The sequence below is a fragment of the Pezoporus wallicus genome, unplaced genomic scaffold, assembly GCF_028554395.1.
Source record: "Pezoporus wallicus isolate ANWC-B61680 ecotype Strahan unplaced genomic scaffold, APGP_CSIRO_Pwel_v1 contig_8542, whole genome shotgun sequence".
NCBI classification, from domain to species: Eukaryota; Metazoa; Chordata; class Aves; order Psittaciformes; family Psittacidae; genus Pezoporus; species Pezoporus wallicus.
In genome coordinates this window covers 2,146,645-2,271,974 of record NW_026640148.1, presented here as the reverse complement: position 1 = coordinate 2,271,974, position 125,330 = coordinate 2,146,645, and the positions used below count along the sequence as shown (strand labels likewise).

The window sequence follows — 125,330 nt, the reverse complement described above, 5'->3', positions numbered from 1 at the left end:
GACTCGTTTACTTCATCTCACCTCACTGCCCATGACCACCAGGAGACCCTATGCAAGCAAGGACCTTTTATCTCATTATAATATGAAGCAGGGATAGGTAATGATTATGTATCGGCGTGTTGTGTAACCTCATGAATATGTAATAGTTTAGAGGATAAATAGGAAGGAGAACAATGCTGAGGTGGGCATGCCTTTGGAGGAGCGATCCCCGATGCGCCTCAGTGCTGAATAAAAGCATACCTACTTTACAACTTTAATGAGTTGTGGAGTCTACCTGCGTATCACCCATGGTGCGGGGCTGGTGACTCCCGGAGGTGGCAGGGGTCCAGAGACAGGATCCTTTACTCCTGCCTCCCCATGCCAGCAAGGAGGGTGAAGTGGAGCTGGGGACATGCTCTCTGCAAGGAGCTGGAGCTCTGAGCCCCAGCCCTTGTTTGTGGGTGCAAACTGCAACCGTCCCCTGCAGCATCCTCACCGGGCTGCTCAGCCCCCCCCCCCCCCCCCCCGGCAGCATCTGCCCCACATCCCGTGCGTGCGATGCCTGTGCCCACCCGCCCGTGCCACGCCGGTGACGCGGCCGTGCCGCTCCGTGGGGGTATGAAGTCATCGGGGTTCCCATGGTGACAGACTGAGCCTCCCGGGCCGGGCGGGCGCTGCCTTCTCTTTGTGCTGCTCTCTGGAGCTGGGCTCCCTGCCAGGGAAGCCGGGAGCAGCGGCTCTGCCCCTCCAGAGGAGCCCTGGGGATGAGCCCGGTCCTGTGAACAGCACCGATCCCTCCGGAGCGCGGTCCCCGGCACCCACCACAGCGAGAGGTGCTCCTGCAGCCCCCAGCTCCTCACCGCCCCAGCAGATCCTCATCCTTCCCGCGGTGTGTAGAACCTGCGGCTGATGGGGCCCCGGCGCTGGTGGCTGGTGTATGGGTAGGCACAACGGTGTCCTGCGGGCAGAGCAGCTAGTGCCAGCTCTTCCAGATTGGATATTAGGAACAGTACTTGACGGAAAGGGCTGACAAGCGCAGGAACAGGGCTGCGGTGGAGTCATCACCCCTGGAGGGATTGAAAGGACTTGTAGCGCTCGGGGGCATGGTTTAGTGCTGGAATTGGTAGCGCTGGGGAACGGTTGACCTCGATGATCTTAAAGGTCTTTTCCACCGTAAACGCTTCCATGGTTCTATGCCCCGCACTTCTCTACCAGCCCCAGGACTTACACAAGCCCCTTCCCGGCGGATGCAGCGCAGCCGATGCTCTCCCGTGGCGCGCACCCCTCGCCATGCCCCTGCCTGGCGCCGGCCGTGCCGGGTCCCCGTCCTCTCCCGCGGTGCCGCCCCGCACGGCCCCCGCCAGCCCGGGGGCGCGGGTGTCGCTCCCCTTGCGCAAGGAGCAGCCGAGCCCACGGAGCGGGAAGGGGGCTGTGCCCTGAGCCCCCCCTCCCCTGGGGGTTCACAGCGAGCCCCGGGTTTAGGGCGTGTGGGTGCGGGTTGTGAAACACGGAGCAGGGGCGGGAGGAAGCGTTGAGCAACCCCCGGCCTCCCGCTGCCAGAGCCGCGTCCCGATGCTGCTCCTGCTTCCACACTGCGGCATCCCGGGAAAGGGCAGCGGGCAGGGGGCGGCTGTTCCCTGGCACGGGGCTGTGGGGCCTGGGTCTGGGGAGCTGGGGTGGGCAGATTCCTCCCGAGCACCTCGGAGCAGGTCCTTGCCACCAGTGACTGCTGTGCTGGGGCTGGCAGCACCCATGGCTCACAGCAGGAGCGCTGGTGCACTCGCCACCAGTGACTCCTTGTTCCCATCTCTTGGGAAGGCAATGACCGTCCATAGCGAGCCCCAGTGCAGCAGCAGCATCCCAGAGCAGTGCTTCAGCATGTCCTCACTCTGTCCTTTGCGGTTGGGATAGGGGCCCCTGAGGGATGGCTCCTTGATTCCTCTTGGCAACGCTCCTCCCCTGGGAATACAGCTGCCCTGAGCCACTGCAACAGCCTGGGAGGCAGTTGGAGGGAAGAACAAATAATCCCGTCCCCAAAGAGCTGCATGAACCCCCCGTGAGGAGCAGCTTCTTATGGCACAGCTGGTGGCATCCCAGGAATGGCTGCAGCTTCCCAGGCCCAAACGCTGCCTGCCCTTCCTCCTGCTGCCAGTACCCATAATGTCTGTGGGGCAGCTGGCCTGGCTGAGTGCCGCTTCCCAGCCCTGGGAGGGGAAGTAGCTCAGTGTCAGGCAGCTCCTATATCTTGCCCATCTGCCCCTGCACTGGGGCTGAGGCAGGAGGGATGGGCAGCAATGGGCTTCAGAGGTGCTGTGAGGTTTGGGAGCTGCTGGGCAGCTTGTCCCGATGTGTGGCAAGTGCCCCAGCTCTGCGGGTTGGGCGCCATATGCTGGGTATATCCCAACCCTTGGCGTCTCCCTGCTCAACCTGGTGTGCAGCAGGAAGCGGTGGCACCATCCTGCGCACGGTGCTGGTGAGCATTCCCCTGAGGTCCCCAGGAGCAGTGCTGGACTCCTGCCTTCCCTCCCATCCCCTGGGAGCTTTGCTGTGTCTGGTCCCTGCATTCCCACCCTTTCCTATGTCCCCATCCTCGGGGAGAAGCTGGGCTTATTTTACAGAGCCTGGTCCCTCCTGTGTGTGAGAGCAAAGGCAAGCAGCTCGTGCCTCCATCATTGGAGAATGAAGAACCTGGGTGGTCAGTGCAGATGGAGTGCATCACCTCAGTCCCTGACTGCATCCTGCCTGCTCCAGGTCCCTGGTACCCAGCCCCAGCCACTTTGCAGCCTCTCTGGGCACCCAAGCATTGCCCAAAGCCGATGGAGATGGCTGGTTAACTGGGGGCTCTGGAGCCCTACACAGCGCTGCTGCCTCCTCATGCTGCTGCCATTGTCTTCACCATCACCATCCCTTTGTGGTTCTGTGCTGTTGCAAAGTGCCACCACCCCTGGTCAGTGCCTGGCTTCCCTCTCCCTCGCTGTCCCTGGGAACCAACCCAGTCCCTGTGTCAGGCTGACCACGGCTGCCTTCTCCTGCAGCCAAGGGGTGTCACCATTCCCTCTGGAGTCTTGTCCACATGGACAGCAGGGCCTGGCAGCAGTCCAGCACAGCTTTGTGGGATGCTGGTGTGTGGCCATGCTGGCGGCAGCCTCCAGACACAACAGTTAATGGTCAGGAAAAGCTTCCCATCCCTCTGCAGCGGCTTGGGGGGAGCCCTGAGGGATGAGGGACCACTTGTCCCTATCATCACCCACCAGATCCTCTGCAGTCCCAGGAGACAGAAGCATCCCCAGTGCCGCGGGGCAGAGGGCAGCTCACCGGGCCTGGCTTCCCCTTGATGTGACACTTTGCTTCCTTCTGCAGTGATGTGGCTTTGGGCTGCAGCAGGAGGGGGGGTGCTGCAGGAGGTCCCCTATGGTGCTGAGGAGCCTCCAGGGGGACTGGCATGGCCGTCTCCCACCCCAAGCCCTCGGGGCAGGTCAGCAGGTGATAAGGGGTGACCAGTTCCCCTCCCTGGCCCATTTTGTGGCTCCTGGGCTTGCTGGGGTGTCCCATGGGGTGGCACACAAGTCCCTGAGGCCACACCATGAGCACGATGCTGACCCCCCAGTGCTCTCCCGGAGCCAGCCGGTGATGGCGGTGGGATCCCGGGGTGCTGTGGTTGGGAGCTGGCGGTGCCTGGTGCTGGGAGACATTCCTGGAGCGTGTCCCAACCGGTCCCGCGGCAGGCGAGGCTCCTCTTGACTACGGCCGCTCCTCCTCCCCTCGCCCTCCGCGGCGCCAGCCCCGTTGCTGCCGGAGCCCCCGATGTGGAAGGGCCCGGGGAAGGGGCAGGTCCCCTCCAGCAGCCCTGGAGCTGTCCCGCGCATCCCGCGGGCCGGGGATGCCCAGGCTGTGCCGGGGCAGGGAGCGCTGCCGGACAGCGAGGGGCTGGCGCACCAAAACCCTGTGCGCGCTGCGCCGAATCCGGGCCCGTGCCCAGCGCCGCGGACAGCTGCTGAGGGATGTGGGGCATCGGATGGGACCCACGGCACCGCGGCTGCAGCTCGCTTCTTGCAGAGTCGCGTCTCACCGTGACTCACCTTCCCTGCCACTCAACACAGCTGAAACCTCACCTGAGGGCGCAGAAAATAGGTTTTCCTCTTGTTTCCTACCGCGGCTGCTCACCTGGCAACGCAGGGCAGGGAGGGGCTCAGCCCCAGGCTTTCTCCGTGCCAGTTCTCAGACGGCCGGGCTCGGGAAAGGGCCGATGGCTTTCTGGGATGTTCCTGGAGGGATCGGCTGCAGCAGCACCCAGTGAATCACTCACACCTGGAGCTCTCCTGCTTCCGAGGCTCTGTGCGTGTGCCGGCGGCCACGGATTCCTTCCCGGCCCTGGTATGCGCAGAGAGCCGGGAAACACCGCATGGGGGAGGCACCTTGGTGTTGGGGACCCAGCACCCTGCGTGCCCCTCTCCAGTGCCAGTGCAAGCGGGATGCTGCTGGCACGATGGTCAGGATGCTCCCGTGATGAACCACGGGCAGGTAGAGCCCGTGGCACGGCTGCAGAGCATCACTGCTTGGTGCCCCCATGCCCGCGGTGATGCCGGCCTCAGCACTGCCCCATCACAGCCCAGTGACCCCCGTCTGCCCCTGCCCTGCCGCAGGCACCACGCCGTGGGGCTGCTCCGCCAGCTCCGGGCCCGGGGCCAGCACAGCGCCTTGGCAGGCCCCGCACTCCCCCCTGTAACGCAGCCCCTTGTCTAACTGGGACATCCTGCCTTCTCTAAGCGAGCGGCTTGGGGATGGTCCTGGCCTGGGGATGCCGGATCCCTGGAGCTGGGGAAGGAGGGGGAAAGCCGTGGCCACGGTGAACTTTGGAGCCACCGGCCAGGTTTGGGGGCCGGGCAGGGGCCTAACGAGAGAAAGGCTAATGAAGAGGAGGGGATGCGCTGCCTGCTGCGCCTTTAAGAAGAGCGGTGGCATCGCCGCCCCTCCCCTGCCTGGGAACTGTGTGTGCCTGGGAAAGTTGCCTGCAGCCGGCCCTGGAGCATCTTTGCTCGGTGGCAGGTGGCCCTGCCTCGGGTCCCCATCCCTGCAGTGGCCCCGGGGACCCCACTGCCGCTCCCCTCCCTCCCGCAGGAAGATGCCCCCGGAGCTGCCCGTTGCCCCTCCGGGAGCCGAGGGGAGCCAGGAGGGCGGAGGTACGCGGGGTGCTGGGGATGTGGGTGACCGAGGAAACAGGGGGAGGTGGCACATGGGGCACATGCTGGGGCCCCGGGGGAGCACAGGCAACAGCAGTAGGATGGGGTGCAGGTGATTCACCCCAAGGAGAGTTGTGATCCCATGGGGTGTCCTGGAGGTGAGGGGCACCTTGAGGGTCAGGGGTGCACCCTGGGCAGAGGAGGAGCCCTAGGGGACAGTCCCTCCAGTCGCTGGGTGGGCAGAGGGAGGCCAGGGCAGCACAGGTCCCTGGCCGCCTCGCTGGGCATCCTCCTGCCCAGTGCAGTCACACCACCGGGGGCTTCCCAGCGTGTTCACTGGCTCTGGGGTGGGCTTTGGCCATTGGTCTGAGCTGGTGGTTCCTGGGAGGTGGCATCCGGAGCAGGGCAGGAGGATGCTCCTGCTGGCTCGAGGGCAGTCACTGTACTTGACATGGGTGCTGGGGTCCCACGAGCTGTGGGTGCAGGAGAGGTCCTGGCCGAGGCCCTGCCAGCCTGCAGCCTCATGGGAGCTGTGCCTGCGTGCGGAGCAGCCCATCTCCACCACTACTGGCCTTCACAGGGCTGGTGCTTGGAGCCATACCTTGACCTGGAGCGGGCCCAGGGGCTTGGATCCCCACAGCAGCTCCATCCCACTCTGCCCAGGCTCAGGCAGTGCCCCGAGGTCCCCGGGAGCACATTACATTGCGCTGAGATAGACAGAGGTGCACGGCTGGCTCCTGACTGGCAGATCCCAGAGTTCTTGGGACGTGGAGAATGGAGATACAGGAGCAAAAACTGCCTTGAGCCCCAGCACAGCACCGAGCCCAGCAGAAACCCCTCAGGGGTACAAACTTCCCCCCCCCCACTTCACCCACCCCTCGCAGCCCCCAGCCCCTGCCCGGGCTGCAGCAGGGCCGGCACTTTGGGGGGATCAGCTCGGTGGGGTGGGGAAAGCCCTCTTTGGGGGGCCGGGCTGGGCTGGGCGGGGGCCGCGACGCTCCCGCTTCCCCCCCCCCCCCGGCACCGCGCTCCGGGCCGCCCTCGATAAAGGGGCGGGAGCACCGGGGGCCGGTACGCGGCGGGACCGCCTGCGCCCGGCTCTGCTCGGTACGGCACGGAGCGGCACGGAGCGGCTCGGAGCGGTGCAGCCCCGCGGTGGGTGAGTGCGTGCGGCCGCGGGGGTCCCGCCGCAGGCGGGGCAGGGGGGTGCTGCGGGGCAGGACCGGACCGGACAGACCCCCCCCGCGGGCTCTTGTCCGCCCTCCCGCGGGGGGCGCGCTCCTCCCCGGTGCAACCGGGCCGCGCTGTGCTGGGCTGAGACCCGGCGTGGCCATCGCAGTGGTGTCAGGCCGGGTGCTCCCCCGCCCGCAGCCGTGTGCGCGGGGAGGGGCGGCTCTCGCCCACCCTGGCTGCTATGGAGAAACCCGAGCTCGCCGCCCGCACCGGGGGTCTCCGTAGCAGGGCTGGGGGCTGCGGGGAGCTGCTGCCGGGGCCGGGGCGAGCAGGCAGGGAGCTGGGAGCAGGCAGGGAACAGGCAGGAGGCAGGGAGCAGGCAGGGAGCGGGAAGGGCTTGTGGAGGCAGAGCCCGCGCACACCCTGGGCACGACTCCCCGAGGCACCGGGCAGAGTGGAGTCGGGGCCCCCCGCACGCTGCCGTCGGGGCTCCCTCCCGAGCAGGGACAGGCAGCGGCTGCCCGCCGGGCACTGGCAGCTCCCGGCCTGTTGGGTGGCCCTGGGCACTGCCAGCTGTCCCTCCAGCATGGGGATGTGTGGTGACACACATGGCCAGGCATGATCCCGCTGCCCTGGCCCAAAGCCGGGGCTCTCCCTGGTACGTGAGGCACCAGCAGTGGCACCTTGTCCTCCTGAGGCTGCCATGTGCCCTGGCACGGTGTGGTACTGGTGCCTCCCCGGGCCTGCTGTGCTGTCACCGGTGTCAGGGCATGGGGCTGACATGGGGCAATGGTGGCATCCTCCACTCCCGCAGGCTCCCACGATGAGCAGCCGGCTCCTGCTCCTCACTGTGCTCCCTGTGCTCCTGGGCCCACCAGTTGCCGCAGTGCAGAAGAGGAGCCAAGGTGGGTGCTGAGCACCGGGTGCACGCAGTGGGCGAGGGGCCAGCACTGTCGTGCAATGGTGCCAGCCTGTGCCCTGAGCACTGTTGCCATCCCGCAGCGGTGTGTGAGGACGTGCTGGAGGCCGACATTGCCTTCCTGGTGGACGGCTCGTCCAGCATCGGCAGGAACAACTTCCGTGCCATCCGCACGTTCATGGAGGAGCTGGTGGTGCCCTTCATGCCGGTGGTGGGCGAGAGGGCCGTGCGCATCGCCGTGGTGCAGTACAGTGACGAGCCACGGTGAGCCCCGGGAAGGGGCACGGGAGCAGCAGGCGGTGGGGACGGGAGCTGACGTGTCCCCTGCTCCCCAGGGTGGAGTTCTCCTTCTCCCAGCACACCAACGGCACCAGTGTCCGGAGGGCCATCCAGCAGCTCAGCTACAAGGGCGGCAACACGCGCACCGGTGCCGGCTTCCGCTATGTGGCTGACAACTTCTTTGGTCCCACACAGCTCCGGCCTGGGGTCCCCCAGGTACAGGCATGGCTGTGGCCCTGGGAGCACCCAGGGAGCAACACAGCAGGTCTGTGGGCTCTGGGCTGGGGCTTATGGCTCATCCCTGGCACCACAGATCTGCATCCTCATCACGGATGGCAAGTCCCAGGATGATGCTGAGGGGCCGGCAGCGAAGCTGAAGAGCCAGGGCATCAAGGTCTTTGCCGTTGGTGAGGCTTTGGCACTGGACAAGAGGGTCTGCTGCTGGGTTCAGGGTTCCTGCCCTCACCCATCATCTCCATCCTTGCCAGGAGTCAAGAATGCTGACCGCAAGGAGCTGATCCGTGTTGCCTCAATGCCCACCGATGCTTTCTTCTTCTATGTTGGTGACTTCAAGCTGCTAGGGACGCTGGTGCCACTGATGACACGGAGGGTGTGCACGAGCGTCGGGGGTACCCTGCGCACGCTGGGTATGGACTCCTGTCCTCCTCCCTTGGGTCCACCTTTAGCACCCATCCTCCCCAAAATGCCTTCCTGGCCATCCTGTGACACTGAGCACATGGCTGTGCCACCCTGGGAAGCTCTCCCTGCTGCCCCACGCACCCTGGAGCTGATGGCCCCTGTGCTCCCCTCCAGACGGGACAAGCCACACCGGCCCCTCAAACCTGCAGTTCCTGGAGCGGGGCCTTGATCAGCTGCAGATCCAATGGACCGTGGCCAGCGGCCCCGTCACCGGCTACCGGGTGCAGCACGTGCCGCTGACTGGGCTGGGGCAGCCGGTTGTGGCCGAGAGGCAGGAGGTGAGGGTCCCACCCACACACCTGGGGTCCCCAGCGGCCCCATGCATGGCCTGGGGACACCAAGGGGTGACACGGTCCCTGCCCAGGTGAGCCTGGGGCCACGGGAGACCAGCGCCGTGCTGCGGGGGCTGCGTGAGGGGACCGAGTACCTGGTCACTGTCACTGCCCAGTACGCCAACAGCATCGGCGAGTCCGTGTCTGGCCGAGCGCGCACCCGTGAGTGTCCGTGACCACGGGTTGGGGCCATGGGCAGGCGCACACGGGGCTGGGGTTCACCCCTGCCTCTGCGTCGTCCCCAGAGAGTCAGGCTGGCTCCGTGCTGGATTTCCGCGTGGTGGAGACTGGACCGACGTTCCTGCGGCTGGCCTGGCAGCCCGGCCCTGAGCCCCCACAGGGCTACAGCCTCAGCTATGGTGTGCGAGGTGAGGGGACATGAGAGGTGAGGGATGGGCAAGGTGAGAGATGGGCAAGGTGAGAGATGTGCGAGGTGAGGGATGGGCAAGGTGAGAGATGTGCTAGATGAGAGATGTGCGAGGTGAGGGACATGCAAGGGGAAGGAATGGTGCCTACAAGGGAGCTGTCCTGCCTGGATGCCTTTGCACTGCTTCATAGGCCGGGCATAGGCATGGCGGGGTGCATGCATGGGGTTTGGTGCAGGGGTGCACGGCCAGAGCACTGTGGCTGCTGGTGCCCGTGCTGCAGGGCACACGTGTGTGCAGAGGCATGGGGCCGTGTGTGTGTTCCTACACCCCGAGGCTCAGGTGTGTGCTAGTGTGTTCATGACAGCCGGTGCCATGTGGCGCGTGCCCGGCACAGGTGGGGGTGCCGGCACACGCATGCAGGGGGTGTCACCCCCGTCCTTCTGAGCCCCACTGCAGCTGCACACCTGCAGCCCCTCCCTGCCCCACGGCCCTCGGGGTGCCCCTGGCTGCGGTCCCGGCCTCTCCCAGGCTCCCCACCCCTGGCACCGCCTGGCACCCCCAGGGCAGGCTGCAGACACCCCTTGGTTGCCGGCATGGAGCGTGCCAGGCCCCTGCCCACCGCAGCCTCCCCACCAGGAGCAGCCCAGGGGCAGGAGAAGAGCCTGGGGGCCAGTGCGCAATCGGCCACGCTCAGCAACCTGCGCCCCGACACCGAGTACGTGGTGATGCTGCGGCCCCGCTACGCGCAGCAGCCCGCCCGCCCCAGCACCCTCACCGCAAGGACACGTAAGCACTGAGCCAGGTCCTGGGATCACATTGGGTGGGAATGGGTTCCCAGCACAGGGACACCCCTTCACTCGCCATGCCCCATAGGGATGGGGCTGCCTGGCCCATTGATGCCGGGGAGGGGGGGCGGATGGGGATGTGTGTGCGCATGACTACAAGGTGATGGTGATGCTCTGAGCCCCAGAAGGTGCTCCCAGGGGGCACTCCCGAGCCCGTTCGCCTCCTCCTGGGAATGTTTCCACTGGAACTTCCCCCACGTGATGTAAAAATGTCGGCTGGAAAAGTGCAGTTTTCGTGAATTCAAGCACTGGCTCTGAAGGAGGGAAACGTGGTTGCCGCAGGGAGGAGGGTGGCGGCAGCATCACCGGGCAGGCGCGGGGGCGAGCCCCCGAGGGAACACCTTTGCAAGCCTCAGAACTGGCAAACCAATTCCTCAGCTGCCCCAGGCTGCTTTAACCAGCAGAAAGTATTTAATGCATTAGGAGGAAGGTGTTGGAGCTCCCGTTCTCTGGAGCCGGGTTGCTTTGAAGAAGCCACCCGGGTGCAGGCTGCCCTGGGTGATCTGGGTGCAGTGCAGCATCCATGGGCAGAGGGGTTCCCATCCCCAGAGCAGGCGGGTGTCTTGGTGCTTCCCACTGTTCCGTGCCCCCCTGTCCCATGGGGAACCCCAGGGGCTTCTCTCACCGCAGGGCACCCGGTAGCTGTGCAGCACTTGGCTGTTCACAATGTGTCGGCGCAGAGCATGCTGCTGGCCTGGCAGCCTGTCAGCGGGGCCACCGGCTACCGGCTCTCCTGGGCCACCCTCACAGGTAGGTGCCCATCCCTTGTGCCCCTTGTGCTGGTGGCCGCAGGGAAGGGGACAGGAGGGGGCAGTGGCACCCCAAGGGATGGCTTTGCCGGCTCCTGCAGGGCAGGACAGGCACAGGGTGGACCTGGACGCTGGGCGGACGTCACATGCGCTGGGGGGGCTGCAGCCCAACACTGACTACGTGGTGGCCGTGGCCCCGCTCTTCGGGCAGCTGGAGGGACCAGCAGCCACCATGCGGCAGAGGACGGGTAGGTGCTGGGTATGGGGCTGCCACCCCGTTCCTACCCTGTTGCCCTTGCCGTGGCATGAGGGAGGGACCATACCTATAGCACCGCACCACAGCAATGCTGCTGCGGTGTGCGGGGCTGGTGGCAGCGTGACACGGGGCAGCCTGGCTCATGGGGTCCCTCTTGCAGAGCCAGGTGCAGAGCAGATGCTGCGGACCAACATCCTGGGCCCCACGTCCATCCAGGTGCTCTGGACCAGTGCTCGTGATGCCCGTGGCTACCGTCTGGAGTGGAAGAGAGCCGCAGGTAGGCTCAGAGTGCCTCATCACCCCCATGGACCCCTTGTGCCAGCAGCTTGCACTGACACCCCCCCTCCCCACAGGACCGGAGCCCCCCAGGACGGTGTCGCTCCCCAGCAGTACCAACACCTACCAGCTGACGGGGCTGCAGCCGGGTACTGAGTACCGCATCACCCTCTACACGCTCTACGATGGCAGGGAGGTGGCCACCCCTGTCACCACCTTCCAGACAGGTGACTGCCGGAGGTCCCCTGGGTTGTCCCCACCCTTCCAATCCATTGGGATGGAGGGATGTCCCAGGTATTGTTCATCCCGGGGACCCCTTGGCCGTGAGACCCAGCTCTGCAGCCTTGTCCTGGGGTGATGCTGGGGCCGTGCTCCAGCCGTGCCTCATCGCGTGCCCTTTCAGACGTGGAGGTGCCCGTGGGAGCTGTGTCGGACCTGCGGGTGCTCGAGGAGTCGAGCCGGTGGCTGCGGCTGGGCTGGACGGGCGTCCCTGGCGCCACCGAGTACAAAGTGGTGGTGCGCAACAGCCAGGGTGAGCGGGGCCGGGTCAGCCTGTGGCAGGGTGAGCCGGGCAGGGTGCAGGCAGCGCCCAGGGCCCCGGCTGGCCGGAGGGTGCTGAGTGCCTGTGGCTGCGCTCCCGGCAGATGGCACGGAGAGGACGAGGCGCGTCCCCGGCAGCCAGACGGGACTTGAGCTGGGAGACCTCCGCGAGGGCATCGCTTACCTGGTGCGCGTCTCGGCGCTCGCAGGCAGCAGGGAGGGCAGCGCGGCCACGCTCACCGTCCGCCGCAGTGAGTCCCCGCCGGGGTTTGGCACCGGGATCCCAGTGCTGTGCATTCCCCCCCCCCCCCCAATGCCTTTGTTCTCTACCCCCGTGGGGTGCCGGGTGGCCGCAGGGCCCCTCTGAGCATCCCGCGGTGACGCTGTGGTGCCGTGGGGCGGTGCAGAGCTCCCGGCGGTGGGCAGCGTGTCGGAGCTGCGGGTGATGGAGGCGAGTCCCGGGCAGCTCCGGGTGACCTGGCGGGGGCTGCCGGGCGCCGGGGGCTACCTGCTGAGCTGGCGGGGCAGCGACGGTGAGTGCGAGCACCGCGGGAGGCTGCGCGGTGGCGCCAGAGCCCTTCCCATCGCAGCCGTCCCCCGTAGGTGTGGAGCAGTCCCGCTTCCTCCCCGCCGACCCCACCGCCTTCACCATCGAGGGGCTGCGCCCCGGCGTCATCTACACCGTTGGTGTCTCTGCCGTTGTGGATGGGCGTGAGGGCAGCCCCGTCACCGCCACGGCGCGGACCGGTGAGGTGTCCCCCTGCCCGTCAGTGCTGGCCGGTGCCGCTGGCCGCCAGCCCCGGTGACATGGTCCTCTTGGTGTCGCAGCACCCGAGCAGGTGGGGACGGTGTCGAGGCTAGAGGTGCAGGCATCCAGGAGCAACGTCGCCCGTGTCACCTGGGTCGGTGTGCCAGGAGCCACGGCTTACCGTGTGGTGTGGAGCCGCAGGGATGGTACCGTGGGATGGGGACGGGGATGGGCTGTGGGGGTGGTGGGCTGGGGGCTGATCCATGCTCCTTGGCAGGGGGCTCGGAGAGCAGCCGCCACGTTCCCGGCCACACCAGCTCCTTCGACATCCCCGACCTGGAGGGAGGCGTCTCCTACACCGTGAAGGTGACAGCGCTCATCGGCAACCGCGAGGGCAACCCTGTCTCCATTGTCGTCACCACCCGTGAGTGCTGGGTCAGGGGCAGCACCTGGGGTGACACCAGGCGCTGTGCCCCTAACCCTGCTCCTCTGCCCAACAGCGGAGGCAGCGCCAGTGCCCCCCGTCAGCAGCTTCCAGGTGACAGAGGCCTCAGAGCACCGGCTGCGCCTGGCCTGGGTGCCGGCCACTGGCAGCACTGGGTACCGCCTGGTCTGGCGCCTGGCTGAAGGTGAGAGTGACCCCAGCCCCCTGCACCCCCCAGGCCCCCCCATGTGCACCCTCACCCCTCTGTGCCCACGCAGGGGGGCCCCAGCGCAGCCAGCAGCTCCCAGCCACCGCCACCACCTACGACCTCACGGGGCTGGAGCCAGGACGGCGCTACCACATCAGCATCACCAGCATGGCCGGTGGCCGGGAGAGCGAGCCAGCCACCATCACTGGCATTACTGGTACAGGACTGTGTGCAGGGCATGGGAAGCCCAGAGGGGACTTGGAACCGGGCAGTGCCTTGGGCTGAGGAGGGTGATGGGTGGGGAGTGGGAGCCAGCTGGGGGCTGCCCCATGGGGCTGGGACACGCTTCTCCTCTCTTGGCAGCTGCCCTGGGCCGTGTCACCAGCCTGCAGGTGACAGAGGTACGGAGGGACTCGGTGACACTCACCTGGAACCCGGTCCCTGGTGCTTCTGGCTACATCCTCTCCTGGACCCCCCCCACGGGTGAGACGGGCGGGTGTCCCTGGGTTGGGCTGTGTCCCTGTGGGTCTCGCTGCCCCCCTGACCCTATCCCTGGGTGGCAGCGGGCAGGGAGTCAGGGCGCACGCTGCCCGGCACTGCCAGCTCCCAGCAGGTCTCGGGGCTGCGCCTGGGCCAGCGCTACACCTTCACCCTACGCCCGCTGCTGGGCAGCACGCCCGGTGCTGAGACGTCTGTCAGTGAGCGCACAGGTACCATGGGGTCACTGGGGACCTGGTCACTGGTGGCTGCTCCAGCAGCCGCTTCACCCCCTCTCTGTCCCCAGTGTGCAGGGATGCCCGCGGTGACATCGTGTTCCTGGTGCACGGCACCCGCGACAGCTCCTCTGGCGCTGATGCCATCCGTACGCTCCTCTCCAACACTGTGTCTGCGCTGGGGCGCCTGGGCCCGGACGGCACCCAGGTAGGGGCTGCGGTGGTGGGGGATCCCCGGGGACACGGGCGGGTTGTGTTGCCCACTGCTCCCTGTGCCCTCGCAGGTGGCTCTGGCCACGTACAGCTACCGCAGCCTGCCCTGGCTGCTGCTGAACCGCTCCAGTGACCTGTCCGTCGTGCTGGAGCAGATCCGCACCATGCGCTACGAGGAGCCCAGCGGCAATGCCATCGGTGAGGGGCGGCTCTGGGAGCCGGGCAGCGCTGTGGGACCCTGCGGACTGCCCTTTTCTCCTTCTCCCTCCCTAGGAGCAGCCATCACCTTCGCCAGGACCTACCTGCTGAGCCCTGGTGCGGGGCGCCGGCCCAGCGTGCCGGCCGTGCTGGTGGTCCTGGCTGACGGCCCCTCCGGGGACGATGCCATTGCGGCGGCCAGGGATGTCAAGGCTGGGGGTGAGGATGGATGGATGAGTGCCGCAGGGTGCACGGCAGCTCCGCAGGGTGCTGAGGCTGCTCTTGGCCAGGGGTCCGGGTGCTGGCAGTGGGACTGGAGGGAGCAGACCGGGAGCAGCTCCGGCGTATGGTGACCGGGGAGGACCCGCGGTACATCTACCATGGCGGCGTTGCCCCGGCTGAGCTGGAGGGGGAGCTCACCGATGACCTCTGCACCATCATCTCGACCAGGGTAAGGAGCTGGGAGGGGAGCGGGGAGCAGCCCCATGGGGGGGCTTCTCCTGCCCATCATCTTAACCAGGGTAAGGGGCTGGGGGGGAGCAGCCCCACGGGGGGCTTCTCCTGCCCTGGACTCACGCAGGCTTCTCTGGTCTTGTCAGCCGGAGCCGGAGCCGAAGCCAAGGCCCTGCACTGTGCAGTGCCCCAAGGTGAGCATCCCCACACCATGCTGTGCTGCACTATGCTGTACTGTGCCACAGGGGCTCAGTGGGGGCCAGGGACCCCCAGCTTGCTGATGGCAGCAGCACAATGAGGGGCTGAGCATGGGGATGCAGCTCCTGACCCCCCCACTCTGTCCCCTTGCAGGGCGAGAAGGGAGACCGTGGCGAGGCAGTGAGTGCTCCGTGTCCCCATCCCAGCTGTAGCTCTGGGGGTGATGTGTCCCCCAAACCCTGCTAGTGCCAGCCCTCAGGGAATGCTCACCACTGGCTTTGTCTCCACAGGGACCACAAGGACACACGGGGCCACCGGGCCCCCCTGGGCAGCTGGTAATATCCTGATGGGGACAGCTCCCGGGGGGGGGGCAGTGACATGGTCCCCATGTCCCCTTGTCCTGCTGGCAGGCTCTGGGGCAGGGACCTGCCCAGCCCTTGCCATTGGGGTGGAGGAGGCACATCCCTTGGCCACCACCCAGCACCCAGCCCATCCTCTTTGCTGTCCCTCCAGGGCCGCCACGGGCTGCCAGGACCCCCAGGACCCCCGGGGCCACAAGGTCTGCCTGGACGAAGTGTGGAGCAGCCGGGCAAGAAGGGGGACAGGGTGAGCACCCCCGAGGCCTCAGCCGGGGTCCCTGGGCGCAGCTCTGTGCTACTGGTGCAGGGACCAGCACTGCACTGGGGGGTGTCCAGTAGTGCCCGAGTGCATCAAACGCTGGCTTCTTTCTCCCACAGGGATACCCTGGAGCTGATGGGACACCAGGAAGCCCCGGCCGCCCCGGGAGCCCTGGATCACCCGGCCAGCCGGTGAGTGCGGGTGTCCCTTGTGTCCCCTGCTGCCTCATGGGCTTTCCCCATTGCTTGGCCCTTTCCCTGTGCCAGGGGTCTCTGTAGCTGGCAGGGTCACTGCTGTCCCTGTGTGTCCCAAGTGTGACTGTCCATCCCTGCCTCGGCTGGAGCCCCCCTCCCATCCCTGCTCCACTGCTGGCAGGGACCTGCATTCACCTGCTGAGCTGTTGTTTTCCAGGGCATCCCCGGTCCCCGAGGGGATCCTGTGAGTACGGCCCCATCCCTCCCCTGTCCCACTGCCTGCCTGTACCCCCTTCACTCTTGTCCTTCCTTCCCAGGGCACACGAGGGCCGATGGGGCTCCCTGGCCTGAAGGGGGAGAAGGGAGAGCCGGTAGGTGACGGGCAGGGGCTGCCCTGCAGGGTCCCGGTGGGGCATCTCCTGGCTCTTGGTGTCTGCTGACCCCAGGGTGTCCCCATCTCCCTGCTGGGCTCCTGGCCCTGAGGTCCTGTCCTGCACTGGGGACAGCAGGACACTGATTCTTCCTCCCCTCCTCATTCAGGGGGAGCCACAGGTTATCACGGACGGAAGGCAGGGGCTGCCAGGCCAGAAAGGGGAGCCGGGCAGGCCGGTACGTGTGAGGATGGGGATGCTGAGAGGTCTCTGCCACAGCCCCGGCCACAGCTAATGGAACATCTCTGTCCCCCAGGGCAGCCCTGGCCCCCCCGGCAGCCCTGGCACAAGGGGGCCCTTTGGCGACCCAGGGCCCCCCGGTCCGCTGGGACCCCCAGGGTCACCAGGACCACCAGGAGAGTTTGTGAAGGTAAATCCCACCCGTGCTGTGCAAGGGAGGTGTGGGATGGGGGTGAAGCTGCTCCCCTTGTGTGCTCCCTGGGTCCTGCCCATGGGCTGTGTCCCCACCAGACGTGTCCATGCACACACACACACATGCATGAGCTCTGGCACTGGGCAGAGCAGGAACAGGCATGTGGCACGCATGTGCTTTGATGCCACTGATGATGGGCTCTGTCCAGCGCATCCCTTCCATTCAAGGGGAGGAATGGGAAGAGCCCAGGCGTGCCCTTACTTGCTTTTTGCCCTTGCAGGGGGAGAAAGGTGACCGAGGGGAAAGGGTGAGTGGCTTTGCATCTCCCTGGCTCCTGAGCGCTCCTGGATGGGGCTTCCATTGGTGCTGGAGAGCACTGCAGTCCCCTGGATGCAGGGGAGGACGGAGCCCTCCAGGGCTGTCTGCAAGCTCTGATCACTGTCTCTGCAGGGCCCTCCTGGGCTTGTGGATGGGGCAGCACCTCGCGGGGAGCCCGGATCCCCGGTGAGTTCAGCCCCGTGGCCAGCAGGGATGGGAGAGGGCTACGGTGGCTGCGCGTCACCAGGGCTGAGCTGCAGCCGGGGCTGAGCTGGGCTCTCTTGCAGGGGCTGCCTGGGGACCCTGGGCCCCGGGGACCTGCTGGGCCCCCTGGCCTGAAGGGAGAGAAGGTAAGAGGGTGGTGGGGATGCTCCGGTGGGGCAGACCCCGCGCTGCTCCCCATGCCTATCTTGTGGGCACGGCTGTCCCTTTCCTGATCCCCAGGGCGATGGCGGCGAAGGTTTCCCTGGGCCACCTGGACGCCCCGGGGACCCTGGAGACCGGGTGAGTTTCCTGAGAGAGGGTACGGGGCAGGAGCTGCCCTCAGGGGGCTCCTGCTCCTGTGCGTGTGCTCTGCCATGGCAGAGGTGACATCTCATCCTCCTTTGCAGGGTCCCCGGGGACCGCCAGGGGAGCAGGGCAGGAAGGTGAGTGATGCAGGGGCTCGAGGGATGCTCTCACTTTGCCTTTGGGTGCAGTGACCTGTGCCATCCCCACGGGTCCTGCTGCCCCTGACCTATCTTCCTCCTGCACCAGGGGGACCGTGGGGCACCAGGAGAGCTGGGAGAGACAGGCGAGAAGGTGAGACCATGCCATGTTTGGCACCATCAGTGGGTCCTGGTGTCCTTGTGGCTGTGCTGGGGGGTCATGGTGGGAGCCCAGTGGTCTTGGATGTGCTCTGGGGGCAGTGTGCGGGGCAGAGGCTGTGGGGTGGAGAAGAAAGGCTCCTGAAACCCTCCTCTGCTTGGCTCCACAGGGGGACCGTGGAGCGCCGGGCGCTGAAGGCGAGAAGGTAGGTGTGCTGTGGGGTGAAGCTGTGCTGGGGTGAACCTGTCCCTCACACCTCCTCTCCCTCCTGTGCTGCAGGGCGAGGCGGGAGCCCCAGGGCGCCCAGGGCCGGCGGGCAGGGAGGTAAGCTGGGACAGCGGCCATGGCATGGTGGATGTGGCACCTCGGGAGCTGCCGTGTACCGGTGCCGTGTCCCTGCACTGCCAGCACCTGAGGTCTCCTCTCTCCCGTAGGGAGCTCCGGGACCTGCTGGGCCACGGGGGGAGAAGGTGAGGATGGGGTCCCGGGGTGGGGGGTGTGGGTAGGGCGGGCAGTGCTTCAGGGGGTCTGTGTCTCTTCAGGGTGAGCCAGGACCGCCCGGGAAGCCGGTACGTGGGACACTGCCCACGGGTGCAGCGCTGCTTGACCCAGCCCCGCCACAGGGACCGGCGGGCAGCACCCAGCACCGTCCCCTCTGCTTCCCCTGCAGGCTCCCAGCGTGGCTGGTGTCGGAGGGGAGAAGGTAACAGTGCCCCCCCGGGGCATGGCTGAGGCTGGGGAGCGGGATTGCAGAGCTGGGCATCCACCCCAGGGGACACTGTGCTGGTCCCCAGGCCGGGCTATGCAGTGGTGGGGAGAAGGGCGGTGGTCTGGGGGGGCTGATGGTGCCGTTTCATCTGCTCCAGGGCGATAGAGGCTTCCCAGGACCGGAAGGACCTCCCGGCCCCAAGGGTGATGCGGGAGAGAAAGGCACCCGTGTGAGTACCCCTGGGGATGGGGGGCTCAGCACTGCCCCCAGGCTCACAGTGCTCCTGCCATTGCTCCAAACTGCATCTCTCCATGGCTAGGGTGCCCCTGGGCTGAGCATCCCCGGGCCGGCCGGCCCCAAGGGCGAGCAGGGCGATCGGGTGAGTCTGGGTGCATCTGGGACTGTGGCTGGTGGGGTACAGAGCTCTGCCCCACTGCCCGGTGACACATGCTCTCCCTCCCCAACACCAGGGCATCGTTGGCCTCACGGGCAGGAGTGGCCCAAAGGTAACACCACTGCAGGAGTCATTTCCCCTCTGTCCATCCATCCCTCCCTCCTTCCCTCCACTGGGCTCTGGAGGGGCTCTCCCTGCAGCCCATTCTGTTCTGGGGAGCAGAGGGGTCCATGCTGAGCCCTTCTCCCCACAGCAGCCCCCATGCTCACCCCACTCTGCCCTGACCCCTTGTTCCTGTCTTCCCCCTTGCCTAGGGTGACCCAGGGGAGCCAGGGGAGAAGGGGGAGCCGGGCCGAGCCGGCACCCCGGGGCCGACTGGGCAGCGTGGCAAGGAGGTAGCGTGGGGCTAGGGGGCTGTGGGGCTCTGTGGCCCCGCAGGAGGGTGGGGTGGGGGGGGTGGGGAGCAGGGGGACGCTGGTGACTTGTGCTTTATCCCCATCTGGTGCTGCTGACCCGTGCCACAGGGAGAGCGTGGAGAGAAGGGTGATGAAGGCACCCCGGTAAGTGAGGACACCCCAGGACGGAGCCCCCCCCACCCCCCCCCACCCCACACTGACCCCTCTCTCCCCACAGGGTGAAGCAGGGCTGCCCGGCAAACCCGGAGACAGGGGCCCGCGGGTAAGTGCAGGGCTGGAGGGCAGTCAGTGGTACCGGGGGTCCTGCTTACACCCCCCCTGCCCCCTACCCAGGGCCTGCCCGGCTACCGCGGCCCCCCCGGGGAGAAGGGAGACTCAGGGGACCCGGGTCCTGAAGGCAGGAACGTGAGTACTGTGTGTGTGTGCCCACTGCCCCATGGGCACCACCGCTCCACACCCCAAGGGGTCCCCTCCACCCCACGCATCCCCATTCCCTCTCCCCCTCACGCCATCCCTCTTTACCACAGGGCAGCCCCGGAGCACCAGGGAGCAAGGGTGACCGTGGGGAGCCGGTGAGTGATGTGGGGCCATGTGCCACCGTCCCCAACCCGGGGCTAGCCCCGCCTCGGGGCCACACCAGCTCCCCTTGACCCCCTCCTGTCACCATTCTCCTTTCAGGGGCTTCCCGGACCCCCAGGACGATCCGTAAGCTATGCCCACCCCCCACCCCCCACCCCCCCCCGGGCTTGTGCCTGGCCCCCTGTGCTCCAACAGCCTCTCTCTGCCCCACAGGTCGATGTGGGGCTCGGAGGAGTGGTGGAGAAGGGTGAGAAGGTAATGAGGACTCCCCCCGGGGTGCTGGCGGTGCCGTGCCCCATGCTGTGTGTCGTCGTCCCCCCCCCTCCCTCCGGCTGTGCCTGTGCTCTGGCATCCCAGTGCACTGAGCCCTCCCTGCTCCAAACAGCCCCTCCCATGGGGAGCTCATGGGAGCATGGATGGGGCGCACGGGATCCGAGGGGCACGAGGGCTGATGCTCCTGCCCGGTGCAGGGCTGAAGCCCCCACCACGCTCATGGCTCAGGGGTCGTGCAGGAGGACCCCGCGCTCCGGCTGTTCTGCTCTTAGGAGCCAGCTCAGGCTCGGGCAGTTCCGGCTCTGCTCTAAGGGACCCATCGCGGTCCCGGCCGGCTCCTGCCTCAGCAGAGCCGCTCGTTGCGTTCCTCTGCAGCCATGATCTGCCCTGCCGGGGGCTGCGCTGCGCTCAGCAGCCTCCTCGCAGCCCGTGCCTCTGTCCTGAGACCTTTGCTGTTATCGCGCCCTAAACCGCTCCTCACGGGCTCTATCGCGGCTCGGCACAGCCGCAGCGCCGGGGGCAGGGCTCAGGCTCTGACCGTGCCCTTCCCTGGCAGGGGGACGCCGGCGACCCTGGTGAGGACGGGGCGAAGGGCGCCCGTGGCGACGCTGGCACCCCGGGGCTGCCGGGAGAGAGGGTAGGAGCTGGGCCCGTGGGGCGGGAGGTGCCGGGACACAGCGCGGGGGGGTCCTGGTGTGCAAGGGTCGGTGGGTAGCACCCAGGACCCCCCATTCCATCCCTGTGCCCCACTGCTGAGTGTGTCTCTTGCAGGGCGTGGAGGGCCCCCGCGGCCCCCCCGGTGCTCGGGTGAGTGTCCCCATGGGGTCTGAGGGGGGTCCATGTCCTGCTTGGCTCCCACTGAGGGGGATGCTGCTCACTCCTGTTCCCACCCGCAGGGTGACCCCGGGGACCGAGGCCTGCCAGGAGAGAAGGTGAGTGGGCTGCAGGCTAGGGCTGCCTCACAGCACCCCTTTCCTGCCCCACGGCTCCAGCCCTGCCGTGCTGTTCTGTTACAGGGGGACCGTGGCCTGCCGGGGCTGGATGGCCGCAATGGGCTGGAGGGCAAACCAGGACCCCCAGGTCCTGCCGGGCTGCGGGTGAGCGTGGGGCAGGGCAGGGGCAGGGGCTGGGGGGCGATGGGGCAGGAGGAGCTGCCCCCCGTGCACCCTCTGCTCCGGGCTGGGGATGCTCACGGGGAGCTTTATGTCACGGGTGTCCCTGTCCTCACCTCTCCTTGTCTGCAGGGAGACCCTGGGAAGCAGGGGGACCCCGGCCGGGATGTAAGTACTTTGGGGAGGGTGGGCTTGGGCTTTGCCTCTGATGGGGCCATGTAAGGAACCGATGTCCTGTTCCATGCTTTCTGTTCCGGGGAAGCACAGCAGGATTGTCCCTGTCCCCAGCAGTGTGCTGCTGTCCCAGAGCAGATTGGTGCCCTGCCACCATTTGCTAACCCCCTGTACCCCCCCCCAATGCTCCCCATCCCCTTTCCCTGCAGGGGCTGCCTGGGCTGCGTGGGGAACAGGGACTGCCTGGACCTGTGGGACCCTTGGGACCACCGGGCGTCCCTGTAAGTACAAGCCATGGGGACACATCCTGCCCTGTGCCCTCCCCACTGCGTCCTTTTGCTGGGCTCACCCTGTGCCCGGCCCCCACTTCCCTGCACCCTGGGGCCTTGATGGGGCCTGAGGAACCCTGGGTGCTTGGGGGGGGCGGCTTTTGCTGCCTCTGCTTCCTCCCAGGGCAAACCCGGCGAGGACGGCAAACCTGGCCTCAGTGGCAAGAACGTGAGTAGGGGGAGCAGGGCTTGGGTTTGGGCTTGCTGGGAGGTCCTGAGGGCTGCTGATCCCCCCAGATGGGGCTAGTGGCCAAGAGCCCCCATGCCCTGAGCTGTGCCCCCAGTGCCTGTCCCTGTACTGCGGTGGTCAAGTCTGGCACTGACTGCAGCCTGTGTCCCCAGGGAGAAGATGGGACACCAGGAGAGGATGGGAGAAAGGTGAGGAGCCAAGCCCTGGCTGGTCCCTGCGTGGTTCCTCTGTGCTCCCTGCACACCCGGTGGCTCCCCCTGCCTGATTCAGAGCATCATTTTGGGGCATGCAGATGGGGCAGCATCCCTGTAACTGCTTTCCCCCTGGTTAGGGAGACAAAGGTGACGCAGGACCCCCTGGCAGAGAGGTGAGAGCAGTGTGGTCATGGGTGGTGGGTGCTGCTGCACCGGGACACACCAGCACCCAGCGGCTTCCTCTGCTCTCCGCAGGGCCGCAGCGGTGCCAAGGGCGAGCAGGGGGACAGGGGAGTCCCAGGGCCCCTCGGCCCCCCCGGCCTCCCTGGCGTCCCGGGGCAGGTCGGGCCCCCAGGACAGGTTCGTAGTGCCCCTGGTGCCACCCAGCACCGGAGTCCTCCGCGGGGCACTGCCCCTGTCCATGGTGCTGGGTGACACCGTCCCCTCCGCGTCTTCCAGGGCTCACCGGGGCTCCGAGGGGCGGCCGGACCCAAGGTAGGTGCTCTCCGGACCCCCAGGCAAAGGACTGGGGACCCTGTGCCAGAGGGACGAGTCCCTAATGGGACTCCCTGCGCCGGGCAAGGCCGGACCTCGGTGCTGGCTCTGCCCCACTGACACCTCTGCTGTGTTTCAGGGGGACCCGGGGGACCCCGGGCTGCGAGGGGAGCCTGTGAGTACCCAGCGCCGAGCCCCACACGCTGCCAGCACCCGGGGCAGTGATAGCACCGACAGTGTTAACGCTGAAACCTACCGAGGGCAGCACCAGCCCTGCTCACCTCAGCTCCTGCACTGCACACATCTTCCCTTTTTCCCTGCACACCTAGGGGCGACCTGGCAGCCCTGGAGCACGCGGAGACCCCGGCACTGCAGTGGTGAGTCCCCCGGACCTGCTGGGCTGGGCTGTCAGCGCCAGGGGACAGGAACCCTCTGCAGCCCCCGTGGTGGGAGCAGCAAATCCCGCTTCATTTTAATGTGTCTTTATTGCAGAACGTGGAACGCAGCCTGGAAGCGCTCGGCATCAAGGTGTGCACGAGGGCTGCAGGGCAGGGACGCGGGAGGTGGTGGGAGATCGGCAGGGGTTGATGGGGCTGCTGTGGCTGGGTTGCTCTCACCTCCTGACCGGCGGCTCTCTCCTCCCTCCCAGGTCTCATCCCTGAAGGAGCTCACGGGCGCCTATGATGGGAGCTCGGACTCTTTCCTGCCAGTGTCGGAGCGGCTGCGGGGCCAGAAGGGCAGCCGGGGAGAGCCGGGTGAAAGGGGGCCCCCGGGTCGGGAGGTGAGCGGCGCTGGGCATGGCCATGGAGCCGGCTCAGCCTGGGATGCTCAGTAAGGGCTGGGAGCCCCCGGCGCAGGCCGGCTCTGGCAGCACGGTGCTGTGTTTTGCAGGGCTCCCTGGGCTTCCCCGGCGAGCGAGGACCCAAAGGTGACAAAGGGGACGCGGGTGCCCCCGGCCCGCAGGGCCCCACGGGCCGCGCTGTGGGTGAGCGGGGCCCCGAGGGGCCGGCGGGGCAGCCGGGGGAGCCGGGCAAGCCGGGCATCCCTGGGGTGCCGGGCCGGGCCGGGGAGCTGGGGGAGGCCGGGCGGCCCGGAGAGAAGGTGAGTGTGTGGGGAAGGGGGTGTGGGATGCGGCAGGGGCCGGGGTGTGGGGACAGCCCCGTGACGGCCACCGTGCTCCTTTCCCAGGGTGACCGGGGCGAGAAGGGCGAGCGAGGTGAGCAGGTGAGATGGGAACACAGTCTCCTCCATCCCTGCTGTGCTGTGGGGCTTTGGGGGACAGAAGGATGCTCTAGGGCAACCAGCAGTGGTCGCACCAGGGTGGCTCTGCTCCCCTGTGCCTTGCTGTCCCTTTGATGCTCAACCTATTTTTCTCTCCCTCCAGGGCAGGGACGGCTTGCCTGGCCCCCAGGGCCCCCCCGGGCCAAAGGTAAGTGATGGGTGCTGCTGGGGACCATCACCAGGGAGCTGCTGCAGCTCCTGGGATGGACAGTGCCCTGGCAGGGGAACCTGGGGAAGGTTGTGCCGGAGGGACCTTGCTGGTGTCCCTGGGTGCTGGCCCTGACTGTGTCCCCCCCACAGGCAGAGGTGGTCGAGGGCAGCCTCATGGGCTTCCCGGGTGAGCGCGGCCCCATTGGACCCAAGGGAGTGAAGGTGCGTGGATGGGCAGAAGGGAGGGGGCAGCTGAGTGACCCAGGACAGGAAAGGGGCCATGGGGGTTGATGGGTTCTGTCTTCTCCCCCACACAGGGCGAGCCAGGAGCCGAGGGCGAGCGGGGACCCAAAGGAGATAAGGTCTGAGGTTGCGAGTGTGCTGCTGCCAATGGGGCAGCCCCATGGAGCACAGCCCCGCGGGGGGGCACTGCCGGGGACACCCCGCGGGGAGGGGGCAGGATGGTCCCTGCCTGTCCTGTGACCTGTGCCTTTCCTGCTGCAGGGCGAGGGTGGCCCAAGGGGAGAGCGAGGGGAGCCTGGCGAGAAGGGCAGGGATGGTGCCCCGGTGAGTGCTGCTTGGACCCCAGCCCGGCACTGACCCTCTCCCCAGCCTGGCACTGAGCCGTGCCCATCTCTTGCTCCAGGGTCTCCCGGGTGAGAGAGGGCTGTCTGGTCCAGAGGGGAAACCGGTGAGTGGGGACATGGTGAGGGGATGTGGGCTGGGGCAGGGGCAAGGTCCTGTGGTCACACACCAGCCATCACCAGCACCAGTGGGAGCATAGATCAGAGGGCTGGAGCCAGGCTGAGAGAGCTGGGCTGGGTCAGCCTGGAGAAGAGAAGGCTCCTTAAGGGGAGACCTTAGAGCAGCTCCAGTGCCTAAAGGGGCTCCAGGAAACCTGGAGAGGGGCTTTGGACAAGGGCCTGCAGGGACAGGCCAAGGGGAATGGCTTTAACCTGCCAGAGGGGAGGCTGAGATGGGATCTGAGGAAGTTCTTCACTACATGGAGCCCAGGCTGTACTGCAGACGGGAACAGGGAGCATCCCTGGGGACAGGCAGGGCTGTTTGCGGGTGCCAGGTTCCTGCTCACTCCCTGGCTCTGACGTGGTTCTTTGCAGGGTTTGCCAGGCTTCCCTGGCGTGCTGGGACGCCCGGTAGGTGTCTGTACCCCCCCACCCCGTCCCTGTGACACCCCCACAGCACTGTGTCCTCCCCCCTCTTGCTGTGGGTGCTCACAGAGCTGCTGGCACTCTCTGGGTCTCCTCTCCCAGGGGACACCCCATGCATCCACTGGGGAAAACCCATCCCTGCAGTGACCCCCGTCTCTTCCTCCCTTCAGGGCAGCCCAGGAGACCCAGGACCCCCAGGACCTCCGGTAAGGACCCACCCTGTGCCATGCACAGGGGACAGTTGTGCGAAGAGGGGACATCAGCCAGGGTGGGCTGTGCCACCAGCAAATGCTGCCCCAGTGTAGCATCCTCTTGTCCCCTGCAGGGTAGCGCCGGCCCACCGGGAGCCCCAGGCCCAGCTGGCACCAAGGTACGGCAGCGGCACTGATGCTGGCATCACCAGTGGCAGGGCAGGGATGTGGCTGTGGATCGGGTGATGGGGCTGATGCTGGTGCTGTCATTACAGGGTGATCCGGGGGAGCCTGGCTCTGGCATCCGGGTGAGCACTTGCCCCCTCCCCATCCAGAACCCCAAACCTATCCATCCCATGGTGCATCTCCGGTGGGCCCAGCTGAGGTCCTGGCTGTGCCAGGGCACTTTTCAGCCTATCTGACACCTCTGTTTCCATTGCAGGGCCTGCCTGGTCCCCAGGGCAACATCGGGCTGCCTGGCCCCCCTGGCCCCCCTGGCCCTGGGGTAGGTATTTACAGCCCCCTGACCTGTCTCATGGCTATTCCTGGTGGGCTCGCACTTGATTCTGCTCCCATCTCCCTTGCAGGGCCCACCGGGTGTCCCTGGGCTGACGGGACAAGTGGTGAGTGCTTTGTCCCCTCCGTGCCCGGTTGCCACTTGTGGGGGTGCTCAGGAAGGTGTGGGGCTATTTGGGGCTGCAGGACCCCAATACCCAGCTGACCCCACAGCCGGTCCTGCTGCCTGCAGGGGGAGAGTGGGAAGCCAGGAGTGCCAGGCCGGGATGGTGTGCCAGGGAAGGATGGCGAGGCCGGGATGCCCGGGAAGATGGTACGTGTATGCTCCTGCCCCACTGGAACCCTGAGCTCTGCCTGGGGGCTGTGCCTGAGGCTTCTGTTGCTTGTGCCAGGGGGTGCCAGGACCTTCGGGTCCCGCTGGTCCCAAGGGAGAGCCAGGGGATGCTGGAGCGCCAGGGCAGGTGAGTGCGGAGCTGGAACACCGGGATGAGCGGAGCATCCCCATGGAGCCCTGCTCACCGGTCCTCCTTACTGTGCCCAGGCCATCGCCGGCCCTCCTGGTGCCAAAGGGGAGAAGGTGAGGAGCTGGGGTGCTCGGTGGGGAGACCCCCACCCTTGGGTGCTACATAAGGCACTGGGGCTGGGGCGGGCACGGGTCTGGTACCTGATGCTGACACGACTGAGCACCTGTGTGTGCCTGAGCATCTGTGTCCCCGTGTGTGCCTGAGCACACGTGTGCTGCTGCAGGGCGAGCCGGCGCTGCTGGAGGGTGTGCTGCTGGGAGAGCCCGTGAGTTGGCCCCATCAATCCCCCCATTAAACCTCACCCCCCACACACACCTCCTGGGGGAAGGCCAGCCCTGTGCCCCCCCAACCCCACTCTGCCCCAGCAGGGCTCCAAGGGTGACCGAGGCTTGCCAGGCCCCAAGGGCGAGAAGGTGAGTGCTGCTAGGGGGTGGCAGGGAGGGGGTCCTGGGTCTGCCTGGACACAGCGGGAGCATCCGGACACAGCCCCGTGCATCATCTCCTGCTCCTGCTTTCTGTTCTTTTCTCGCTGCCAGGGGGAGCCAGGAAGATTCGGGGAGCCGGGTGATCCTGGGGAAGATGTGAGTAGGAGCACATGGGGTCAGGGGTGGATGCTGGAGGGGGTGGGTGCTGTCAGAGGACCTGTGCCCTCATCATGTACAGCTCAGTCCTTACTGGTGCATTCGTGTCTTCACAGGGAGCCAAAGGGTCCTCTGGAGCCAAAGGGGAGAAGGTGGGTGTCTGCTCTGGGTGGCACAGTGCCCCAGGCATGCGGTACCTGCAGGCCAGGGGATGTGCCCCACGCTCTGTGCCCCATGCAGGGATCACCAGGGGTCGGCGCACAGGGACCGCGGGGACAGGATGGGCCGCCGGGGTTGAAGGTAACCCCTGTCCCCTTGTCAGCTGGGGCACCACTTCCCCAGCGCCCTGCTGCTGCCCTGGCCAAGGGGGGAGCATGCTCCCGAGGGGCTGTCTTCATGGGCCACATCGTTTTCCTCCTTGTTCTAGGGTGACATCGGCTTGCCAGGACTGCCAGGACCCCCAGGCTTAGCTGGCATCGCTGGGACACCAGGACAGCCGGGGCTCAGAGGGGACAGTGGGCAGCCTGGCCCACCAGGGCCCCCAGGAGAGAGGGTACAGTGGGTGACCCTGGAGCCCAGGGCAGTGGCAGTGGGACCCCCCTGCCCCCCCACTGCAGTCCCTGCCTTTCACCATTTCCCTACAGGGTCTTATCGGCTTTCCCGGGAGAGACGGCACCCCTGGAGCACCGGGACCTGCAGGGCCCCCGGGGCCGGCCGTGAGTGTGGGGCTGCAGTGCCCGGGTGCCCGCTGATGTGGGCAGGGTGGTGGGCACCTCCCCCCAGGCACATCCCACCCCGGGCTGGGGCTGCTGGGCTCCGGTTGGGAGCCCGGAGTGCTTCATGGGGTGCTTGGCATCGCCTTCCTCACATGGATCACTCACCCCTCTCCTCTCCTTTAGGGCATCCAGGGGGCTGCTGGCCTGAAAGGTGACAAGGTAGGGACAGGGCACGGTCCTGCAGCACGAGGGCTGCTCCTTACACAGGGTGTCCCTGATGCAGTTACCCTGGGGATGCTGAGCCCGCTCTGGATGGTGGCACTTGGAGCCTTCTGTACCCCCAGCCCCCGGGGGGGTGGCAGGGACCCTGTGTGGGGTGTCCAGTGCCGTGGGGGGGACACAGCATGGCTGGGGCAGCAAGGGCAGGGCTGAGCTCTTGACATCCCATGGCAGGGTGCACCGGGGGCCGGGCTGCCAGGGGCCAGAGGAGAGCGCGGAGACCCAGGGCCACGGGTAGGTACAGGCACAGCCCCCGTGTCCCCGACACAGCCCCCGTGTCCTCAGGCAAGCCAGAGGCTGTCCCTGGGGGGTGCTGGGTGCCCCCATCACAGACCCCTCCTCACATCCCTTTCTTTTCGCAGGGTGAAGACGGGCGCCCGGGGCCAGAAGGGGACCGAGGGCCGGTGGTAAATACCCCCCTGGCTGCCCCCAACGCCCCCCCCCCCGAGCCTCCAGCACTCCTTCCCTCTCCTCTTCTCTCTCTCACAGGGCTTGCCAGGGAACCGGGGGGAGCGTGGGGACAAGGTGAGGGGCTCTGGGAGCCAGGGGGGTGAACGATGCACCCCAGGGGTCAGGGTGCCCAGTCCCAGGGGTGCTGTCACTCCCTGCTGGCATCCTTGCAGCATCTCCCCATCTCCCCTTCCTCACAGGGAGACGCTGGGGCCCCGGGGCCCAAAGGAGACAAGGTGAGTCCCCAGCATGGGGCAGCGGGAGGAGGGCAGCAGTGCTGACCCCCTGCTTACTCCATCTCTGTCATTCCCTTGTGCAGGGCGATACTGTGGTGGTGGAGGGGCCTGCTGGGGCACGGGGCAGCAAGGGGGAGCCGGTAAGAGCTGTCCCCATCCTCTCTGTCCCCATCCTCCCTGTTTCCATCTGTCCCCCATCCCTGACCAGGGAGCTCTGTTTTCTGCATCCCAACGTTACCTGAGCATCTCCCCATGCTCTGACCTGTCCCTGTGTTTCCCACTTTGCAGGGAGACCGTGGCCTGAAGGGCACAGAAGGGGACAAGGGGGACAAAGGGGAGCAAGGAATGCCTGGAGAGAAGGTATGGGGCTGGGGGGGCTTGTGTGGGGCTGGGGGCTACTGGGTTGGGGACCATGGAGGGCTGTTGCTGGATCCAGGGACCAGGGTGTGATGCCCGTGGGCACCGTGGCTCGATGAGCCCCAGCAAGGGGAGCTGCTGGAGCCAGTCTTTGTGGTCCCTGTGGCTCCATGGGGCTGTGCCATAGCCAGAGCTCTCCCTCCTGCCCTGTGTTGATCTGGTCTCTGCTTGCAGGGGACAAGAGGGGAGCAAGGCGAGAAGGGCTCCACTGGCTTCCCAGGGGCCCGTGGCCCCGGTGGGCAGAAGGTGAGGAGCTGGAACCCCCCGTTGCTGGGGGAGTGCTGGGGGGTTGCTGGGGCACCATCCCCTCACCTGCCCTGACCAATGCCTTTGCCATCCCCAGGGAGAGGTGGGAGCACCAGGGGAGCCCGGTGAGCCGGTGAGGAGCCGCATCTCGGTGCCACTGCAGCCCATGGTGCCAGCCCATGGCAGGACGGGGAGCAGACCCCTCATGTGTTCAATCCTGCAGGGTCAGCCCGGCCGTGATGGGATCCCTGGAACACGTGGGGACAAGGGGGACATGGGACCCCTGGGCATGCGCGGCCCAAAGGTGGGTTGGCCTCTGCCCATCCCCAGCCAGGACCCACATCCCTTGGGCATGGCTCTGACTCCCCTCATCCTCACAGGGTGACCGGGGCATGAAGGGCGCTTGTGGCCTCGATGGGGACAAGGGCGAGAAGGTGAGTGTGTGCCTGAGGGTGCTGCCCGAGCCTGGGTGCTGCCCAGAGACTGCAGCCCTTCAGATCCCCTCTGCCAGCCACTGGGAGCAGGGAGATGGCTGCGACCAGATCTCGGCCCCACTATGGGGGCACAAGACTGACCAGCCTGCCCCTGTCCTGCCCCTGTCCTGCAGGGCGAGCCGGGGCTGCCGGGGCGCTCAGGGCTGCCTGGGAGGAGAGGCGAGCCGGTAAGTGCTGTGCTGACCGGGTGGTGGAGGAACGTGCGGCTGGTGGCTGATGGACACCTCCCTGTCACCCACAGGGAGAGCTGGGGCTGTCCGGACCGCCCGGCATCCCTGGCAAGGAGGGACTCATGGGGCCCAAGGTATGTACATGGGGGCAGTGCCGGGAGAAGCTGGGCTGGCGCTTCAGCTGCCGGCTGCCTGTCCCCTCTGCCTTTCCCTGCTGCCTGTCCCTTCCTCTTCGCAGGGTGACCGGGGATTTGATGGGCAGCAGGGAGCCAAAGGAGACCAGGGGGAGAAGGGAGAGCGGGTGAGCAGGCTGGCATGCATTGCCCCACGTTGCTTTGTCCAGGACCCAGCAGCACCTCAGAACCCGATGCTCTCAGGATAGGCGTTCGGTGCTGCTCTGAATTGTCACTGAAGTGACAACAAATCCCCTCCCTTCTCAAGAAGGCGCCGGTGCTTTAGGGTGCCCGTGGTGCCTGTTCTGGGGCTGGGGGCTCCAGCTCCACCAGCCTCACCCCTGCTCTCCTGCAGGGTGCTCCGGGTGTCATCGGTGGCCCTGGTCCCCGGGGCAGTGATGGTGCTCCAGGCCCCCCTGGACCCCCCGGGAGCGTTGGCCCACGAGGTCCTGAGGGCATGCAAGGCCAGAAGGTGAGACCCCACCACCGCGGGGAGCTGGTTCCCCTCTAGGCACTGTGGGAAGGGGAAGGTCTTGTCCCCATTGTGGGCTAGGGGTTGGTGTCATCAGGAGCCATGTCCCAGCTCTGTCCCTGCCCCTTGCGCCCCCCTGCCCAGGGGTGGGAGCCTGAGGACCCGTCCCTGTCCCCATCCCCATCCCCACCTGCACAGTTGTCCCAGGGTGCGGGGACTGGGAACTCAGCAGACCCATGGCGCTGGGTGAGCAGAGGGGATCCAGAGCCACCAGGCAGGTCCTGAGTTGTGTCCCTTGCAGGGGGAGCGAGGTCCCCCCGGGCAGTCGGTGCCGGGGGCCCGCGGCGTGCCCGGCATCCCCGGCGAGAGGGGGCAGCAGGTTGGTGAGCGGGTCCCTGCGCTGCCCGGCCAACCACGGCTGGGACCAGCCTCCCACCTCCCTCTGCTTGTCCCCAGGGCAGTCCCGGCACTCAGGGACAGCGTGGGGAGAAGGGGGAGCCGGGAATGACGGTAAGAGCTAAGAGGGAGCCGGCACTGACTCGCGGTGCTCAGGTCATCAGGATGGGAGGGGGAGCCGGGGTGCCGGATCCATCCCACTGCTGCCAGTGAGGGGCTTCCCTCCACTCCGGGCTCTGCTGGGGCTGGGGAAGAGCTCTTCCTCCTCTCTAACTGCACTATCCTTGCTGTGATTTGGGTCTTTTGCCCCCCTCCTTGCGGGGCAGGAGGAGGAGATCCGTGCCTTCGTGCGGCAGGAGATGAGCCAGCACTGCGGTGAGCATCCCCCTGCCCCGGGCTGGGCTCTGGTCCCACTGCCCCTGCCCCGGGCTGGGCTCTGGCCCCACTGCCCCTGACCCCGGCCCCCTGTTTCCTGCAGCCTGTGGCGGCCGCTTTCCGCAGCGCCTGGACTCCCGTGAGCTCTCAGGTTGTGGCTTCCCCTTCCTACCCCTTGCCCTTTGCATGTGGCACCAGCAGGGTCCCAGTACTCGTGTGTGCCGCCGGTTTTTGGGGGTGCTGGAGGCAGCTGGGACCCCTGAAACACCCTTGTCACCCCCTTGTGACCCTCATGGAACCCCTTCAGCCAGGGCCAGCACCAGCGCGGGACCATGTACAGGGAGAAGGGATGGTGCGTGGTGCCGCAGGGATCCCAAGCTCAGGATGGTGCCAAAGGGGTCTGGGCACTGCTGGGGTCTGTCTGACCAGGAAGGGACCACAGGGACAGTGCCCATCCATGCCTGGTGCTGGAGCTGGGGCTGGGGGGCTGCAGGGGCAGGGCTGCTGCAGGGGATGGGAAGCTGGAGCAGTGGGGTGGAGGGATGGAGGCAAAGGGGCTGCGGTGAGGTGGGTGCTTTCTCCCCAAGGAGGCTGGGGGGCTCAGGCCAGGAGCAGCTTCCGCTCTGCCCAGGGAGGAGGAAGGAGCGTCCGCCAGGACAGGGACCGCGGCCAAGCAGGTGATGGAGAGCCCAGAGGACATACAAGACCTGGCCCCATCGGGATGTGTGCCTCCCTGTGCCCTTTCTCATCCCTGTCCTCATCTGATGGGCTCTACACCAGCAAGGGCTGTTTTCCCCCTGGGAAGCAGGGGGGATGCGCCCCACTTCCCCTTGCCTCCTCCCTGATACCTGCACCATGTTCTTCCCCCTCACAGGGCTCTTTCCCACCCAGCCCGTCCCTGCAGTCCCTGTGCTCAAGTTGTCACACACTGAGGAAGAGGGGGGTGAGTGTCATTCGTGTGCTTTTAGGCCCCATCCCGTTTTTGCCCTGCTCCATGTATGTCACATCCTGCCCTCCATGTCAGGCACTGAGGGATAACCCAGCAGCACCCATGCTTGTCCTGGGGGCTTTGGTTAAAGAAGGAGGCAAGGAGAGGGCAGCAAGGAATGTGTGTGTGCAGGTGTGCACGTGTGTGCTGTGTGTGTGCAGGTGTGCACGTGTGTGCTGTGTGTGTGCAGGTGTGCACGTGTGTGCTCTGTGCGTGCAGGCGTGCACGTGTGTGCTCTGTGCGTGCACGTGTGTGCTCTGTGCGTGCAGGCATGTGCAGAGCAGCACAGGAGGGATGCAGGGGCAGGAGGGGGGCTGCTGACACCCGTTGTTGTCTCCCAGGACAGCACAGAGGAGTCACACTTGATGCTGATGACCTCGAGTATGACAGCGAGTACGGAGAGGAGGAGGAGGAGTACGATGAGGTCCCGGAGATGGACGGCTCAGAGCAGGCTGTGATGGGTGGTGAGCTGCTTAGGCAGAAGTTGCTCCCTGTGAGGGTGCTGAGGCGCTGGCACAGGGTGCCCAGAGAAGCTGTGGCTGCCCCATCCCTGGCAGTGCTCAAGGCCAGGTTGGACACGGGCTTGGAGCAAGCTCCTCTAGTGGAAGGGGTCCCCTGCCCGTGGCAGATCACGAGTCGCAGGAGGGGTTCTCATAGCCCCCAGTAGAGTGGTGTGTGTGTGTGTGTGTGTGTGTGTGTGTGTGTGTGTGTCTCCTGCCTTCGGGGGTTACTCCTCTGCCTCCATCACCACGGTGCTGCTGCTCTGCCCCCCTCACTGCTGCTGTTTGCCCCACAGCGGAGCCCTGCAGCCTGCCGCTGGACGAGGGGGGCTGCCGGCGCTACACGCTGCGCTGGTACCACAGCCAGCGGGGCGCCGAGTGCCGGCCCTTCGTCTACAGCGGCTGCGGGGGGAACAGCAACCGCTTCGACAGCCGGGAGGAGTGCGAGCTGCGCTGCGGGCAGCGCCCCGGGGCAGGTACGCCCGGCACGGATCGTCACAGCGCTGGCACCGGAAGCCCCGGCAGCGTCCCCACCGGGTGCCGCGGGCTCAGCCGGTGCAGAGCTGGGGGGGATGATGCTGGTCACAAACATCGGCTCCAGCTCCTCGGATCTCTCTCTGCAGGTGCCCGTGGTGATGCTGGCGGTGAGGCAGGAGCACAGCCACAGGCATAACATGGGCATCATCCCACGGGCAGCATTCTGCAGGGAGTATCCTGCAGGTTGGGCTGTCCCATGGCACATCCGGTTGCCCCTGCCCAGGGCTGGGCTGCTGCAGAGCCGGGACCCCCGGCAGAAACCTGGTGCTATTTCTAATCTGTCTTTTTGCTGCTCATGGGGTTTTTCTTTCATATCGGTTTTATTGCCTGTTAAGGTGAAATTTGTATCAACCCTTATTCACCCCTTTCCCACCTGGAGGTTTCCTGGGCTGTTCCCAGTGTGGTTTTTAAGTTATTTGCTGCCAATGGGATGGTGCTTGCCCCTGCTCCCTCTCTGGTGGCCCTGGAGCGGCACTCGGACTGGGCACAGTTGGGGTCCCCTCATCTAACACCCTCATCCCACATCCCTGGGAGAGGCGCTGCCTCCCCCCATCCCTCCTCCCCTCCCCGCAACCACCTCCATCTGAATAAATTTCACCTTAACCTCAACCGGGGCCTGGTTCCCGTTTTGTGGCTGCGATGGTTTGGCAAAGAAAGAGCTGTGTGGAGAGCAGAGGCTTTCTCCCTGCAATACCCTCCCACTCGCACCTCGGCCTTTAACCCAGGGGAGTCAACACTGGGGAACCCCTGAGGATGGGCAGTGTAAGAGCTGGGAACCTGCTCTTGAACCGAGCATCTCCCTGCCCCCGGCAGCAGGTGATGCTCATCAGGGCTGGGGTCCCTGCTCCCTGGGCACCCCAGTGCCCTGTCCCTGTGCCCGGAATATGCTCGGCTGACGCAGATGGGGCCGTGACCCCCTGGCCGGGCCATGACGTGCCGGCACGTGGGGCTGCGGTGCTGCGGGATGAATCAGCGCCCGCAGCTAATTCTGACTGCTGGGTGGGAGGTCCTGGCACAGGGACAGAGCTGGCACTGTTTCTGCTGCCACCGCTGGAGACTGGGCTGGGATCGGTCACCCTGTGGCCATGGGGAGGGCAGGACCCCCAGCGGCCTGACCCCAGCCCCCCCAACACTGTGCCCTGGGCAGCACTCCAGGCTGAGCACCCAACTCACCTCACAGGTGCTTGCCGAGCCCAAGAGCCCCTGCATGCTCCCACAGTCTCTAAGGGGGGGATTTTGGGGTAAACCCTGCTGTGTGGGGCTAACATCTGCAGCCTGCTACCCACTGTGTTTTCCAGGGCTGGCACAGCGGGGAGGTGATGTCTCCTGGTATGTTCCCATCGGGCCATGGCATTACCAGGAGACAGCCGGGATCCTCGTTTGGCAGAATGGCGGGGGCTGGCAATGCCACCAGCACCTCAGCTCCCAGCCAGGGGGACAGGTTCTGTGCTTTCTGCTCCCTTAAGTGCTCACCCGAGGCTGGCAGGAGCAGGAAGGCTCGGTTGGATGGAGTCAGATGTTAAACAATGACCCCTGGTCCACCCCAGGTTCCCGGAATCCCCCCCCAATGCACTGATGGAGCAGCAAGGGAGCACCCACCCACCCACAGTCAGGATGATTTCACCCGCTATTAGGCAAAGTGTATTAATAACGTTGTGTCTGTTCCACCCCCCCCTGTACCCATGGTGTGTCCCCGTCACCCCTTGTGGTTGGAGCTGGAGCAGGATAAGAGCCAGGGCTTGGTGGGGAGCAGGGCAAACCGTGGTACCCACCCTGGGAGCTGCCTGAGCAGCAGAGGACGAGGACCCACTGGAAATGGTGAGGTGCAGCTTCCTTTGGGGGGGTTCTGGGGGATGAGGGCCTGGGAAATGGGGGTGGTGGGGGGGATGCTTTACTCTACTTTTTCCGACAATAACCTGATTTCCAGTGAATCAAATCCGCTCCAGCCACCCCTTCCAGAACCTTCCAAAGAGCTTTACCCTGGAGATGGGGTGCAGGAGGTCGGATGCATTTTACTGCCTTCCTTCAGCTGTCAAACCCCTCCAGGTGACTGATTACAATCCTAGATTCCTAGAATAGTCAGGGTTGGAAAGGACCTTAAGATCATCTAGTTCCAACCCTCAAATTCCAGGGGATTCAGGGTTAGGGTTAGGGGGAAGCTGCCATAGGGTAGGATTTGTGCGGCAATGCCCCTGCAGCCGCTCTGACCCCCAACCCATAGCACGACACCCAGACCCTCACCCCAGAGCACATCACCCCGCACACCCCCGGGGTCCCTCTGGTTCCAGGATGGGAACAGGGTGGAGGAAGATGCTGAGGCTCAGCACCACTCAGGCTCACAGACAGACTTGTGCCCTCGTCACCCTGCTGCCACCCACCCACTGCGTGTTCCAGGCCAAGTGGCTCATGTCCCCCCTGGGGGGGGGCTTTTGCCCCAGAGAGCGCGGGGATGGCATCTGCTGGGAAGCTGTGGGAGGAGGGCAGCCCCACACGTCACCCTTCCCGGGCCAAAGGGCAGGGCAGGGCTGGAAGCACCCGCGGTCGCCATAGAGCCACTCCTCCCCACCCGGGGAGCTGTTTCTGCTGGTGGCAAAGGGCTGCAGGGTGTGAAACGGAGGGGACAGCCCGGGGCTGCAGGAAAGGACAGGGCCTCCCCAGCTCATTTTATTCCCAAGTCCCCTTCAGCCTCCCCAGAGCTACCCCACCGTTGCTGAAAGGTTAAAATCAGGGTGGAAAACTGAAGGCACCCCCACCGCTGGGCATGGGCAGCTGCCTGGGACTGCGGGGCTGCCTGGGGGCTGTCGGTGGTGATCAGCACCCCCTGTGTGCTCCCCGCAGGCACTGCCCGTGCTGCTGCGCTGCAGGATGCTGCTCACCTTCCTGGTGGTCCTTGGGGTGCCAGCAAGAACTTGGAAGGGGCTGAGTCACCAGCAGCTCTCACCGGCATCTGGAGCTGGGGATGGAGCCAAGTTGATGCGGCAGGAGACCATCAGTGCTAAAGAGCTGCTGCCGGGTCTCCCCAAAACGAGGAGGGGTGAGCATGGCTCTGTGGAAGGGGCTCATCTGGACAAAGCCAGCCCACTAAAGGAGACAGAGAGACAAGCATCGCCCTGGCTAATGAGCCCAGCTGCCAAGAGACCTGCTGCCAGGAAGAAGGGCAGGAAGGTGTCTCTGTCACTGGATGTCCCCACTCATGTCCTGAGCACCCTGCTTGAGCTGGCCAGAGAGAAGGAGCTGCAGGCCAAGGCAGCCGCCAATGCCGAGCTGATGGCCCGGCTTGGGCGCAGGAGGTGACTTGCATGGCCAGAGATCGAGCTGGAAGCAGGGCTGCTGGGGGCCATGGACAGAGGGGTGCCACTGGGGTGCCATCACTATTCCTGCAGGGAGCTGCAGGCACAGCACCTTGAGCCCACGGACCGGGTGCCCACAGCACAAGCTGCAGCCACGGGCAGGACTTGGTTTAATGACTGTCACCTCGGCACCACCAGAGCAGGTACAGCCGGGTTTGCCTTCGCTGAGCACATCTGGGTCCAGCCCCAGGTGCTGCCGTGCTCCTGTGTCTGGGTCCCTGCTCGCCCGGCACTGGGGTGTCTCCAAAGGGCACATCCAGACGGGCAGGTTTTCCACATCCTGCCTCTCCCTGGGTGGCTGCAGCATACAACATCCTCCATGAGCCGTGGCACTGGAGCTGGTGCATGTGCACAATTAAAGGTGGCATCAAACACGACTTGTTGTGGTTTATGGAGTCATGGAATCCCAGACTGGTTTGTGTTGGAAGGGACCTTAAAGCTCCTCCAGCTCCAACCCCTGCCACGGGCAGGGGCGCTTTCCACTAGAGTAGGGTGCTCCAAGCCCCATTCAACCTGGCCTGGACACGGTATTGTGCTGCCGGCGTCACCGTCTTCACCGCCGCTGGGAGATAAGGGCAGCGGGAGCGGCCCCCGTGCAAAGTACAGCTAGGTGCGAACGGGGCCGGGGCTGCGGGACGCGGTGGGATACGGCCATGCTCTTCGGGGAGTACCCGCTGCAGGGTGAGTGCAGCCCCCGCGCCTCGGAGCCGGCACCGGCTTTGGGAAGGGGTCGGGAGCAGTTGGGGTGCCCCCACACCCGGTGTTGTGGTAGCGGGTGAGGGGATGTGCCAGACAGGGGCAGGCTGGGGTGAGGTGGTGGGATGGGTGAGGGGTCCTTTGCCTTCCGGCCTGCCCTGGGGCATGGGAGGTGCCTGGGCAGCGCTGCACCCAGGGTCTGTGAGTGTCGGTGGCAGCGGGGACAGGAGGAGCAGCCAGCACCGGTGTGTCACAGCAGGGACGCTCCAGGGCACCAATGCCCGTGCCTAGGAGGGGTTCTCCCGGGTGCACCCCCTTGTCTCCCGGAGCACTGAGCCCCTGCCAGGATTCCCCCTTCCCGTGTCCTGCTCACTGCCCCATCTCCCCCTGTTGAGCCCCAGGGTGTCCCTTGGGGCACCATTGTCTCCCCTGGTGGTGTCCCTCCCTTCCCCTGCCCAGCGTCCCCCCAGGGATCCCAGTGTCCCGTCCCAGTCCCAGTGTGACGACCCCTGTGCTGAGTCTCCTCCAGTGTGCCCTGGTACCAGTGCATCGCGGTACCAGCATATCCCGGTACCAGTACAGCCCGGTACCAGCATACCCGGTACCAGTATAGCCCGGTACCAGCATACCCTGTACCAGCATATCCCGGTACCGGTGTATCCCTGGTACCAGTGTACCCCCGTACCCATGACCCCACCAATCCCAGCGCTCTCCCTAGCCCCTTCCCCTCCTCTCCGCCAATCAGACCACGCCGTTCCCAATCGGCCCCGCCCTCTCCTCCTATCAATGGCTCCCCGCTGCTCTCCCGGAGCTACGTCCTGGGGGAGGTGCCGCGGCTGCGCAGTGCGGCTCCGGTGACAGGGTGGCAGGGTGGCAGGAAGGGGAGGGGCGGGTGGCGGCTCCGGTACCGGTGCCACGGGGCGGGAGCGGCGGCAGCACAGGCAGCACCATGCTGAAGAAGTTCGACAAGAAGGACGAGGAGTCGGGTGAGGGGGCGCGGGGGAGCCGGGCTGGGACGGGGAGACCCGTGGGGCAACGGGGGCCTGCGAGGGGAGGCCTCTGCGGCAGTGGGGGCCTGCGAGGGGAGACCCGTGCGGCGATGGGGGGCTGCGAGGAGAGACCCATGTGGCAATGGGGGCCTGCGAGGGGAGACCCCTGCGGCGATGGGGGCCTGCGAGGGGAGACCCCTGCGGCAGTGGGGGCCTGCGAGGGGAGACCCCTGCGGCGATGGGGGCCTGCGAGGGGAGACCCCTGCGGCAGTGGGGGCTTGCGAGGGGAGACCCCTGTGGCAATGGGGGGCTGCGAGGGGAGACCCCTGCGGCAGTGGGGGGCTGCGAGGGGAGACCCCTGTGGCAATGGGGGGCTGCGAGGGGAGTCCCGTGCGGCAGTGGGGGGCTGTGAGGGGAGGCCCCTGTGGCAACGGGTGGCTGCGAGGGGAGACCTGTGCGGCAATGGAGGGCTGCGAGGGGAGACCTCTACGGCAATGGGGGGCTGCTGCCGTGCTCCCACTGCTGTAGCTGGAGGCTAGGCCAGCCTCAGTACACAGTCCACCAAGGTTACCTGCTGCGTCCCCCAGTGTGGAGCCTGGGACTCCTTGTGGGGTGTTCTAGCCCTGTTCACAGTTACCCAGCTCACAGACCAGGCACTGAGGCAGAGTAGAATCCGGTTTGTGTTTCTGGAGCCGAAGGGCTGAGAGCAGTGAAGACACACAGAGAGGTTGCTTGACCTTCCAAAGCTTTGGGCTTGAGTAGTAAGGAGAGGCTGATGTTCTATGGGGTGTGTAATGCAGGCAGAGTCGAGGCTAGACAGGACAGTGTTGTCTTGTGCCTGGTGCTGTTTTCCTCTCCTTGTGAAGCTGTCTGCACTCCTTGTTCTGTGTGACAGAGCAGTACCTCCTGAGCAAACAGGTTCGGTGTGAATCCAGTGGTTGGTTGTTCCATGGGACCGAGCTTGCCGTTGATTTGCATGAGCACCGAACGCTTTGCCATTGCTTTCCTTGTCCAGAGCCTTCGGTCAGTCTTGATAAGCAGTGAATTTAGTGAGGTGGCTGTTGGAGGGGAATTGTGCTTGGCTTTTGCTTTGGGACTGTACCCATCTCTACCTGCCACACGCTTCAAGGTACTGGCATTGCCTGTGCCTAGGGCTGGCAGGAGATGCACTTCCTTGTCTGATGGTGCTGACCCTTGTTGATTTTGTTCATACCAAGCGCTCACAGAGCTCTCCTTCTGCCGCTGCAGCTTCCGTGCTTTAATTTGCTGTTGCATTTTGTTGAGCAAGCTGCTCTAGAGGAAGGTGTTGGCAGGGGGTTGGAACTGGAGGAGCTTTAAGGGCCAACCCAAACCAGTCTGGGATGCTGGGTTTTACTTCTCATCCTATTTCGGCTGTCTCAGATGAAGATTCTTAGCATTTGCTGTGCTTGCCTTTCTCCTGTGCGTGTGTATGTCCAAAACGTACAGCCTGAGTGCTTGTCATTCTTGGTGTTAGATGGAGCATGTCATCCCCTAATTTACAGGCCTTGTATCCCTGCTTATTCCACGTGAGGGTTAACAGGACTGACTTCCTGTTGAGGTGAATGTCTGCTTAACTGGCTCCTGTGTCTTTGCTCTCCATGTCTTCTTTATGTAGCCATGGATGAGCTGCTTTCACTGGCTCTCAGCAATGCATTTGGAGATGTTATTTTGGGCACACAATTGCTCCCAGGCCCTTGCTTGGTCCGTGGCTGTTCCAGGTTGTTGTTAATCACCTGGTACGAGGTGACTGAACCCAGCCTCTGCTTCCCGGCATCCTCCTCCTCTGATGGAAGAGTGCTCTGACACAGAGTGCTTGTGAGGACCGAGAAGTGCAGCATATTTCAAGCTCCTCAGTGCTATGACAGATGATGAGGTGATGCTCTGTTACTCATGCCCGATTTAGGTATCATAGACGTGCTGGGCTGTGGGAAATGCTGTGCTGCTGGGCAGGTTTTGGGAACATGTTCACATGTTTCTGCTAGAACTGGCTCATATTCACACCAGAGACCTTGATTTTGTCCTTCCCCTTGTTTTCTTCTTTCCTCAACTCCACCTAAGTGTCTGCTTTGTTCAGCTCCCGGCTGCATTTGCAGACTTCTCCTGAGCCAGAGGAGGGCAGTTTATGATCTGGGAAGGAGCCCGAGTGCAGACTTGTTCTCTTCCAGTGTAAGCTTCACTCATGCAAAGCCTCCTGGCACCAGTGTAGGGTGCTTCAGGCCCAGGTCAGGTCAGTGCTGGGCCCAGGAGCTGTGTCCTTGCTCTCCAGCAGATCAGGCTTGTTAAATGTTGGAGCAGTGCTGGAAATCACTGCATTTTGTCCCAGGGCCAGGCAGAACATAGGTACTAATTGAAACCTGCTTATCCATACCTGCCAGCTTCTGAAAGGCTACAGCTCGAGAGGCTTAGGAGCCAAGCTAATAGAAACCATGCAGGGTGATAGTGCTTTCCCCTCTGATTATCTCATCCTTAATTTGTGAGGGGGTTAATTATTTAATAGCATTTGTTCTGTTAAGTGGAACAATGGAAGTTACTCTGGGCCCAGGCTCACTGGTCCATTCTCTTGTTCTCCTCATTAGAGATAGAGCCAACAATACTTTACCTATGGTTTCCTGGTTGGTCTGTAAGGGAGGGCTAAAGCCCTCCTGACTTGACAGTCTGGCAAGAGATGCCTCTCCTTGCTGAGTTTTTGTTTCTAGGCCTTACTGATTCTCTAATATCAGCGAGCTCCCAGCCCTGGACTGCACACAGGTCTCTGGGGATAGCAGTGGAGCAGTTACTTTACAGCTGATCAGTCTACCAGAGTCATGGCTAGCAGAGGATGGCAATCAAAGAATGTCCTGTCTACTCTGCCTCCCCTAACTGCTATGAGGACATGCAGTGAATAGGACTTTGAAGAGGGAGCTCTGGTTGCTTGGTGTTCATGAAGAAATCCCAAAATGCTCACTCTGTTTCTAAAGCATGGGCATGGTTAGAAAGTTGCTTTCCCATAGCACTATCCCTGGAAAGAGCTTTACTCCCTCTGTTTTGCAGGTGGGGGCTCCAACCCATTCCAGCACCTGGAGAAGAGTGCAGTGCTGCAAGAGGTAAACCCGCAGGAGATCTCCTCTGCGCACCCCTTGTGGATGGAGTCTCTCCCTCTCTTGAGTCAGCCCCTGGAGAGCTTCAGCAAGGGAGGGGGTTTGTTACAGTCCTGCTGAAAGAAACGGGCAGTGCTCCTATGTGTTCTGGTTTTATTGTTGGAGGGAAGGGAGAAGGCAGGAATGGTCTTTAACAAATGAGAGACTGTGAGCTATAACTGGTGATGAAATGAATAAACTTACCTGGGAAAGCTCACCCTAAACCAGCAAAGTTGTGAAATTGGCCCTGGATACCCCAAGTGTCTCGTAGGTGACAAAGTTAACGAGTAGGGTGTGAGTGGTTACTGAGTAATCTGTGGATCTGCTCTGAATTGCCCTTCTGCTCGACAGCAGATGAACTTCTCAGTCCCCAGCCCCTGCTGTTTGTGTTGTCTTTTTGCTTGTGTTGTTGTGAATGGTGCTGGCTCCCGTCAGCCTCGCAGGGCTCATGTGCATCTTTCACACAGCCAGAGCTAGCACACAGGCCAGACTGGTGGGAGGGCAAGTGTGATGAGGATCTGGCCTTTAAACCTTAATTGCACTTGGAATTGCAATGCCAGGCTGTAGACACAACTGTTTAGCAGGAATTAAGGAGAATCTGATCCAAAGTCATTAAGGATCTTGCCATACCTTGTGGTGTTTGTATCAGTGGCCAAGACCAGACAGGATGGTGTTTGTGCGGGGTACTGGTGCCAGCAGTGTTGCCTGTGCTTTGTTTCCAGGCACGAGTGTTTAATGAGACTCCCATAAACCCACGAAAATGTGCTCATATCCTCACAAAGATCCTGTATCTCATAAACCAGGTAAGGGAGAGAGAATCCACACCTATAGAATCTACACCAACACATGCAGCAGGCCCAAAGCTGGTTATGATAACTGGCATTTCCTTCCTTCCTTCCAAACATCTTCTAGGGGGAGCACCTTGGTGTCATGGAAGCTACAGAATCCTTCTTTGCTATGACAAAGCTGTTCCAGTCCAATGATGTAAGTCTGCTTGTTTTCTGCTGTATTTGCCTGATGGGACAAGCTGTCAACAGTGTCTTTTTCAGCCTGGAGATCTGTGTTTTTATGCAGTCAGCATTTCCATCTTGCCTGGAGCTGCCTGATCTGGGTGGGACAGGTAGAATGAGGAAGAGGTGTTTTGTTACAGTATGGGGCTTGTACATGTTTTACACATGGGCACTGGGGCTCTCTGAAGGTATCAGGTTCTTCTTGATCTTCACAATAGAAGCAGGGAAAACTGAGATCCCTTCCTATCTGGGATCCTCCCAGCTAATGTCTGTCTTCCCTCTTTCCTTGTCAGCCAACTCTTCGCAGGATGTGTTACCTGACTATCAAGGAGATGTCTTCGATTGCAGAAGATGTGATCATTGTTACCAGCAGGTCAGTTACTTCACTTTTCTTGCTGTCATTCACGTGCCCTCCAGCAGTGCCTGTCCAGCCTCTTGCAGATAACTTGTCCCTAAGCAGGGTGAGAACAGGGAATGCCCTTGGTGAGGCGTTTTCCTTTAAAAGAGGCCATTAAAGCATGGACGCTGAGCTCCTAGTGATGCGTGTGAACTGTGCTGTGTCCCCACATCCCATGCCCACGGGGGTTTGGATGGTATCTTTTGATTGCATGGTATGGCAGCACTGATGGTTTGTCCCCTTTGCCAAAGGCTGTTTCATTAAATCCTACTTCCCTGTCTAGATGCCTTAAAGCTTTTAGTAGATGTCTGGCAGAAATCCCCAGGCTTTCTGCAGGTAGACAAGGGTTTACTGCTCCTCGAGCAGCACAAGGGTGCAGCTTCACCTAGGAGTAAAATTCCCTGTGAGTTGTTCCTGAATTGCTGATCATGTCACTGAAAGGCTGGTGTGGGGAGACAGGAGCCTGAGGGTGTGAGCCAAGTGCTGTGATGTGATGAACTCCCATCCCTTCACAGATGGTCTCACACTGACCAGGACCCTGGGGAAAGGGCAGGAATGAGCCTTCAGTAATGCAGGCAAATGCCTCAGTGGTATCTGTGTGTGTGCTCTGGCTTTGCTCGATGCTCAGGAGCCCACACAGCCTGCTGCTGGGCTTGGAACCCGAGTGCTGGCTTTTCCTCCTTCCTGAGCTGCCTGTTTGGCACTGAGCTGTGGTGCTGGCTGCCTGCTGCTCTGTGTGAGCTCTGCTTAGGACCGCAGCTCTGAGAGCTTCCTGTTTCCAACCAGCCTAACCAAAGACATGACTGGGAAGGATGACAACTACCGCGGCCCTGCTGTGAGAGCGCTCTGTCAGATCACTGATGTAAGTGCTGCTGTTCCCTTGGGCAGCCCTGGGCCCTTCACTTTCCCTACTTCCCCCCATTCCAGCTCCCACTCTGCTTTTCATGCCTGTGCATCTCCCCTTTCACACTCCCAATGGCTTTACCTCTCAGCTGTGGTTTCCCTCTCCCTGCAGAGCACCATGTTGCAGGCCATCGAGCGCTACATGAAGCAGGCCATCGTGGACAAAGTGCCGAGCGTGTCCAGCTCCGCTCTGGTGTCCTCCCTGGTATGTAATCCCTGCAGGGCGGGCCGCAGGGACACTCAGGCTGGGAAGTGTTTGGCTGTGGTGGGACTGGAGATGTTGGGAGTTTCAGGGTGTCACTGCTGCTGCTTCTCTCTTTGTGAACTGAGGGACTGGCACTGATTTTGTGGGAAATTGTGAGCCTCTTGAGGCTGCAGCCATAATGGTTGGGTCTCTGCAGGCTGATCCCTCACTCTTCTATAAGGTGCTGCCAGCAGCACCCTCATGGGGGAAGGCTCGTTGCTTCTTACCATGAGCTGTGATTCCCAACGCTTCCCCCTTCCTGTCATGGGTTATCTGTTGCTTTGTCTCCCACCAGCACCTGCTGAAGACCAGTTATGACGTGGTGAAACGCTGGGTAAATGAGGCTCAGGAGGCAGCTTCCAGTGACAACATCATGGTGCAGGTGGGAAACCCTTCACCAACACGGGGAATAGCAAGCAGTGGGTGGGAGCAGAGCAAACTGCCAGCCTGTGCAGCAGAGGATGAAGGGTGCAGAGCACACCACGGGTTTGTGACAGTCTCTTTCCCTGTGCAGTACCACGCTCTGGGCTTGCTGTACCACGTGCGCAAGAACGACCGCCTGGCCGTCAACAAGATGCTCAGCAAGTTCACACGCCATGGCCTCAAGTCACCCTTTGCCTACTGCATGATGATTCGAGTAGCCAGCAAGCTGCTGGAGGAGGAGGCTGGCAGGTGAGGGGGCTCTGCTGGAAGCGTTTCCTCAGGTCATGCTTCTATCTCCTCTTGCTGGCTCACTTGTCATCTCATCAGGGCAATTATTTCTGTCTTTGAAGATCAGCATGCAGCTTCTACTCTCTTATTATGAAGGATGCTTTCGTGGTAGTTGTGAGATGGCTTCTGTGAGTCTCGTCTCTATGCTTGCACACTGAATACTTTCTTAGTTCGGACTGCTTTGCATAGGATATCTCACTAAAGAACAGCTATCTCATTTTGTCTTCTGTTATTATTTGGCTGCCATGTATGCAGCGTGGCTTCCTGCAGGATAAGACTTGTGGTGTGGAGAGTCAGCTCTTAGTGTGTGAGGGATGAAGGAGATCCCCTTTAGCCTGTAAGGCACAGGGTGCCTTCTCTGAAGGCAGCCTGACTTCCAGCCCCAGCACGCTCTAAGTGTGGTGCAATGACCACTACAAAATCCAGGGATAGTGGATTTGTGGTTGCTTTTACCTTCCCACAGCCTCTGGGACCTGCCTGTTTGCTGCTGGGTTCCTTATGTCTGTTAGCACCTTTTGGTTTAACTCATTCTTGTGGGTTTTTTGCCCCCTAGCCGTGACAGCCCCCTGTTTGATTTCATCGAGAGCTGCCTGAGGAACAAGCACGAGATGGTGGTCTATGAAGCTGCATCTGCCATCGTGAACCTGCCCAGCTGCACGGCCAAAGAGCTGGCTCCGGCTGTCTCAGGTAAATATGGCCCTCAAGGTGAGGGGGCTGTGAGCCTGCAGTGGTGACACTTCCAGATTGCCCCAGAAAACAAGGACCTTGTGTAGTTTCAGGCTTGTAATGCTGCCCAGCCCTTTATTGCTTTATGCTGCTGCTGAGAGCCTGTGGTGTGTGTGAATAGCTTTGCTCCTGTAAAGGTATTTGCCTGGTGTGTTCAAGTATGGGCTACTGGAGGGGTCTTGAAATGGGACTAAATTCTAACTGATAAATCTCCCTGAGTGCAACTGTGCAAGAAGCCAGGGTGTTGGGGTCCTGCCTTCCCAGCTCAGTCCAGTCCAGACGTTCACTGAGCTGGGACTGTTGGCAGTGAGGAGGCTGTTTCAGCTCTGCACCAGGAGGGTGCCCTTCATAGGCCAGTCCTGAGACAGAAACATAGGAATGGGGAGCAGTGTTTCAAATTGATCAAAGATTAAAGGTGATGGAGTTGGCTATCCTGCAAAGGACAGCAGCACTGTGGGAGCAGAGGGACGTGGGTAAGAGTGAGTTGTCATCAGGGATGTGTGGCAAAGGGGGACAATGGGGAAGAAGATGATGAATTCCCAGTTGCTGCTTAAGCATGCTCCTAGTTGTCTCGTACTTGCAGCTGTCTCTCTTGAAGCTCTTGCTCTAGGTATGAGCACTTGTCAGTACTGGGTTGCCTGAACATCTGCCTTTATTGGTTTTCCCACCTTGCAGTTCTGCAGCTGTTCTGCAGCTCCCCCAAAGCAGCACTGAGGTATGCAGCTGTCCGGACTCTCAACAAGGTAGGAGCTGTGAGAGGTTCCCATGTGCAGGGAAGTGCAGAACTCAGGAGAAAGGGGGGAAGATTCTGTGATGATTTTGTGGGAATAACCTCTACCCTGGGCTGCAGCCTCACATTTCATTGCTTTTGGTGTGGAATAAAGCCTCAAAGAACATTTTACAGAAGGAGAGGGGGCAAAAAAAGGCAATCACCATCACAGGTCTCTCTGAGAGTGTCACTGGTCTTATGTGTTACTGCTTTCCCTTCTGAGCTTGCCGTGCTGAAGGAGCCCCTTGTGAAACAGGGATCAAACCTTGCTGCTGCTTCTTGCCTGTGCCGTGACAATCCTTGCTGCAGCTTTTCCTTTGACCCCATAAGCTCTAAAGAAGAAACAGACTGTCAGTGTCTGTAACTGCTGTGCTTCCACCCACCGAGCTGTTCTGCACAGCAAGGCTCGCTCCGTTTTTGTGGAGAGCTCAGAGCTTTCTTTTCATAATATGTAGAGGAGAACAAGTTAAAAATAGTAAAAGGTTGTTTATTACTATTGCCTCTCTTGCAATGAGAGATGCAGATCTGCAGGAAGAAATAACTGGTTACTTTAACCTCAGCTTAGTTGTTTGTCTGGGATGAGCCTCGTGCAGTCTGTAGCATTTATTTTCCAGCAAGGAGTGAAAGCCTATAGAGACTTGGTGGGTTTTTCCAGCTGGGCCTTTTGGGTCTGTTGAGTGATTTCCACTCTTCCTTCTCTGCTCTAGGTGGCCATGAAGCACCCATCTGCTGTGACTGCCTGTAACCTGGACCTGGAGAACCTTGTGACAGACTCCAACCGCAGCATTGCCACCCTGGCCATCACCACGCTGCTGAAGACTGGCAGTGAGAGCAGCATCGACCGGCTCATGAAGCAGATCTCCTCTTTCATGTCAGAGATCTCGGATGAGTTCAAGGTAAGGAAAGAGGAGAGAAATGCAGATTCCTGAAGAAGCTCCATGTCTGTGTACCCTGGAACCTGCATGGAGCTGCTGCCAGGAGCCACAGAGTGTTTGCAGTGAGGAGAAAGAATCTGAGGCTATCAGCCTAAGCCATGCCTTGGTCACACAGCACCCAACTCCAAAGTCACATGCTCTCTTCTGGGGAAAGCCCTTTAAGAATTAAATCTCTTTTTCTTCTTTCCCATGTGGGCTTTTGCTAGGGGCTGCCCTGTACGTAACGGTCAGTCTCCTCCAGTCCCTAGGATTTTACCTCCTGGGACTGCATTTGTTGGATAAGTAAAGGCAAAACCATAGTTTCGAGGCTGGGGACCAGCACAGAACTGACACAATTCAACTGTTTTATCCTGTCTGGTGAAACAGAATCCCTTTTCCCTTGTCCCCCTTTGCTGCAGGTGGTAGTGGTGCAGGCCATCAACGCGCTGTGTCAGAAGTACCCTCGCAAGCATGCCGTCCTCATGAACTTCCTCTTCACTATGCTTCGGGAAGAGGTATGTGTGCAGGACACTGCTTTGTGCTTCTTGCTGGTGTGTGTGAGCTGCAGGAGTGCACTGGGGCCCTGTGAGAGCCCAGTTTTTACTGCACAGCACTTGGTAAGAGCCTCTCTAAAGGCTTGCAGCTAACCGGCAGCAGTGGCCAGCTGTGCACCATGGTCCTGTGCACAGGCATAGCTGTACTGTGGTTTTCATTCTTTGATTTTTCCTGGGGGTTATTAGCTCTCAAAGCAAATGCAGGCAGCAGCAGATCTGTTGGCAGCTCCTGTCTGTTCCACATCTGAACCAGCTTTCTTTTATACTTTGACAGCAAATTCCAAGAAGTTTTGTCTTGTACACAAAGATCTGAAAGCAACCTATTTATTGATGACATTGGAGCACTTTTGTTCTGTTCTCTGTGCTGTGGCAGTGGAGGGATCATGAGGACCTACAACCATTCTCTGCATTCAGTCAGACATAAATGGCAGAAAGGCAGCTTTGCAGAGGCTTGCTGAGGCTGTTTGTAACCTGGCTGACATGCCCAGAGCACAGCTGGCACCACTGCCTGCTCGGACATCACTTCTGCCAATGCCAGCCTCTTGTTTGGGAGCAAACTGGAGCATCTCGTTTGCTCCTGTGACAAATGTGCCATTCTCCATTCCCAGGTTTTCTGTGGGTGGATGGTATTGTTCTGAACGTGGCTTCTCTGTTCAGACCATTCTGGTTTAAAGCTTTTATAAAACCCAAAGTAGCTCCAGAAAGACCCCCAATACCCAGCACTGTGATTGGCAGAGGACAGTGCACTTTAATCCCCTGGTGTGTATCGAGGACACTGGTAAACACTGTCTGAAGATAACTGAGCATTAACACACTTTGGGGTAGGGCTGTGCTTGGCAGGGATTGCCTACCTGTCTTCCCATACTGATGGGGCTGTTCGCTGGGTCGTGCAGTGGCAGGTATGATCCTTAATATATTTCTCTCGTGATTCATCCTCAAATGTCTGGTGTTGTTTTTTTCTCCTCCCATATGGCTGTTTTTGTGCACTGATTGTAGCAGCAGAGGATTTTGAAGGAGGTATCAGGTGGATAGATTCTTTTACTCTCTTGTTTTTCTTCACTGCAGCCATCCTGATAGGAGCTGGCAAGAAAGCTTGAATATTAGCTGAATACATCTCTGGATGTAAATGGGGTCAGAAGTGGGGGCAGCATCACTGCCCCTCTCCTGTCAAACACAGCTTAGAAGCAGTGAGTGTGAGGCACCTAGTGAAGGAAATGCTTTCCTGTCTGGCCAGTTCAGAGTCTCTCAAACACTTCAGAGATTTTCAGCTGAGCAGTTCCCCCTTGCTCCTTAGGGTGGCTTTGAGTACAAGCGAGCCATCGTGGACTGCATCATCAGCATCATCGAGGAGAACTCGGAGAGCAAGGAGACTGGCTTGTCTCACCTCTGCGAGTTCATTGAGGACTGCGAGTTCACAGTGCTGGCCACACGGATCCTGCACCTCCTGGGGCAGGAAGGGCCCAAAACCAACAACCCCTCCAAATACATCCGCTTCATCTACAACAGGGTTGTCCTGGAGCACGAGGAAGTGCGGGCAGGTAAGAGGCAGATGGGAAGCTGTCTGCCTGATGATGGGCCTTTGGGAAATGCAGTGTGTGAATCCTCTGATCTGAGGATTGTGATTTGATCTAGTCCTGAGCAGATCTTTTTACGTAGCAGAGATCCTGCAGTGGTGTTGATGGAAGAGGTGGCCTGCAGCTGAGAGTGGGGAGGGAGATGCAGTGCCTCTGAAACCAGACAGGGAGGATTTACAGGCACTTTGTTGTGATACACCTGTCTCTTCCTGGTCACAGTAATGCGTTACCAGTGCTAGCCTCTCTGATGTGGCATTTTTTCAAGGCCAGGAAACTTCAGTTGATTGCTTTCTAAATCTGTTTTCATGACTTGTGCTGCAGGTGCTGTAAGTGCCCTGGCCAAGTTTGGAGCCCAGAATGAGGAGATGTTACCCAGTATCTTGGTGTTACTGAAAAGGTGAGTTATACCTCAGAGTTTCTCAACATCCTGGGTGAAAACCCCGGTGCGCTTGAGAGCTTGTTAGCATCCCCATGCATGTCTAGCTTTCTGCAGCTCTGGATCTGAGAAGGTGCAGTGGTTACCTGGGATGGGATCACAGCTGCATTCAGCACAGCAAAGTGGAATGAAACCACATATGGCAGATGATTGCTGTTGTAATACAATTACTAGTAGATTGGTGGTTGTTTCCTATGGCATGTTCTTTCTGGCCCTGTGAAGTCACTTAGTCACCTGGATTCATTCACGTGGACTCTGCTGCCTTGCACTGAAGGAAGATTTCCACTTTCCCTCAGGTGTGTGATGGATGATGACAACGAAGTGAGAGACAGAGCCACCTTCTACCTGAATGTTCTGGAGCAGAAGCAGAAAGCCCTCAATGCTGGGTACATCCTGAATGGTAATGCAGGAATTCCTCAGAACAAGGCTGTACCTGTTCCCTGGCTTAACAGGTGACACAGAGCACTGGCTGTGCTTTTGATGACCTACCTGTGTGTTCTGTCTGCAGGGTTGACAGTGTCCATCCCTGGCCTGGAGAGGGCTCTGCACCAGTACACCCTGGAGCCCTCTGAGAAACCCTTTGACTTGAAATCCGTTCCTTTGGCAACAGCTCCTGTCATCGAGCAGAGGACAGGTGAGGAGCACTCCCTGAATGCTGGTCCAGCCTGCTGATAATTCTCTTGCACTCCAGCCCTCAGACAACAGACTGCATTGAACTTGCTGGGAACTGCTGAGCTCCATCCTGTTTGAATGGTGTGGGATTACATCTTCTGTAAAGACTGAGGCCAGCAAATCTGGTTGCTCCCACATTAATGTTTCGGTTTAGTCCAACTGCTAATAATAGTAATAGTTGGTAATCCCCCCTGGAGCTGCTGCAGTTCCAGAGGGGTTTAGGAAGCGAAATGTAGCTGTCTAGTCCCTAGCAAGATGAGAGATGAGCTCTTTTCCTTTCCTCAGCCAAATCCATCTCCAAACATTGATCTCTTTCCTGATTCAGTTGCTTCTTGGTCCTCACTTGCAAATCTTCTGGGGTTATTTATTTATTATAAATAAATGTTCTCTTTTTCAGAGAATGCCCCCGTTGCTGTGGTCAAACAGCCAGAGAAGGTGGCAGCAACACGGCAAGAAATATTCCAAGGTAAACTGACGCAAGACCTCTCCTATGCCTCAGCCCCCTCTTGCTGAGCCTGCCTCAGCCCCTCTGCCTCCTGCCCAGCTCCTTTCAGAGTGACAGAAAGTCCCCACTCTAAATGAACTGTTTGCTCCTGGGGTGGGGGTGCCTGCAGGCATGTTCTTTGTCTTGCAGTGGATGTGGGCAAAGGATAATTCTGCCTTATTTTTAGTACCTGGTGAAGGTTTATGGATGTTTGATGGACAGTTCCTTGCTGCAGCAGCCTCAGGCTTTGAAGCTGCTGACTCCCTCCTGTGGGTTGGGGAAGGCAACGGTTTCTATGTCCTCTGTTTCAGAGCAACTGGGGGCCATCCCAGAGTTCCAGGGCCTGGGCCCACTCTTCAAGTCTTCTCCAGAGCCCGTTGCCCTGACAGAGCTGGAGACGGAGTACGTGGTTCGCTGCACCAAGCACACCTTTGTCAGCCACATGGTGTTCCAGGTGAGTGGCTCTGGCCTGCGGTGCTGCAAGATGCTCAAAACCGAGCTCCTGTCTGCCTGAAAGCTCCACTGGGAAGAAACAGCTCAGGGATATGTGTTCAGAGCCCGTCACTGCGAGGGGGGAGTCTGTAGCTTCTCATCCAGTGTGCAGAGCCCCAGGAAAAATGAACTGGGGGGCATGTGTGTGGCTGGGCAGTGCTTACAGGTGCAGTCGGATCAAGCACTAGATATGGCTGTTCTCACTGGGCAGGGAAGCTGTATTCTGTGCTCTCGGGGCCCTCAGGCATGTGTTTTTGGGCATAAAAGAGTGAAACTTGTTGTGTCTGAGAGGCTGAAAAGGGCAGTCAAGAAAGGGATGTGGAGGGGAAAGCTCTTCATTCCTACGTTTTGGTTTAACCTTTGTTGCTGGTGCTTCTTGGCCTTGTCTGCTACATGTGAGATGTTAGGAGTGATGTGCCAGCATCTTTGCCTGGGCCTTGGGGAGATGGAGGCACAGCGAGTCCTGCACAGCTGTGAGCAGCAAAGTCTTGTCTTTAGCCAGCTGCTTCCTCCAGAGCTCAGAACTGCTTACACAGTCCTCGCAGGGACCGATCTGTGTTTCTGTTGTCCATCCACCAGATGCAGTTGTATGAGGTTAAGTGATGTGTCGCTGCAGCCAGAACAAAGTCTGGTCAGCAAGTTCAGTTTTGCCGAAACCATGGGGCTGCTGAAACTTGCTCAAACTGCCCCTGGCTTGAGCTGTGCAAAGGATCATCTGCCTGTCTGCTGTGGGGCACTGTGTCCCTGTAGCATCAAGTGAGCAGATGCAGGTAGAACAGCACCCGTTGCCATACAGCAAAGAGTTAACCTGAGAATTACCATCCTGGGGGAAAGGACAAAGTACACTTAGAGGATAAAGCTCCAACTGGCTGGTGAAAGGAAATGGGCAGAAGCTGACACATCTGTACCCTTGCTGAATCTGTGCTCCTGCCTGGGTTGCAGAGGGCAGCATTGGATAGTTCATTGGATGGGCTCTGTGGTGTTTCTTTTGAAAAAAGAAGTTTGCTGGAGCACTGGGGTCCCCTGTGTGGTTTCAGTTTCTCCCCTGAAACATTTAAAGGAGCAGTTGTCAGTCAGTGGCTCTGTGACTAAGCTGGCCCAGGAGCCCTGTGAGCAGCCACTGATGTGAGGTATGCTGCTGAGACAAGGAGCGGGGGTTTGGGAGCAGCCACCATGCTCCCACTGCCTGAGGTGAGTGTCAGAACCACAGCAAGCAGCTTCAAGCTGTTGCTGCTCTCCCCTTCCCTCTTCAGTTTGACTGCACCAACACCCTGAACGACCAGATCCTGGAGAATGTCACTGTGCAGATGGAGCCGACTGAGGGCTATGAGGTCATTGGCTATGTCCCTGCCAAAACCCTGGTGTACAACCAGCCAGGAACCTGCTACACGCTGGTGGCTCTGTCTGAGGAGGATCCTACAGCAGGTGAGCAGTTTGCCCTCTCTGCTTGCCTGACATCCCCCAGTTAAGTGTACCCTGCTGCTCACCCCCACACGCTCTACCTTGCATCCGAGCCAGATATTTATAGCCCTTGTGTGGGTGCAGCCCTGAGTGATGCTGAGCATGACTTCTCCTGCTGCCTGGGGCTGTCAGGCCTCCCTTCTCCTCTCCTGCTTCCCTTGTGCTGCAGTGCTATCAAGTCAGGCTGTGGGAGCTGGCAGATGAGTGTTCAGCTCTCTGCTGAATGTCCTGTGCATGTCCTTTAGCTGATCTATTATTTGTGTTAGTGTGTGGGGAGCCTGGTATTTGTAAAGTGCTGCAGGTGCCCAGAGGCTCTGAATAGCCGAGGGGTGTTTCAGACCGCTGGAATTCCAGGGATGTCTGTCTGCAGTGAACATCCCCTCATTTGTCACTGGCCAGAACCAGGCCTTGCCTGTGCTTTGGTCTCCTTGGTTTGTGTCCTGGGAGTGCTCATCTCTGTGTTGCTGCTGGTCACCCAGCAGTGCCCATCTTCAGAGGGACAAGTCATTGCTTCCTCTGCTGTTCATCAGCTGCTGTGTGCAGTGCAAGGTGCTTTCATTTCAGAGGTGCAGCAACCATCCCTGGGTAAGGATCTTGCCTCTCCAGGAGGCACTGACAGACAAGGTTAGTATTCCCAACACAACCTGAGGTTCATCAGTAGTAGCACTTAATCTGAGGATTATAGATTTGTACAACCATCCTGAGCCTGTCTTTATCTGTGTCTGCTGGCCTTCATATTACAAATAAATACCTTGTCCTGGAGAGCCAGAAACCATTGGAGAGCCCTCTGAGTCACTGGCTAAGCCTGTGCTGCTGACAGTGATGGGGAGAACCCAGCTCCCCAAATCTCCCAGCCCTGCTGTGTCACAGGGAAGCACAGGTCTGGTGGTAACTGAGCTTTGCCTTTGCCTCCCCACCTGCAGTGGCCTGTACCTTCAGCTGCATGATGAAGTTCACTGTCAAGGACTGTGATCCCAACACGGGTGAGACCGATGACGAGGGCTACGAGGATGAGTATGTGGTAAGGAGCTGGTCATCCAAATTATTGCTACTGTCAGGGGTTTGTGATCCCTGCGAGTAGTGATGTGACCCTGACACTGATGTGGGCAGCATCACGTGAAGAGGTTCTTGCTGTCCGTGGGGTCTGTCCCAGGGTGCAGATGTGGGTTTGCTCATTTGGAGTATCCTGATTATGCAGGATGCCTGTTCTGGGGAGCCATGGTGTGTCCTGCAGGTTGGGCTGCCTGCTCCCTAGGGGCTCCAGCAATTGCAGGAGGTTTGTGGAGGATAAAGGGCTGTTTGATATCTTTAGTTTCGAGTTGCTCTCCTGGTGTCACACTTGACTCCTAGTGGCTTGCCTGATACTAGGAGATTGCCATCCTTGTTCTTGCTCTGGGGAAGATGGGGCTTTCCCCCTTGCTCCGGCACGGATGCTGCAGAAGCACCTCTCTTCCAGGCTTTGCCATTTCGAGGTGGGCTGGTTTACTACCAAGGAAGAAGCTGAACTTGTGCTTGGTCAGAACCTGGGACTGACTCACAGTGGGTGGTGCTTACCCTTGGGAAAGGGAGGAATGTTGTGGCACTACCTCAGCTTGCCTGTTAGCTCCAGGGGCTGTTTTCTGTGTGTATTTCCTGTAGCAGCTGCAGCCTGATCAGAGGCACTGCTGTGCAGTGAGTCACAGGAGGGGGAGGGTTTTCCCAATGGAATGTGCAAGGTTAACCCCTCTTTGCTTCCCACCAGTCACCAGGGCATTCGAGTGGTAATTAAAACTCTTCCAGCTCGAACCAGGAGATTCTCCCTGCCCTGCAGTGGCTGCTGAGATGAATGCAGGGGGTGCCTGGCCCGCTCTGCGCCGAGAGCCCCTCGGTACCTGCAGCAGTTCAGCAGCCCAGCACCCAGTGTTAGACGAGGGCAGGCATCTGCCAGTGCCTCGCTGTACTTCAGCCTACAAAAGGATAAACCAGGAGGGCAAACCAGAAGCTTAGGGCATTCCAGGGAAGCAAATGCTGCATCTGTGTGAGCACAAGCAGCTGTCTCTTAGCTTTTGGGGTTTTTCCCTGTTTTGGACTTTAGTCTGTACTTTGATCTGTGCCAGGCCAAGGCCTGTGCTCAGCACATGAACTGGTTTTGTAAACCCAGGAAATTCCAGGCCAAGCAGGGCTTGCTCTGATGTGTTCGTGCGTGGAGCCCCTCTCCTGCATCCACCCGCTCTTGGGGCATCTGCTCTAAAGTCCACTCTGCAGAGAGCAGGGTTAAGAACAACCGTGTTTCACTTGGACCCCTTCCACCACCAGCTCGAGGACCTGGAGGTCACAGTGGCCGATCACATCCAGCGGGTTCTGAAGCCAAACTTCGGAGCAGCCTGGGATGAAGTGGGAGACGAGTATGAAAAGGAAGAGACCTTTACTTTGTCTGCTATTAAAACCCTGGAAGGTGAGGGGGCGTCTGAGCTCTTAATATTCCTTCTGGCTCCCTTCAGGTCTCTCACGGGGAGGCTGCTGGGGCAGATCCCTTCACAAGCTGTTAAATGCAGAGCTGCAGTTACTGTAATAACAAGTTAGCTCAGGCCTCAAAAACCCAAGAGTATTCTGAGTCCTATGGGGACGAGGCTGGATTGTGGGAGGCAGGAGAGCGTCTTGCACTCTACCATCCCAGGCAGACAGACCTTCCCTGAGGCCTTTCAGATCCCTCCTGAAGACCTGTGTCTCCTGCAGGATGTCTCCTTCCTTCTGCATCCACCTTAGAGAAGCAAGCAGGCTGTGAAGGAAGGTGCACCCAGCTTCACTCTGTTTCCTTGCTGGTCTGACTCATTCACCATCAACTTTCTGTTGCACTTTTGCTGCATCAGATACAGAACTGCTTGGTGGGGGGGGGGAGTTTAATGTTGCTTTTGCCTCCAGAAGCCATACTGGCGAATGCTGTGTCCCTCAGGACAAGGAGCATGAACCCAGATGTGCAGGGAGGGCTTGGGTCACCTCTGGGTGTTCTCTGTGTCCCTGTTATGATACCTGTGGTGTGGAGCCTGTTCTGTTTTCTTCACAGAGGCCGTTAGCAACATCGTGAAGTTCCTGGGGATGCAGCCCTGCGAGCGCTCGGACAAGGTGCCGGAGAACAAGAACTCACACACGCTGTACCTGGCAGGTACCTGTGGGCTGGGGAGCAGCACCTTGGAGGGGGGGATGTCACACAGAGCTGCCTGCAGTGACTCGGGCAGGAGCGTCTGAGGGAGCCCACTGTGCTCCCCATGAGAGCTGGAGGCTTGTCCTGCTGTGGGTTCTGTCTCTGGAAGCATACAGCAGGGGTTGGGATCAGCTCCAGCAAGGTGGAATTTGCTGTCTTTGTCATCTGTGGCATCCTGGTTTGGAGTAAGCCTGGATGAAGGTGTACTGGAGCTCTGGGATGAGTGACTGGTGGTGATGGGGGCAGTCTGGGTCTCTTCTCGGCTGGGGTTAGTTCATTTCACACTTGGCCTTCAGGAGGCTCACAGCAGGAGGAGTCCCAGGTCTGCTATGATGAGAAAGGGAAGTGATGCTCAGGGGTCTCCCCTGCTGCGATCAGCAAGGCTGCGGGGGGGAAGCTGCAGTGTTCATGTTCAGGCTCAAAGGGGAGGCCTGAGACGTGCTCTCCCTTCCTGCTCATTGTCTCTCTCCCGCTGCCCCTCCCAGGTGTGTTCCGGGGGGGTCATAACCTCCTGGTCCGGTCCCGGCTCGTCCTCACGGACACGGTGACGATGCAGGTCACTGCCCGCAGCGTGGAGGAGCTCCCAGTGGATGTGATCATGGCCTCAGTTGGATAAAGCCCCTCTTCCAGGACTGTCCCAGCACTGAACCCTGCGGGCATCGCTTCTGGCCACGTTCCCTGCAGCAGCTCTTGTGTCTATAAAATAAAGGTGTTTTTAAAGCTCTGGTTTTACAGTGTGCTTTGTCCTGGCATAGGACTGTCTCTGGAGCTTGGGAGGAGAGGCCAGTCTGGGCTGTGACAGCTGCTTCCTGGCCATTTGATGTTATTCAGATAAAGTCATTTCATAGAGTCCCAGCCTGGCTTGTGGTGGAAGGGACCTTAAAGCTCATCCAGTTCCAACCTCTGCTGTGGGGTTCTTCACTAGAGCAGCTTGCTCCAAGCCCCTGTGTCCAACCTGGCCTTGAACACTGCCAGGGATGGGGCAGCCACAGCTTCTCTGGGCACCCTGTGCCAGCGCCTCAGCACCCTCACAGGGAAGAGCTTCTGCCCAAGAGCTCATCTCAGTCTCCCCTCAGGCAGGTTAAACCCATTCCCCTTGGCCTGTCCCTACAGGCCCTTGTCCAAAGCCCCTCTCCAGGTTTCCTGTACCCCCTTTAGGCACTGGAGCTGCTCTCAGGTCTTCCCCTTAAGGAGCCTTCTCTTCTCCAGGCTGACCCAGCCCAGCTCTCTCAGCCTGGCTCCAGAGCAGAGCTGCTCCAGCCCTTGCATCGCTCCGGCCGTGCCCCAGCTCCCATCCTGTCCCGAGGAGGCGGAGCCGCTGCCTGCCCGCCCTCACCCGCCTCCCCGCGGGGCGGAGCCCGGCCGCTGCCCCGGCCCTATCGAAGCGCTGGGCCCGGTTCCGCTCCGTTCCGCGGGGATGTGCGGCCGCACCGCCTGTTCCCTGGCCGCCGACAACCTCCGTCGGGCCTGCGCCTACCGCGACCGGCGGGGCCGGCGGCGGGAGCCCGAGTGGATCCGCGCGGAGAGGTACCGGCCCTCGTACAACAAGGGCCCGCAGTCCAGCGGCCCGGTGCTGCTGTCCCGCCGGCACCTCCAGCAGGTACGGGCCCTGCTCTCCTCCTCCCGCACCGAGACAAGGGCGCCGCGGCCGCTGCGCGTCCTGCGGGGTAGCTCGAGGTTGGCCCGGGCTGGGATGGGGCGGGGGTACCCGGTGTGAGCCGCGGTCACAGAGCCATGGAGTGGTTTGGGTTGAAGGGAGCTTAAAGCTCGTCCGGTTCCAACCACGAGCAGGGGACCCCTTCCACTAGAGCAGCTTGCTCCAAGCCCCTGTGTCCAACCTGGCCTTGAACACTGTCAGGGATGGGGCAGCCACAGCTTCTCTGGGCACCCTGTGCCAGGGCCTCAGCACCCTCACAGGGAAGAGTTCCCAGGCTGTGGATGAAGTGTGTGTTACTCCTGTAAAGAATCACCGGCTTCTCTGGCTCCTCTTTGCTCAGTGTGTGCAGCTTGCGGTGAAGTTTCTCATTGCACAGGTATCTCTTCTTGGTACCTGTGTGCTCCTAAGGCGGGGGGGGGGGGGGATTGGTGCCACGCTTCCAGCAGTGCTCTGTTTTCTCCCAAATTCCTATGTAAGCGATTGCCTGTGGCAGATTTTCCCGCAGTGTCTGTAGGTGCTTGGCTGGGTTTACTCGGGGTTTCTGGGGCTTTCTCCTTTCACAGCACTTCTGTGTGCGGGTCACGGTGTGGGGGGAGCAGAGCCAAACCCTTCACCTCCGAGCTGTGAATAACGGTACCGCAGTGGTTGACCGTGTCCTGGAGAGTTTCAGCCTCTCCAGAGCCTTCCCAGCCAGTATGGCCAGTACGGTGGTTCTGGGGTGAGCAGGAGCAGTCCTGGGGTCAGCAGGAGCAGTCCTGGGGTGAGCAGGAGCGGTCCTGGGGTGAGCAGGAGCGGTCCTGGGGTGAGCAGGAGTGGTCCTGGGGTGAGCAGGAGCAGTTCTGGGGTGAGCAGGAGCGGTCCTGGGGTGAGCAGGAGCGGTTCTGGGGTCAGCAGGAGCGGTTCTGGGGTCAGCAGGAGTGGTCCTGGGGTGAGCAGGAGCGGTTCTGGGGTGAGCAGGAGCGGTTCTGGGGTGAGCAGGAGCGGTCCTGGGGTCAGCAGGAGCGGTCCTGGGGTCAGCAGGAGCGGTCCTGGGGTGAGCAGGAGCGGTTCTGGGGTCAGCAGGAGCGGTTCTGGGGTCAGCAGGAGCGGTCCTGGGGTGAGCAGGAGCGGTTCTGGGGTCAGCAGGAGTGGTCCTGCTCAATACAGAAACTGGGGCAAGTCACCCGGAAAGCCCAGATCGCTGCTTGGGTCGGGCTGGGTATCAGTCGGCTGGTAGTGAGCAGTTGTATTGGGCATCACTCGTGTTCATTGCTTTCTTTTCCTTTTCCCCTTTCAGTTTTATATTCTCTCCCCTTGTTATTCCCCTTACCATCATTATTGGTGGCAGCAGCAGTGGGTTTGTGTTACACCTGAGTTACCGGACTGTTCTTGTCTCAACCCGTGGGGTTCACATTCTTTCCATTCTCCTCCCCATGAGCGAGCGGCTGTGTGGTTCTGAGTTACCGGCTGGGCTCAAACCACGACAACGGCTGTTGCTGCGTCTCGCTTGGTTTCCACATGAGAGGGTGCCCGATGAGCTGCGGCTCTTCCGTGCTTAGTGGGGTGAAGCTGGGTGCACTGAATTGAACCCCCCTGGTCTGGGCATTCCTCCTACCCTCCTGCCCTGCCTTGGGGTCCCACATCCCTGGCAGTGTTCAGGGCCAGGTTGGACACAGGGGCTTGGAGCAAGCTGCTCTAGTGGAAGGTGTCCCTGCCCGTGGCAGGGGTTGGAACTGGAAGAGCTTTAAGGTGCCTTCAGCACAAACCATTCTATGATGATTCTATAATTTCCCCTTAAGCAGTCAACAAGCTGCTTAAGACTCAACAAAGCCGACCATATCCTGGGCTGCATCAAAAGGAGCGTGACCAGCAGGTCAAAGGAGGTGATCCTGCCCCTCTACTCTGCTCTTGGAGTACTGCACCTGGAGTATTGTGTGCAGTTCTGGTGTCCTCAACATAAAAAGGACATGGAACTGTTGGAGCAAGTCCAGAGAAGGGCCACGAGGATGATCAGGGGACTGGAGCACCTCCTGTGTGAAGACAGGCTGAGGAAGTTAGGGCTGTTCAGCCTGGAGAAGAGAAGGCTGCGTGGAGACCTCATAGCAGCCTTCCAGTATCTGAAGGGGGCCTATAGGGATGCTGGGGAGGGACTCTTCATTAGGGAATGGAGTGACGGGACAAGGGGTAACAGGTTAGAACTTAAACAGGGGAAGTTTAGATTGGATATAAGGAGGAAATTCTTTCCTGTTAGGGTGGTGAGGCACTGGAATGGGTTGCCCAGGGAGGTTGTGAATGCTCCATCCCTGGCAGTGTTCAAGATCAGGTTGGACGAGGCCTTGGGTGATGTGATTTAGTGTGAGGTGTCTCTGCCCATGGCAGGGGGGTTGGAACTGGATGATCTTAAGGTCTTTTCCAACCCTAACGATTCTATGATTCTATATAGATGTATATATCTATATATATACACACATATATAGATGTATATATCTATTTACATATATAGATGTATATATCTACGGCCGTTCTTCAGGCCTCGGTCCCCAGCCGTGTGCTGCGGGCAGAAAGTGAGAGCGAGCTGGGGGGGAAGTGAAAGCCACAACCAGTGTCCGAGGGCAGGTGCTGTGCAGAGCACAGGGTGCCAGGGACCCGGGCCAGCCAAAATCACGTTATTCAAATGAAGGTGAGGTTTGCACCCCCGGGACCTCGCTGCGAAGAGGGAAGTGCTGAGGACCCCAGTGCCAGCCCCACACGGCCATTGGTGTGCCCAGAAGGAAAACCGTGTTCTTTCCTGCAGGGAGCAGCAGGGTGAGCCTCGCTGAGGCTCTGTGCTATCATTTATCCCGGTTGGGCTTTGTGCTGAACATTAATTCATACAGAAAAGCCTTTAATAATGTGCAAAGTGTTCCAACAAGCGGCTGTTTCTGCATGGGGGGGGGGGGAAGCCTCTTCCGCAGGGCTCCGTGAGGCCCCTCTCGGTCTGTAGGGGTGCTCGTGGTCCCCATGATGTATCTCTGATCTGGGGTGTCTCCTTCCTAAGGATGCTGACTCCTCTGAGCGGGTCCTCATGGACATGCGCTGGGGCCTGGTTCCCTCCTGGTTCAAACAGGACGACCCCTCCAAAATGCCGTTTAACACCTCCAACTGCCGCAGCGACACCATGCTGAGCAAGGCCTCCTACAAGGTGAGCTGCTGCTGGCTGTGAGTCCAGCTTGGGGAGATCTTGGAGCCAGCAAAAACCAGAGCTGGGGCATCTCGCTGGCGAGTACCAATCCCTGTTTCCCAGCTGCGCAGGGGTGAGTCCCTGCACTGGGGCTGTATTGAAAGAGAAGAACTGAAGCTGCTGGTGAAACACCTTTGATCACGGCTGGGCTGGGTCCCCGTTCTCCCTCGCAGCCTGCCCAGTGCCACTGCTCACCCCTGTGCTTTCCCCCCAGGGTGCTCTGCTCAAGGGCAAGCGCTGCGTGGTCCTGGCTGATGGCTTCTACGAGTGGCAGCAGCAGAGCAGGGGGAAGCAGCCGTATTTCATCCACTTCCCCCAGACCAAGGACACCGCGGTACGGGATCCCTCACCCCTACACCCAGCTCGGAGCCCTGCTCCCTCCCGCTGGAGCCCCTTCCCTCTGCCGGGCCCATCCCTGGCTGTCTCTGCTGGGGCTTGGGGGTGTCCCTGTGCGGTCCTGGCCTGAGAGAGCAGCAGCAGCAGCAGCAGCAGCGCCAGGCTCAGTGCTCCGCACTGCTGTGATTTGCATGGGGGTGATGTGTGGCTCAGGGGACCGGGCTGGCAGTTTCGCTACCTCTTTCTTTGCTGAGCTGGCTGATGGGTGTTCGGAGGCACGGGAGGAGCCGGCTCTCCTGCGGGACAATGAGGCTCCTGCTTCCTCTCCTGCAGTTACCTTGAACCAGGAGAAGGGCTCCTGGAAGCCCTCAGATGAGCTCAGTTCATCACTTAGGTCCGAGCTGTTGACCTGTCACAGCTCCAGCTGGTCTGTGGTGCTGCAGCTTCTTGTGGGTCAGCTCTGATGGGCAATGGGGCCTCTCTCCTGCAGGCCGAGGAGGAGGAGGGAGATGAGGAATGGAAAGGATGGAGGTTGCTCACCATGGCCGGGATCTTTGACTGCTGGGAGCCGCCGGCAGGAGGAGAAGCGCTGTACACATACACCATCATCACTGTGGATGCCTCCAAGGACCTGAGCTTCATCCATCACAGGCAAGTGAGAGGGGACAAGGGGGCTGCAGGGCAGGGGAGGAAGCTGTGCCTAACACTGGTCTGGCAGCAGGCAGGGAGCCCTGCCTCCTCCTGATGTCCTGGGGGAAATACAGCATCACCAGCTCCTTTGGAACCACTGGCTGATGCCCTTTCCAGATGTCCCGGCTTCAGCTGTAGCAGTCATTGCTCTCCTCCTCGGTAGCTGGTGCAGTGCTGTGGTTTTGTCTTTAACCTGAGAACAACACTGATAACACTGAGGTTTTAGGGTCTCCTCCTAAGCTGCCGGCTCCTTCCTAGCTTACAAGCCTGGCTTTTGCCCCCGCACTCTGCCATATCTGACTGTCTCATCCCCTAGGATGCCAGCCATCCTGGACGGGGACGATGCCATCACAAAATGGCTGGATTTCGCTGAAGTGCCAACCCAGGAAGCGGTTAAACTCATCCAGCCCATAGAGAACATTGTTTTCCATCCGGTCTCCACCTTTGTCAACAGCATCCGCAACAACGCACCCGAGTGCCTGGCACCCATCGAGCTGGGAGCCAAGAAGGTGGGTGCTGGTGTGGGAGAGCTTGGCCATGGTGACATCCCTGAGCAGGGACAGTTGTTGGCTGGAGGGGCAGCAGCAGGCAGCATGTGCAGGGCTTGCCTGTGCTCCATGCAGGAGTGCACAGCCCTGCATAGATTCCCTTCCCTCCTTTCCACGAGTAGACCTTCACCCTGTGCCAGGCTTTCTTTGCCAAATGAGGCAAATCCCATTTGAAATGGGGCTGGGGACAAGCCTCTTCCCAGCAGCAGCTGGGGAACCTCCTGCGGATGTGGCTGATGGCAGCAGGGCCGATGCTCCAGCCTCCACATCCCATCTGGGATCAGCTCCCGCCTTGTTTCTGACATCTCTCCCACTGCCTTTTGTCTCTCCAGGAGGCCAAAGGCACCTCCAGCAACCAAGTGATGCTGGGCTGGTTGAAGAACTCCCAGGAGGGCTCTCCCCAGAAGAAAGAAAATGATTTGCCCAAGGGGATGAGGCAGTTCAGCCACAGCCCTTCCCCCAGGAAAACCAGTGCAGGAATCCTGCAGCAGTGGCTGGGGAAGGAGGGGGAGCCACCGACCAAGAAGCACAAGGGTTAGGCCCAGCTGGACCCAGGCATCTTTCCTCCTCCTGGTCTCCTGAAGCACAAGGAATGGTGGTTTTGGGAGGCTTTGTGGATGGTGTTGAGATCCTCGGAGCCTCTCAGGTATTGATCCAAGGCTCTAGGTTGTTATCTCTGTTCTCGGTGTTTTGTTAAAGGCTGGTGTTTGTCTTTAAAGGTTTTGGCTTTGCCTGGTGCTGATGGGAGAGGATGTAACCTGCTGGCCTCCCTCCAGCCACTCACTTGTGCCAAGCACAGATAAAGCCCTGAGAAGCATCCGAGCCTGCCAGGGAGGAGTCGCTGCTGCCTGCTGACAGTGCTCATAGTTCATATTCCTGCTGTTCCCTTTTACTTTGGTATCAAACTAATGCCTCTTTTCTGTTTCATTCCTTATTGGTTCTGTACAAACTCCTTTCTAAAGCTCTCACCCTCTGTCATACTGAGGAGCACGTACTAAGCACCAGGAGGAAAGCCCAGAGTCATCCCGTGCTGCAGCACGTGCATCCCTGGCTCCAAACCCAGGAGCTACGTGAGGGGAGCCTGGGGCAGCGCGTCTGGTCACGTTGTTCCTGCAATCATTTGTTAATGGGATTTGAAGGCTCGGGGCAGATTTTCCTGGTCTGCACAGGACTGATGCTCTGGCTCACATAGGGCGTGCAGGAAAGCTCAGCTCACCAAAGTGCTGCTGCACAACAGCGCCGGGCGCTTGGGTTTGAGGTCAGGGATTTTGTACACAGCCAGATGTTACAGACCAAAAGCCTTACACGGTGGGACCCTTGGTGGAAAGCACCGATTCACTGCTGTTGGAAGCAATAAAATGGAGTTCACTGCTTCACTGCACAATACCCTGCTCCGTGTGTGTGTGTACCCCTTGCCCACCCCAGCCTTGGTCTGCAGGGAGAGCTCATCTCTCCTCCCCATCTGCTGAGGGGGAGGCCAGGTACCCACTGCTGAGCTCTCAGGGTACTGGCAGGGCCCTGTTGCTGGAGCATTTCAATTTGCCAGAGGAAGATATTTCCTAGGGATTTATTCTGGGTCTCCTCTTGTATGATCCGTCCCTGGGGAGCTGCAGGGGTGGCTGTAGCTGGGGCTCATCCCTGGAGGAGGACAGCAGAGTGGGGCAGAAGACAGGGATCCAGGGAGTCCCGAGCGCTCTTGGAGCCAAATCCATCCCTGAATCCCTCATGAGCCCAGAAGGGCTCCTAGCTCATGGGAAGCTGGGGTGGGATTAGGATTTCCAGCCAGAAAGCCTGTTGCTGGCTGGCTCCTCAGCACTCCCATGGTGACTTGAGGCAAGAAAGGCACTGTTCCTGGCACAATAAAGAGGGTTTCAGGTGCCTGGGGCTGTCACCTCTGTGTCAGCAGCCCCAGGGCAGGTTTCTCTCCCTGTCCCGCCGTCGCTCCTGCCGGGTGAGAGGCTCAGCTGCTCAGTTCAGGCTTTTCCGAAGGTCATCGGCTCAAGTTCATTCCGGGTCTCCAATTGCTGTGGAGGAAGCGAAGATGCTGAGCACGAGTGGGGGCTGCTCACCTTATCCACTCGGGAACATCATCCTTCCGCTGGGGGGGCAGCGGCAATGCAGACACGCAGGGTACAGATTATCTCCCTCCAGGCTCTAAGCACCAGCAGCAGCATCACCAAAATAAGAACCCCTACGCTGAGGGTTTAATGAGGAGGCGTTACTGCTGAGCTACAGCACCTTTAACTGGAGCCTGGCTGCTCGCTCAGCGCTGTTTGCAATGGTTGCTCCTGCCTGGTGGGAGATGACAGCAGCAGCCCGGCGTGACCTGGCACCAAAACTGGCTGGGGAGCAGCGTTTCTCTTTGAAGGATGATGCTCTGGCAGGGAGGGCACCGCTCGCTGCCGGCGGGAAGGATGCTCCATGTGGGGTTCCCCGGGTACCCTGGCACCATCCCAGGAGCGGCTCTGGCTGGGGAGGGGGCTTGGCCAGGGTAAAAGAGGCAGCGGGGGTGCGGTTGCGCTGCAGGGGCACCCACCGAGGCTCCGGCCAAAGACCCGTGTGGGGGAGCTCAGGGCAGGTGCCGAGCTCGGGCGCTCCCCACCGGGAGCTGCCCTGGGCGCCGGCCCCGCAGCAGAACCGGGGCGCTGCGAGCCCTATGCAAATCAGGGATCGGCGCAGCCACCAATCAGCGCCGCGCCGGCCTCGGCGGCTACCAATGGGAAGGGCGGGCGGTGGGGAGGGCAGCGATATCCGCGGCGCGGCGGGGGCAGCGCTGTCAGTGCGGCGGCGGGCGGCGCGCAGGGCGGAGCGGCGGCGGCTGCGGGTAAGCGCGGGGCTGTGCGGCAGCGGGCGGGGACGGCGGGGCTCGGCGCGGGGTAACGGGGTTTGTGTCCCCGCAGGCGCCGGGACCGTCTGTGCGCGGTGCTCCTTGCGAGGCGGCGGCGAGGGGCCGCTGCCTGCGGCCATGTCGGGCCGGGGCAAGTCCGGCGGCAAGGCGCGGGCCAAGGCCAAGTCGCGCTCGTCGCGGGCCGGGCTGCAGTTCCCCGTGGGGCGGGTGCACCGGCTGCTGCGCAAGGGGAACTACGCGGAGCGGGTGGGCGCCGGGGCGCCGGTGTACCTGGCGGCCGTGCTGGAGTACCTCTCGGCTGAGATCCTGGAGCTGGCGGGCAACGCGGCCCGCGACAACAAGAAGACGCGCATCATCCCGCGGCACCTGCAGCTCGCCATCCGCAACGACGAGGAGCTCAACAAGCTGCTGGGCGGCGTGACCATCGCGCAGGGCGGCGTCCTGCCCAACATCCAGGCCGTGCTGCTGCCCAAGAAGACGCAGAGCTCCAAGAAGTGAGCGCTGCCCCCTCAGCCCCTCCACCCCCGGCCCCCTTCTCGCCACTGCCCCACCTCCCCTCCTCATGGGGTTGGGGTCCCCCTTCCTGTCCCCCAGCCCGGGCTGGGTGCTGAGCCCTGGCAACACCCTGCCAGACCCCCGCTAGCCCCCAGCCCGGGCTGCGACAGGGCGCTGGGGGAGGCCAGGCCCTGCTTGTGCCCCCATCCTGCCCCTCTTCCCTCTGGAAGTCTGGAGGAGGCAGCTAGATCGCATCTTTCAGCAGCAGCAGCACCCGAAGCTGTATGGTTGGGGCACGGTGCGGAGCTGCTGTGGGTGGTTGGGCTGGCATTGGGGTGGCCACGGGCACCCCCGGATGTTTCTCCTCTCCGCCAGCACCCCGGGACTGTGCAGACTCCCCCGCAGCTTCCCCTACTCACCCCAGTGTGAGGCTGGGACTCGATGCTGCAGTTTCCCCCCCCCTCCAGCCATTCTCCCGCCCCCGGCCTCACTGCAGCGGGGAGGGCAGGGGCTGGGGATGTGAAAAGGAGGAAAAGTTTCTCCTCTGGCAAGAAGTGACTGCTCAGTCCTGCTCCTGGTGAAGCTCTTGATCGCCCGCTGTCAAGAAGCTCTGCTCCTATTTATTTTACTTTCCCTTATTTCGGGTCCCTCCCTGCAAAGTCACCTTCCCCAGCACCCCCAGGTGGGAGCTGCAGGGTCCCTTGCGCCGTGGGTCCTGCTGGGGTGGGGTGGGGTGGAGGCTGCGGTGACAAATCCCCTCGGAGAGCGTCGCAAGGTCAGGCGGGAGCGGGAGCTGCCATCTTCTGCTGTGGCTGCATCCCTGCCTCCCTCCGGCTGCAGCAGCCCTTCGCCTTGCCCGGAGCTCCCCGAGCCCTGGCTCCACTCCCGGAGATGACATTCCCGTGTCTTTCCTTTCCGTTGTTTGTTTGTTCCGCATTATTCCTGGTTCTGGGAAATAAAGCAACGATGATCTCCGTTAACTGTAACCCTCCATGGATTAATGGATTTTAAGCCCCCTGGAGTCTGTATTGAGCCCGTTCCCGGCTGGTGCCGTGTCCGTTTCCTGGCTGTGTGGGCTCAGGGTGAGCGCGGGGCCGGTTTCCTGCCTGTGGCACCCAGGATGGCTGGTGCAGAGGCAGCTTGCCCTGCTTGCATGGGGGCCGATCCCCGTGTGCATGCATCAGTGTCGGGCGATTGGACCCTCACAATGTGGTTTTTAAGTAAACAGCAAGAATGAGCATCCTCCTTATGTGCTGTAAGTAGCATGTGTTCAACCTCTGAATCCGCTGTTATATCCTGTGATGAAGTAACTTGCCTTGGCTCCAAGTTTGTTGTTATTATTGTAGAGTAGCTGAACCCGGTGCTTGTCAGTGGGTTTATGAAGGGGTTTTCACTCCCACGTGGAATATGTCATGCTGATGCGGGTGCAGACATGTCCCCTGGGATGCTCTGACTGTGGAGGGGTAGGGGGTGGCCAGCACAGACCCCAGGATCCCTCCTCTTCCTCCTGGAAGTGACTGCTGCTGTGGTGAAATGGGGCGAGGGGTTTCCCAGCGCAGAGGTCGATGTGTCTGTATCCCAGTGTCTTGTTCTGTCCCTCTCGTTCCCCCCAGGCCCATGTTCCGTACAACCTGAGTGCTTTGTACCTCTTACAGCAAATGCAGACTTGTGATACTGGAAAGAATGGTGCAAACCCTGTATCTGATTAAACTGGTTCCCTCTTGAACGCTGTCCAATGTGCTGTATCTTGTCCCTGCTACATGCCTGGGCTGCAGGAGCTCTGGTGCAGCTTCCTCAAGGACTGCTGGTAACACCAGATGTGGCCTGGCAGAGTTCCTGCTTGCCCTTCCCTCAGACAAGCAGTCTCTTCCTGCCCCGGGAGCAGGTTAAACCCTTACCTGGCTCTTTGCTATGGGAACGTCGCATTGCCTGGTTGCTCTGTGACCAGCACCAGGAAGCCTGAACTGCCCCTGAGGAGGGAGGCTGGAGCCACGAGCTTCCTCCCACCTGATGGGTTCACTGGCACCCTGTGGGTGACCTGCAGGCAAGTAAGCAGAGATAGGAAAAGCTGGTCCTGAAGGGGTGGGGAGAGGTCTGCAGATAAGGGGCTGCGTCTCACTCCCTTTGCTGGGTATCTCCTGGTTTGCTGGTCTGGGGATGGGTCTGCGAGGCAGAGCTGCTCCCTGCTTGGGTCGTGGGGAGAAAGTGTTGTGTGAGTCTCAGACAGCTTCTAGCATGGTCAGTTGGGTGCTGGTGAGGGCTGTGTGGGGCTATGGAAGGTGTGGGTCAGGACTGGAGCTGCTGGGCTGGTCTCTGACACCTGCCCTGTCCCAGTGCTGTCCACTGCAAAAGGCAGAAACAGGCTTTAAATTGGGGTGCCCTGGGGCAGTGATGGGGATGTGTTGGGGTGCTGCACTGCACCCCCAGGGCTCAGGAGCTCTGTAGCCGCCCCAGGTGTGGTGTGGCTCTGCCCATGCTGGTGGGGTGATGCCCACAGCTGTGACTGGGAGCTGGTGGCACTTGTGGTGCTCTCAGTGCTGAGCCGCCTCCGCCAGCCACGTGATGAACCCGCTGGGCTGTCACAAGGGAGCCCGAAGGAAATCCTGTCTGTCGCCAAGCACTGCTGAGGTGCTTGACCCGCATTACCTCCTGAACTCCACATCTGAGCATCCTCATCACCGGCAGAGGAGAAGTCATAGTCTTGGTAGGAAGCTGGAGTGGACTTTGTCACCTTCGAGCCTGCATCTCCGCAGAAAGGTTCTGTGGAGCAGCGTTTCTGGTTCTGGTTCCTCTGAATGCCTCACAGCACCAGAGCAGTTGAGTTGGTGGAATGTGAAGGACTTGGCTGAGTAGAGGCTTCCCAGTGGTCCTGGGACCCTGAAGGGTGTCTGTGGGTCTTTGCTTTTACGGGAGCGTGTGCTCTTCCCCTGCCGCCTCATGGGCACCAGAAGGTAAGATCACAGCGCTGGCAGCGGAGCTGTCTCTGTGCACGTGCAGCAGCCTCCACATGGCTGTGGTACTGGCTGTGTCTGGGGATGAGACTGGAGTCACTGGTCCCAGGAGGTTTGTCTCCAGAGCCTGATCCTTGTGGCTGTCAGCACCTGTGGGAGCTGCTGAGGATGCTTCAGCAGCACAGCCCCTGGCAGTCTTCTCTGAGGTAAAATGCTGACCCCGAAGTGTTGCCCACTGCCTCCTGCTGCCCTCAGCTGCCCAATGTTTGCCTACAAGAATGCCTCTGGTCCTTTGCAGTGGTGCTGACCTTGGCAGTGTGGTTCCTTACCAGTGGAGCAATGTGCCTTGCAGGTGCCCTTGGTCTGACTCCCCAGTCTTGGGGAGGGGACACCCCTCTGCCTGCAGCCTCGGGAACTACAGGCTGGAGTGAAGCACTGGAGCGGGACCAGCGGGACCCTGCAGGAGCAACTCCTCAGCCCTCTGAAACATGCAGTGTCTGTTGACCAAGGAGGCAACCCCAGGTGTGTGAGGGATTGTGGCAGCTCTCCTGGTACTGGGGATTGTGAGCAGAGGCTCAAGCTTGGGGTGGGCAGCCCCGGAGGGAGGCTGCAGCCTCCCAGCTGCAGAACCTCGCTGGGCTCTGAGGAGCTCTCCTAGATTCCCTTGCCTTGAATGTATTGATGGATCTTTCTTCAGGGAGTCAAACTCGCTTCCCCTCTCCCTGCTGGTGTTCTGAGGGGCAAAGGAATAAAGCAGCTGCATAGGGTCTGGGGCCATGGCCGTTGCCACTCTGTCCCCTGCTCAGGGGATCCTGTGCCTGGGGTTGATCCGTGCTGTGCTCCAGACACTGGGTGCAGCAGCTCAGGGGGGCTGGCAGCAGCTCGAGGGAGAGATGCTCCTGCTTCATGCTCCCCTTTGTTACTGATGGGGGTGGCAGAGCGTGGTGTGAGGCTGCTCCTGACATCTTCCCTTGCAGCCAGGCTGGCCTGACCCCAGCCCCCTGCGAGGTGCGGTGCTGCTGCAGCACCTCTGCCTGCTCCCTGCCCTGCTGCAGAGCACACAGGTCAGGCTTTCCCCGCTGCAGGCCGAGGGTCGCCGTGGTGGGTGCGGGGCTGCAGGCAGACAGCACAGGCTGGCCCAGATCCCCGGCAGGGCTTTATGCAACCTCGGCAGCGGGAGCTATAAATAGGCACGGGGCTGGGTGTGCGGTGGGGCTCTGCCTTCCCGCGCTGCCGCTCGCACCGCACAGCGCACTCCCGCTCCGGGCAGGGCAGTGCGGGGGGGTCTCCTCCATGTCCGGGGAGCTGCAGCCTCTGGGGTTCCCGTTGCCGAAGGCAGCACAGGAGAGCGGCGTTTTGTACCAATTTATTCGAAACGACGATAAATGAAAAAAAATAACAAAACAAAACCCAAAAAGTCACCCCAAGTCCCCCTCCCCCACACGTAAAAATAACGGAAATCAACCCAAAACCGGCTACAAACAGAATTAAAGGCCATTGGCGATGCGCCCTGAGCCCGCGCCCCGCGGACGGCCCCTTTAAGAGCACCCGACGCTGCGGCAACCAATTGGCGACCAACGGGCCGTTACCATGGCAGCGGGGGCCGAGAGCCAATAGGGGGCGCCGTGGCTGCTGGAGGCGGCGGGGCGCGGCGCGGGCCCTGGCGGCGGGAGCCGGCCCACGTGGCGCGGGGGCGCCGCCGCGCAATGGTTGCCATAGAAACCGGGCGGGAAAAATCCCCGGGAAGCACCGGGGAGGAACGGGAGAGGACGCGGGGGGGCGGGGGAACGGGAACCGTTTACAAGCGGAGAGGGGCAGGGGCGACAACAAAAGGGCGCGATCGGGGAGAAGCCGCGGGATGGGGGGAGCGGGGGGTGGAGGAAATAAGGCGGCTGGAAGGGGGGGCTGGGACAACCGCAGCCCCGCTCACCGCGTACAGCAGCGGCTGCGGAGCCGAGTCAGCAACACAAAGACAAAGCGGGTCCCCTGGGGTCCGTCCGCGGAGCAGTCCGTGCCGCGGGGCTCACAGTCCGGGGGCGGCGGGGGGCTCCCTGCGCCCCGCTCTCATGCCTTCCTGCTCTTGAGTGCCTTGGGCTTTGCCGACTTCTTCACCTTCTTGCCCCCGGGGGACGCGGCTCCCTTCTTGGTGGCCTTCTTGGCTTTGCCCTTGTCTTTCTTCGTCGCCGCGCCGCCCGCTCCCTTCTTATGGGATTTCTTCTCGGGCTTCTTGCTCTTGGCCGCCGGCTTCTTCTCCGCCCGCCGGGACGTGGAGGCCGCCGCCGCCTTCTTGTGGGACTTGTGGGCGCTGCTGCCCGCGCCCCCCTCGCCACCTCCTTCCAGCTTTTTCCTATTGAGCTTGAAAGAACCGTTGGCGCCGGTGCCCTTGACCTGGAGCAGTGTGTCGTTCTGCACCAGCGCCTTGATGGAGTACTTCAGGTAGGTCCTGCCGTTCTGCTGGTCGAACCAGGCCACCTTCTTGGCTTCATTGTAGATCTTGGCCAGCGAGGAGCCATTGCGTTCGCCCAGCTTGCGGATCGTTTCCACCACCAGCTGGCTGTATTTGCCCGGCTGGTTCTTCTTCTTGTTGTTCTTTTTCTTCTTCGACGGCGACAACGACGAGCCGCCGCCGCCGCCTTTCGCCTTCTTTGCGGCCGCTTTCTTCTCCGGGGCAAGCGGCACCTCCTCCGCCTCGGTCAGGGGGAGATCGGCTTCTTCCAGCTCCACCGACATGGTGCCGTGGGGTGGGCGGGACGGAGGCTGGCGGGGGCACCGCGGCGTGGCGGAGGCCCGGCGGGCGCGCGCGCTGCTCTCCCACTCCGCTCGGCTCCGCGCCGCCGCGCTCTGGAAGGGGCGGGCGCCGCCGCCGCCGTTTATATGGGCGCGGGGCGGACCACGTTGAGAACAACAACAGCCTGGTCCACCGCCAGCTCCAACTTGTGCTTCTTGGGGCCCTTTCGCGGGGCTCCCGCGCCGCCGCCGGCCCCCCCCGCGCCGCTCCCGCCGCGCCTCCCGCCGCGCCCCGCTGTCCCCCGCACAGCCGCCGCCACGGCCCCCCCCGGCGCGCGCCGCACGACGCCCCCCGCCGCGATTTCGGAGGCGCGCCCGGCGCGGCGGAGGCAATGAGGAGGGGGGCGCCCGGCGCGGCGGCGGCTGCAGCCCTGCCGCGACCCCCCCCCGCGCCGCCGCCGCCGCCTCCCACAGCCCAAGAGGGCCCGCCGCGGGGGGGGGCAGGCAGCGGGCGGCCGGGGGCGGCGGCGGCCGCGCTGGCCCCGCGTTCTCCGGAGGGAACTAACACAGGCGACGCCCTCCCGCGGCCGCCGGCAGCAGCGCGGAGGCGCCGAGCCGAGGCCGGGGGTCCCCGCCCCAGCGGCGGGGGCCGTCCCCCTATCGACCCCACACCCGCGGCAGCCCAGACCGGGACCCCGAGGGGGCAGCCCTGCGTGTCCAGTGGTTCCCCCCCCCCCCCCCCCCCCCCCTGGGGCGGGCATCGCCCCGCAGCGGAGGATGCGGGAAGCGCGGCTGGTGGTGGGGGGGGTCTGGGGGACCCCGGCTCGGTGCAGTGCGGGGGGGGGTCGGCTCCTACCCCCGCTGCACTCCGTAGCTCTGCATGGGCTGAAGGGGGGGGGTGGGGGGCAGCAGCGGTGCTGTGACAAGGCTTCCCGGGGGGGGGGGGGTGTGGGTGTGTGCACAAGGTCCCCACCTCGCAGAGCCCCGGGCCTGGGCTCCCTCTGACCCTGTAAGTGTGGGGGGATCCGTGTGCCCCCTCCGGGGGTGTCCAGGCACACATGCACACACATGCACGCGCACACATATGCACATGCACGCGCACACACAGACACATGCATGCGCATACACATGCACACGCGCACACATGCACACGCACACACATGCACATGCATGCACATGCACACACATGCACGCGCACACACACATGCACGCGAGCACACACATGCACGCGCACACACATGCACAGGCACACACATGCACGCGCACACACATGCACAGGCACACACATGCACGCGCACACACATGCACTCACACGCAGGCTCCGCACACTCTCGCACCCGCCCCCTGCTCACGCCCGCCGCCTCCCCCCTCCCCATCCCCACGCTCCTTTCCGCCATTTCCTTCTCCCGGGCCCCCCGCACCGGCGGGGACGAGCCCCCGCTGCCACCGGGGTGGTCCTTAGGGCCACCCGCTGGATTCTCCCTTTGCCCAGACCGGGTCCTGCCCGGCCGTGTCCCACATCTGCTCCCCGCAGCGGGGTGCCCTCAATCACCACCGCTACACCCCCGACGAGAGACCACCCCATAGCAGCGGGGTGTCCCCCATCAGCGGCGTCCGGACATCCTGTGATGAGTTGTGTCTGGCCTCGGGAGCTGCGAGGTGCTGCGGTGGGGGCACGGATTCCGCCCCCCCCCCAGGAACCCCATAGCGTGTGTGTGTGTTAAGCTGTGTAATGTATAGATCCGTGTGTGTGTGTTAAGCTGTGTAATGTATAGATCCGTGTGTGTGTTAAGCTGTGTAATGTATAGATCCGTGTGTGTGTTAAGCTGTGTAATGTATAGATCCGTGTGTGTGTGTTAAGCTGTGTAATGTATAGATCCGTGTGTGTGCGTGTGTGGAACATGCGTGTCTCTGTGTGCAGATCTCGTGCTGTAACCAAATGGAAGCTTGCTGCTGGGCTGCCTGTTCATCATGGCTGTATGGGGGGGGGGGTCGTGTCTGTTATAGATCTGGAATATGTCATATATATAATAGTTATTAGTTACTGTAATAGCTGTGAATGTAAGAGAGGTGCAAGTGAATGCACCCACACAAACACCAGGCTGTATATATGTTGTATATTGATGTTAATTGTACATTAACATATATTGATGTATATTGATATTAATATTGTATGTTGTATGCTGTATATTGACATAAACATGTCAGTATCGCAATCAAAGCTCTCCAGTGGGGGGGTGTCAAGGCTGGGCAGTGATAGTCTGTGATGGCCCCTTGTGTGTTGGTAGCATGTAGTGACTGGGGGTGGACCCACATATCCCCCCCCCCAGTGCACACGTGTGTAGGTACACGAAGATGTGTTTGAGTACGAGCCTTCGGGAGGCCGTGTATGTATGTGTGTGTGTGTATGTACATGTGTGTGTGTGTATGTACGTGTGTGTATGTACGTGTGTGTGTATGTACATGTGTGTATGTACATGTGTGTATCTGTGCTTCTCAGATAGATACGCAGAGAAGGGGGGGGAGAACAGCCCCAACACGTGTGCTCTCCCTGCATGTACACACGTGCTTATAGAGACACATTGAGTGAGTCCTGGTCACATACATGTGTCTCTCTGTCATATATATATATATATACACATACATATACGCCAGCTGGTCACGCATACATACATGCTTCTCTCACATGTTCTATACATACACACACCAGGGAACCTATTCTCACACACTCTCGCTATATATACACATCTATGTATGCATGTGCACTTATGGACACATTTCACGCCATATTTTTATATATATGTATATATATTTATATATACACGTATAGATCCCCATATGTATATAGGTGCCTATATACCTATTTCCAGAGAGTGTGTGAGAGAAGGAGGGGGCAGAGAGCACATGCTGTTCAAACATACACACACATACATGTATGGATGCACAATGCACACACATAGACTGACATGGAGTGAGAGGCCTGCTCTCATACTGCTCTCTCTCAACCCCTCTTTGTGTGCACAGCTGTATATATGTACATACACACACAATGGGAGAGCGAGCTAATTCACACACAGACCCCCCAATGTATAGCACTGCAGATACACATCCATACTTGTCAATGCACATACACAGTACTCTCTGTATACATCTCTATAGGCATAGAGCCATACACTGTTCACATGCATTACTCTCCCCTGCCACACATAGGCCTGAGAGATCCACACACAGGCCTGAGGGTAGGAGCCAGAGCAGTGCCCACGCACGTTTTCTATCATTCTCCCTCTCCCCACCCCATACACATGTGCAGCCTCTGGGTTCCATAACCACATACATACATATGTGTGTATAGTCTCTCTCACTGCGGGTATATGTAGAGAGCTTTTCTCACACACACACGTGCACACTTACATAGACACTGAGAGACCTTTCACCCATACTTCTCTCTACATGCATCTATACATATGTAATTAGAGCTGCTTACACAAACACACAGTTCTCTCTCCATATGTATGCATATATAGATATATACACACACTTCTAGACACGCACACACACGTGTGTATACATGGGGGGAGAGCTGTTCATATGAATTCTCTTGCAGTCTGTATATATATACACATACATACACATGTGTGTACACACAGAGCTGCTCTCTCTCACACCCCCCATATGCATATATGCATATATACATATAAACACACACATATATACTGTACACATGTGTATATATACAGGAGCAAACACAACAGTCATTGCATGTTTATACGTACAGGTGTACTTAGGAAGAGAGCTGTTCATACATTATTGTTATATATAAATATACATATAACACATATACATGCATATATATGCACACGTATACCCATCCATGTGCACACACACACATAGACTGAGATGAGCTCTTAGGCAGAAGCTCTTCCCTGTGAGGGTGCTGAGGCGCTGGCACAGGGTGCCCAGAGAAGCTGTGGCTGCCCCATCCCTGGCAGTGTTCAAGGCCAGGTTGGACACAGGGGCTTGGAGCAAGCTGCTCCAGTGGAAGGGGTCCCTGCCCGTGGCAGGGGTTGGAGCTGGAGGAGCTTTAAGGTCCCTTCAGCACAAAGCAGGCCGTGGTTCTGTGCTGTACATTGGCATGCATACTTAAGAGACGCACACACACAATTGTTCACACACACATAATTCTCTCACTGTGTAAAACTACGCATTTATACACATATAATGAAAGACAAACCTCTCACACACATGCATCTCTTTGCGCGAGCGCATATATCCACATATACAGAGTGGGAGTGAGAGGTGCACAGAGTTCTTTGTCGCTGTACACGCACAAGGGTAAATACTGACAGAAAGGGTGGAGAGAGCTGGTCAAACACAGACATCAGTCACAGTGAGCACACGTGCATACACACATGCATACAGTGGGGAGAGCTCTGCTTTGACAGACCTGCCTGCCTTCTCTTGCTTTATGTGTCTCTGTGCACATATATGTGTGTAGATATGTATGTATGTATGTATATACATACACACACACCAGAGAACACACACTTTTCACACAGAGGCACCCTTTACAGCCTCCATGGAAAACTGCATATCCACAGCTCACAGCGAGCTGCTCACACACAGAGAGATGGACCGTGTCCTTTGGCTCTGCACACGTACATACAGAGCTGTTCACACACGTTCCATCTCTTGCTATAGCTATATACTGGCACATACGCAGATATACGTAACAAAATGAGCAAGAGCAATTCACACACACGCGTTTTCCATCACTTTCTCCGTCCTACCACGTCTAATCCCTGGGGTGCATAAAAATGCTTGCATATATCACAGTCTATTCTCTCTGTATGTGTGTACGTAAGTAGAGATAGCAAGAGCCCTTCTCACACACATACTCCTCTCTTGATATATATATATATATATATGAATATATAGAGGCATATATACATATATAGACATAGATTGGTCACACACATACTTCTCATATATCCATATCCATACACATACATATATACCTACACATACACATCTCATATAGACACATGCACATAGATACAGGCACATATACAAAGACACTTATGCATATAGATGCATAGCCACCTATACATATATAGGTATGCAATTCAAAAGAGCACGTACTGTTTGCACAAACCCACCCTATTCTCTCCCTCTGCACACCTCATTATGTCTGTATGCAGAGTGAGCTGTTTCACACCCAACACTACTCTCTCTCTATGTATACATGTAAGGCTATACACATGGATGTGCTTTCAATATAGCCTGCTGTTCTCACACACACTTCTCTCGCTGTGTATATAGAGTACACAGAGAGCTGTTGACACAACTATCTTCCAATATATAGACCCCTGTATATTTATATACATACACATAGACAGCTATTCACTCACACAGTAACACAGGTCTCTTGCTAGATGAACACATATACAGATATACATGTATATACTTAGATATTGGAGGAAGGGGGGGGCAAAGGTAATACTCTCTCCCCACTCCAACCCAGCCCATATGTACATATATACTGAGAAGGCTGTTCAGAGAGCTGGGCTCAAAACACAAGACTGTACATATATACATATATATACACATATATATAAAAAAATGTGTGGGTCTCTATAGAATTATGTCATGTAATGTATTACAATTATTAATATTAAAAATAGTTATATTAATATAATTAATTAGTGATATAATTCATTAGTAGAATTTAAATGTAGATTAATTAGATATTAATATATTATTAATATTTTTAATAATATATTGTCATTATAGTAACAATATTGTATTATCAGATTATTGATTATAACAAAAGCTATAAACATTAAAATATATGCATTTTATATATTAAAATATATATAAATACACTATATATTTATAATAGAAATATATAAATAAGTTCTCTCTTGCTATATGCACACACACATATATAGATACATGTATATACATAGATACTGGGGGTGGGAGGAAGAGGCATCACTCTTTCCCCCTGACACCAGCCCATGTATACATATACTGAGAGCTGTTCAGAGAATGGGTGTCACACACAAGACTTCATACATATATAAATATATATTATATATTAATATATATGTATGTTTTATTTAAATAATATATATTTTATATATAAATATGTTTTATATTTATGTATATATATTGAGATGTATGTATCTATATATACATACTATACTACATACATATGTATAGATACATACTATATTACATACATACTATGTATAGTATGCATGTATATATTGTTTGTATATATTGAGAAAGATGTTCAGAGAATGGGTGTCACACACAAGACTTTATACATACATAATTATATATAAAAATATATGTTTTATTAAATAATATATATTATATATAAAAATGTGTTTTGTATTTATGTATGTACATATATGTATGTTCATGGGTATATATATAGAAAAAGTATATTTATGTGGTATATTTTATATTGTGTATCATATATTGTATATGCACACACACACATACAGGTACAGGCATATAAACTCCATAGCCTATTCCCCGTTCTCTCTTACCCGCTGTCTATGTGCATATACATACACTGATGCTCACACACATACAATTGTCTACCCGCTGTATAATCTGTGGGGTGCATAAATATATACAGCCATATGTTTATATCTTGGTATATATGCTCCTTATGTGTATCCGTGTGTATGGAGTGATAGCTGTGCTCCCACACACAGTGTTCTGTCTTGTTACAGCTATGCCTGTATACATGCATATATGTATATTATATATATATGTACTTCTGTATACACAGAGGCACAGCACACGTAATCCTCTTTATATGTGCATACGTAGGTAGAGACTGTGGTGTTCAGACACACATATATACAGAGCACACGTGAGCTGTTCACACACGTTCCATCTCTTGCTATGGCTATATATTGACACATACACATATATACATAACAAAACAAGCAAGAACAATTCACACATACACATTTTCCATCACTCTCTCCTCCCTACACACGTCTAATCCTTGGGTGCACAACAATATGTGCATACTACACAATCTATTCTCTCGCTATGTGTGTGCATAAGCAGAGATAGCAAGAGCCCCTCTCACACACTATTCTCTTTATATATACATGTATATGAATATATAGAGGCATATATACATATATAGACACAGATTGGTCACACACCTACTTTTCACTCTTATGTAATCATATATACATATATTCATACGTATACATATGTGTAACATATATGGCTACACATATAGGTGTGTGTTCTATATAGCTTGCTGTTTTCACACACGCTTCTCTCATAACGCATGTAAGAGTATACAGAGAGCTGTCAACACAGCTATCTTCCTATATGTAGACCCCTATATATTTATATAAATACATGTAGACAGACAGCTTCTCACTCACACAGTTATACAGGTCTCGCTTGCTGTATACACACATATATAGATACAAGTATATACCTAGCTATTGGGGGTGGGCAGAGGTAACAGTCTCTTCCCCCTTTGCCTTTGTCCATGTATACATATACACCAAGAGAGCTGTTCAGAGAGCTGGTCTCACACATAAGATCTCCTATATATATATAGGTATGTGTATATATATATATATAAAAAGTATATTATATACATATACACATGCACACATACAGATACAGTCATATAAACTTCAAGAGTCCTGTTCCCCCCCCCCCCCCTTTACCCTTGTCTATGTGCATATACATACACTGATGTTCTCACACACACTCTCATCCCTCCCCTGTACGATCTCTGGGGGTCCTAAATATATGCTCACATTACATAAGCTTATGTGTATCTGTGTGTAGAGAGGGAGTGATAGCTATATTCACACACACAATGCTCTGTCTTCTTACAGCTATGTCTCTATAGATGCTTCTGCATATACACAGACACTTCACACAAGTAATCCTCTTTATATATACTTGCATAGTTAAAGTGCTGATCAAACAGACACAGAGCACATGCGAGCTGTTCACACACACGCAGCATTCTTTCACCACATATATATATATATCTATGCTTAGAAAGGGACCTTCACACACAAGTTCTGAGAGAGAGATACATATATGTATATACAGAGAGAGAAAGCTGTTCTCACACACACATACATAATGCACATATGGAGGGGAGAGGGACCCATTCACTCACCTCTCTCTGCACATATACCTATGCATATATACATACACACATATATACATATATACACATATATACACATATACACATATACATATATTACACATATATATACATATACACGCACCAAGTGAGCACATACTTGACACAAACACACAATACACTTTCTATATATTAATATGTATAAGTTAATAGAGATTTATGTGTATATATATTAATATATACTTTTATATATTACAACATATACAATCATAGATGTTCACACACATGGTATCCCCCATCTATATATACTTGGAGACACACACTCTCTGCATGTATATACATAGATACTTAGAGAGTGAGAGCTGCTCACACACATACTCATGCTCTACCCACATGTGCATACATACATACATGAGCATGCACATGCAGTAGTCATACACTTAAACAGGGGAAGTTTGGATTGGATATAAGGAAGAAGTTCCTTATTGTAAGGACGCTGAGGCACTGGAATGGGTTGCCCAGGGAAGTTGTGAATGCTCCATCCCTGGAGGTGTTCAAGGCCAGGTTGGACAGAGCCTTGGGTGACATGGTTTAGTGTGAGGTGTCCCTGCCCATGGCAGGGGGGTTGGAACTGGATGATCTTACGGTCCTCTCCAACCCTAACTACTCTATGATTCTATTCCCATACATTCTCCTACAGAGACTTTATTTACTTCTGTATGTAACTAATGCATTTTCTGTCGTTCTCTGAATGACAAGAACTACACAGAGAGGGGCAGAACGTGCCCCGCACACACATCTGCACCCTTAAAAATGCAGGTGGGGATCCCCTCTCCTCCACTCCATCTGTAACGTCTGGGCTGCATCTGCATGTATGCGGGTACTGATCTCCATTTATGTTCTCTGTCTGTGTAGGGAGAGAGCAGGAGGGAGCCGGTCATCCCCCGTCTCCTAACGCACACGCACAAATCCCATCTCCACTGCCAGTTCATTGATGTATTTATTTATGCGTCTGTTTCTTCTTGCATTTCCTGTCCCCACCTCCCTCCATCCCTCCCTTGCTCAAAGATGAAGATACCTAAACCACACACACACACACATGCACCCCCATGCATACGGCCTGTTGATGTATACACAAAATACAGAGGAACATAGAAAGAATATCTTTATTTACATATATACCACACACACCTGTATATTAAAATATATGGGGGGTGTTTGTGCGTGTAGACAGAGAGAAAAGCTCACACATGCACACACCCAAATAGAGGCCTTGAAGTATGATATAATTTCAAGTGTGTCTGAGTGTGTACGATCATCTCTGCCCCTCCATGCATGGGGTGAGAGGCAACATCTGTACATACACACACGTTCCTATGTATGTATATCTAGCTATGTATCTGCATCTATACCTACATTTTCTCTATACCTCTAATCTTACCTGTGTCTATATCTACATCAATTCATATTTAAATGCTTAATAGCTATGTATGAATATATTTACATATTGATATGTACATGAAATCTATGAGGGCAGCCATATCTATGCGTGAGCTCATTTTGTCTCCTTCTCTGAATATACCTGTATGTGAAGAAATAAACACTTGCCTGTTGCCTGTGTGTGCACGAGTGAGCCTGCAACACACGTGTCTCATGACCAGAAACCTGTGGCTAACACCCCATGTGCTCCCTGAGCCCTGGGATCCGTGTCTGTGTAAGGGTGCTGAGGCAACACATGCTCCATGGTCCTGCTGGTGCCCGGGTGCAGGAGGTTTGGTTGTGCTGTGGGTCCAGTGCAGGCTGCAGTGCAGGACACGTCTGGCCCCCAAACCCACCCGGGTACCATGGCTGAAGCCTGCTCCCAGCTTTCCCACCTCCACATCTCCGTGCTGTTTCCCACGCGCCAGGTTTTGATGCTACCCCCAGCCCTGCAGCACAGACGTGGTTGTGATTCCACAGCTTCCGCATGTGCCCCAGCATCTCACACAAGAGAGCTGCATCCCAACCAGCTCCAAGGCCTCGGTTGCTGCCCAGCCACGGCCTCAATAGTTGCACCAGCTTCACCCACGAGCCGGGGGTTGTAGCTGTTGCCCTTGCTGTGGGGTGAGGAACCGGTCCCTGCCCTCACGGCAGCAGCTCCATCCTCACGTCTCTCCCCTTTGCCTGGTCAGGACATGGGCAAGGAGCAGAACCAACCCAGCAGCTGCTGCAGGCTGGGGACAGCTCAGGGCCAGGCCTCCGCCACGCTGTGCCCCACAGCACAGCACCCCTGCACGTACACACCATTGCACAGAGGTCAGCACTGAAGTAAAAGCCATGAGGGGCCAGTGATACTAGGAGTGATTTTAAGCACGCTGCAGGGACCAAGAGCCAGGGCAGCTTATCCAGCCAAAGCAGGAGGTAAACATCAGTTATTCCTCCCCAACTCAGTATGCTGCACAGTGGGGCTGTATCGACAGCAAATGCTTTAGATGGAGAAGGGCAGAAGGTCTGAGCCTTTCAAACTGATGCAGAGGAACAGAATGGCACCAGCATGCATTGCCACGGCAGAGCAGTGATTTGAAACTGATGGGAGCAGCAAAAGCCCAGTCAAGTGAGAGAAGTGTGATGGGACAAAGCCATAAAATAGAACATAGAGCACAAAGACTGTGAGCAGGCTCTTGAAATAACTGGCCTCATTTCTGTTTTCCATCTTCCTGCAGGCACAGGAGCAGTGAGCTCAGCCTAAGTGCAAAGAGAGGGGCATGCCCAGCATCTAGAAACTAAAGGCTTAACCCTGACTTGGCTGGACCAAGGAAAGGTCCTTACCTGGCTCTCGGATAGCCAAGGCCTTGCTTCTTCCTTAACTGCTGAGCCAGGAAGGGCCCAGCCTGCTCCTCAACCGTCCAAGAGGAGGGGAGCAAGAACTGCATCTGGAAGCCACAGACTTTATAGCAAGGAGGAAGCACAAACATCCTTCCATTAGCAGGCACTGGGATGCTGAAATGGTGGCGAGACAGAGGAAAGAGGCATGTTAGTGGAGGAAAAAAAGAGAGTCAGAAACAGGAGTAACCAAGAAGGTTTGTTCTTGTTAAGTTTATTGGCATCATGTTTGTCTCTTTACATAAGAGCTCAGCCTACGTACTAGAATGTAGACCTCTGGAAAACAGGTAGAAGGGCTCCATTTAAGCAAGCTACAAACGCAAGAACAAATACCAGGAAGAAAGGAAGAGGAAAGGGACTAGATTGCCAAGTTTTTCCATACCAAAAATCCAGATTAGCAGTCAGTAAGAAGAAAGGGAAGATTCAGTGTCCAGGTCATTCATCAAGAAACAGCTACCACAGCACCGGTGGGAGAGTGCTTCACCCACAGCACCCAGAGCCCCCGCGACACCTCAGCTCCAGCCCCTTCCCACACTCGCTCCAGGATGTTAGGAGTTAAGCAGTCGGGGAGTGAACAAATGAGGTCGTTTCATAGCTGTATTTAATTTGAAATCCAATAATCCAGTGTGCACATCAACGCTGTTCTGCAAATCTGACCATTTGGATACAAGGAAGCCAGACAGATTTTCCAGGAGATGAAGCCCTCCCAGCCTCAGGCCAAGGAGGCTTCCCCTAGCTCAGCTGTACAGAACACTGCCTCTCTGGACCATGTGTTACCACCACGCTGCAGTTCCCAAGTGCCCTCCTCACTTCCTACCCAATCTGTGTTTCAGTACTTGACCATGTAAATTCAGGAATTTTACACTAATTTATACATTTTTAATTGGTTGCATATATTAACATGTACTATAAGATTTCTCCTAAAGAAGCATTACATAATACATGGATACTGTAAAAAGATCTGATTAGTTAAAAGTAACAAGCATTAACAGAGATACATACAAAACTCAACCTAGTTGGACTGAGTGCTGAGCTTGCGATGAACTACAGGTAACCAGCCTTTCCAGCTGCAGCCTTCACAGGGGAAAACACCAGACACTTAAAAATGTATGAACTTGTTACACAGATTACCTGTAAACAGTTTCTCTCCCTTGGACACCTGGAATTCAATTCAGTTCCAAACATACATAAGAGTTTCCATTTTAAACTAAGAGAAAGGTCTGTTACCATGAAGTGTGATGGGATGTGTGGGGAGTGAGCTCTGGGGTGCAGGGCTCAAAGATGCTCATGGGAGATGGGGGGGGGTTTGGCAGCTGGAGATGGAGATACCTTTAATTTCGTTTTAAACACAGGAGAGGGGCTGTGTGTTTGAAGGCCTAAGTGTGATATTCGTTTGTGAAGGACTGTGCTCAACCCCTGCCTCTCCCCTCAGCAGCTGCAGCTCTCTGCAGAAGCCTTCACTCGGTCGTTCTTGTCTAGTTTGATGGGTTCGGGGAATTCGTTGTAAAGCTCCACTTCGGTTTCCTAATGGGAGAGAAGAGAGGAGTCGGTGTCACGGCTCTGCAGGCAGCTCCTGGCATGCATGGAGCTGGGAAAGCCGCTGGTAAGCAGCGGAGCTCAGTGGGCAGGACCAGCACAGGGCACCCACCGGCCCCCTCAGTACCTGTTTAAGTGCGTTTCGTGCAATCGTCTGGAAAGCCTGTTCCACATTGATGGCCTCCTTGGCACTGGTTTCAAAGTAGGGGATGTTGTTTTTACTGTAGCACCAGGCTTGTGCCCGTTTTGTGGTGACCTGGGTGGACAGAGAGCAGCATCATCACCTTCAGCTCTGCAGGAAAGGGTGTTTATTCCCAGGGCAAGGCCAGAGCCCCTTCATACCCAACCTGAGCTGAGGCAGCAGTTCTGGCCTCATCAGAACTACAGCCTTGATACAGAGCACAGGAAACTGCTGCCCACCACCAGACACATTGAGCCCCATGATAAAGGAGCACGACACCTGAGGAAGGCCACAGGGCACAGACTGCTCCTGTATGCCCAGAGCAGGGACTTGCTCCCATAGGGGTTTCTCAACCCTTCTGGAGGAGAAGGGAATGAGCTCCTGGCCCTTGCTGCTACCCAGGAAGCTGCTGCAATCCTTCCAGCAGCAGGCAGGAGCGTGCTGCACACATGGATTGACCTCTCCAGGCAGCAGGAACTTCCCTGGTGCTACAGAGCAGCTGAACCACACTCAGGGACCTCCCATTCCTCAGCTAACCCCCAGAGCTCCTGCCAGGTCTCCCGCTTCAGCACCTTCCTCAGAGGAGGCCCCTCAGCCCCAGCACTCACTTGTCTGTTTTCTAGGTCAATCTTGTTTCCCAGCACAACAAAAGGAAAGTTCTCGGGATCCCTCGGGCTGGCCTGGATGAGGAACTCGTCCCTCCAGCTGTCGAGGGTTTTGAAGGTGTTGGGGGCCGTGACATCGAACACCAGCACGCAGCAGTCTGCTCCCCTGTAGAAGGCAACTCCCAGAGACTGAAATCGCTCTTGGCCTGCTGTATCCCAGATCTGGAGTGAAAGACAGGGCAGATAAACCAGCTCCGCTCTGACACAGTCAGTGCACAGTTAGAGCAGTCACTGCAAACCTCCCCACCAGGCACCTACAGCCCCCAGCTAGCCAGAGACAAGCTCCTGGAGGCACTAAGGACCAAGAACCAGAAGCACCATTCTAAAGATAGGTGTTTAACACCCTTTTTGTGCCCAGCCTCAGCAAGGTGAATAACCTAGCTTGGGCCAAGCAGGACACAGGTATCAGGGCTAGCAGGGGACCTGCCTGCAGTGCTGGGGGGCACTTGGGCACCAGCACAGCTCAAACACTCCTCTGGTGGCTGCGACAGGACTTCTGCTGCCTTGCAGTCAGTCTCACCAGAGAGGTGAAAGCTTAGATACTAGAGACATAAGCAGACTTGCAGGTTGACCACTATATCCATAGGACTCAGAGCACCATGAGTAGCTGATCTAAGCAGTCCTTTCCCAGCCCCTTCCACCAGGGAAGTGAATTTCTCTAACAAGATCTAGTTTATGGACAGTATCAAATGCTGCTCTTTTAAACTAGGCCTGGCAAAGCTGCTCTCAGCTGAGGCCAAGCTGATCTTTGCTTTCCCTTGTTCAGCCCATGCACAGATCTGTAGGGATGCCCGGAAGAGTTCAGTGCAAACAAGATCCACACCCTGTACACTGACCACTGCATTGCTTGGGGCTGCACTGGGGTAGCATAGTAGTCTATGCAGCCAGGCACCCCTGCAGCAGGGAGCAGGGTCTCTCCTTACCTGCATTGTCACTAGCCTGTCATCCACCATCACCTCTTTTGTGAGGAAATCTGCACCTATCGTGGCCTTGTACTGGTTACTGAATTTCTTGTTCACATACTGGTTCATGAGTGAGGTCTTTCCCACCCTGTACAGAAAGACAAAAGAGACAATGCAGGCTGCTCCTTCAATAGTGCCTGAATTAACCACCCCAAATGGAACAGCCCTGTGTCCCCTGCCTTCCACCACAGCCTCCTGGCCCTTCAGGCAGGGGAAACACACCCACCTCTCTAAGAAGGGGCTTTTACAGCAATAGATACTGAGGCTACGTGCCGAGTAAGAGCATTAGCTCCCTAAAGACACAAAGGATTAGCACCTTGAGAAACCTTGTTGCCCATCATAACATGTGCTCCTTACCAAGGGTCACATCACATCATGATCATGGGGGCAGTTTTGGAAGAAGATGAAGCACCCCAGAGAAACCCACCAGAAACCTGCACCCTCTGCAGAAGGAGGAGGTGGAGGAACAGGATCTCAGCTGGGAGCAGCTCAATACACACCTGCCAGGCAGCCAGAGGTGCAGATCCCCCACAGGGCCAGTGTCCAGGCCCAGCTCCCCTCTCTGGCTGAGAAACACCCTCTGATCAGCAGCCTGCCGGGCTCAGGGGTATAAATAAGCCTCACGTCATGGAGTCAGGTTGCAGCCAGCACAGCCAGTAACCTACAACAGGGAGCAGCCTCCCTGCTCAAAGCACACAACAAAGCTGCTCGCTCCAAGGGGCCAGGTCACACAGGAGCTGAGCAGATGGCTCTGTATAAACTGTGTGTGACAGAGGCAGGGTTTGGAGATTGCTGATAACAGTTTTGGTTTGCTTCTCCTTTAAGGGAAATGCTCCTTCCAACCCCCCACATGCTCCCTGCAGCAAGGCTATTCTATCTGCTATCCACTTCTGCTGCTGGAGAGGTTTGCCCCTGCCTTTAATATTGTGGCAGGACTTCAAGCTGTTAAACTGCAGGGACACAATCAGGACAGAGGGCAGTGCCGAGGTCTTAAAGCTGTAAGATAACACAGCTACTTGGGACTGTGCAATCTCTCCCACAGGCACTGCCGGTCTCTAACAGCACATCCCAGCTCTCCCGTCAAGAGCTGGATGCAGACTGGCAGGCTAAAGGCTCCTCCACTTACCCGGAGTCCCCAAGGATGATGACTTTCAGTAACACTTTCTTCCTAGAAGTCATCTTTTACACTGGAAAGGAAGCAGAAAGGTCCCATCAGACACCATCAGCACATCACTCCTCCAGGCAGACAGCACCAGGTTCACAGACTGAGAAATCCAATTCCCAGCCAGGAACCAGCAGCTCCTGAAGCCACACTCATCAATTCAAGGCTACACTTGGGCACTAACCATGTGTTTGTCCATTTCATAGGCAAGGCCATGTCCAGCCAGTAGCAGCAACTGAATACCAACAGGGAGGTGAGCCAAGCACTCGTCCTTTGCAGCACCAAGCGTAGCTTGGACCCCATTTCCAGGCTGTTGTGGGGGTTTACCAGCCTAAGCCACCTCCCTTAGCTTTGCTGGAGGTAGAGCAGTAAATAACACACACCAGCTCCCAACACAGGCCAGTTCTTACAGGCTACTAAGTGAGAAGTAAGCAGAGATGTAGCTAATGCCACACTCAAAGCTTTTTTGTGTTGTTCAGTAGTTTCCTAGTAGAAAAAGAGGAAAACCAGGGGCTTCCTCCACCTTCCAGGTTCAGCTGAGAAGCAGCAGCTTTCAGTGGCAGCTGTGCTTTGTGAAAGCATTGAGGCCCAAGGACACACTGGTTGAAGTGGTCACACAACCACACAGACCCACCTGAACTACAAGTGCTACCAGGTGCTGAGGCTTTGCTGAGAGCATAAGAAGTGAGCTGCTGCCACCTCAGCTCCGGTGGAGGGCAGGTCAGGACACAGAGACAAACCTCACAAGTCCATCTATTGCTGTTAGACCATGAGGTGCTGCTCACACTGTCCTTTAGTAGGTGTTAACAGACACCAGAGAGTCTGCACAGAACAGGCAGGAACACCTCCTTCCCAAGGTTCACTGATCCCCCTGGACCAGGCCTGGACCTGGCCAAGCTAGAGCCAGCTCAAAGTGGTCACTGCCCTGATAATCCCCATTTAATCTGCTTCTGCTCTCGCCAAGACCCCCCCTACTCCACAGCTCGTCTCCTCTATGGCTATGGAGAGAACAGACCCTGTAAGCTCCTTCAAGCAGACTGCACCTCCTGTGTTTTCAAGGCACGCAGCACAAGTGACACTTGTGACAGCCAAGCCAGAGACTTCTGCAGCACAATCAGCTCAGATGGAGCAAGCAGCAAGAGAACAGAGCTTTGAAACAGCCTAAACACATCTGTGTGCACTGAATTGTGATTCAGGTTCAGGTCCAGCGTGAGAGTTCCCTGTTCTCCTCAGGACAGAGGAAAACAACTCACCCTGAGGTAACTGTTCCAGAGCTCAGCACATGCTGTTTCTATTTTCTCCATGTGTTTACAGTATCACTTGCCACTGGCTGCTGCAGCTCACTGGTTCCTGGTATTCCAAGCAGCTTTGGACACGCTGGCATCAGTTCTCCTGCTCAGGGAGGGATTTGCAGAGCCCTAAGTTACAACACTAACTCACACTGCATGCTTAGCACCAAAGTTCAATACAGCCTCAAGTCCCTCTGTGAAGGGAGGAACTGCTGTGTCAAGTCTCATTACCTGGGAAGCCACTCAGGTGAGCAGGCACCTGAAAAGGGAGGAAGCAGAGTCAGAGCTGACACTGCCTCTTGTCATTGCTGACCCACCCCATGGGCATGAAGGGCTATTGACAGCTCAGCAACACTGCTCAGGTGAGACACTGAGCTTCCACCCCGGTGATGCAACGGATATGAGCCATGGCACAGGAGGAGCTGCCTCAGCTCGGCATTTGTTTTGGGCCCGGAGGAACTCCAGTCCTGCAGGGGCCAGCAGTGGACACGGCCCAGGGATCCTCACCACTGCTCTATTAGTCTTGATCAATGCCGCTTTAGAGCCCAAGGAGCGCACAGCTTTAGCTCGCAGAGCAGGTTTGAATGCCTGGAGGAACAGTTAGTGCACACAAGCAGTTTCTCCAGTCACACCTGTAAGAAACACTACTGAGCTAAGCTGAGCTGTGCAGGGCTCCCCATGCTAAGAGAAGCTCAGCTTGAATCGAGATGAAAACTGATAGTGCTGAGTCAGTGCACCCAGGACTATTCTGCATTCTACATGCAGCCTGTCTTGGTTTACACTCGGGATGACTCCTCCAGAGCAGCATCCTGCAGCAGCCCACAAGCCCTTCAGATGGCAGTGTGCTCACTCAGGGCCACAGCCAGCCCCAGAGCAAACGCTTCCTCCTGCATAGATACCATGGAGAAAAACCTGTTTGTTAAGATGGGATCCAAGACATCGGTTCTGGTTTACACTGTGTGAAATCTCCTGGAGCTCAGACACAGCCCACTCTGCTCCGGAGCCAGCAGAACCTTCCCATCAACGAGGACACCAGTCAGCATCATTCCTCCTCCTGGCTTAGCTGGTGCCAAGGGAATGACACAGCTGCCTCTGACACACAAGAGGAGCTCTTCCACTCAATGTTTACTGCCCATCCCTCTAAGCCAGCAAGCCATTAACACTAGGCTGACCCTCATAAGACTAAACCTGGGACAGCATGCTCATGCCCACCCTGGAGCAGCAAGGGGAAACCCCTAATACCTGAGCCCCAAAGTGTTACTGGATTACTGATCCAAAAGGAAGAGCCAAACTGTCCCATGAAGCTCCATATTGCTACAGCTCCCCAGAAGAAGAGAAAATAAAGCCTATGCCAAATCTCATTAGCTTCTCCCTTGTTGTTTCAAAGTACAGTGCAACTACCCTTTCACTTGCTGTATTAGGTCAGCTGCTTTAACTCAAAGCAGAAATGGATGGGTAAGGATTCCTCAGGGATGTGAACGTTTGTCAGGTCACAATGCAAACATATTTACATTGGTACAAGCAAAGAAGAACAGGAGGGTGCACTGATGGCCCACCAGGTCTCTGAGATGAGCTAGCCTTTAACACAGGAACACCCTGGGAAGTTGCTGATGGGCAATTTTAGTGTGACAGTAGCCAGCCTTGGGGGGAATCTCACCTCCATGGAGGCCAACAGCTCCCCCAGGCAGCAGCCTGGAACCTGCTGGAGCAGTCCTTGCTCTTGCAGCTTTGCAATTGAATAGCTCAAGTCACAATCTTAACCAAGGACCAAAGTGTGTTTATGCAGGGGCTTGAGGAACTGGGGACACTTGACCAGGACCTCTCTGCTCCTACATCTACCAGATGCCACCTACATCCTCTGCTAGAAACCAGCTGAGCACCGAAGCAAGGCTGCACCTCTCACCTTGTGTGCTTTGCAGGGTATTCAGAGAAGGCTGACAGGGCACAGAGCAGTAGGTAAGCAAGCCCCAAGCAGAGCTGAACTCCCTGTGGCACACAGGACACCCCGCTCTGCTCCCCTGGCCCAGCAGGCAGCACAAGGGTAAGGAGGTGTTGCACGAGAAGGCACATTTGGATGCGGAGCACTGCAGGTCTGCTCTGGGTGCTGTGGATAAACAGAGCATTCACTTCACTACATTACAGGACCCCTTAGCAACAACCCCCAGTCATGAGAAAGCCGACGAGGACAGAGCAGTACCCCACTGGTGACAGCCTGAGCAAAGAGCCATGCTTGAACACGGGGAGAACTTTCTGTCCCAAAACGCAGCTCTCTGTGTTTCCCACAGAAGCACCACATCTGCTCACTGTTCTCTGGCATGGGGGAGGCTGCAAAACACTCAGGCTCTGTGCTACACCAAAGCGCTATTTTTATCCTCCCCCTTCCAATGGTTCTGCATTTCTTCAAGGAAACTGAAGCTGGAAGAATGATTCAGGCCCAGCTCAGTCCAATTAAACCAGTTCCTTCCCCAAAGCAGCAAGTTCCCCCGCACGTTTGGCACCTCAGGGGGGTGGGTGCTCAGACCTGTGGGTACTCAAGTGAGAGGCCACTGGACACTTACCCTAATATAGGATGACCTGATGGGCACATCTCACTTGCCCCACGGTCACACAGTACCCTGCCATGATTCAGCAAGCCAAGTTGAGCTGAGGCTTTGAGTGGACACATGCATTTGCTCCAACCCAGCTCCCCTGAAAACACCTCATCCCAAGGAAGGGCAGAGGCTGTGATCACCATGAGCTGACTAGGATCACAGATTCCCATTTGCACTGCCCAAGTGCCCAGCACCCTGTGTTGAAGCCTCAGCCTCCAACTGCAGCAGGAGCTCAAGGTGGAGCTGGACATCCCCTACTTGCATCCTCCTGCATGATGCGAGAGCCCACAGAGCAGAGCCCTGTCCTTTCAGGTGGGAAAGAGGGGAGCAGCAGCCAGAGGACCATCAGCAGGGCTGGTACTTTCACATGAACATGGCTTCAGAGGGGCCAGGCTGCCTTTAAAGGAGAAGCTAGAAATAAACCTGCCTTTGATTATTTTTGACTCCTTACCAAACCGGAGAGCTCTACAAGCTGAACAAGCACATAGCATCCTCTCACCGACTGCTCCAGACACACACACAGTTTCAGCAGCACGCTGCCCTGCACTGACAGGGCTGCACCAGCAGGACAATGCCTTCCTCCGCTCCCACAGCGGCTCCAGCAACAGCTCAGCTTTCCCAGCTGGCTGGAGGACCCCAGCTAGGGAAGCCTCACACTCACTGGGGACATGTGCTGGCTTTGGGCCTAAGAAGCAGATCAGGAGCATCCTGCCATTTGAGCTGACAACTCACAAGAACTGCTGTCAGTGGTCTGTGTTTTAGGGAAACGGGCTCCTCCACTCCCTGCAGCCAGAGGATGATGAGAGGTGCTTCCAGGCCCCACTGAAGCACCACAGAGCAGAGTCAAAGCAAAGCCCACACCAGAAGCAGCTGGCAAGACCCTCTGTGACAGCTCCGCAGAAGGGTGTGCTGGAGCTGCTGCTCTAGCAGTGCCATCTCAAAGTGCTTTCCACGTCCTTCCTCCCCACGCACTCATGCTGCTGTTCTAACCAACACATTCCCTCCTGCTGGTGCCCAGCCAAGAGCCCGAGCAGGGCTCATCCTTCCCTCCTCAGGAGGATCAGTGAGCTCCTGCTGCTGCCTGCAGCTTCAGCATCACTCGGTGCCTTCCCCATGAGGCAGGAACCACCTCAGCTATGAGCTGATTTGCAATACCCTGTGTAAAACCTGCTACTGCAAGTTGTCAGGTGTAGGTACATCCAGTGCCTCCCACCCCAGAGCTTTAAGCCAAAAGCTTTACCTTCTTGGAGAACAGCCTAGAGCTTTAGATGCTCACTCGCAACTGACACGGCTCAGATCAAAATAGAAGCTTAAAGCATGTTTCAGTATCCCAAAGGAATCGGCTTTTTAGACTACAGCTGTCTGCAGTAAGTTTCCACCTCCTTGCGAGGGTGGAGTTGAAGCCTCCAGTGCCAGAGGGGCTGCTCTAGGACCAAATGAAGCTCAGGAATCAGCCAGCAGCTCAACCACATGCTGCCAGTTCAGTTCAGTGGCTGCTTCAGCATGAGCACCAGACCCAAGCTGGTGTGACACAGTGCCAGCAGCCAGCTGACGTGGTTAGTGAGCTCGCTACCGGGTGGAGATGACACCAGGCCCACCACACACACACACACACACACACTCTCTGCTCCTGGGTAACGTGCTCTTGAGACAGTGCAGTGCTAAAAGGAGAATGATGAGGCAGCATGAAGGAAACCCAGCTGGAAAGCAAAAGCTTTGGAACAGTTGTGAGCACAAAAGGCTCTCGGTGTGATCAAGGAAGCTGCAGAGCCACTGCTGGGGGAGATGCTCCTTTTGATGGCAACGAGGTTTTAGCTTACCTCAAACACACCATCAATCACCAGCCGGAGGCTCTAGGATGCATCCCTGCTGTGGACAAGGGCTCAAAGAGCTCCCTGGAAGAATATACAACAATAGCTAGTGTGCCAAAGGGCCCAGGTGACACAGGGAAGGCACAGGCAATGGTGCTGGCAGGAGCCACGGCTGCAGTGGAATCACAGGACATGCATGTGAGCAGGGGTCTCCCTGCCTGAGCTCCCAGCTCAGCTCTCTCAGGGCTCCCAGGGCTGCGATTTGGAGCGCTGCATTCCTGAGGCACCGACACAAAGGATTAGGCAGGCTTACAGCCCAGGTTCCCAAAGCAAGCTCTTCAGTCACAGCCTCACTGATGCACAGCCCTGTTGCACCTCCCAGCATTCCTCCAGGTCAGAGCTGGCTGAATTGCGACTCTACCCTAGAGAATGTTGAACTATGCAGGGCCAGTCCCCACCCGACATCCAGGAAGGTGTAAAGCTCAGAACCTGATCTCTGCCGGTTCAGATATCACAGCAGCCACCTCCTCTTGAGGTGATATCATGCTGATCTGACATGGTTTGAAAGTGGGAGCAAAACAAGCACAGAAATGCATCTGCTTTCAGTACCAAGGCAGATGTACCTCTGCATGGTTAGTCAGACCACCAGTATGCTTAGAGCAGTGGGAAAGGTCTGGAGATCATTTCTTGCTAGCTACAAGAACGCTGCTTTGCCCTGACTGCTGCTCAGCCCAAGACTGCAGCAGCATATGTACGCTCTTCAGGTGACAAACACCCTGAGCCAAAGGGAGGGGAGTGCAGTAAGTGTCCCTTGTGATGCTAGATCACCATCCCGGATGGATCACTTTGCTCCTCACCATCTTGAGGACAATCACCGTCATCTCCACAGCAGGTACTTGGAGACTAGATCTGGGTGCAGGAAGGTCCTCGGAGCTGATGACACACATAAGAGCAGGATTCCCAGACAAAGCCAGGGCTGCTGAAGGAGAAGCCATCAGGTTATAGGAAGGCATCTCTGTGGGAAAGCCAAACCCAGAAGCCTCACAGAAAGCTGGATGTTCCCAGTCATGGAGCTTTAGTCCACCAAACCCTCCAGCAGCTGAAGCCCCCGATACCACAGGGTACCCTCCTCCCAGGAATGGGCAGACACACACAGAGCCCTAACAGGCTGATAGCAAGTATCTGGAGATCTGCAGCTACCCTCCTTTTGGAGGCTCATGCTGTCATTCAAGACTCAGTCCTGCTGTGCCCTTGCCTCCCAGGAGGAAGCGGTTCCTCTGTAAATCCCTGCAGGATCTCAGGTGGTTCCCAGCTGATTTTCCCCAAGGATGAAGCTGCTACAAGCACAGGCATGCTTACTTTAACACCCCTCCCCCTTGATCAGAGCAAGCTCAACTTCCCCTATTCTGCCCTGGGGGAGACAATCTCAGGATGTGGGAGGAGAGCTGAGCACATTGCTGGCTGCTGGGAGACTCCAGGCAACAAGCCATGTGTCTTGACTAAGGGCCTTGCCTACGCAAAGCACTTCAGCTCTACCAGGATAGCTTCCATGTTGCCATGCCTCTGATACCCAATTAATAACACTGATTTTAATAGTTAGCGTCTGTATAGGATGTGCAAAGAGGGGAACAGCAAAACACTTGTGGAAGTAATCAGGGAAATAGCAAATTACTTCCAAAGGGGGGGAACTGATACTGAATTGAACAACTATTTCATTGTGTATAAAGACAGTCATGGACAAGGCTACAAGGACTCAAGATAAGGAAGGCTGCAACAAGAGGACCAGATGTCTTCTCTCAAGTCAATATGGGCCTTCCTCCTGTCAATAAGGCCTGAGAAATAGGTGAAGAGCTGGAAAAGCAACAGCCAGAGGTTCTAAATCAGCCCAAACAAGAACATTTAAGTGGTGAGACTAAACACACATCCCTATGTCCTTAACTAATGATTGCTATAGGAGAGTAAAATGAGTGGGGGCATTTCTTCCCCAATCACTACAACCCCAGAGACCACTCCTCACATTCACAGCACCTGTACTGCAGCCTTATCTGCCCAAATGACTATATGCCATAAGGAACAGGAATTGGGTTGGCATTTTGTGTCATGATGATGGATATGTAGAGAATAAAGGTGCATCTCCTCAACTCAAGCAAGACAAACCTTACACTAACAGGACATGCTGAGTGCCCATACAGCCTGGGTTACACAGTCATGTACCAGCCTCCTGGCACCCAGGCACCAACCCGCAGAGCCACCCAGCAGTTGAGTAGCCTAATGTGACCACCACTAGCCCAGCCCTCAGGTCAGGCCACCCCACTGAACACCATTGCCCATTCCTGCCTACAAACCAAGCACAGTGCCAGGAGCAGATGGGTTTCAATCTTCGTGCCCAGAATTCAAGGCTGACCAATTCCAAACTTCACAAGTTAGCCAAGCCCCAAAGAAACAGGAAAGTTGTCAGATCTTTACGAGATCTGACTGTGTTTTTCAAGTACTTTGAGATTAATTTCTAGTTTTGTCTACAGCTTCCCAAGGTTTCACACATTCCTGTCATGCTTTCAGTTTCAGAAGCACAGATAGGAGTCATTAGATAACCCCTGCAGGTGTAAGCAAAGCACAGCTCTTACACCTTGTCACTGGTAAGCAAGCCTTGTTTATCTGCTCCTGGCTGCTGCCTTCTCAGAGGCTGGGCAGGAAACAAGGGACTGAAGGGAGACTTTGACCAAGGTTCATGCTTTCAAGTCAAGCAATAGCCCCCAGGAGCCCTGCCAGACCCTGTACCTCACACCCAAGATCCAAATGAGAGAGCATTTTATCTCCCTCAACACCAGGAGCTTGATAGAAGGGACAGAACAAATACTGATGGGCAATCTATCACCAGACAAGCAGACATGGAGAAGTAGTAAAAGACTAACACTGATGGCAAAAACGCCTTACATCCCTTCCAGGAGGTCCTGTTCTCAGGAATGAGTCTTTAGAATGGAGGCTTCCTCTAGGGACAGGCTGCAATCTAAGAACTAATCCCTGCTCTGGGAGCACAACTCCTGATCCCACACACTCAATGCCTCTTACTATGCTAATGGAGTCTGCAGAGCAGGAAGGACCAGTATTTCAGTCCCAGGATGGGAATGTAACAGGTAGCTTGCCATGACAGCTGAGTCAGTGTCTAGCAAGGAATTCCTACTGAGGATACTCAGTTTCAGACTCATGCTTCATGCCCTCATACCTCTTGCACAGATCCTGCATCAGTACTTTACCAGCTCAGCTGTTCCGATGAAGCTCCACAAGGACAGGACTAAGTGAGCTTCAGAGAGTGGTAAACTGCATCTTCTTGTTGAGGGGGAAAGGAATAAGGCCTGGACATGCCTCGGTTACAACCAGCTTGCTGCTCATGCTTCAGGTACTGTACTGGTATGGACTTCAGATACCATGATCCATGTCTGGGAGCTGAGAGGAAGAGCAGGTTACAGAGCCAAGTGACCCAGCCCACTCTAGGGAGGCAAGCACCAAGCAGGTTACTCTCAAGAGGATGCTGCTTCCCAGCTGGAGAGACATCAAGGGCTCAGATAAACTGGCAGCCCCAGCAGCTCCAGAGAGCCTTGAAGGCTGCCTGCCTCTGCTTTGCTCCACCACTCCACCAGCCCAGCCTGTCTGCCAAACGGCCAGTGTGCAGCCATAGAGGACAGACTCCAGAGAAATGCTGTTTTCTTAACTGACAATATAAAGACCTGATGGATTTAAGAATTTCTGCTTTAAGCTCATGCAAGTACAGTTAGATAGTTAGGTAGAGTTAGTCACCTTGTGCTGAAATTTAAGTAGAGAGGCAAAAGCAAATCACTCAAGTGCCTTTCAACCACACAAAATCCCAACCTGTGCCACAAGCCCCCACTTCAGGAGGCGTGTGCTGCATCTGAGGTGGGAGGGAAGCCTCACTGCCCTCTGAAACAGCCTCGGGAGCAGGCGCCAAGGCTGTTGGGGAGCAGTAGTAAATCAACCCGCTCAGCGGCCTTGAGGAGCTCGCTTCCCTGTCACTGACCGGGAGGCAGCGGCGGGGCTGACACCGCGGCCGAGGCTCGCTGCCGGCACGGAGGAGGAGCAGGCTCGGAGCAGCAACAATGACATCACCCACCCGGGCGCACCTCCCAGCGCGGTGGAGGCCGCCGCAGCGCAGCCGGGCTCGGCGCTGCGAGCCCAGCACGGGAGCGGGGAGCGCGGCAGGAGCCAGGGATCCCTCCGGTGCTGCTCCCGTGTGCAGCCCTGACCTTGGGCTCGGCCGGGAGCTCCTGACAAGGGGCACTTAAAAGGAAACGCTCTTCAGTAGAGCCCTGAGCTGCGGAACTGGTGTGTGAGCACTGCCCACTGCACTAAGCACCCACGCCATCACCTCCGGATTGACACCGCAGAAAGTGACCCTTCTGCCCCCACAACCCACTGCACACGTGAGGCACGGCCGAGGGCAGGCTGTTACACACCAGCTCCGAGGGATCATTTTGGGAAGCTGAAGGGGAAAGCAACTGAGCTCCAACTCATTGGGCAATTAGCCTGCAATTATCAAAGCAGCACTGTGCAAGGATGGAGCACTCCAGCATCTGGAGGGTGCGGGGCTGCTGTCAGACAACAGCTACAAGGTGGTAGTGCTCAGGCTGAGCACTTAGGGACGGTGTTACCCAGACTCCCTTCCATCAAGGCAGCAAGCTTTAAATCACTACAGTTCTGCAGGGGTACCTTTGTCCCTCAGGCTCTAGTAACAAAGACTTTAGAGCAGCTCAGGTCACAGCTGAGGGAAGCCCAGCAGCCATTAGGGAGCACTAGCAGCATGCAAGCCGAAGGGTCCATACTCACCAAATGCTCAGTTTATTTCTGATACTGAAGAAATTGCTATATTAGAGCAGCAGGGACAGCCACCAGTACGTATCTATGTGCCCACACATCCACCACTTCTAGAGAACACAAACGTCCAAGCACCCTATTCCACATCCCATGCTCCCAACCCCAGGCTCGCCAGACACCACCTCACACTGCAGCATTTAAAACACACCCTAATCAAGCACAAGCCATTTTGTTTACAGCCAAATGTTAGATTCCGCATAAAGTAGTCTCATTTTCAGAGAGAAGTCAGCCCAAAATCCCATACATGTTGGAGACAAAGTTATTTATAGTGTAGCACAGATGGTTTGATTGTAATTGTCATGGTTCCTCAAGGACAAGCTTTGCCAGAGATTTGCTCCAACAGGTAACTCACATGACCTTCCAACAGGAGAGCCTTACAACTGGGCCTTTAAGAGGGCGCTGCAGAAATTGAAGCTGGAGCACCTCTTGCCTGGAGCAGCTCTGCTCTGGAGCCAGGCTGAGAGCTGGGCTGGGTCAACCTGGAGAAGGCTCCTTAAGGGGAGACCTTAGAGCAGCTCCAGTGCCTAAAGGGGCTCCAGGAAACCTGGAGAGGGGCTTTGGAGAAGGGTCTGTAGGGACAGGCCAAGGGGAATGGGTTTAACCTGCCAGAGGGGAGGCTGAGATGAGCTCTTAGGCAGAAGCTCTTCTCTGTGAGGGTGCTGAGGCGCTGGCACAGGGTGCCCAGAGAAGCTGTGGCTGCCCCATCCCTGGCAGTGTTCAAGGCCAGGTTGGACACAGGGCTTGGAGCAAGTTGCTCTAGTGGAAGGGGCCCCTGCCTGTGGCAGGGGTTGGAGCTGGAGAAGCTTTAAGGTCCCTTCAACACAAGCCATTCTGTAATTAGTAAGGTACTTGAGGCCATGGACCATTGTGTGACATCACAAGGAAGAAGAAAATTTAATTGCTGCTGCTGCCTTGCATCCTACCAGTTATACTTCTCCCTGTATGTTGAGAGCAAGAAGCCACTATTGGATTCAAAAGTTTCCCTTTCTGAGGGGTCAGATTAACCCCACCTTATGGCTTTTCAACACCAGGAGTGGAGTAGTAACATAACAGCACCAAAAAAAAAAAAAAGGGGGGGGGGGAAGGCAGCAGTGGAAGGAGCAGCATTAGAGCTGCTTTGGATTGTGAGGGCTCAGGCCAGGCATGGTGGGTCTACTCATTAGTCCATGGAGGTCAAGTCATGTGTTGGGTCAGCTGTTGGGAGTCACAAGGGGAAGGGGGGGAAGACACAAATACACTCGTTCTTCCCAAGTGCACCAAGGAGGCCTCGCTTATTTAACAAGGAATATTCAAATGACTCCACCCACTTTAACCTCAACCACAGCTACTGAGAGCAGGGAACAGGGATTCCAGCAGCCCGGCTCCACCGGGAGCACACAGGGCTGGTACCACCGCAGCCTTCAGGCCCAGCCAGCCCAACAGAGGTCCATAACCATGGACCACCCTCCTAAGGGGAGCTCCCCACTTCCCCAGCGGGACACACACTGTGCAAGGCACTGGCCACTGGTAAGTGTTCGAAGCTCTAAGGCTTCCATGCTGGCACCTATCAAACAAAGAACAGCTTGCCTGCAATTGGAGGCCTTCCTTCTGCCATGTGTTCTCAGTTTACACATAAACCCCTCTTATGGCCGTATCACAACAGCTCTTCATATCAGCTGGTGAGCTTGGTTTTCAGGGAGATAATACACAGAATTCCAGCTCCGAGTGAAAGGGTTTTGGGGGTGCCAGGTAAGACAAACTCATTTGGAGGCTGAAGTTACCTCCCTGTAGATTAAGGCAGGCTTTTTAGAGCTGTTTTACTACTAAAATAACCCCTCTATTTACAGAGAAAACATTGCAGTTGTCCTCAATGCAACAATTATGTATTTCCATATTTATTAGTCTATATATACCTGCAGACTAATAACACAGCTATCATTTAATTTCCCTCATTATACACTCACAACCCAAAGCACTTCCAACATCCACTCCAACACTTCTCAGAACTGACTCAGGCTTTACACACACTGAGAGCGACTTTCGCAATAACTGCCAGGCTCCCCAGCGCCTGTTTTGTCACATTCATCGCTCCCAGCGCCGCCGGCTCATCTTAACGACACCCACCCCCCCCAACAGCACCGCATCCCCCACCCCGCCGCTCGGGCCACCTGCGGGCACCGCCTGGCCCGAAGCACCTTCACCCACCAGAGGAGGCCGCAGCGGCCCCGCACGTCGCAGCCAACGCGCTGTCCCCACTGCAAGCACCGCTGGGGCCGCTCGAAACCAAAGACGAGGCTTCCACACAAGCCTCAAGAAACCCTCACCTCGGGAAGGGCCGCGGGCCCCAAGGGGCTGCGCGGAGGAACCTTCCCCAGGAGACCCCCGCGGCCCGCTGCATTGTGCCGGGGGGAGCTCCGCGCCAGGCCAAGCTCGGCTCGGCTGCCGACAGAGACACAGCGAAGCGCCGCCGCGGCCCGGCGCACAGGCCCCAGGCGCACGCAGCCGGCGCACAGAGCCAGCGCCACGCCGCCTTCTCCCCACACCACCTCGCGGAGGGTCCCGGCGGCAGCCGCCCGCTCCGCACCGCACCCCCACCCCCCCCAAGGCCGCAGGGAGGGGCCCGAGTGGCGCTCGGCGCTCGAGCCGCCAACATCCCGCGCCCCAGGCCGCCCGCTGTCGCGCAGGACCTCGGCGCCGCGCAGGTCTCACCCGGTGCGTGTGCCGCGGCGCCCGCGCAGACCCGCTGCCCGCTCCCCTCCGTCCGCTTTAATGGGCCCCGCCGCCGCCTCCCCGCTTTCACTTCCGCCTCCCCCCGACAACTTCCGATCACGGGGCCCGCCCGCCGCCCGTAACGTCAGCGCGCCGCCCGGCGGGCAGCGGAGGAGGTGGAGGGTCAGGTGGTCGCCGGTTTGGCGCCGCCATCTTGTATGGCTGAGGCCGCACCCGGTGCTGGCACCGGGGGCTCAGTGGGGCCGGGTCCAGCTCAGCCCGCAGCGGAGCCGGGGCTCCTGCGGGGCTGCCCGCACAGTGCCGGGGGCGGGCAGGAGGGACCAGCCTCTCGGAGTGCCTGCCCTGCGGCTGCCCCCGGGAGGAACGTTCACACCCCTTGGGTTTAGAGGTGGCTGGGGCGCCTGGAGACCTTTGAGTAGCTCCAGTGCCTGAAGGGGCCGATAGACTTTCTATCTACCCGTTGAAAGAGGGGAGACTGAGATGAGCTCTTAGGCAGAAGCTCTTCCCTGTGAGGGTGCTGAGGCGCTGGCACAGGGTGCCCAGAGAAGCTGTGGCTGCCCCATCCCTGGCAGTGTTCAAGGCCAGGTTGGACACAGGGGCTTCCACACTCCAGTGGAAGGGGTCCCTGCCCGTGGCAGGGTTTGGGGCTGAAGGAGCTTTAAGGTGCCGTCAACACAAACCAGTCTGGGATGCTATGACATAGAGGATGGGGACACAAGGGCACAAACCTGTGCTATGGGATCTCTTTATTTGCATCTTTGATCTGGAGTGAGGTGACAGCAACGGCATTTGTCAGGGAAAAAATAAAGTACAACCATTAGATACAGTTAAAGGGTTGGTTAATTTGGCTATTGCCCATTCCAAGATCAATGCACAGGCAGGTAAAATGGGTCCGTATGAACTCTCCGGCACCTTAACCCATGTGATGACAGCCACCCTGAGGTACAAGGTGACTTGGAGAAAACTCCATGAACAAACTCGCCAACAAAGTTTTCAAGTTCACAAGCATTTATTCCCTATTGCGGCGCCAGGAGACACGGGGGATAGCTCCTAAGTGTGTCGCTGTATTGCTATACAGGCCATCCTTATATATGAGGCTACACATGAATTATGTAATCTTCCAGAAAGTCTCCCACATGCATACAAAAAAAATGGTGGTCTTTAAGGGTCGTTTACTTCTCCCAACAATCTTCATAACTTCTGGCAGTCTTTGAAGCACCAGCTTAATTAACATACAGACATGGCAATCATCCTGTCCTTCTACTTAATCAGTTTAACTGCTCCCATCCTGGACATCTGCTAGTCCCGGATACTCCCCAGTAGATGTTTACACCACCTTAACGGGTTCATTAACACCACAAACATAGCAATCATCCCGTCCTCCTACTTATCAGTTAGTTTAACTGTGCCCATCCTGGACATCTGCTAGTCCCACATACTCCCCATCCCCAGGTCCGGTTTTTCTATTCTGCTTTTCATACACTTTTCGTACTAAGGTCCTAAGGACCTGAAACTATGTCAACTACCTTCAAGCACCACAGTTATTTTCCATTACAAAGCCATCAAACTTAAGGTTACTTAGAACTGATTACATTGTGCTTTTATGCCTCCTTGTCTCATATAGGACCCTGGCAGCAAGTTCATTTTACCATCCAGCAGTCACTTGAGCATTGCCTTGCGTTGATCCCAGGCAGTGAGTTGTGGCTTTAGTGAGCTCAGGAAAGCAACCAAGGATAAAAGGATTTTTAGAGCTAATTGGAGAGAGAAAAGGACCAAAGCCGCTTACAGCTACATTAAAACAAGTCCCTGGTGAGCAGTACGCAGCACACCGCTGTGGCTCGCTAAGGGACGGGCTGGTTTGCCCTCAGACCTTTGCTCTGTCACCAGGCGGATGTGCCATACATCATTAGGCAAAGGGCTCAGCTCCTGTGCAGGGTGCCAGGGTGCTGTGTGTCACCCGGAAACGGGAACGCTCACCTGGGCGAGGCGCTGCAGGTTTGGGTTCATGGCAGAGCAGCTGGAGATCAATGGTGTGAAAGCAAGTGTGGTGGTAATGCCATCACTGCTTGCCCAGCGGGGCAGCCGGGGCTGCTGAGCTCTCCTGTGACACAGCAAGTTCATGGCCACTTTGGTGCCTTCATTTCCCCACCTGCAGGACTGTGTCACTATTACCAAACACCCCACAGCAGAGCGGAGCCTGGGACATCTCGTTCATTAGTGCTTTTAAGGTGCCCCATTAGATGCAAAGAGCTGCAGAAGAACCTGGTCCCAGTTAAAACATGGGCTGGACGAAATAGGAAAGGCTTTGGTTAGTGAAATGATGGAGAAAACTCTCCCGAACACACGATTCCTCTGGATGGGGAGGAAAGTATCAGCTCAGCGCTGGGACTGTGGGCACATCACATCAGCAGTGGTGGGCAGAGCACAGTTCCATTTCCATTGACAGGAGACCCCAGTGCTGGGCTGTTCTGAGCAGACATTACTGGTGAATCACAGAGCATTCTCCAGCGTGCTTTTCTTAAAGGTTTCTTTTCTTCTTTCTCTTTGCACAATATGAAAAGCAGTAAAAACTGTGGGTGAAATTCCCCCTTCCCTCCTGCAGAGCAATCCCACACCACCCCCTCCATCCCTGCACAGGAGGTAACCTCACACCTGGTACCTCTCTTGGCATGACCAGCAGCTGTGCCATGCAGTGGCTGTTCTGGCTCCTGGGTGGGAACACAGCCTGGTCTCAGACACAGCACTGGATCCTGGCTCTGGGGAGGAGCAATGGCCACAGAGGTCCTTGCTCTCCAGCAGGACTCCTGTCTCCTGGCACAGATGGAGCTGCAATCGCAGGGGCAGGATGGAAGGAGAAAGGCAGTGGTGAGAAAGTGGCAAAGGGAAGGACCGAGCTTTGGCTCTTGCCCGGCCCCATGGACACACAAATACCTCCCCACCAGAGTAAACATGTGCCTGGGGAAGGCAGAGCTAGTGCTGCGGGTGGCTCGGAGCTCTGTGTCAGGAGCTGGTCAGGAAAATGGGATTCCTCATCTGACCCCTTCCTGATGATACCAAACCCCATGAAAATGGATCCATTTGAAAACCAAGGCAAGTCATTCCCAACACTAACACTGCTCTGAAGAAATCCATTCTCTGGCCTTGAGGGACCTTAGCACGGTGAGCAAGTGACAGGTCTAATGACATTCACCAGTGCAGAAAGCCCTATTTCCTGCACTCATCCCTCTGAACCAGGAAGTAAGGATGTCTCCTGCTTTGATTTCCTTCCCTAGTGACAGCTAATCTCTGTTTACTGACCTCTCTGATCCAATTGGAGACAATAAAACACGATGTCTCACACAACCCCTTGGCTTTTGTCCTTGCACCAAAAAGGACTCTCCCTTTCTTCTAGTCCATTCTATGGAAGAGTGAATGGGACACAAGAACACCTGATGGTTCCTGGGTTGGGAATGGTCCCCACCTCCTGCCTGTGGCACTGCAGCTTGGGGAGAGCTTGCTCCTTCCTCTGACACTTGCCCAGGACATTTCAGCCCCCTGGGTCCTGCAGCTCGTCCTCCTCACCACTGGGCACAGCCCTGGCACCTTTCTCTGTGCCCAGGAGGATGCAGCCACAGCCCAGTGCTGGTACAGCTCTGGAGAGCCCTGTGTAGAGCTCTCCTCTCTCAGTGATGCCACACTTCCCTCTTGTCACCTCTGGCTTCCCAGAGCAGCTTCCTCAAAGCACCATTCTAATGATCTAACTTAATAATAGAACGAAAGGGGAACTGGAATGAAGTAAACGCACACTATCTTGCTTCAGTACTCCAAGCTTTGTCCTCCGTTGATTTATCTTGTCTATAGCAGATTGACCCTGCTTCCACTGGCATTCTGCTCATGGGAGATGTTCTGCTGTTGCACGACCACGTCTGCATCCCCACTGGCAGGAGCACACCCATGGTCTTTTGCCTACCTTCTCCCCTAATCCCTGCCTGCAGTACAAATACCACCCCAGTAATTTACTGATGCGCTCACCTTGGCAAGCCTCAGCTGACTTCAGTCATACAGCATCAGCACGTGAAAGCAGAAAGCTAGCTCCACACAGGACTTGATCACCAGATACCAGCCATAGGAAGCAGCTGCAATCACATTATCTCATGGCAGATCTCCAGTCCCATCTCTGCTGAGGTACAGAGGACATTGCACATAATGTGAGGGATTCCCAGCGCCTGCACTTGCTGATAAATGCTGCTGCTGGAGGGTGAACATCAAACAACTGATAAAGGGTCTAAATGCAGGCGGTGGAGCCCGAGCCCCACACCAGTGCTGCAGAGCCTGATCCTCCCATGTCCCCTCAGCCCCCCACACAGAGACATGAGCACAGATGTGGCTCGGGGCTCTCCTAACACCTTCCCCTGCCCAACAGGCACAAAGGCACTGCTGAGCTGTGAGCGGGGAGGTGGCAGAGCTGGTGCCTCCCCTTAGGAGCCAGCTCACCCCCTGGGATCCAAATCTCTCCATTGCTCTGAGTCAGTGCCCTGCAGGGGACATCCCATGGCCCTGGCCAGGCAGGCAGGGACAGCCCCCCCGCATGCTGCTGGCCATGGGGTGGGATGCACCCCACAGCTCTGTGCTTACCCACTTGGCACCACCAGCTCCCTGTAGGCTGGAGTGGAGGAAACCAAAGCCCATCAAAGACCCCCTTGCCCTGTGACACTTGAACTTGCCATGGCCCTGGGGCTCAGGGACAGAGATGCCTGCTCCCTGTTTGTGACTGTCATCCCCAGGGCTGCACACAAGCCGTGACCCCCTCTGGCCTCCCCTGCTGCAGAGCTTCCCCAGCAACCCCAGCTCCTGCCCACTTCCCAGCCTGTGCTCGGAGCAGCAATGCTCCCTGCTCAGCTGTGTTGGAGGTCTGTGGTCCATGACGGGTCCAGCACTCAGGTGGAGAGGATGATCCAGGGAGTGAAGTAACTTCCCAGAGGCCAGAGTGAGTCAGTCCCTGTCAGACCCAGGGCCCTCTGAACATGGGCATCTCTGAAAGGCTTTTAAACCATAGGAGTGGTGTTAAAACTAGGTACAGAGATGCACAGCACCAGCATAGAGCTGCACAGCACCAGCACAGAGCTGCATAGCACCAGCAGAGCTGCGGTGCCAACAGAGCTGCACAGTGCCAACAGAGCTGCACAGCACCAGCAGAGCTGCACAGCCTTGGCAGACTCAGCCCCTCCCCAGGACTCAAGGCTCTGTCACAGCAGTGTGCTACCACAGCACTGGGTTCTGCACACTGTTACTGACCGAGCTCTGAAGCCTTCACAGTGAAGCTCTGGAGTGCCCGAGACCTTTCAGCTCATGACAGAGGTGGCTTTGAAGCACTGGGGACCATCAGGACAGGTGGATGCAGCGCTCTGCAGGTCGTCTGCCAGCACTGCTCTGCATGGAGCCTGTGTGATGGGGTGGACCAGCCACGTGAGCTCTGCACCAGGTGTTCTGTGCCTGTGCCATGTTGTACCTGGGATGTATCATGGGACAGGAGCCTGGTGCTGTGAGTGGGACACTTCATGGGACAGGTGACTCGCACGTTGCTTCTTCCTCTGCAGTGAGGCGGTGCTGAGAGGTGTCCCGAAGCTCCATGGGCAGAGCCAAACGGGGCTGCATGTGGGCTCTCCAGGATCCAGGGATGGAAAGCACCAGGGCCTGTCTACAGAGGCCCCAAGAGCTCTTCTGGGTCCTTCCCTGGGAGGGACACAGGCCATGGACATGTCCTGCAGTGATTCCCTCCCCAAGCACCAGCCACCTCTGCACACATGGGGTGCTGCACATTAGCTCCAGATCCATCTGCTCAGCTCTCCCAAATCACAGCTTTTCACAGTCCCCTCGTCTGCTCTAAAAGCAGCAAATCCTGTATTAATGGCAACCACAAGAAGCCTGTGTAACTCTGAGTGTGTGTTTTTGAAGACAGCGACAAAGATACTCAGCCTTGAGGGATAAGGGTGTGTGGGCAGCAAGGTTTGCTTTGCTCTTATCTTGGACAACACTTCTCCGTGCTGGTGCCTCAGCAGCTGCATTTGGATCCCAGGGAGTTGTGACTCACTGTTTGCAATCCCCGAGCCCCCGAACTGAAGGCATGCCCTGCAAGGCACAGTCAGCTGGAACTGACATGGGTTTAGGAGGATGCTAAAGCTTCAGTGATTCTGTGCAAGCACTCAGGGCTGGCTCCAGACCTTGCCCGAATTCCTGGCAAACAGAAAACAGCCCCTTTTACTTCATTTAGATGAACAGGGTCTCGCTGGGTTTGTCTCATTCCCTGCTGCAGACCAGTGCTGATCACAGGGGGGTGATGCTCCCTCTCTGGGTCACACATCCTGCGGTGGGAAAGAACCAGGGCTCAGTGGGGCTGCCCCTGGGGAAGGGGTCACTGCCCAGCCCATGTACACACATGCCCAAGGCCTGTGAACAACCAGGCTCGGGCAGAGGCTTTGATTCAGCCACAAGGGCTGCTTGTGCAGGAGACACATAAATCCCTGCTGGCACTCACAGAGCATCACCCAGGGGAGGAGGACTCCAGGGTTTAGCAACCTGGTGAGAAACTTGCCTTATCTCCCAATGAGCACTGCTCAGACAGGGGCTTGGGGAAGCAGCAGGCATGGCATGAGCTGCCAACCTCCACATAGAGCCATAGAATAGTTAGGGTTGGAAAGGACCTTAAGATCATCCAGTTCCAACCCCCTGCCATGGGCAGGGACACCTCACACTAAACCATCTCACCCAAGGCTCTGTCCAACCTGGCCTTGAACACTGCCAGGGATGGAGCATTCACAACCTCCCTGGGCAACCCATTCCAGTGCCTCACCACCCTAACAGTAAAGAATTTCTTCCTTATATCCAATCTAAACTTCCCCTGTTTCTGTTTTAACCCATTACCCCTTGTCCTGTCACTACAGTCCCTAATGAAGAGTCCATCCCCAGCATCCCTATAGCCCCCTTCAGATCCTGGAAGGCTGCTATGAGGTCTCCACCCCCTCTTGCTGCTGTGAGCGGGATCCTCAACTTCCTCCTGTCTGTTTAAAGCCTCTGCAAAACTGAGGCTTTAAAATCCAGGTTCAAATCTCTGAACAACAGAATTCCAAAGTAAATTCACCGGCAAGTGCTTCCCTTCCCAAAAGCAGAAGAGGAGCTGATCCATGCAGAGATGGAAACTGAAGTTACTGTACTGAGCATGGCTGGTGAGGAACCATGGAATCATGGATGGATGGAACCATGGAATCACAGCGTGGTTTGGGTCCTTAAAGCTCCTCCAGTTCCAACCCCTGCCATGGGCAGGGACATCCTCCACCAGAGCAGGGTGCTCCAAGCCCCTGTGTCCAACCTGGCCTTGAACACTGCCAGGCTACGCTGATGCGGTGACCCCCGTTACCCCGCGGGTCTGGACGGCTCTGACCCATCACCGGCAGCGGGCGGGTGCAGCCTCACGGGGTGCCCCGGGAGCGGAACCGGAGCCGCTCCCTCGCTGCTGCCGCTGTCCCTACGGGGCGCGGGAGCCGCCAAGTCCGCCCCGCCGAGGGGTGGCGCTGACGCTGCCGGTACCGCCCCTTTGGCGCGCCCCGGGCGCCTCCTGGCGGCCACCCGCGGTACCCATCCCTGGCTCCTTCGGTTCCGTTGCCGGTGAGGTTCGAGCACGGTTAAAAGGGGTTTTATAGCGAAGGGACCCCCTAGCGGCGTTGTTTCCTCCCTCCCGCAGCACCCAGCGGGCTCAGCTCCTCCCAGCACCCACAAGACACTCTCCCATTCCGGCACATCGTCCCTCTGTGCCTCCCAATGCTCCGCACCACCGCTGGGCACACACAGTAATTCCACTGAGCCTCATGGTCTGATGCAGGGAGGAACCCAGACTGTGTGTAAACCCAGGCGGAGAGAGGTGCAATGAAAGGTGGGCATGGAAGGGGGGAGATTCCTGTGGGAACTGAACCCCCGAGCAGGCAGCACCCGGCAGCATCACCTCTGTGCAGAGGCAGGACATGCACCCAGGGCAGCGTGGAGCTCAGCCCCACCATTCCCCATCCCACAGCAGGCAGAGGCCTCACGGTGTTTGCTGGGCAGAGGCTCAGTGCGAGTGGTGCTGAAGAGCTCAGAAACAGGGTGGTAAAAGGACCCAGGCTGGAAGAGCTTCTACCCCCCGGCTGCTCCTTGAGGGTCCTGGCCAGACCACGGCACCCAGGCAGGTCCTGCCTGCACTCCCATGCCTGGGAACTGCAGGACCTGGCTCAGGATTGAACACAGAGGAGTGGCTTCTGCCTCCCGCTGCCAGCCAGGAGCTGCCTGGGCTTTACACAGACAGACTTGACCAGGGCAGCACCAATAAAGCCTGAGCTCTTCCTCAGCCACCACGGCAGCCATGTGCCTGGGGCTCTCCTCGGCGTTCCATTGGGATTTGTATTAAGCTAAGGTGGATCCAGGGTGAGTTCTGCAGCTCCCGCACAGCCCAGTGCAACATCTGGATCACACCAGGACAGATCCCATTCCCTGCTCCTCCTGTGGTCACAGCCAACCCGTTCCTTCAGGAACCTCCTTTCCTACTTGTGAACAGGTCACTGGGACCGATGCCCCAGCTCGGGCTGCACCAGCCCTGTGACAGCAGCAAGGTAGAGGCAGCCCTGCCAGGGACATGGATGAGACCTCTCCCACTGCTCAGCCTGGCGGGGCCAGCCCCGGCTCCATCCCGGCTGAACCCCCCATGGCTGTGTCCCTGGGGATGGCACCCGCAGCCCGCAAGGACTCTGTGCTCTGCCCTCCGGGTCAGTTGGGTCTCCCTGAAGCTGCCCACCCAGTGCTGGGCTCTGGAGAACAGGGCCAGGATAAACACGGGTTCACCGGAGAGCGGAGGGCCTGGAACAGCTCCTGCTGGAAGCACGGGGCTGAGGTGGGTGGGGGATACTGGGCGCCGCCATCATGAGCCTCCTCCCTCCCTGGGCGCCGCCATCTTGTGCCCTCCCCGTACAGCGCGGGCGCCGCCATCTTGTGCCCTCCCCGTGCTGAGTCGGCCATGGCGGGGCTGCTGTGCCGCCTGCTGCTGTGCCTGGTGGCCGGGGCCGCCGCCGAGCTGCTGCTGGAGGAGGCGCGGCGCTCCGTGGACCTCAGCACGCACCTCGCCAAGGTCTCTGCCGAGCTCAGCCTCGCCAATGCGGCGGGCACGGCCGCCTCCTCCTTCCTGCTGGCGCTGGAGCCCGGCCTGGAGCCCCGCCTGGCCTACCTGGGCGTGCAGGTGAGCAGCGGCGGCGGCCCCGGCGTGGGGAGAACCGGCCCCGGCCCCGGGCGCTGCGTGGGCCCCGCCGGCCGCAGGGCCACGTCGGCTCCCGGGGTTCCGCTGCCGTGGCGGCCCCGCGCCTGCACCGTGAGCCGCGCCCCGGGGATGCTGTTCCGGTGCGGGCTGAAGTGGGGGAGGCGGGACAGGCTCTAATAACGGCGGTCCTCGGTAACGGCAGCGGAGCAGCGGCGCTGGCAGCCAGCTCCTGCACCCCGCGGTCCTTCTGAGCCCAGCGGCGTGTGCAGCGGTCCCGTGGCCGCTCGCTCTCCGCTATAGGAAAGTCACGAAGGCAGCTGCCTCTCCAGTGTCTGTTCTTGCACCTCGCAGTGTGTGTTAACGGGAAGCACTGTAAAAGGGGTTTGTTTTTGTGATAGCTTTCTATCAGCTTGTACTTCTGGGGTCGTGCCCCTGAAGAGTAGATAGGAGCCAAATGGAGCTTACTGCAGACCCATTAAGTCTCTGAACAGCAGCACACTGATCAGTCTGTTTTGAAACAGGTGAAGGGTGAGGAAGAGGAGGAGAACACCTTGGAAGTGAGAGAGACAAAAGTTAAGGGCAAAAGGTGAGTCGATACCTAGTGTTGTGCATGGGGGTTCCAGGATCATCCTCATAGTGCAGCAGGAATACAGCCTCAGTCCCACATAGCTGGAGATCCCAGAGTCTTCTGGTGCCCAGAAGATCCACCCCGTACTCAGGCTGCATACTGGGTGCTGCAGAGCCAGGGCACACAGGCACCCCTACCCAATCCCTGCAGCCCAGGAGGCCCCAGTAGAAGCCATTTCCCTCCCTCAAATGCTCTTTAACTGGGAGATGGCACATGTGGGTTTAGGTCTCTGCACTGAGCCCAGCACCAGCAGCACATACCCGCTCCTCACAGCCACCCATATCTGAGAGTGAGGGCACAGACTTGTAAGGGAGAGAGGCTCTCTCTTAAACGCAGCTCAGGGGGTCTCAGCTGTGCTTAGGTTTGTACTCAGTGCCTTGAGTAATGCCCTGTCCCTTTATTAAGGGATACAGGTAAGAGAAGCATTGTAGCTGTGACCATGCTCTTACCCAAAAGCCTGGCAATGGCAATTACAGATTGATCCTGAGTGCTCTTTGGCACCAGTGGGTTTGTGAAGTAAAGACTAACTCCTGGACACAGTTCACCCTGTACTGCCTCCCCAGTCCAGAGTAAGCACAGCTTCTGGGGCAGGACATCCGTGCACCTTGGAGGAGCCGCAATCAACCGTGGGGGTTGGAACTGTGGGAGCTGTAAGCCCCTTCCAACCCCAACCAGTGAGTGATTCTGTGATAGCTGGGCTCCATCCACAGGGGATATTGCAGGGGTTGGATCTGAGCGCTCTCTCTCAGGGCAGATCTCTCCTGACTTACCCATTCTTCCATCCTTCCAGTGGGAAATTCTTCTCAGTGAAGCTGCCGTCTCCTTTGGCACCGGGAGCCAAGGTCCGGGTGTCTGTGGAGATGGTTTTCACGCACGTCCTGCAGCCCTACCCTACCCACATCACCCAGAGCGAGAAGCAGTTCGTGGTCTTTGAAGGGAATCACTATTTCTACTCCCCATACTTCACCAAGAGCCAGACGACCCGGGTCAAACTGGCCTCCAGGAACGTGGAGAGTTACACCAAGCTGGGCAACCCCTCCCGCACCGAAGACACGATCGAGTATGGCCCCTTCAGGGACATTCCTCCCTACAGCCAGGTAAATGTCTGTGCAGGGAGGTGGTGGCTCTGCACAGAGCATCTTGCTAAGATGGCACCCGCATATCAGAGGCTGGGGAGTGAGAAGCAGAGGCTTTCGGTAAGAGTCACAGGTCAAGCCCGAGTTAGCTTGCATGGAGGTGGGAGCGCGTGCTCCAGTAAGGTGCTCCTCGTGCAGATGTGATTGCTGATTTCTGCTTGGGCATGGCTCTGGCAGGGGTGTATGCACATCTGGATCCCTCACTGTTCTCACTCAGCCAGATGTGAGAGAACACCCCAGGTACCTAGTGCCCTGTGCGAGCTGGGCAGGGGTGGCTCAAACCTTCCTGTGCACTCAGCTTCACCTCTGTGAGTCTGTCAGGGAGGTTCCTGTGTGGGACAGGAAGATAATTCTAAGGGGAAGCTGCTCCTTACTTCATATCTGATAGTTCATCTTCTCCCTTGTCAGGACACTCTGAAGGTGCACTATGAAAACAACAGCCCGTTCCTGACCATCACCAGCATGACCCGGGTCATCGAGGTGTCTCACTGGGGGAACATCGCGGTGGAGGAGACGGTTGATTTGAAGCACACAGGAGCAGTGCTGAAAGGGCCTTTCTCCAGATATGACTACCAGCGCCAGCCAGACAGCGGCATCTCCTCTGTCAAGTCCTTTAAGGTTGACATTTTGTGTAATTACTGAAATTTGGCTTCTTTCTTCCTGTGGCTTCCCCCTTTCTTGCATCCCCAGAGGGGAAAAAATAGAGTTGTCCTTTTCTTTGGTACCATACCCAAGTAATGAGTATTAAAGCTCTGATCCGTTTTCAGAGGGCTCATGCTAGACAGGAATAACTTACGGAGGTAGAATTAGGAGGTTACTTGTTTCATCACATCTGTTGGGCAAACAAACTGCGTGTACCTGGGCAGGTGGTGTCCCTCTGTGCTCCCACCCAAACTCAGGCACCCTCTAAATTCCTTAATCCCTGTGTGGATAGTTCTGCTTTCCATCCTCCACTGTTGAAGGGCCATTCATTCTGTCCTCACCCTCTTATTTTCAGAGTGCCTGCCTTGTCATATCCTCATCATGTTGAACAGCATTAGTTGGAAGCTGATCCATTCATTCCTTGCTCACAAAGCACTCAGAGAGTTCAAGCTGTGGCTCTGCTGGCCAGATGTGAGAAGTGTTTTGTATTTTCATCTGAACCAAACCCTTTCTCACTGCTGGAAGCCTCCAGGGTTGGTGTTGTCATTCTCTAGGGTGGTGCAGCCAAAGAGAACTCTCATTTTGCTGAGCACAAAGGCAGCAGCAAGCTCTGTGGGGCAGCGGGCTGGAGCGGAGAGGGAATTGTTGTCCTGGTGGGCAGGATGGGCTCCCTCGCTGTCTGGGGTACTGGAAACTGCACTGGAAGAAGCGCATCCATTTAGAGTCCAAGTGATCTGGGGGCTGGCAGCCACTTGTGTGGCTCATTGCGTATAATAGCACAATTTCACTGCTCAGTGCAGCTGAATGGCCATTTTGCATTTCCCACTTAGGAGCAGGGTGTCCTGATCCTGCACAGCCATTGCTGCTTTTCCCAGTTCCACTGGGAATAACTAATGAGGCACTGACCGCTGCTCCTCTCCCCACAGACCATTCTCCCTGCTGCTGCTCAGGATGTCTACTACCGAGATGAAATTGGAAACATCTCCACCAGCCACCTCCTTGTCCTGGATGACTCTGTGGAGATGGAGATCCGGCCCCGCTTCCCGCTCTTTGGGGGATGGAAAACCCATTACATCATTGGCTACAACCTGCCGAGCTATGAATACCTCTACAACCTCGGTGGGTGGCACAGGGGAAGGGAGCAAGAAGCTTTCTCTGTGTTTAGAGGTGGTTGCTGTACAGTACAGAAGTGAAAGCTGTGCCATGCTGCACCTCAGCAATGAGAGTTGCTGGCTCATCTTCCTGGAATGTGCAAATCCACCTTCTCTGTGCTGCCTTCAGGCTTTTGCAGACCTCTGGTTGAAATGGACTCGAGGGAGCTGGTGGCCCTGCTGCACAATGCACCCTCACTCCTAGGAGGAGCTGAGCTTCAGGGTCGCCCCTTGTTCTCCGAGCAGCTGTAACCCCCTGCTCTGCCCTCCCTTAGGTGATCAGTATGCCCTGAAAATGAGGTTTGTGGACCACGTGTTTGATGAGCAAGTCACAGACTCCCTGACTGTCAAGATCGTCCTGCCAGAAGGTGCCAAGTAAGTGTCATTGCTCCTGCCTTGTTACTGCAGATGCTGCTGTGGTGGTGGCACTTCTCCAGCTTACTGGAATGGCCTGAGGACAGTGAAAACAAAACCATGACTGTGCCTGTGGAGGAGAGTTTGGAACACAGCTTTGCTTCCTTTTAGAGTGGTGTTTAAAGTGCATAATTGGTCTTGTGCTCAAGGCTACGGTTGGCCAGCCAAGTCTTAGGTTACATCATCTCAGACACTGTGCAGTCATAGGGGACTGTGGTTTTATCCACAGGAATATCCATGTGGACAGCCCCTACGAAATCAATCGTGCTTCAGACGAGCTCCACTACACTTACCTGGACACCTTTGGACGTCCAGTTATTGTGGCACACAAGAGCAACCTGGTGGAGCAGCACATCCAAGACATCGTGGTGAGTGTGGCCTCTCTGTGTGGTTTGTCTGAGCACTTGTGTCCCCTCCAAACTCACCAGCTGCCTGAGGAGAGGAGATCTCTCCCATAGTAAGAGGGGTCACTGCTTTCACTCAGTGTTTGGAACTTCTCTTCTAGGTTCATTACACCTTCAACAAGATCCTGATGCTGCAGGAGCCTCTGTTGGTGGTTGGAGCCTTTTACATCTTGTTCTTCACTGTGATTGTCTACGTGAGGCTGGATTTCTCCATCACCAAGGTGCTGTATGCTGGAGAGCCCTGTGGGAGCATTAGTGGCTCACTCAGCTGAGGGATGGAGATCTTTCACACCAGTAATTCCTACTGAGATCTTTCACACCAGTAATTCCTACTGAATGTTCCTGCTGATCAGATACTTTACTAGATCCTTAACCGGAGCCGTTTTCATACTGTCTGAGCATTGATACTCCTGAAGGGTTTGAACTGGTGTGCTCAGGATGACCAGAGTTTTGCCTTCTGGATGAGAAGGAATTCCCCCCCGAGATGCAGGGATGTCCACAGTTCTTCTGCAGTGTTTTCACTTTCCTTGGGCTAGGCTGACTGCTGAAAGGTGCTTGTCCCAGTCAGTACTTGCACCATTCACCATTCAAAGGAGCAAGTTCTGTAACAGTCCTGTGCCAGACTGCAGCTGTAGCTTGATGGAGGTTAAAGATAGGACTGCTTTGATCTTCCCTTGTGTCCTGTTGCAGGATCCAGCTGCTGAAGCCAGGATGAAGGTGGCCTGCATCACAGAGCAAGTGCTGACCCTGGTGAACAAGAGGCTGGGGCTGTACCGCCATTTCGATGAGGCAGTGAACAAATACAAGCAGTCACGGGACATCTCCACCCTCAACAGTGGCAAGAAGTCTCTGGAGACAGAGCACAAGGCTCTGACAAACGAAATAGCCTCTCTGCAGTCCAAACTGAAGACAGAAGGCTCTGACTTATGTGATAAAGTAAGAAATTGTAATGCATTTTTGTTAAGCTCTCCTGTTCTTCTCCGTCATCTGTTCTATGCGAGTTTTAATTTGGGGGTTCGTTTCTGCAGCTTGTCTTCTAGGGCTTTTTTCCTCTGGAAATGGCTTGATCCTTGCCAGGGTGTGAAGATCAGGTTTGTTTGCAGTACTGGTTATGCAGCTCTGTAAGTGCTGGTGCTAAACAGCTGCTTGTGCTGTTCCTTAAACAGCCCTTGAACCAGCTGCAGGATCTGTTCATATGAATGCTTCTGTAACACAATCCTGATGCTTCTCACGGAGCTTGTGACAGTGACAGGCAAAAAAAGGAGGCTGTCAACACGTTATCAGTCCCAACTACACTACTGACACGAGCCAGACCAAAATCTGCTCCCTCATCTTGCACGTGTGAATTTGGTGCTGACAGAAGCTTGGTAACGTGATGCTCCTCAGGGGGCATTTGACTGTGCCACGTTGAAAGCCACAGCACAGTGAGCACACACTGACCTGGAGCAGCCACTTCACCTGAAGTGAGGGACACTTTAGTCTAAGGTCCACCTTGCTTAATCTGTTACTCAAAGAGTAGCTCTGTCATTACAGACCTGCTTCTCACACACCATTAACTGCAGGGATGCAGCTTCCTGCTGTCATAGTTATGATTTACCTGGAAGCCGTTGTTAAGCTCTCTTTAACAGTCATTGCTCCTCTGTCTTGCTGGTGTGGCTCCTGGTTCCTTAGAGCCCTTTTATCTATGCTGCTTAAATGCACATTCGTGAGATACTTATAATGTGATGGCCAAGAGAGGGGATGGCTCAGGAGGCAATAGTGAGGGACTGGAGATGTTTCACTTAGCAGAGGCTTCATCTTTTACTCCAGCTTGAGCATCTCTTCTATTCCAGCTTCACTGCAGGGATATTTTGTTGTCTGCTCCGACATTCCCTGTGTTTCTCCTCATCAGGTCAGTGAGATTCAGAAGCTGGATGGGCAGGTGAAGGAGCTGGTTCTGAAGTCCTCGGTGGAGGCGGAGCGGCTGGTGGCCGGCAAGCTCAAGAAGGACACGTACATCGAGAACGAGAAGATGCATTCCAACAAGCGCCAGGACCTGGTCACCAGGATCGACAACATCCTCGATGCGCTGTAACTGCTGGCAGTGCCCATGTGGAGGGGAGAGGAGCCTGGGAGGGGACACACATTGAGCCCAACCTCCTGCCCAGCAGCATTAGGGGAAAAGTTGATGTGAAATGTCTGAAAGTACGTTTTGGGTTTAGATTTTCCTGTAGAGCCTGTCTGCTCAGCAGCGTGCTGCGCAAGGGACCACACCATCGCGCTGTTTGGCTGGGTAACGGGGTTCTTCACCAGACCTGGGACTCAGACAGGTTATGTCTCCCACTCTGGGTTTTCCCTGTGTAGCTGTGCCCTGACTAAGCGCACGCAAGCAGCCAGTGTGAGCAGAGACACGCTCGTGGCAAATCTGAATGTTGCATCACCTCCAGGAAGAATAAAACCTTTCTTCTACTTTGAAATAAACCCACCACTGCCTCGCCTCGTGTTGGACCGGGCTGGGGAGGCAGAGGGGCTGCTGCAGGGCCTGGGTGGCCCCATCCTGCCCAGGGCCAGGCAGTGCAGTGCGCTGGGGACTGCGCTAACACCTGGCTGCTTGAAAGCAGAGCTCTGCCACCCTGCAAGGTCCTGGCCACCGGGAAGAAAGGCAAGCCCATGCTCCTTAGGGATGTGCATGCCTCTACACCTTTATGGGGAGATGATAGATACAGTGCACGACATAGCCCCTGCTGCTACCTCTCACTGTGGACTATCCCTGAATCCCTGTCCTGACCTCTGCCTTGCTTCCCATGGAGCTGCTGTTGGGAGCCCTGAGGCCACAATCCTGCCTGACCAGGGTGGGGATGACCAGCAGCTAAAATCATCATGAACACATTGAGCCAAAACACACACACAGTACTTGGGGAGGTACCAGAAGTGTCCAACACCAAACAGGGCTGTGTGTCTGGGGCAACACGGGCAGGTGCAGGGGAGAAGAGGGATCAAACCAATGGTCCCAGCGACACCCTTAACCTTCTGTGGCAGAGGGAAGGCAGTGCTACCCTTCCTTCCCCATGTTCCCAGCTTCTACCTGGCTTCACAGGCAGCCCAGCCCCCCAAGAGTGCAGTGGAGCTTGTGCCCAGGGGGCCTGATGGTGTCTCCGTGTCTTTCCCTCCCTATCCCAAGGGCTCTGCTGGATCACACACCTCAGCCCTCCTGCTCCTGGGCAGCTTCAGATCCTGCTTGTTAAAGGGAACCACGGCTGCAGAGACAGCAGCTATAAATAGGCAGGATGAAGGCAGCTAAAAAAGCCTCCAGTCCCTGGTGGGAGCTGCCCCAGTTCCAGAGGCCAGGAATAAAACAGCAGCTGCAAAAGAGCTGCTTTGCTCCTTTCCCTTCTGCTGCCCTCTTGGGTGGGTGCAGCCTCCTGCACTCTGAGCCCATTCTGCCCCCAGCGCTGCTCCCTTGGGGCCAGTGCACACAAAGGGCAAGGGCAATGGGGTGAGTGGCCCAGGGATGTCCCATTCTGGGGCTCACCGTGGGTCCAAGGCTCATCTCCTATGCGCTTTTCAACTGGGGAATGCAGTAGGGTGGACACACACATGCTGTGACGCTCCCCAGCGTGAGCTTCATCCCGCAGTGTGGTCCCCAAACTTTTATCGCCCCCCCCCCGTGTCAGCAAACCCCAGAACTGTGGAGACCACCAGCAGCAGACACCGCAGACCCCAAAGCACACAGAACTCCCCCTTGAGCACCACCACAGGGGCAGCCTGCAACAACAGCTCATACCCAGGGAGCCCCTTCAGCAAATAGCAGCAGTGACCTACAAACCAGAGCAGCTTCTGTTATGGGGATAACCCAGGAAAGGAGGAGGGAACAGCCAGCACCTACCAGGAGCTGCAGGAGAGGCAAAGCTGATGGTAGGAAACGGCTCAATCAGGGCTGCAGCTGCTTGTCTCTGCCAAATTTAAAGGGAGCGGAGGGGTGGGTCTGTGGGGAGGATTGCAGAGCAGCAGAAGCAAAGGAGGGCTCAGGTAGAGCAGCACCTGAGAGCCTGCAGCAGATTGACATCTCGTGGGTGATTGATTAAAGCTGAGCCCCGCTGGGACTCCGTGGTTGGTTCTGCTCCTGTGGAGAGCTTGGAAAGGTTGGAAGGGCTGAAGTTTGCCTTTGCAGGAACAGGAACGAAATGAAGAGAGAGGGGAGGAAAAGGAGTCTGTGTAGAAGAAGGAAAAGGAAACCACACAAAGGCAAGATTTGCCGGCGAAAGCGAGCAGCCATGATTTCAGGTCCCCAGCTCAGCGCAGCCTCAGCTCAGTGCGGGTGGCTCCCCACAGGTCCCCAGTGCTCCTCACTGCTCCCTTTGCACCCCACTGCTCCCCTCTCACCAGGGTGCTGCCCCTCTCCCGGAGGTCCTGAGCAGCCAGGAAACAGCTTCTCCCTCTCACCTCCACACTGACGGTGCTCCAAAGGAAACCACGGGAGCAAAGCTCTGCCTGGGACGGTCCAACCCCTCCTCCAGTGGATGCTCGACCTCAGGGGCTGCAGAGAAAGCCGGGTTTTACAGTCATGGGTGTTGTAACCCGCACCCACAGCCCCGGCCCCAGCCAGCCCCATCCATCTCCAAGGCGGGGCACAGCCCGGTGCTGTTTCTGCCCCATGGATGCTGCCTCCCCTCCCTGTGACACCTCCCTCCGCTCCGCAGGGACCAGCTGCCACACATCATCACTGAGCTGGGCTCAGAGCAGATCCCGCAGGTCTGCGGCCAGCCCCGGGAGGTGCCAAGTGTCTGTGAGCCCAAACCCAGCCTGGTTTAACAACGCCTCTTCCAGCTGAGCTGGCCCCACTTTACAGGGAGGCAGAGCCGGGATTCATGGGTGAGCTCCGTGGGAGCAGCTGAGCTTTGGCGCTGCTGAGTTACAGCCTTGGGAGACATTCACCCCACACACCCCCTGCACCAGCACAGGGGTTTGGTGAGCTCCCAGGTTCAACAGCATCCATGGTCTGCTCCCACCATCTGTCCACGGAGCATCTCCAGCAGCCCCTCGGGTACTGCAGCCCCATGGCAGGCCTGGCAGCCACCCCTGCACAGCGCTGCAGATAGACAGACCAACTTCCCCACATGCCCTTTCACCATTTCCCAGCCTCTGTCCCCACAGCGCTGCCCAGCTCCCAGTCTGCCCAGTCTGGGGGCTGCTCAGCACCATCTGTTGGCTGCAGACCAGCAGCCTGGGGGGCACCCGGGTGGTTTGGGGTCACCCTGGACTGTTGCTCCTGAGGGAGTTGGGGTGCCTCTTGCTTCTGCTTCCCGCACAGGGTGGGCCATGACCCACATCAGGACCATGTCTCTCCAAGTGCCAGCACTGGGAAGAGGACCCCGTGCCCATGGGCAGCAGTGCCAGGAGGGACAGGAGAAGGTCCCCATGGTGCTGGTGAGGTCCATGGCACCGCTACCACTAGAGGCCGACACCGGCCTGGTGGCCACAACACCACGGTGACCACCACAACCTGCCCTGGTCCCCACTGGCCCCACACCTTGGGGCACCCATTGCTCCAGCAGTGGGGATGGCCATGGGCATCTCCGTGTTCTTCTTTCTGCTGGTTTAAATTTATCCTCTTTCTCTCCCCCTCTCTTGCTCCTCCTCATCCAATTTGTCTTCGGGGCTGACACGAGAGAAAACCCCAAATGACAGCTCCTGCCCGGTGCAGTTTTACCACAGTATCCTGAAAAAGGCATCTGGCGAGCTGATAGTGCAGGGGGGCTCCAGCGGGAACCCGGCCGGAAGCGCAGCGCTGGCGGCGGTTGAAGGGCCGATGCTTCAGCACGGGCAGCAAACAGGAAACGTCCCCTGGGCCCAGGGAGCTGATCCGGGGCCACCTTGGGGTCTGCAGGCATGGCCGAGGCCACCCACCCCACTGTGGCCATGGCGGGACCCCCGTCCTCCCCAGCGCCGTTGGTAGCGGTGCCCATGTGCGGCCCTGAACTGCCTCCTCCTCCTGTGCACAGCAGGGCTGGAGAAATCCCTCAGTGTTGGCACGGGCCTCATGTGCTGCAGTGGCTGAGACCCGTCTGTGATGGCTCTGGCTTCAGAGGACGTCCCCCATGGGTGCCACCAGCGCTGCGTGGTGCCCATGGGGAGAAAACCCGCCCCAGCCTGACACTGGTGCTGTGCCAGGGGCTCTATGGGCGGTGGGGAGCATCCTCCTGCATGGGGACACGAGGGCTGCACATGGCGGTGGGACACGTGGCAGAGCAGCGGGATGCAGAGCATCGCTTGGCCAGCAGGGATGCGGCTGCAGCAACCCCACAGCCGCGAGATGCAGAAAGCAAACCCGAGAGCATCCCGCACCTCCTGAGTGTCCCACGCTGTGCCCAGCCCAAACACAGGAGCCCTCTCCCCGCGGCCCTGGGAACACAGGGGCAGGGAGCAGGGAAGAGCGAACTTACGGCTAAAGCAGGAGCTGCACCGCACATTGTGCTGGGTCCTTCCTCACCAAGAGATGTTAACCGGGGCACATGGGCTCTGCCGGCTGCCTCTGTGTCACTGTGCCTCAAGGGGGGCTCACCCCATCCCCTCTACCTCTGTTCCCTGCATTCCAGTAAGGACTGAGACAAACCAGGATCCACCTCTGCTCCCTGCCCTGTGCTGCTGCTGCTGCCACGGGGTCCCAAGCAGCCCAGACCCCACTTCCCTGCTGCTCCGGGGCTGATGGTTGTGGCAACACACTTTTGTTGCAGCCTTTGGCTGCAGGAGAGATTGTACAAGCTGGAGGCATTCAGAGGGGACCGAGGAGGATTTGGAGGAAGTGATGCAGAAAGAGCAAACCCGCATGGTGGGGGTCAGCAGCATTTGGCAGGGACAAGGTGTGAGCTCAGGTATAGAGGATCAAGTGGGTACCATCACAGGGGAAGTGAATTGCTTGGGTGCTAAAGCTAAAAAAGGAGTAATAGAACCAGAGCTTTGGGGCAAGCATCCCAGCAGAGCTCCTGTCCTGGAGAAACTGGTCCCTGACAGCAGGGGCTGCTGTTCAGGGTACATAAAACACGGCTTGTGTGGAACGGAGCTGGTGGGACAGAGCTGCAGGAGGACTCAGCGTTGTCCCCCTGCAGACCTGAGAGGAGGGAGAGCGAAATCAAGCGAGAAAGGGGCTGAGACGGAAAATGCCTTTCCCTGACTCCTCACCCAGCAGTGGGGAAAGGCTTTGGGTCCCCTCCTGGCGGCAGCAAAGGAGCTGCAGCTCTCGGGGGGTGCTGTGCACTGAAAGAGCCCCCCGCGCTCCCCAGGGCCGTACCGCAGGTTTCAATGGGGGATTCCCGGTTCCCCGCTCCCGAGCCCGTCTCACGGCGGTCCCGGTCCCGGCGCCGCAGGGCCGCAGGCAGCCAGCAGGGGTCGCTGCAGGCCGCGAGTGGAGCCGCGGGGCAGCGTCCCGCAGGAGGAGTCCGGCCCCGGCTCGGTCAGTGCGGGACAAACCCGGGTCCTGCGGCGGGGGTGCGGGAGGGACGCGGGACAGATGCGGGAGGGATGCGGGAGGGATGCGGGGCAGGTGCGGGAGGGATGCGGGAGGGATGCGAGAGGGCTGGGGCATGAAGATGTGAACAGGGCAGACACAGCCCCCGTGGAGCCCAGCTCTGTGGCCACTTAGTTAAGCCCTGGTTTGTGGCTGCCTTTTCTCTGACCTAACCTGGAGAGTGTTGTGTTTGGGATGGTCCCACTGGCAGGTTTTGAGAGGCTGGATGCTGCCTTGTGAGAGATGCACAAAGAGCCCAGCGCACAGCAGGGACCAGAAAGGGAAGATGATGCTCTGGAGGCTGGGTAAGGACATGGATTGTTTCATTCGGGTGAGAAAGAGCACGTGATGCAGCTGAGAAAGGAGGGACAGAGGGAAAACTACCACCGGGATCACCAGAGGTGATGGAGCAAAGGAGGCCTCTGAGAGGCTCTTGTACCTGCACGGTTGGAAGCTGGGGGGTCCTGGAGAAGTTGCGGTGATACCAGGGGATGAGGCAGTGCAGGAGACAACTGAACCAGCAGGATTCCCTGGCAAGGCCGGAGCAGCTGGGAGCAGTGACAAGGGGAGCTTTACTCCTGCGGGCAGCCGTGGCAAAGCATCTTCAGTCAAGAGTCTTCCTGCCACAGCCAAAGCTTCGCACCAGCAAACCCGGCCTGGGCAGGGACCCACAGGGGATGAGCAGCAATGTGTTAGGCAGCAAGTGCTGCCGATGTCAGTGTTCAGGCTGGTGCAAGGGACACCCCCACCTGCAGAGGTGTGAGGGTTTGAGGACAGGGATTGGTAAGGGTGATGCACGCGCTTCAGGCAAAGCCTCCCTCCCTTCCTCCCTGCTGCAAGGCTGTAGTGGGGGGTGCAGGTCTGCAGATGCAGCAATGCCAGGGAAAGCAGCGCCTACCCCCGTGCCCCCCCCGTGCGCTCCGGTGTCTGTTTGAGCGTGTCCGCCCGAGTTTCCTCCCCTGGCACAATCTGACATCAATCTCCCCCGTGCTGGCTCCTGCTCACGTTCTCTTTTATCACAGTTCCGTTGGTGCCAGGCTGAGCTTTCCGGGTGCTGGCGGGGCCCTACGCCTGGGCCTGGTGCTGCCGAGCCCCCACCGTCCTGCTGCCACCAGCCTCCCCCTCGCCGGTGGGAGCCGCTCACCACATCAGGATACAGAGCCCTGCACCAATTCCGGCCGGGCTCATTTCAGCGCTCTGGTCAACCGCAAGCGTGGCGGTTTCACAAACAGGGCACGCAAGCCCCGTGCAGCCTAACGGATGCTCCGGCTGCTCCCCAACACCACACCGCTACCCAGGGGCTCCCCAGAGTGAGCCCAGCCTGAGGCTGGTGCCTCTGCTCCAGGGCAGCCACCCCAGAGCCATGCAGGTGAGGAGCCTGCGATGAGCTGAGCCTCCTTGTTTCTCAGCCTTGCAGTGCCTCAGGTAGCACGTGGCAGGCCCCGAGCGAGGCACAGGCTCAGCTGCCTTCTCCTGGCAGGCCAAGTGCATCCATGGCACAGCACAGACCTGCCTCCATCGGGCAGGGCTGTGTGAGCCGGGCTGTGGAGGAGCAGGACGGTGCCAAGACCCACGCTGGAGGAGCTGGGCCAGGCACACGCTCAAGTTCCCCACCAGTTAATGGGTTATCGGAGCTAATGAGTTATCACATACAGACCAAAAGCTGCAGAGCTGTGGTTTGAGCAGGGAGCTGGGCAATCACTGCGGCTCACTGCTGCAGCAGCTCCTCACCGCCCTGGCGCTGAGCTGCCGGCCTCGCGTGCACGTTTCTGCCCAGCCGAATCTGTTTCCTGGTGCCTGCAACTTCAGCAGAATCTGGTGAGAAGGAACCTGACTGAGCCAGCTCAGAGCACAGAGCACCCCGGGAAAGCCACATGGGGATCCATGGGCTCCCCCTGCCCAGGGCCTGCTCTGGGCATTGCATCGCACCCTGCAGGTGATACCCTCCCCCAGCCCTGCATGGGGGGACACATCCAGCCCAGCCTCAGCCCTGTGGGAGGCCTGGGCATAGAGCAGCCCTTGTAGTGCTGCTGTGGGTCTCTGGGCAGGAGAGCCCTGGGAAACAGCAACCCAGCACGGCAGGGGTTTGCTGCTCCAAAGGCTTCTGATTGCTCCTGATTGCAAATCATGTTTAAATAAATGAATGAATTAATTAATAAATAACTTTTATTTATTACTTGCCTGCCTGCATGCCCTGCCTGCTCCAAGGCTTTGCTGGTGCCTGCACACATCCCATCCCACTATCCCAGGGATCTCCTGAGCTTCCCAATGCCCTTGTGTGGCACAGAGATGCCCTGGCAGAAAGCTGGCTCCCACAGTACTGTTGGAGCCCCAAGATTCAACAGTGCATGTAGTTTCTCTTGAGCCAAGTATCATTTACAAGCCCGATAACTGGTGAAGCAGATACCTGCCCAACAGGCAGCTCCATGCGCTGCGCCCCGTCTGCCCACCCGCAGGCCCAGTGGTGCCGGGGGGTCCCTGGCAGGGACAGAGCCACGAAGCAGCAGCACCTGCCCAGAGCATCCCTGCTGCTGAGAGATGCTCCCTCACCTGTCATCAGTGCAGCTTCTTCTCTTCAAGGTCCTATTGTGCCCCTTTGAGCTCATGGGGAAGCTTTGCCAGACTAATCCTGCCAGGTATCCACCTCCTCTGGACCTGGGGAAACAACGCCAGCCCTTAGCCTCCTAATCCCGGCACCAGCCGCACTTTGCTTTGAAGGCAGCCCGGCCTCAGCCCATCTGCGAGGCAGGGCTGGGAGCCTCCGTCCTGCTGCCATCCCCTGACAGCTCCAGGAGGCATCTCTCAGCACCGGCCTGGGGTGAGGAGGCAGCACAGCCCGTTGGAGAGGGCTCTGGGAGCCCATCGCCTCCCCCTTCCCTTCCCCAGCAAAACCCAGCTGGAGGAGAAAAGTTCCTGCAAGCCTTGGAATGGGATCTGCCCATTGCCTCCCCCCGAGCCCCAAGGGCTGGGGCTTGCAAAGCCCCTTGCAAAGGGCTCTGGGGCTGCTGGGACCTCAGCATGGATACTCCTCCATTCCCTCCCGAGGCACCAAACAGAGCCCACCCCAGGCTGCCCATCCCATCAGGCTTCTCTCAGGGTCACCCCATCCCTTCATGCCCCTTCCCTGCTCACCCTGATCCTAAAGACAAGGGTCTGCTGCCACCCGTTGAGTGGGAGCCTGCTCAGGGTGCTGGCAGGGATGTGGATGGGGTGCAGGGACCCCACAGTGCAGCAGCATCTCGGCCATCCCCTGGCTGCCGTACGGAGGTGGGAGTCCAGCAAACGGGAACAGCCAGGGAAAAGCAGAGGCCAGAGGAGGGAAACCGTCCCGGCAGACAAAGTAAAAGCACTGAAGAAACAGTGCTCGGGCCAGAGCCTGGTCCAACAAGGCAGGGGGTCCGCGGTGCTCGGGACGAGGCAGCCCGGCCCCGGGGCCGCAGGAGGGCACCATCGGCCCGCTCCTGCCCGCTCCACGGCTCAGCCCCAGCCCCGCTGTCCCGGAGCAGCAGGGACGCTCCCCCTCCGGCTCGACCCGCTTAAACCCACAACCTGCTTCCTACCCCGCTCCTCCTGCCCCAGCATCTTCAACCCACGCACGCATACGGGTTGTGTGGGCACCGATTACCTCACGCCGGTGACAACACGCGGGGGGGATCAGGACCCAGGGAGATGTGACCCCGGTATCACAATGGGATCAGGTGATGCCACAGCACGGGTGCCCCCCAGCTCCAAAGGGCTCCTGGTCCTTCTGGGCAGCAAGAGAAGGCTCAGCACTGGGCTACATCCCTCCCAGTGGAGGCAACATCGGTCCTTCAGGGTTAAAGCACTGCAGTTTGGTGCATGCTGTAAGGAAAGGGCTGGGTAGCCCAGGCTCAGCACCTTCTGAATCCAACCATGCTGGACCCCAGCCCCTGCCAGGGCCTGGCTGCTCCAGACAAGACACAGAAAGCCAAGGGAACAGCATAGCCACGGGTCCAAAGAGAGTCACATCTGACTAGCAGTGGGACAAGTAGCTGGAAACTGCAGTGGCTCCTGATC

General features: G+C 58.1%; 9 protein-coding genes and 1 long non-coding RNA gene across 11 annotated transcripts; 8 read left to right on the top strand and 2 right to left on the bottom strand.

Moving 5' to 3' along the window:
* Positions 1-4,791: 4,791 nt before the first annotated feature.
* Positions 4,792-33,379, top strand: COL7A1 (collagen type VII alpha 1 chain). The gene is made up of 120 exons (XM_057417753.1): positions 4,792-5,159; positions 7,147-7,237; positions 7,335-7,515; positions 7,587-7,746; positions 7,844-7,937; positions 8,019-8,177; positions 8,344-8,507; positions 8,594-8,723; positions 8,807-8,929; positions 9,566-9,715; positions 10,405-10,524; positions 10,625-10,771; positions 10,940-11,056; positions 11,133-11,282; positions 11,459-11,587; positions 11,700-11,846; positions 12,003-12,128; positions 12,199-12,342; positions 12,424-12,549; positions 12,621-12,767; positions 12,844-12,972; positions 13,046-13,192; positions 13,339-13,458; positions 13,539-13,685; positions 13,760-13,896; positions 13,973-14,099; positions 14,175-14,318; positions 14,390-14,550; positions 14,699-14,746; positions 14,904-14,930; positions 15,041-15,085; positions 15,264-15,356; positions 15,488-15,580; positions 15,880-15,933; positions 16,103-16,171; positions 16,250-16,363; positions 16,647-16,673; positions 16,817-16,870; positions 16,972-17,034; positions 17,129-17,188; positions 17,296-17,331; positions 17,441-17,485; positions 17,661-17,696; positions 17,771-17,815; positions 17,926-17,961; positions 18,034-18,060; positions 18,162-18,194; positions 18,358-18,429; positions 18,520-18,579; positions 18,671-18,706; positions 18,909-18,989; positions 19,119-19,154; positions 19,228-19,272; positions 19,344-19,415; positions 19,538-19,582; positions 19,689-19,715; positions 19,803-19,844; positions 20,419-20,499; positions 20,634-20,669; positions 20,759-20,794; positions 20,879-20,959; positions 21,107-21,142; positions 21,358-21,429; positions 21,602-21,646; positions 21,820-21,855; positions 21,999-22,034; positions 22,117-22,221; positions 22,321-22,356; positions 22,496-22,531; positions 22,686-22,733; positions 22,849-22,884; positions 23,006-23,137; positions 23,248-23,457; positions 23,545-23,580; positions 23,741-23,785; positions 23,938-24,009; positions 24,105-24,149; positions 24,292-24,354; positions 24,434-24,478; positions 24,906-24,941; positions 25,127-25,162; positions 25,282-25,326; positions 25,423-25,455; positions 25,590-25,652; positions 25,735-25,770; positions 25,896-25,976; positions 26,056-26,124; positions 26,205-26,240; positions 26,411-26,452; positions 26,556-26,600; positions 26,724-26,768; positions 26,885-26,920; positions 27,009-27,068; positions 27,196-27,321; positions 27,413-27,484; positions 27,668-27,703; positions 27,938-27,997; positions 28,126-28,170; positions 28,253-28,288; positions 28,414-28,449; positions 28,533-28,589; positions 28,738-28,809; positions 29,041-29,112; positions 29,210-29,245; positions 29,336-29,416; positions 29,493-29,546; positions 29,720-29,773; positions 29,848-29,910; positions 30,015-30,077; positions 30,305-30,421; positions 30,723-30,800; positions 30,878-30,931; positions 31,144-31,192; positions 31,296-31,343; positions 31,500-31,544; positions 31,780-31,869; positions 32,067-32,135; positions 32,522-32,644; positions 32,977-33,156; positions 33,304-33,379. Exons 2-120 carry the CDS (start codon positions 7,156-7,158, stop codon positions 33,351-33,353), a joined length of 9,126 nt encoding a protein of 3,041 aa, XP_057273736.1. The 5' UTR covers positions 4,792-5,159; positions 7,147-7,155; the 3' UTR covers positions 33,354-33,379.
* On the top strand, positions 16,642-17,035 carry LOC130603700 (uncharacterized). Its single transcript, XR_008973248.1, has 3 exons — positions 16,642-16,673; positions 16,817-16,870; positions 16,972-17,035. It is a non-coding gene; the product is annotated as an uncharacterized LOC130603700 (long non-coding RNA).
* Positions 33,380-34,145: 766 nt separating the features above from the next.
* Positions 34,146-36,511, top strand: LOC130603748 (urocortin-3-like). Its single transcript, XM_057417752.1, has 2 exons — positions 34,146-34,160; positions 36,056-36,511. The coding sequence occupies exons 1-2, from the start codon at positions 34,146-34,148 to the stop codon at positions 36,509-36,511; spliced, it is 471 nt and encodes a 156-aa protein (XP_057273735.1).
* A 604-nt stretch (positions 36,512-37,115) lies between these two features.
* COPG1 (COPI coat complex subunit gamma 1) lies at positions 37,116-56,582 on the top strand. Of its 2 annotated transcripts, XM_057417639.1 has the most exons (25): positions 37,116-37,119; positions 38,210-38,249; positions 41,304-41,356; positions 42,112-42,192; positions 42,302-42,373; positions 42,693-42,772; positions 43,583-43,658; positions 43,812-43,904; positions 44,239-44,325; positions 44,458-44,615; positions 45,208-45,341; positions 46,056-46,123; positions 46,857-47,045; positions 47,483-47,578; positions 48,912-49,155; positions 49,513-49,588; positions 49,924-50,027; positions 50,136-50,261; positions 50,697-50,765; positions 51,095-51,237; positions 52,529-52,700; positions 53,660-53,757; positions 55,032-55,170; positions 55,780-55,878; positions 56,403-56,582. In XM_057417639.1, the coding sequence occupies exons 2-25, from the start codon at positions 38,213-38,215 to the stop codon at positions 56,531-56,533; spliced, it is 2,625 nt and encodes an 874-aa protein (XP_057273622.1). In that variant the 5' UTR covers positions 37,116-37,119; positions 38,210-38,212; the 3' UTR covers positions 56,534-56,582. The 2 variants fall into 2 exon arrangements, with proteins under 2 accessions (XP_057273622.1, XP_057273623.1); XM_057417640.1 differs by lacking the exons at positions 37,116-37,119; positions 38,210-38,249 and adding an exon at positions 37,191-37,248.
* A 688-nt stretch (positions 56,583-57,270) lies between these two features.
* HMCES (5-hydroxymethylcytosine binding, ES cell specific) lies at positions 57,271-63,731 on the top strand. Its single transcript, XM_057417648.1, has 6 exons — positions 57,271-57,517; positions 60,591-60,734; positions 60,988-61,107; positions 61,600-61,760; positions 62,116-62,308; positions 62,680-63,731. The coding sequence occupies exons 1-6, from the start codon at positions 57,335-57,337 to the stop codon at positions 62,884-62,886; spliced, it is 1,008 nt and encodes a 335-aa protein (XP_057273631.1). The 5' UTR covers positions 57,271-57,334; the 3' UTR covers positions 62,887-63,731.
* A 1,401-nt stretch (positions 63,732-65,132) lies between these two features.
* LOC130603697 (histone H2A type 2-B) lies at positions 65,133-65,817 on the top strand. Its single transcript, XM_057417652.1, has 2 exons — positions 65,133-65,171; positions 65,248-65,817. The coding sequence occupies exon 2, from the start codon at positions 65,313-65,315 to the stop codon at positions 65,691-65,693; it is 381 nt and encodes a 126-aa protein (XP_057273635.1). The 5' UTR covers positions 65,133-65,171; positions 65,248-65,312; the 3' UTR covers positions 65,694-65,817.
* Positions 65,818-69,991: 4,174 nt separating this feature from the next.
* LOC130603693 (histone H1.10) lies at positions 69,992-71,471 on the bottom strand. The gene has a single exon (XM_057417649.1). The coding sequence runs from the start codon at positions 71,369-71,371 to the stop codon at positions 70,706-70,708; it is 666 nt and encodes a 221-aa protein (XP_057273632.1). The 5' UTR covers positions 71,372-71,471; the 3' UTR covers positions 69,992-70,705.
* Positions 71,472-82,571: 11,100 nt separating this feature from the next.
* On the bottom strand, positions 82,572-100,235 carry RAB7A (RAB7A, member RAS oncogene family). Its single transcript, XM_057417651.1, has 6 exons — positions 100,158-100,235; positions 86,856-86,916; positions 85,691-85,817; positions 84,711-84,929; positions 84,049-84,177; positions 82,572-83,909 (listed from the first exon to the last, which is right to left on the bottom strand). The coding sequence occupies exons 2-6, from the start codon at positions 86,906-86,908 to the stop codon at positions 83,814-83,816; spliced, it is 624 nt and encodes a 207-aa protein (XP_057273634.1). The 5' UTR covers positions 86,909-86,916; positions 100,158-100,235; the 3' UTR covers positions 82,572-83,813.
* Positions 98,904-100,610, top strand: LOC130603747 (putative uncharacterized protein ENSP00000383309). Its single transcript, XM_057417751.1, has 2 exons — positions 98,904-98,975; positions 99,585-100,610. Exons 1-2 carry the CDS (start codon positions 98,904-98,906, stop codon positions 100,608-100,610), a joined length of 1,098 nt encoding a protein of 365 aa, XP_057273734.1.
* An 8,543-nt stretch (positions 100,611-109,153) lies between these two features.
* Positions 109,154-116,269, top strand: RPN1 (ribophorin I). The gene is made up of 10 exons (XM_057417644.1): positions 109,154-109,416; positions 109,956-110,020; positions 110,853-111,159; positions 111,607-111,816; positions 112,767-112,959; positions 113,267-113,366; positions 113,635-113,773; positions 113,911-114,030; positions 114,500-114,745; positions 115,701-116,269. The coding sequence occupies exons 1-10, from the start codon at positions 109,198-109,200 to the stop codon at positions 115,881-115,883; spliced, it is 1,782 nt and encodes a 593-aa protein (XP_057273627.1). The 5' UTR covers positions 109,154-109,197; the 3' UTR covers positions 115,884-116,269.
* Positions 116,270-125,330: the final 9,061 nt, after the last annotated feature.

Coding starts and splice junctions, on each gene's coding strand:
- LOC130603693 (XM_057417649.1), bottom strand. CDS start 71,371: ATGTCGGTGGAGCTGGAAGAAGCCGATCTCCCCCTGACCGAGGCGGAG.
- RPN1 (XM_057417644.1), top strand. CDS start 109,198: ATGGCGGGGCTGCTGTGCCGCCTGCTGCTGTGCCTGGTGGCCGGGGCC. Junction 113,367..113,634: donor GTCCTGCCAGAAGGTGCCAA/GTAAGTGTCATT, acceptor TTTTATCCACAG/GAATATCCATGTGGACAGCC. Junction 114,746..115,700: donor GCTCTGACTTATGTGATAAA/GTAAGAAATTGT, acceptor TCTCCTCATCAG/GTCAGTGAGATTCAGAAGCT.
- LOC130603747 (XM_057417751.1), top strand. CDS start 98,904: ATGGACCACCCTCCTAAGGGGAGCTCCCCACTTCCCCAGCGGGACACA. Junction 98,976..99,584: donor GTGCAAGGCACTGGCCACTG/GTAAGTGTTCGA, acceptor CCCCCCCAACAG/CACCGCATCCCCCACCCCGC.
- HMCES (XM_057417648.1), top strand. CDS start 57,335: ATGTGCGGCCGCACCGCCTGTTCCCTGGCCGCCGACAACCTCCGTCGG. Junction 60,735..60,987: donor TGAGCAAGGCCTCCTACAAG/GTGAGCTGCTGC, acceptor CTTTCCCCCCAG/GGTGCTCTGCTCAAGGGCAA. Junction 61,761..62,115: donor CTGAGCTTCATCCATCACAG/GCAAGTGAGAGG, acceptor CTCATCCCCTAG/GATGCCAGCCATCCTGGACG.
- COL7A1 (XM_057417753.1), top strand. CDS start 7,156: ATGAGCAGCCGGCTCCTGCTCCTCACTGTGCTCCCTGTGCTCCTGGGC. Junction 12,129..12,198: donor GAGCTGGCGGGGCAGCGACG/GTGAGTGCGAGC, acceptor CGTCCCCCGTAG/GTGTGGAGCAGTCCCGCTTC. Junction 27,485..27,667: donor CAGGGCCCCCGGGGCCGGCC/GTGAGTGTGGGG, acceptor CCTCTCCTTTAG/GGCATCCAGGGGGCTGCTGG.
- RAB7A (XM_057417651.1), bottom strand. CDS start 86,908: ATGACTTCTAGGAAGAAAGTGTTACTGAAAGTCATCATCCTTGGGGAC. Junction 85,818..86,855: donor ATCATCCTTGGGGACTCCGG/GTAAGTGGAGGA, acceptor CTTTCTGTACAG/GGTGGGAAAGACCTCACTCA. Junction 84,178..84,710: donor TTGACCTAGAAAACAGACAA/GTGAGTGCTGGG, acceptor CTGTCCACCCAG/GTCACCACAAAACGGGCACA.
- LOC130603697 (XM_057417652.1), top strand. CDS start 65,313: ATGTCGGGCCGGGGCAAGTCCGGCGGCAAGGCGCGGGCCAAGGCCAAG.
- COPG1 (XM_057417639.1), top strand. CDS start 38,213: ATGCTGAAGAAGTTCGACAAGAAGGACGAGGAGTCGG. Junction 42,193..42,301: donor TCCTGTATCTCATAAACCAG/GTAAGGGAGAGA, acceptor AACATCTTCTAG/GGGGAGCACCTTGGTGTCAT. Junction 50,028..50,135: donor TGCTGGGTACATCCTGAATG/GTAATGCAGGAA, acceptor TTCTGTCTGCAG/GGTTGACAGTGTCCATCCCT.